The sequence below is a fragment of the Salvelinus alpinus genome, chromosome 9, assembly GCF_045679555.1.
Source record: "Salvelinus alpinus chromosome 9, SLU_Salpinus.1, whole genome shotgun sequence".
Lineage (NCBI taxonomy): Eukaryota > Metazoa > Chordata > Actinopteri > Salmoniformes > Salmonidae > Salvelinus > Salvelinus alpinus.
Window position 1 is genome coordinate 40,518,981 of NC_092094.1, and position 139,397 is coordinate 40,658,377.

General features: G+C 43.0%; 4 protein-coding genes and 1 long non-coding RNA gene across 10 annotated transcripts; 2 read left to right on the top strand and 3 right to left on the bottom strand.

Moving 5' to 3' along the window:
- Positions 1–15,610: 15,610 nt before the first annotated feature.
- On the bottom strand, positions 15,611–17,482 carry foxl1 (forkhead box L1). Its single transcript, XM_071326107.1, has one exon. It carries the CDS (start codon positions 17,369–17,371, stop codon positions 16,139–16,141), a length of 1,233 nt encoding a protein of 410 aa, XP_071182208.1. The 5' UTR covers positions 17,372–17,482; the 3' UTR covers positions 15,611–16,138.
- Positions 17,483–31,821: 14,339 nt separating this feature from the next.
- Positions 31,822–50,519, top strand: LOC139530060 (gigaxonin-like). 5 transcript variants are annotated; one of them, XM_071326113.1, is made up of 12 exons: positions 31,822–31,906; positions 37,353–37,550; positions 37,911–38,025; positions 38,276–38,626; positions 38,855–39,075; positions 39,489–39,610; positions 41,329–41,441; positions 42,694–42,843; positions 42,942–43,078; positions 46,417–46,551; positions 48,282–48,391; positions 48,520–50,519. In XM_071326113.1, exons 2-12 carry the CDS (start codon positions 37,360–37,362, stop codon positions 48,699–48,701), a joined length of 1,827 nt encoding a protein of 608 aa, XP_071182214.1. In that variant the 5' UTR covers positions 31,822–31,906; positions 37,353–37,359; the 3' UTR covers positions 48,702–50,519. The 5 variants fall into 5 exon arrangements, with proteins under 5 accessions (XP_071182214.1, XP_071182215.1, XP_071182211.1 ...); XM_071326114.1 differs by having other exon boundaries at positions 31,849–31,870; XM_071326110.1 differs by lacking the exon at positions 31,822–31,906 and adding an exon at positions 36,688–36,963.
- A 2,151-nt stretch (positions 50,520–52,670) lies between these two features.
- On the top strand, positions 52,671–99,548 carry LOC139530059 (C-Maf-inducing protein-like). The gene is made up of 21 exons (XM_071326108.1): positions 52,671–53,533; positions 86,668–86,793; positions 86,902–86,952; positions 87,154–87,315; positions 87,521–87,562; positions 89,092–89,154; positions 89,575–89,655; positions 89,817–89,920; positions 90,091–90,195; positions 90,654–91,031; positions 91,498–91,563; positions 92,188–92,214; positions 92,323–92,371; positions 92,475–92,582; positions 92,677–92,793; positions 92,895–93,035; positions 93,383–93,430; positions 93,652–93,798; positions 93,907–94,012; positions 94,181–94,251; positions 94,342–99,548. Exons 1-21 carry the CDS (start codon positions 53,213–53,215, stop codon positions 94,393–94,395), a joined length of 2,367 nt encoding a protein of 788 aa, XP_071182209.1. The 5' UTR covers positions 52,671–53,212; the 3' UTR covers positions 94,396–99,548.
- Positions 99,549–113,709: 14,161 nt separating this feature from the next.
- Positions 113,710–118,857, bottom strand: meak7 (MTOR associated protein, eak-7 homolog). 2 transcript variants are annotated; one of them, XM_071326115.1, is made up of 8 exons: positions 118,764–118,857; positions 118,341–118,503; positions 117,824–118,057; positions 117,579–117,723; positions 117,016–117,414; positions 116,712–116,830; positions 116,338–116,517; positions 113,710–115,325 (listed from the first exon to the last, which is right to left on the bottom strand). In XM_071326115.1, the coding sequence occupies exons 2-8, from the start codon at positions 118,497–118,499 to the stop codon at positions 115,203–115,205; spliced, it is 1,359 nt and encodes a 452-aa protein (XP_071182216.1). In that variant the 5' UTR covers positions 118,500–118,503; positions 118,764–118,857; the 3' UTR covers positions 113,710–115,202. The 2 variants fall into 2 exon arrangements, with proteins under 2 accessions (XP_071182216.1, XP_071182217.1); XM_071326116.1 differs by having other exon boundaries at positions 118,669–118,766.
- Positions 118,858–125,492: 6,635 nt separating this feature from the next.
- Positions 125,493–128,109, bottom strand: LOC139530063 (uncharacterized). The gene is made up of 3 exons (XR_011665947.1): positions 127,920–128,109; positions 126,661–126,760; positions 125,493–126,234 (listed from the first exon to the last, which is right to left on the bottom strand). It is a non-coding gene; the product is annotated as an uncharacterized lncRNA (long non-coding RNA).
- Between the last annotated feature and the right edge of the window lie 11,288 nt (positions 128,110–139,397).

Below are 139,397 nucleotides of genomic sequence, written 5' to 3' on the forward strand. Positions count from 1 at the left end.
TGTGTAGTTCCCACTGTGAAGCATGGAGGAGGTGGTGTGGGGGTGCTTTGCTGGTGATACTCTCTGTGATTTATTTAGAATTCAAGGAACACTTAACCAGCATGGCTACCACAGCATTCTGCAGCGATATGCCATCCCATCTGGTTTGCGCTTACTGGGACTATCATTTGTTTTTCAACAGAACAATGACCCAAAACACACCTCCAGGCTGTGTAAGGGCTATTTGACCAAGAAGGAGAGTGATGGAGTGCTGCATCAGATGGCCTGGCCTCCACCATCACCCAACCTCAACCCAATTGAGATGGTTTGGGATGAGTTGGACCGCAAAGTGAAGGAAAAGCAGCCAACAAGTGCTCAGCATATGTGGGAACTCCTTTAAGACTGTTGGAAAAGCATTCCAGGTGACTACCTCATGAAGCTGGTTGAGAGAATTTACAGCTGTCATCAAGGCAAATGGTGGCTACTTTGAAGAAACTAAAATCTAAAATATATTTTGATTTGTTTAATACTTTTTGGGTTACTACATGATTCTCTGTGTGTTATTTCATAGTTGTGATGTCTTCACTATTATTCTACAATGTAGAAAACAGTAAGTCGGTGTGTCCAAACTTTTGACTGGTACTGTACATCACAGAAGACTTAAAAATATACAAACCGTTTGACATAGAAACACCGGATTTTCGGCAGGTTTTTTGAAATAATGTTGATTAATTATGAAATTATAAAAGATATAACATTCCACCCATGAGGCCACTAGGTAATTTGACAGAAGTTAAGGGCTACTAGAACAACTCAATATGTTCTATTGAAATTATAGTGTTTTAAAAAATGTACTTTTTAAACACTATTATTTAAGTGAGTCCTCTGTTAAAGCTGTCACTAGAAAACAGCTTATGCAAATGCACCTACTTTGCTGTTATTCTGGCTTCACTTTTGGACGTGACTGTAAGTTAGCCATAGCTGGCTAGTTAGCAAGCAAGGGATAAGAACGTTGCCAGCCAGTATGGCAATGGAACATTTAAAACGAAGTCAGATGGAACAGAGTAAATAGGCATTTTAACTTCTCTGCGCTAGGGATCCCTTTTACGGGATTATTTTCCTGAACAACCGCTAAATTGCATGGCGCAAAATATTACTAAAAATATTTATAATCATGCAATCACAAGTGAAATATACCAAAACACAGCTTAGTTTATTGTTAATCCACCTATCCTGTCAGATTTTGAAAATATGCTTTACAGCGAAAGAAATCCAAGCTTTTGTGAGTGTATCAATCAATGCTAGAACAGCTAGCCCCAAATTAGCATGGTCACGAAAGTCAGAGAAGCAATAAAATTAATCGCTTACCTTTGATAATCTTCGGATGTTTGCACTCACGAGACTCCCAGTTACACAACAAATGTTCTTTTTGTTCGATAAATATTACTTTTATAACAAAAAAACGCCATTTGGGTTGCGCGTTATGTTTAGAAAACTACAGCCTCATTCCGTTCGACAAATTCCAAAAAGTATCCGTAATGGTCGTAGACACATGTCAAATGTTTTTTATAATCAATTCTCAGGTTGTTTTTAACAAACATAATCGATAATATTTCAACCGGACCGTAACCTATTCAATAAGAGAGAAAAAGAAAATGGAGAGCTACATCTCTCGCGCACAGGAACTAATCAAAGGACACCTGACGCGTTTTGAAAAATCTTGTTCATTTTTCAAAATAAAAGCTTGAAACTATGTCTAAAGCCTGGTCACAGCCTGAGGAAGCCATTAGAAAATGAATCTGGTTGATACCCCTTTAAATGGAGGAGGGGCAGACAACGGAACAGGGATATTTCCAAATAAAAGGCACTTCCGGGTTGGATTTCCTCAGGTTTTCGCCTGCAAAATCAGTTCTGTTATACTCACAGACAATATTTTGACAGTTTTGGAAACTTTAGAGTGTTTTCTATCCTAATCTGTCAATTATATGCATATTCTAGCATCTGGACCTGAGAAATAGTCCATTTACATTGGGAACGTTATTTTTCCAAACATAAAAATTCTGCCCCCTAGCTGAAAGAAGTTAAGGCTAGGGCTGATTTAAAGGTTTTACTGCTAACCTACAAAGCACTACATGGGCTTGCTCCTACCTATCTCTCCGATTTGGTCCTGTCGTACATACCTGCACGTACGCTACGGTTACAAGACGCAGGCCTCCATATTGTCCCTAGAATTTCTAAGCAAACAGCTGGAGGCAGGGCTTTCTCCTATAGAGCTCCATTTTTATGGAATGGTCTGCCTATCCATGTGAGAGACGCAGACTCGGTCTCGACCTTTAAGTCTTTATTGAAGACTCATCTCTTCAGTGGGTCCTATGATTGACTGTAGTCTGGCCCAGGAGTGTGAAGGTGAACGGAAGGGCACTGGAGCAACGAACCACCCTTGCTGTCTCTGCCTGGCCGGTTCCCCTCTCTCCACTGGGATTCTCTGCCTCAAACCCTATTACAGGGGCTGAGTCACTGGCTTACTGGTGCTCTTCCATGCCATCCGTAGGAGGGGTGTGTCACTTGAGTGGGTTGAGTCACTGACGTGGTCTTCCTGTCCGGGTTGGCGCCCCCCTTGGGTTGTGCCGTGGGGGAGATCTTTGTGGGCTTTACTTGGCCTTGTCTCAGGGTAGTAAGTTGGTGGTTGGAGATATCCCTCTAGTGGTGTGGGGGCTGTGCTTTGGCAAAGTGGGTGGGGTTATATAATGCCTGTTCGGTTGTATTGTCGGACGGGGCCACGGAGTCTCCCAACCTCTCCTGTCTCAGCCTCCAGTATTTATGCTGCAATAGTTTATGTGTCGGGGGGCTAGGGTCAGTGTGTTATATCTGGAGTATTTCTCCTGTCTTAACCGGTGTCCTGTGTGAATTGATGTATGCTCTCTCTAATTCTCTCTCTCTTTTTCTCTCTTTCTTTCTCTTCTTTCTTTCTCTCTCTCAGAGGACGTGAGCCCTAGGACCATGCCTCAGGACTACCTGGCCTGATGACTCCTTGCTGTCCCCAGTCTATCTGGTCATGCTGCTGCTCCAGTTTCAACTGTTCTGCCTGCGGCTATGGAACCCTGACCTGTTCACCAGATGTGCTACCTGTCCCAGACCTGCTGTTTTCAACTCTCTAGAGACAGCAGGAGCAGTAGAGATACTCTGAATGATTGGCTATGAAAAGCCAACTGACATTTACTCCTGAGGTGCTGACCTGTTGCACCCTCTACAACCACTGTGATTATTATTATTTGACCCTGCTGGTCATCTATGAACATTTGAACATTTTGGCCATGTTCTGTTATAATCTCCACCCGGCACAGCCAGAAGAGGACTGGCCACTCCTCATAGCCTGGTTCCTCTCTAGGTTCCTTCCTAGGTTCTGGCCTTTCTAGGGACTTTTTCCTAGCCACCATGCTTCTACACCTGCATTGCTTGCTGTTTGGGGTTTTAGGCTGGGTTTCTGTACAGCACTTTGTGACATCAGCTGATGTAAGAAGGGCTTTATAAATACATTGATTGATTGATTGACTTTATATCCAACAACTGATGGCCTTTCTTAAAATAGGTCAACCCTGGCCACCAGAGGGATATTTTAAACATGCAAATTCAAGGATTACTTTTGTTCAGTTGGTCTGTAACAAAATGTTGTGTGCCAATATTGCATTGATGCATCCTTGACCAGGCTACTTGCTAATCCCAAGTTTGTGCCTATCCGTTTCATACACATTAGTGTGCTTTCACAGTAAAGAAGATGTAGGAGGATTATACAACATTACACTGAGTGTACGAAACATTAAAAACACCTTTCTAATATCCAGTTGCACCCACCCCTTTTTACCCTCAGAACAACCTCAATTTGTTGGGGCATGGACTCTACAAGGTGTCAAGCGTTCCACCGGGATGCTGTCCCATGTTGACGCCAAAGTTTCCCACAGTTGTCAAGTTGGCTGGATGTCCTTCGGGTGGTGGACCATTCTTGATACACATGGAAAACTGTTGAGCGTGAAAAACCCAGCAGCGTTGCAGTTCTTTACACAAACCATTGCGCCTGGCACCTTCTACCATACCCCGTTCAAAGGAACTTAAATATTTTGTCCTGCCCATTCACCCTCTGAATGGCAAACATACACAGTCCATGTCTCAATTGTCTCAAGGCTTAAAAATCCATCTTAAACCTGTCTACCGCCCCTTCGTCTACATTGATTGAAGTGGCATCAGTAAGGGATCACAGCTTTCATCTGGTCAGTCTATGTCATGGAAAGAGCAGGAGTTCATAATGTTTTGTACATTCAGTTCATTCATGCTCGATCCTCCTCTGCTCCTCATCATTCTCTTTTGATAACCTCCTATTCAACCCTCATCAGTTTCACTTCTCTCCTTTCTCAATTAATATAAAGGTGTTCTCTTCCACCTCTATGCTACACTGGTCTTTCGGTCAGAACTGGAGCTGCAACCACCGCTGCCACTCTAGGTATAATTCCACCCTCACTCTACAGCAACTAGGTCGCTGGTCATGCGCTGTCTACACTTCACATTGTAGACCCAATCTATTGGCCATCATCTCTACCATAGGTAACATATATACTTCAGTTAGCGAGGTTCTAACTACACTCATGCATATAGCTGTGGCAGTCATTCATTATTACACCTGGCATTTGGTCAGACACTCTTTGGCATGTTTACCTATCGCTTTGTATTACCGCATGCCTGACTGGTTCGAAGCAAAGAAACATCTTGTCAGGACCCGGTTACCAACTCGGGTCTCCGGTGTGAGAAACAGTCACTTAGCAAAACTGAGCCTCTAATAGTCGGCAGAACCCAGAAGATGAGGCAGACACAGCAGTACTTGAGACGGTGTTTTAATAAAGTAAAAAGGAAAGTACTTCAGGCAAAAATATAAATCCACAACGTCAAAAGTAATTCCAAGAGAAAAAAGGTAATCCTCCAAGACAAAAGGTAAATCCACAAGGTGGTAGATACAGCAGGGAAAAAAACTCAAAATAAATCATCAAAAATAAATAAACAAGAACAAAAACAGAGTACCTCAAGAGAATCCAACTGGAGTAACAAATGTACACAGCATTGCTGGGTGCTAACATTCAAACACAGAGCAAAGCACTGACGAAAACTAAGGGTTTAAATACATTCAAGGGAAACGAGGCACAGGTGCAAATAATAACTGGAAACAAGGGAAAACAAAAGGGTCAAAAAGGCACAATGGGGGCATCTAGTGGCCAAAACCGGAACAATCCTGACCAAATCCTGACACATCTCATATCTTACAAATCACATTACAGCATGCATGGTTGTGTTCTACGCTCAATTAGCGTTTCATGTCAATCATACATATCGCATTATGGCATGCGTCGCTGGGTAGATGTACACGCAGACGTCTCATTCCACCGAAATACATTCAACTATTTTTAATTCTGCGCTCAGCGTGCCTTGAATTAATAAACATTCCATATCATAGCCTAATTTCCATTACAGCATAATTGCACTTTTGTTCTATTCTTTGCCTTAATCTCTTACATCTAATTATGATTATCATCGATCTTTAGATCCAACCATTGTGTCCCTGGTGAGTAACTTGTTTATTTTGGGGGGTTTGATGCCAACTGCCCAGCATAGAGCAATCTGTCATCAGCAACTGGATCCGAGGAGCATTCCTCAGAGACAAGGCAACCCCAAAAACGATTAAATAAAATTCCATGTTGCATTCTGTCTCTGTTGTCATTCAGTTAGGTCTGTACCCGATTGAAATGTAGTCTACGAAAGTTCAATCAGTAAGGCTCGTCTGAATGGCTTGTCACTTTCACATTTATTTAGTAAGCACAATATAATTCACATCGCTTCCTATCACACAGGCATAGCAGGTATTCATATGTAGCATTTATAATGTTACCTCATTAGCATAGCAGGTATTTATATGGTAGTGTTTATAATGTCACCTTGTCAGCATAGCAGGTATTTATATGGTAGTGTTTATAATGTCATCTTGTCAGCATAGCAGGTATTTATATGGTACTGTTATTAATGTGACCTCGTCAGCATAGCGTCTGTTGTCATTCATTTAAGCCTGTACTCGATTGAACTCACTGCAGTTTTTCTCTTGTTCTGACAGTCACTGACAGTCACTCAATTAGCCCAATGTCAGCTAACATTTTTTAGATTGGTAAGTTAGTGTAGCGGCCAGCTATCTTAACTTGTTGTAATCATGGTTGTATTACTGACCTGCGAGCCCCCATTGATTTTGCTTCGAAAATAAATACAAATATTTCTGTGAGCAGAGGCATCACATCAGATATGTCCTGTTTTAAAAAATCTAATAACATGTATTCATTTTGATTAAAATTTTTATTTATTTGTTGTTTTTCTGTAATACTACTAGCCACCTAGTAGTACCTAATGTTATGAAGTTGGCTTTAGCTAGCCCAGATTGAGAATCTATCTCCCAACTTCATAACTAGCTACCAAGAAGTATTTTCAGGCTATCAAACAAGTTAGGATACTAGTTTGTCTTAGCTGGCATGCCTGCTGGCAGGGTTGGTTGACTTTAGAAAAGCAAGCAAGAACTAAATGTACTGAATAATACTTACATTATTTTCAATCTTTTACCAAGATTTTAGTGGAGATGCAGAGAAGCATATTTCGTTTCTTTAAAAAAAAGAACCAGGATACAGACAGCTCAAGAGGTATGCTTAGATATGCAGAAAAATATACATATTTGTCACGCCCTGACCTTAGTTATCTATGTTTTCTTTATTATTTTGGTTAGGTCAGGGTGTGACTAGGGTGGGTATGCTAGTTTTTGTATTGTCTAGGGGTTTTGTAAGTCTAGGGTATGTAGGTCTAGGTGATGTGTAGGTTTATGGTGGCCTGATATGGTTCCCAATCAGAGGCAGCTGTTTATCGTTGTCTCTGATTGGGGATCATATTTAGGTAGCCATTTTTCCTTTTGTGTTCGTGGATTCTTGTCTATGTGTAGTTGCCTGTCAGCACTCATTTTTGTATAGCTTCACGGTTCGTTTTGTTATTTTGTTCGTTTTGTTCAGTGTTCATTCTTATAATAAAGAAGAATGTACGCATACCACGCTGCGCCTTGGTCTCCTCCTTTTGACGGCCGTGACAGAAGAACCCACCATAAAAGGACCAAGCAGCGTGTTAAGGAGGAATGGACCTGGGAGGAGATTTTGGACGGAGCAGGACCCTGGACGCAGGCTGGGGAGTATCGCCTTCAGAGGGAGGAAATAGAGGCAGCTAAAGCGGAACGGCGATATTATGAGGAGAAATGCCAACGAGGTAGGCCACAGAAACCCCAACAAATTTTTTTTGGGGGGGCACATAGAGCCAGTCAGGGAGTCGGATGAGGAGTTCGACGCACGATTCCGGAGAGAGGTGCTAGCATGGAGAGAGCTGCAGAGCGGGCGTGCTGGGGAGCGTGTGACTGGACAGACAACGTGTTACGCAGTGATGCGCACGGTGTCTCCAGTTCACATTCATAGCCCGGTGCGCTCTATTCCAGCTCTTCGCACTTGCCGGGCTCAAGTGAGCATCCAGCCAGGACGCATTGTGCCAGCTATACGCTCTAGATCTCCAGTGTGCCTCCACAGTCCAGTACGTCCTGTGCCTCCTCTCCGCACTCGCCCTGAGGTGCGTGTCCCCAGCCTGGTACCACCAGTGCCGGCACCACGCATCAGACCTCCAGTGCGCCTCCACAGTCCAGTACGTCCTGTGCCTCCTTTCCGCACTCGCCCTGAGGTGCGTGTCCTCAGCCCGGTACCACCAGTTCCTCCACCACGCATCAGGCCTCCAGTGCGCTTCCACAGTCCAGTACTCTTTCCTTGTGGGCTGTTTAGCAGAGGACCAGCTTCTTGTCACAAAGTGTCCCTTGTGTTCTGCTATGTCTCTGTTGTGTGTTTTCCTTGGATTGCAATGCTGCCCCCTGCTTCAAGGCTGGAGCTGACCTTCTGTTCAACAATCAGATATATTCCGCTGCATCTGCATGTGTATCCTCTATTGCCATACTGCTGAATGACTTAGACCTTTGTATTGAGGCTGTGTGTAGTTTTGGTTTAGCAACCAGCCCTGCTATGTGTTTGCATTGCTGTGTGGACTGTGACCTCTCAGTATTGTTTGTATTGAAATGCAGACCAACCCTCAGCCCTCTAATACTGTTAGCTGGGAATGCATCACCTGCTTTTCATGTTGCATGGCGAATGCATAGAAAGTCAGACGCTGGTCTTTTTAAGACATCTCTCATACAAAGTGTTGTGCTTACAATGTCCTTCCACTTCTGTTGTGCAGTGGTGGTTGAGTTTGCATGGACGTGTAATTATAATGAAAAAATATATATACTGTACTTATTACAATGTGAACAATTTTGGAGTCATGCGTGCATATGAGAGTGAATAAGACTGGGCGTTTGAATCAGACAGAGGTGTTTGGGAAGAAGAATGTCAGAAAGAGAACTCTCTGTGTCTGCACTTCACTGTGTGAGGCTATGAGTCTGTGAGCAGGGTGCTAAGTGGGGCCATTTAGTAGCACAATGTGGGAGTGTTTTAGACCCTGGCCCGACCTGCCAAATGGCTGCCATTCCTACCTCTGCATGTAAATAAACAGTGGTTATGCTGGCTGCTCACTGATTGGACATAATGTAATGAGCTGTGAAAGCCCAGTCAGTGGTGTCACACAATGAGGGCTCAGCTCTCTCTCTATCTTTAATGGATCCCAGACCTGCCAGTTAGTTGTCCCAGTCCCACACACTAACTCATGATGAATACACTCTTCATGTGTACACCATGCATTTCTTTTCCCATATTCTTACATGGCACTTCAATGTGTAGTCTATTATACTGAAGAAACATTGTTTATTGTGACAACTGTTTGTGCGGTAACAAGTGTTGTCTTTCTGTGAGAGAGTGGGAGAGTTTTATTCTATGTGAGTATGCTTGGCTGGTGACACTGTGAGGGAGAGGGGGAAGATGGCGCTGCAGTGGATAGCAGCTTTCTTATTTTCAGTTTTTTTATTGCTGATCTGTTTTTGTACATAATGTCTCTGCCATCATTTCCTGCTTCTGGACATCAGAACAGCGATCACCAACCTCAATTTGGATGAACATGTTTCTCAGAGTAGTGGCTGAGTGGCAACATGGAAAATATACACTGAGTGTACAACACATTAGAAACACCTGCTCTTTCCATGACATAGACTGACCAGGTGAATCCTGGTGAAAGCTACTGTATGATCCCTTATTGATGTCACCTGTTAAACCCACTTTAATCACTGTAGATGAAGGGGAGGAGACGGGTTAAAGAAGGATTTTTAAGCCTTGAGACAATTGAGACATGGATTGTGTATGTGTGCCATTCAGACAGGGAATGGGCAAGACAATAGGTTTAAGTGCCTTTGAACAGGGTATGGTAGTAGGTTCCAGGCGCACCGGTTTGAGTGTGTCAAGAACTGCAACGCTGCTGGGTTTTTCACGCTTAACAGTTTCCCGTGTATCAAGAATGGTCCACCACCCTAAGGACATTTAGCCAACTTGACACAACTGTGGAATCCACTGGAGTCAACATGGGCCAGCATCATGTGGAAAGCTTTCAACACCTTGTAGAGTCCATGCCCCCCAAAAATTGAGGCTGTTTTTAGGGCAAAGGGGGGTGCAACTCAATATTAGGAAGGTGTTCCTAATGTTTTCTACACTCAGTGTATATCTCGCTGGTTTTTCTATGCATCATCAAGACCGGATGGCAGACTCGGGTAAGACGAAGGAAGGAACGGGGTTTATACTTGTTAACAACAGCTGGTGCGCAATGTCTAATGTTTTTGCGAGTTAGAATACCTTATGATAATCTGCAGACCATATTATTTACCAAGAGAGTTTATCAATATTTTTCATAGCTATCTATTTACCGCAACAAACTGATGCTGGCACAAAGACCACACTCAACGAGCTGTATAGGGCCATATGCAAACCAAAAAATGCATATCCAGAGGTGTCGCTTCTCGTGGCCAGTGATTGTGATACAGGGAACCTGAAATTTGTTTTACCTCATTTTTACCTGCAAGTCACCTGTGCAGCTAGAGGCGACAAAACTGTACTCCACACACAGAAATGCATGCAAGGCCCTCCCTCGTCCTCCCTTTCGCAAATCAAACCATAACTCTATCCTCCTGCTTCCTGCTTACAGGCAAAAACTCAAACAAGAAGTACCAGTGACGCGCTCAATATGGAAGTGGTCCGATGAAGGGGATGCTAAGCTACAGGACTGTTTTGCTAGCACAGACTGGAATATGTTCCTGGGATTCATCCGATAACATTGAGGAGTTTACCACATCAGTCACCGGTATCATTAATAAGTGCATCCCCTACAAAAATCCCTGAAACTGGAAACACTTATCTCCCTCACTAGCTTTAAGCACCAGCTGTCAGAGCAGCTCACAGATTACTGCACCTGTACATAGCCCATCTATAATTTAGCCCAAACAACTACCTCTCCCCCTACTGTATCTATTTATTTATTTTGCTCCTTTGCACCCCATTATTTCTATCTTTACTTTACACATTCTTCCACTGCAAATCTACCATTCCAGTGTTTTACTTGCTATATTGTATTTACTTCGCCACCATAGCCTTTTTTTGCCTTTACCTCCCTTATCTCACCTCATTTGCTCACATTGTATATACTTATTTTTTTGTTTGTTTTACTCCATGTGTAACTCTGTGTTGTTGTATGTGTCAAACTGCTTTGCTTTATCTTGGCCAGGTCGTAATTGTAAATGAGAACTTGTTCTCAACTTGCCTACCTGGTTAAATAAAGGTGAAATAAATAAAAATAAAAATAAATTACTGGACGTACATACCTCAACCAGAAGCCATGGATTACAGGCAACATCCGCACTGAGCTAAATGCTTGAGCTGCCGCTTTCATCAGATCGAATATTACTACGCTGGCTCTGATGCTCGACGGATGTGGCAGGCTTGCAAACTATCACGGATTACAATGGAAAACTCAGCCGTGAGCTGCCCATCGACGTGAGCCTACCAGACGAGCTAAATGCCTTCTATATTCTCTTTGAGACAAGCAACACTGAACCACTGTGTGATCTGGCTCTCCGTAGCCGATGTGAATGAGACCTTAAAACAGGTTAACATTCGCAAGGCCACGGGGTCAGACGGAATATCAGAACGTGTACTTAGTGCACCTGCTGACCAGCTGGCAAGTGTCTTCACTGACATTTTCAACCTATCCCTGACCCAGTCTGTAATACCAACTTGTTTCAAGCAGACTACCATAGTCCCTGTGCCCAAGACTTCCAAGGTAACCTGGCTAAATAAAGCAACAGTAAACATGTCGTCCCCCACAAATGATGCAGTTAATTACTATAGCTCCTGCCTTGGGCCAAAAAGTGTAATTTTGTAAATACCGGATCTCTATGGCAAGACGCCTCATTCACCCAAGTTTCATAAAAATCAGGCCAGTGCTGTCTGAGATATTGCGTTTGACTAACAAACATACAGAGACAGATCCACAGTTCCCTCCCAGATTTCAGTGACAGTGACTATTGACCCGTAGCACTCACATTTATAGCCATGAAATGTTTTCAAAGGCTGGTCATGGATCACACCAACACCATCATCCCAGTCACCCTGGACCCACTCCAATTTGCATACTGCCCCAACAGATCCACAGATGATGCAATATATTTTGCACTCCACACTCCCCTCACCCACCTGGACAAGAGGAATACCTATGTAAGGGAGCATGGCGAACCAGCTGAGGCGTGGGAGCCTAACGATCCGGTTGATGTGTGAAAGCCTGATGGCCAGCTGAAGCATGACGTGGGGTGGGTGCCTACCGAGCCCATTGGGGCAAGAAAAACCTCTCGAGCCAGCTAGGGCGTGGAATCCTGACCAGCTAACTGAGGCACCCCCGGTTCCATCGGTGACGGCACCCAGACCCAACATCATCAACAAAAAACAAGGCCTCCCTGATGCTTCCAATTTTGGTGTCTGCATTCTGTGAGGATCGACACTGGAGACAGGAAGCAGGTACAGGGAGAACATTTAATGAATAACGGACATAAAACAGGACAGGAACAGCGTCTGGACAGGGGACAAAATAACGACATCAATGCAGACACAGGGAACAACTGGGGGAGCAGACAATTATTGTAAAGATGTGCGCTGAGAGTCGGGAAGCAAGTTCAGGGAGTGAGTGTTAATAAACAAACACAACATAATACAAAAATAAGAAACACGAACAACACACAGAACTGACACAGGAAAATAAACAATAACGCCTGGGGAAGAAACCAAAGGGAGTGACATAATATAGGGAAGGTAATCAGGGAGGTGATGGAGTCCAGGTGAGTCTGAAGACGCGCAATTGCCCGTAACGATGGTGACAGGTGTGCGCCATAACGGGCAGCCTGGTGACCTAGAGGCCGGAGAGAGAGCACACGTGACAATTATAGACGGGGCAATCAACAACGGGTAGGAGTCCAGGTTCGTCCAATGAGCGTTGCTGCACGTAATGACGGTAACAGGTGTGCGTAATGAAGGACAGCCTGGCGCCCTCGAGCACCAGAGAGGGAGAGCGGGAGAAGGCGTGACAGGTACCCAGTTTAAGTGCAGGGTTCATGAGAGAGGATGTTAAATCTTCACACTTAGTTTGCAGCTGTAAGTGGTTTACACAAAGCCTTTAGCTTCCTCACATGTACTGAAGGAAAATAGTCTTATCAAAGTCAGCTGATTCCTATAATCCCCTTCAAATTATGATTATGTGTGTATGATTCGTAAAGCTAAAAAACAATATTGAAAAGTTTGTTTTTGAAACGTGTTTGGTTGGTCCCTTCAAAATCATATTTTCATGGTTTGATCCACTCAGGTAATCATACCATTTACTATGTAGGTCCAACTGTGTGGGTTTTACTGTGGTAATATTTTGTATATACTTTTTTATAATGGATTTATGTCTATATGCTTTTGGATATTGCTGCCTTGTGTTTTGATGGAAAAACAACTGTCATCTGAGAGCATTTTTAAAACAGAGTTTGTGTGTGTGTGTGTGTGTGTGTGTGTGTGTGTGTGTGTGTGTGTGTGTGTGTGTGTGTGTGTGTGTGTGTGTGTGTGTGTGTGTGTGTGTGTGTGTGTGTGTGTGTGTGTGTGTACCGTAAACAATGTCAGCGGCGTGCATATGCCTGGTGGATATCTGAGGTGGATAATTATGTATAAAGTTTTGTGCCAGGAAACATAACTTGATTAGCAGCTAATGTTCCTTGCAGCGAGCCCATCAATCTTCATCACGGCCCTGCCCTCCCCTTGTGCTGAGTGTGTATTTGGACAAGTGTAGTTGGTTTATGTAGATAGTGAAAAAATATAATAAACATCTAGATTAAACCCCTTTTGAAGCTAGCAGTATTAAATGGCATGATTTAGTGCAGAATGAAGGACTGATTCCACATGAAATGAGAGTGATGACACTTTCCAAGACTGGCTCCATTTCTCTCACTCTATTTGACCCCACACTGATTCATCAAGCCTGGCCAACTCAGTCTCAAATGAATTATGGTGGGGAGATTCAACTTTGATTCAGAGAGCTGTGAGTGTGAACCACACAGTAAACCCTACACTATATAATATATATTCCTCACTACACCACCATTCACCCCTAGAAATCATCTCATCCACCTATATATCTTATATCCCTCCATTTTACTACTGCAGTCTTGTTCCGCTGAATGATATCATGGAGTATATTCCTCATAGGTGGTCTGACTAATGGTTAGTTAGAGGAAAGAGAAGCCAACCGGTGATTTTAGGGGTTACTAAATCCAAACAATTCAGTGAACTGACTTGAATACCTACACTTTAGGTCTAAAAAATTAAAAATAAATCGAAAGACATCAGTGTTTCAGTCTAAAATGGTGCACTTTGCAATCGATCTGGTTGTTATTAGTGTCGATGGGTAATATATTAAAGAAAAAAATGTACCTCATTCAGAGAGATTTCAGATTTGTTTCCCATTAAAATAAATAAGAATGAGAGGACTGCCTCTTGGGTCTGAAGCCCAAATTAGGATCATTTTTCAATTCAAACACTTAGAAGGGTCAACAGACTCTTATTCATAATTTATTTGAGTGTAATGCCTTAGAAATAGAGATCAGAGTGCAGAACAGTTGAACCACTGGGTGGCACTAGAACATTCAGCCATCCTGTTGTGGTTGTGTGTCGAGATCATTACTCTCTCCAATTATTAACTAACTTTACAGTTAGTTGTTGGTTGAAGAGTTTGCTCTAGAGACTAGAAATTACTTATAATATATGCTGACATCATAAGCCTCAGTAGTCATGATGTTAGGGAGTGGTATCTCAGACCAGTAGAAGTGTGTTTAAATGTGAACTGAACTTAGTTTTCAGTCATTTACTTAGGCTGCGTTTCATCTTTTTTTCTACTGATTGGTCTTCTGGACCAATCACATCAGATGTTTTCACATCAGACCTTTTTCAGAGCTGGTCTGATTGGTCAAGACAATTAGTAAGACAAATAATCAGAATTTGTCTCAATAATTCAATCAGAATAACATTGAGATGGATGTTCTTCACATTTTAATTAAATGCATGAAATTTAGGAAAAAACAACAATTTTGGTGCATCACCTTAATTTGAAGAAATTCTTATAAACAAAAGATATTGTTTCAGATGCTTAGTTCTTGTTTGTTGAGGATCCTCAGTTTAGCAGAGCCACAGTATCTTACAGAAAGTGCTACAGAATCTGTCAATAGAGTTGAAGACTAAATGTGCCGATGACTGTTTGAGCTGAGCAGGCTAGGGAATGTAACCTCTTTTTCTCCTCAAAAGGTTTTCAGCATGACGTTTTATTTACACATCTGACCAAAAGAATCCTATACACAGGAAATGCTTGTGATTGTGAGTTCCTCTCCTCAAATGTGGGGAAGTTTATTTATTTCCACAGGCATTCCTGATTTGCACTCTCAAGGTCTGCAGTGAGGGTTTCAGAGGAGTATAAATTTAAGCTATATTTAGAAGTGGGAGTTTGGGCTAAGAGTTTTCATGATTATGTTGTCAATAACGCTCTGATTTCATGCAGGTGTCATAACAAAACCCTACAAACCCACTGCTTATTTATGCGACTGTATACAGTATGCAACTTTACAGTTCAATACCATAACAACTTTCGTTCACTGTAAATCACATAGTGACCTCAAGGAAACAGATGGCAATGCTCTGGTTGATACAGTATTTGTGTTAACAGTACTTTTTGCTATGGGAAATTTTATCAACTGGTAAACAAATGTATGTTTACTGATGCCCATAGCTCTAATCCTGATGCAATAGGCCTACTTACTGTGGGTCATGAACAAGTTTAACTCTTCCCTTCATAATTATTGTAGGTGCTATTATTCCAAGGTGTAAGTCTGTATGAGGGAGAGCATTGAAGACTGGCTGCAGGGCTATACTGAAGAATGCATGACCAAATGTAATGATCTTTACGTTTTATAGGCTAAGATTGAATGTGTTACACTGCAATGTCCTCAATTTACTTTTGTCAATTTTCATAGAATTAAATCAAGCTGATGTGCAATGTATTCTTTTAGTTTATTACGGTTTGTTTTTACATTCAAGATGGAAAAAGAAAACTTTGTAAAATTATATTTATTTTCAGATACCATAAAGCTACCACTTTAACATTGAAATGTAATACCGGAGGATCAGCACAGAATATAACTCACATAACAGTGAAATGGCAGGCACTCCGATGACAAGCTCAGAGCTACTACATATAAAACGCTCATTTTAAGAAACATTTACATTTACTAAAACATCATCCGTATACTCATGAGGGCTTTTCGTCAAATGCAAAGGTATTTTACGCGCACCTGCTCATGGGAAGTGAAGGTAGCCTAATAATCATAATCATAATCATTATTTAATCATAATTGGTTCATCATTATAGTGCTGATAGGCTCTTGATCAGATGGTTGTAGAAGTCCAATTATTAATATAATATTCTCTCTTCCCACTGCACGAAAATGGTGACACTCGTGCGTAATATCTTTAGATGTTCCCATTATATCACATCACCTCTCGTTTGTATATCACTTTGCCTATTTGAAATGTAGAACTTTCTCAGGGCAGGTGAATGATAAGTAAGAGCAAAGAGGAAATTCCATCTGGTACAGCTGGTGCGTGCGTGCACCCAAGATAACAGACGGATTGAATGTGTGACTTTGGGGGTCCAAGCCCGTCTGTGCTGTCACACCAACGCTGCTTTTGTGCATTTGGTTTCCCTTTTTTGATAAGATACTGTCTATGCTAAAACATTTTGATTTGTCCGTTGCTCTGCTTGGGACAGTGGGTATAATGTCCTTTGTTCTGCACAGAATAGATGAGTTCAAGTTCACCGCGCAACCGGACAGGACAGGAGATCCGTTCTCCCTCCCATCAAATGCTAGTATGCTGCTGTCTGGTTCAACCTCGTGGAGGGAAGACGCTCCTGAAAGATGCGCTGCGTCCAACCAGACCCTGTGGTCCTGAACCGGTATGCACCTTGGACCGAGGCGCGCGTCAGTGGATTGACTGCCGTACATGTCCTGCGTGGATTCAATTTGGATTTCATTGTGCACATTTAAATTTGGGCCATGGCCAGACCCACTTTGCTGCATCCCAACATTGTTGAACTCACCAAGAACATATTTTAAATCTGAACATTTCTCATAACGTCTATGCTGTTGTTCCATTTCTGTGCCCACCACAGCCCTCTCTCCAGCTGACATTGGCCTACCCATCCTCCTCAGGTAAGCATCAGGTGGAAGTTTAGACCCTGACGGGTTCGAGGACACCGGACCCCTGTTCCTCTTGTGAGTAGTTTTGGACTCTGCAGTCTCTTGACCCTTTAGTTTTCTCTTCCTCCGTCTATAGTTCCCGTGGTCGAACATGTCCAGACACTTGGTGTCCAAAGTCCAGTAGCTGCCTTTACCGGGCCGGCCCTTCTCTCTCGGTACCTTGATGAAACAGTCATTTAGAGAGAGGTTGTGACGGATTGAGTTCTGCCATCCCTGCTTGTTGTCATGGTAAAAAGGGAAGTGGTCCATGATAAACTGGTAAATGCCGCTCAGCGTTGCGCGCTTCTCCGGAGCGCCCTTTATAGCCATTGCGATAAGTGCAATGTAGCTGTACGGAGGTTTTTGCGGAGGTTCCTGCCGATTCGGGACGAAACCCAAAGTGGGAAGAATGGTACCGCCGTCGCCTCCATATAAGTAAATCAAGGAGGAATTTGAGAGATTGAGCGCCGAGGGTGGCACTCCAAGCTGCGGCACTCTGCTGTGGTACAGGCTCATGACGCTGGAGCGCTATTTCCTTCCCAAGGAAACTTTAGCCCGCAGAGAGAGCTGCTTTTGGAATGACGGGCTCCCGCTGCGTCCCTGCCTCATGAGTCTAAAAATGTTAAATAATTGTTGTACGTTTGCTGTTTTATGTTGACTTTGCACTGGAAAATAAATGTTCGATCATAAACACTCGTTGTGTTTTCAGCCCACCCACATTAATTAAAATTTCATTGCCGAAAGCGGCTCTCTCCCCGCGTGTCCCCTGCGTACCAGCCAATGGTGTGCTTGGTTATTCCCTCATTTGTTTATAGAATTAGTCTGTTGATAAGTCTGCCCACCCAAGTTGAATCAAGCTGTGTTTATTTGGAAAAATTTCCGGGCACCCAATACATAAACGCACTGATCTGATGTTTGAAATATCACGTCCACCCTTGACGCTCAAAGTTGCTCACACAGAGAGAACAAGCAAACGGCCGAGTTCTTTCTGGACGTTGCTGTGGGTTACTTGAAATGAAAACAAAGAGTATAAAAGAAAAATAACTTAAACAATTGTCTTTTAACTCAAGTTGTGTCAGACCCCCCTACATTAGCAATAAAAAAAGAGAGAAGGTATAGCCTATAATTTACACATTTAATCCCCAAACCTGCATGGTGTAAATAGGCACAGCTTTTATTTCATTTATAGCAATACATAAAATATACTTTAGGTAATTGTTTTATAATAGAGCATATCCCTCTGCTATACTGCTTGGGGGAAAAATGAACACAGTGTTTTAACGGTTTTATCAAGAGATGAGCGAGAAAGCCACCCACTGCCATAAAAGGAGAATTTGGCAGGACGTGAAGGTAAACAGTATTATTTGTGGATGCGTGCATGATGCTTTATATTATGTATTTTCCTGTTTATAAGACGGAGGAGGATTATAACAACTTTACAAGTGCACACAGCTGGCCGGTGCTTACATTACGAGTTTGGAGGTTTCAGCATATATAAACTCTGGAGTTTTTTTGAGTTTGTCTTTTTCCCTCTCCTCACAAACTATGATTCATTAAGAAATAAGCCAACATGCCCAAAAGCAGCCTATATGTATCACTCAAGTACTTAGACCACACACTCATCTGATGTTGTAGGGTGCTGTTGCAGACCATTCCGTTCATTGACCTAAAATAAAATATATAGAAATATAGCCTGCTATAAGAGTGACGTATTTGACATTTACATTTTAAACATAATATATGTGGTGAATGCAAAAAGGAAAATAATGCGGTCAATGAGCTCAGGCTATAGTCTATTTTAATGTACGCTATTATTTGATAATTGTTTTGTGGACATCATAAACTTGGCCTACACTAATTTTTTGGTTCGGTTAGTGGCTAGATGGCCATTAGAAAATAATTGTCTAACCAGTAACACCTGGGGGTAATGAAAATTGAGTAATGAAAACGTTTAATTTGATAGAGAAATAGGATATATAGGTCCCCTTTGAATGATATCAATATTGCATTGACATACAGAGTTTTTAAATTGCATTGGAGAAAGTGTGAAATACTATCTAATTATTTTAGCACTGAAATGCCCCAAAGGAGTTCAGAGCAACCCTGACAAGCATATACGGATTATAGTTTTGGTTATTAAAGACAGTAGGCCTGCTTTCCGGGAACAAAAATAAATACATTTGGCGACATCTAAAGGCAAGAACGAGAATTGTGTGCATTTTTTGCTATCCTCTGAATATTTGAAAATAGTTCACACACTGACGTTGGGGTTTTTCCGCTGTCATATTATTTTTGCAGTCTTGCTGCAAGCTGCAGCACAACGATGGTTGAGAAGAACAACATCATTTATAGCCTATGGGTTATGATTATTTGTTGGTATTGCTCTGGTCCATGCACATAAAACAGATGCGCATGCAGCTCATATGCTGTGTTCTAACACGTGGGAAACTCGGAAAATACTACTTGTAAACGGGGAGCAAAGACTCGGTGTGGACATACTTGCGAACATTAAAAATTTAAACAGTTTCTCAGTTTCAAAAATTCTCAGCCATAAAATTCTTAAAATAACTAACACTGTTATTGCACAACTGCCATATGTAGGATTATAAGGAGAGTCCTTGGCTTTATTAAAGTATGGCGCCTTTGGCAAACAAGCTGCGTCAACCATAAACTAAAAATACAGATATCATGCTCATAAACAAATTAAAGTATTCAAAAACATATTAATGTTTTTTTTTTAAATAAATAATATTTTGTGGCATTTAACTGCAGAAAATGCTGTTATCTAGGTTATTTCCCTAGTATGTGATGTCAGAGTTCAGCATGTGGGAGAAGTCGGAGCTCAGAGATGATATTGTATTTTTACTCGTGGAAAATGCATCTAAAGTGTATGTCACATACACAGTTTACAGCAGATATAAGGTGCAGCGAAATGCTTGTGCTTGCTCCTTCTACAATGCAATAATAACAATGAAAAGAATCAAGTCAATTAATTACAAGTAGTAGAATGTAAGTTATTATAGCATCATAATGAATGATTATTTAATTTTTTTACAGTTGAGAGGATTATGTTAGTTAATGTAGAGACCAACGATTATGCATAATTTTTAGTCATGAAGTTAATTCATGGAAATCGCTATTTAGCAAGCTATCTGAATAGCTAACATTAGGAGACCCTTAAAGACGGACTTGGACCATACACCCACTCCTCTGAATAGCACGCTAGTGATTGCTTTGCAATGCTTGCATTTAGCCACTGATTCCTTCCAAACCACTCATTGTTGAATTTGCGATTTCCAATTTGTTGTGTAATGTTTATGTCCAATTTCTCATCATAATTTCACTTCATATGACAAAGATTGAAAAGGATTTGCCAGTAGATTGTCAAGTTGATTCATGATGATGCCTGCTATCTTGCTAGCTAATATCAAAGCTACGGTAGACATAACGTGATTTGACGTCATTTTATCTGTGACCAATGACCTTGAGCCTTCTTGGATTGTTACTTCTAATGTAACTCTATGGCAGCACCCTAACTCTATGGCAGCTTGAATTTTTGAGCTCTCCCCGTAGATTTTGCAGTTATGTAGTGTCCCAGTGAGTGACAGAACACTGAGCCAATCACTGCGCAACTAGAGAACATTACCAACCCCTACACTCCGTATTTTCCGCTGGCTGCCCCACCACCACAGAAAGCCCTGAGCTAGGCTCAAACACCTGCATTTTGGAGCTGCATTACTCAAGAAAGAAAAAAAGAGACCATGTTTGTATGCATCTTTATTAACGCAATGATTTTTTTTTTGACACGTATTAATGCCAAAATAACATGTAAAACAGGCAAAAAATATATATAATATACTTTTACATTATTATTATTATTTATTTTTAAAGAGCCCCACCTGCCCTGAATGACCGGTCGCCACTGCCCAGTTGGCCGGAAGGTTATCTTAAGAGTGGGTGAGGTGGCAATGACGGGACTGGAGGTTGACATCCTCTCTCACATCAAAACATAACTGCAGAATAGAGAGAGATGGATAGAGAGAGAAAGAGATGGCATGATTTAAGCCTGGTGTCTTTTGAATTCTAACATCAGGTGGTGAAATACAAAACCTTGACCTTGGATCATTAACTCTGGGACTTTTACATCTCTATCTGTATTTCAATGTAAAGCATCTCTTTAATAATACTTCCTGTTGACCCAACCAAGTGACCTCTCACCTCTACTCATACTGGACTTATAAAGAACCAAAAACTAAGACTGTTCAAATCAAAGTTGCAAAATAACTACAGCAAGTTCTGGGAAATGTTTTGATTGTGGTATGGTAAAAGTAACTCTGATTGTAAACTGAGCAAAAAAAGAAACGTCCTCACACTGTCACTGTTATTTTTAGCAAACTTAACGTGTAAATATTTGTATGAACATAACAAGATTCAACAACTGAGACATAAACTGAACAAGTTCCACAGTCATGTGACTAACAGAAATGGAATAATGTGTCCCTGAACAAAAGGGGGGGGGGGGAGTCAAAATCAAAAATAACAGTCAGTATCTGGTGTGGCCACCAGCTGCATTATGTACTGCAGTGCATCTCCTCCTCATGGACTGCACCAGATTTGCCAGTTCTTTAAAAAAAAAAATATTTTACCCCTTTTTTCTCCCCAATTTCGTGGCATCCAATTGGTAGTAGTTACAGTCTTGTCTCATCGCTGCAATGCCCGTACGGACTCGGGAGAGGCGAAGGTCGAGAGCCATGCGTCTTCCAAAACACAACACAACCTAGCCGCACTGCTACTTGACACAATGCACATCCAACCCGGAAGCCAGCCACACCAATGTGTCGGAGGAAACACCGTACACCTGGCGACCTGGTCAGCGTACACTGCGCCCGGCCCGCCACAGGAGTCGCTAGTGCGCGATGAGACAAGGATATCCCTGTCGGCCAAACCCTCCCTAACCCGGACGACGCTGGACCAATTGTGCGTCGCCCCATGGACCTCCCGGTCGCGGCCGGCTGCGACAGAGCCTAGCTCGAACCCAGAATCTCTGGTGGCACAGCTAGCACTGCGATGCAGTGCCTTAGACCACTGTGCCACCTGGGAGGCGATTTGCCAGTTCTCGCTGTGAGATGTTACCCCACTCTTCCACCAAGGCACCTGCAAGTTCCCGGACATTTCTGGGGGGAATGGCCCTAGCCCTCACCCTCCGATCCAACAGGTCCCATACGTGCTCAATGGGATTGATATCCGGGCTCTTTGCTGGCCATGGCAGAACACTGGCATTCCTGTCTTGCAGGAAATCACGCACAATCACACTCCACCTCCAAATCGATCCCGCTCCAGAGTACAGGCCTCGGTGTAACGCTCATTCCTTCGACGATAAATGAGAATCTGACCATCACCCCTGATGAGACAAAACCGCGGCCCGTCAGTGAAGAGCACTTTTTGCCAGTCCTGTCTGGTCCAGCAACGGTGGGTTTGTGCCCGAAGGCTGCGTTGTTGCCGGTAATGTCTGGTGATGACCTGCCTTACAACAGGCCTACAAGCACTCAGTCCAGCTTCTCTCAGCCTATTGCGGACAGTCTGAACACTGATGGAGGGATTGTGCGTTCCTGGTGTAACTCGGGCAGTTGTTATTGTCATCCTGTACCTGTCCCGCAGGTGTGATGTTCGGATGTACCGATCCTGTGCAGGTGTTGTTACACGTGGTCTGGCACTGTGAGGACGATCAGCTGCCCATCCTGTCTCCCTGTAGCGCTGTCTTAGGTGTCTCACTGTACGGACATTGCAATTTATTGCCCTGGCCACATCTGCAGTCCTCATGCCTCCTTGCAGCATGCCTAAGGCACGTTCACGCAGATGAGCAGGTACCCTGGGCATCTTTCTTTTGGTCTTTTTCAGAGTCAGTAGAAAAGTCTGTTTAGTGTCCTAAGTTTTCATAACTGTGACCTTAATTGCCTACCGTCTGTTCGGGAATAAGTATGGGAAACAGGGTTAAAAGCCTTTACAATGAAGATCTATGAAGTTATTTGGATTTTTACGAATTATCTTTGAAAGACAGGGTCCTGAAAAAGAAACGTTTCTTTTTTTGTTTACATATGAGATGAGTAATGTCAGATATGTAAACATTATTTTAAGTGACTAAGATACCGTAGAACTGTATAGAATACAGTATAAACATATGAGATGAATAATGCAAGATATGTAAACATTATTAAGTGACTAAGATACCGTATAATAGTATAGAATAGAATACAACAGATACATATGAGATGAGTAATGCCAGATATGTAAACATTAAAGTGACTAGTGTTCCATTCCTTAAAGTGGCCAGTGATTTCTAGTCTATGCCTATAGGCAGCAGCCTCTAATGTGCTAGTGGTTTAATAACAGTCTGATGGCCTTGAGAAAGAAGCCATTTTTCAGCCTCTCGGTCCCAGCTTTGATGCATCTTTACTGACCTCACCTTCTGGATGATAGTGGGGTGAACAGGGAGTGGCTCGGGTGGTTGATGTCCTTGATGATCTTTTTGGCCTTCTTGTGACATCGGGTGCTGTAGGTGTCTCTGGAGGGTGGGTAGTTTGTCCCCGGAAATGTGTTGGGCAGACCGCACCACCTTCTGGAGAGCCTTGCGGTTGCGGGCAGTGCAGTTGCCGTACCAGGCGGTGATACAGCCCGACAGTATCATTTCAATTGTGCATCTGTAAAAATTTGTGATGGTTTTAGATGACAAGCCAAATTTCTTTAGCCTCCTGAGGTTGAAGAGGTTCTGTTGCGCCTTCTTCACCACACTGTCTGTGTGGGTGGTCCATTTCAGTTTGTCAGTGATGTGTACGCCAAGGAACTTGAAGCTTTCCACCTCCACTGCAGCCCCGTTGATGTAGATAGGGGGGTGCACCCTCTGCTGTTTCCTGATATCCACGATCATCTCCTTTGATTTGTTGACGTTGATTGAGAGGTTGTTTTTCAGGCACCACACTTCCAGAGCCCTCACCATGTCAATGTAGGCTGTCTCGTCATCGTTGGTAAAGCCTACTACTGTTGTGTTGTCTGCAAACTTGATGATTGAGTTGGAGGCGTGCATGGCCACGCAGTCATGGGTGAACAGGGAGTACAGGAGGGGGCTGAGCACGCACCCTTGTGGGGCCCCAGAGTTGAGGATCAGCGGAGTGGAGGTGATGTTTCCTACCTTCACCACCTGGGGGCGACCCGTCAGAAAGTCCAGGACCCAGTTGCACAGGGCGGGGTTCAGACCCAGGGCCTCGAGCTTAATGATGAGCTTGGAGGGTACTATGGTGTTGAATGCTGAGCTATAGTCAATAAACAGAATTCTTACATAGGTATTCCTCTTGTCCAGATGGGATAGGGCAGTGTGTAGCGTGATGGCTATTGCATCGTCTGTGGATCTATTGGGACAGTAAGCAAATTGAAATGGGTCTAGGGTGGCAGGTAAGGTAGAGGTGATATGATCCTTGACTAGTCTCTCAAAGCACTTCATGATGACAGAGGTGAGGGCTACAGGGCGATAGTCATTAAGTTCAGTTACCTTTGCCTTCTTGGGTACAGGAACAATGGTGGCCATCTTGAAGCATGTGGGGACAGCAGACTGGGATAGGGAGAGATTGCCCATAAACACACCAGCCAGCTGGTCTGTGCATGCTCTGAGGACGCGGCTAGGTATGCTGTCTGGGCCGGCAGCCTTGCGAGGGTTAACAACTTTAAATGTTTTACTCACGCCGGCCATGGAGAAGGAGAGCCAACAGTCCTTGGTAGCGGTCCGCGTTGGTGGCACTGTGTTATCCTAAAAGCGTGCAAAGAATGTGTTTAGATGTCGGTCTCGGCGACGTGGCGGATTTTCCTTTTGTTGTGATTGTCTGTGGTCCCTACCACATACGTCTCGTGTCTGAGCCGTTGAATTGCGACTCCACTTTTTCTCTACACTGACGCTTAGCTTGTTTGATTGCCTGCCGGAGTGAATAACTACACTGTTTATATTCTGCCATATTCCCAGTCACCTTGCCATGGTTAAATGCGGTGGTTCAGTTTTGTGCGAATGCTACCATCTATCCACGGTTTATGGTTAGGCTAGGTTTCAATAGTCACAGTGGGTACTATATCTCCTATACACTTCCTTATAAACTCAGTCACCGTATCCGTGTATGCGTCTAGATTATTTTCACAAGCTACCCAGGACATATCCCAGTCCACGTGATCAAAACAATCCTGAAGCGTGGATTCCGATTGGTCAGACCAGCATTGAATAGTTCTTAGCACGGGTACTTCCTGTATGAGCAAAATTGGGTCGTGGTCAGATTTGCCTAAAGGAGGGTGGGGGAGGGCCTTCTAAGCATTTCGGAAGTTTGAATAGCAATGGTCTATTCTTAGCAGCGCGAGTAGTACAGTCAAGATGTTGATAGAACTTCGGCAGCCTTGTCCTCAAATTTACTTTGTTAAAATCCCAAGCTACAATAAATGCACCCTCAGGATATGTGGTTTCCAGTTTGCTTAAAGTCCAGAGAAGTTCTCAGAAAGCTGATGTGGTATCGGCTTGAGTGGGGATGTAAACGGCCGTGGTAATGACGGAGGAGAATTCTCTTTGGAGATAATATGATCGGCATTTGATTGTGAGGTATTCAAGGTCAGGTCAACAACAGGACTTGACCTGTATGTTCCTAGAATTACACCATGAGTTGTTAATCATGAAACATACCCCTCCGCCCTTCTGCATCCCGGAGAGAAATGTATTCCTGTTTGCGCGATGTACTGAGAATCCTGCTGGCTTTACAGACTCCGACAGAGTATCCCAAGAGACCCATGTTTCTGTGAAACAAAGTATGTTACAGGCCCCGATGTCTCTCTGGAAAGAAATCCTTGCTCTAAGCTCATCAACTTCGTATCCAAAGAATGAACATTAGCAAGTAATATACTCGGAAGTGGTGGGTGGTGTGCACGCCTCCTATGTCGAACCAGCAGGCCGCCTCAAATACCTCTCCTCCGCCGGTGATAATTTGGGTTCAGCCTCTGGAATAACTTCAATTGCTCTGTGGAGCGTGAACAAAGGATCTGCTCCAGGAAAGTCGTATTCCTGGTCGTAATGCTGGTAGTTCTGTTGAGTTACTGCCGCAAAATTAGGTCTCAACAATCCAGGCATCTAAGATAGCAGCTAGCTACCTACAGTCAAATAAGAAGAAACATGTTGTCATAATGGAATCATTCTCCTATGTGAAGCTAGCCACAATACGGATTAGCCAGAATAGTGGAATTTGCTGTTCGCCTTAGCAATTGTTAGTGAGATGAGATGCCATAATATATTAGCTTGGTATAAATTCACATGTATGCCATGTAATTTGTCATAGCTATTATCACAAAATGGCATGTATACTTTTAATCAGATCTATTGCATTTACAGACATGAATGTGAAGTAGGCAAACATTCATTAATTCAAAATACAGATACCAGGTTGAGTCTTTTGACCAGCAGGATCATTGAGCACTCTGTGTCAGTAAGTCATGAAATTGTTTTCCTTTACATTGCATGATACTAGGGAGGAGGCCATGGGCCAGTGGGAGGTCAGGGCTCTCTCTTTCTAGTATTCACTACCTGTCAGAGTCCTTAAGGAAAGGTGGGTTGGAGTCGGGCACAGAGAGCAGAGGGTTCGAATAAATGTCTATTTATTTTCCTGGGAAAACGGTCACGGCAAAACACACGGCGCATCAACTGACCGGCCCATACACAGGACCCAAAACGTCCGGGAAAACAACATACAAATAGAACATCCACACACTAACAGAAAATAATCCCGCACAAACCTAGGCGGGCCTAACAGGCTTAAATAGACAAAAATCAGGAAACACAATAAGAAACAGGTGCAAATGTAAATGATGTCACCAACTGTTAACAGGAGATGTACAGTACCAGTCAGAAGTTTGAACACACCTACTCATTCCAGGGTTTTTCTTTGTTTTTTGCTTACTAATAAGACAAAACAAACAGAAAAGGAAAAAGGGATTGGTGGCGGCTAGTAGACCGGCGACGACGACCGCCGAGCACCGCCCGAACAGGCAGGGGAGCCACCTTCGGTGGGAGTCGTGACACTACCTCTCTCTGTCTCTCCAGGTGCTACTAAAACAGACTGGTCCATGAACATCCGAAGCTTTCTGACCAACTACCTGCGATCTCTCCAGAGCACAGAGAAGTAAGCTACACTCATTATAGTATACTTGATGCACTATAATACTACTTCACTATGACAGTCTGCCTGTGTAACAACATAGCATATTATCCAGGGCCACTGGTTGGATTGGATTTACTGTATTCATGTCAAAACTCATGCTCTCTCCTCCCTGTAAAAGTCTCCCAGACATTTATCAAAACTAACATACATTCCCCTATCCCCAGGTGAGTCTGCTAGGCTATGGAACTCAGAGCAGCACCTGCCACCCTGTTGTCAGCTACAGTATCTGTAGACAGTTCCCTGTGGAAGGATGCAACTATTAAGGCTTTCAAAAGGCCACATTTTGGGGTGACCAAATGCAATAAAGTGTTGTTTAAACTAATTTTGTTAGATGACATAACTTTTTCATAGCATGTAGGACTTCACACTAACTTATGTTGTAACTTAAACACAGACAACACGTGGAGCTTATGATTCAAAAGGTCTAAAGTAAATGCAAGTATCATGTCCAGGGTTTTTATTTTTTATTCATGTATATCAGATACATTAAACAGGTGTCAACTAAAATATATATCCCAGACAAGATTGAAGAATGAGACAAGACAAAGTGAATATATGTCAGTGACTGCGTCTGTAGCAGTTTGTATGAATTTGAGTGGTTACTTACAATACATGTTGACAGAATGGCTGCGAGACAGAGAGTGAGAGAACTGTTGCTCTACACCCAGCACAGGAGGTTGGTGGCACCTTGAAGAGGAATTTTACCCTGGGGGATTCTGGGCTTGTTTTCATCATGTCTGAGGCATTTCTAGGACAGTGAGATAATTACCCAGGAGAAAGGCAGGTCAGGGCTTCGCGTGCGGAATGATAAACCCTATGACGGCTTCCGGTGTATTGATGGGGGGGTAATCAAAATGTATGTAGTCCTGCTTTGTGGCATTTCGAAGGATCTATGTTATACTGATCATACTATACATTTTTGTGGGTATAAATATGGTTGTCCTTAGAGCCATTGGACGTCTTTCAGCGATGTTCCTATCGGCGGAGTCATTGGAAAAAATGTCTGCTTGCATATTTCGCAGTCTCTGAAACACTACACTTTGTGTTGGGCGGTGCTTCATACTCTGGCCCCCGTCCCTCCCACAAAGCGGGCTTTTATGAAAAGGAGACTAACACTAACAACAATCCTTTGGGCAAAACTGAAAGAACTGTCCAGACGCAATGGCTTCAAGTGATTACTCTCATCAACACGAATTCAATGATGGAGCCTCGCTAAGAAAATGATTTTTCCTACAAGCCATCTGGTTAATTTAGTGAAACAAATATTGTGTATTGCTGGCTAACATAATACTGTGTTACAGTAGGGGGAAATCAAATAATTTTTGTTTGCTAACTTAGCTACCTAGGTGCTATAGCTAGCAAACAACTACCGGTAGCCTTATCTATGACTAAAAATAGAGGAGGTTTTACAAATCGGAGATCTTTTGTATCTCGATTTTAAAATATCTTCTCTTTTTAGTCGTAGATATGGCTAGCTACTAAACAGCAAGCTACAATGTTACAACCAGCCAACTAAAGCTAGGTTTACCAGCAAAAGTTAGCACGACTGAAGTTGGTTAGCTAGTTAGCCTGGCGCCTGCTAAATTGTTATGCGCCACGCCCCACATTTGTAACTTGTTTGCAAATGTGTAACATCAGCAACTGTAAATAATTTTACTAGCTAGCTATGTAAAATAATTTGAGGGTTGACATTGGTTATGATTATGACCGTGCATTTCAATCTCATAAAATGATAGGTGTGATGCAAGATAAGCATGCCTGATAGACATGGCTGTAGGTAGATACGGTCTGCCTTCCTACCTATGCTCATTTGTACAGTCTTGGTCACTGTGCAAAGGTTGATGGTTATGCCATATTTCTTTCTATTTGGCTAGATGTTGTTGAAATCTCTGTGCCTGTGCACATGTATGCATGTTCAACTCATGAATCCTAATGTTGATGCTATGCTGGCATGGTTCAACTGTTGTTCAAACTGTATAAATGTTTTAGTTAGTCTTACAGAAAATACTGTGTGGTGCCTGGGCTTCTTCCTGGAGTGGATTCTAGATACAGAAACGGTATTCCTTTGCCTGCGTGTGTCATTGTAGCAGAACTGTATCCCTTGAACCATATCCCTCTCGAGGGATGAGACATTATGCCTTATTTCAAGCAGATGACTCATGCGGAGCTGAATGGCAGGTTGATCATGACAACACTCCTTCCACAGCTTTACAAGTATTTCCTGAACATACTGTATGTTTCTTTGGAATAATGCAATTTCATGACCATCTCTCCCATCTGCTGATCACCAGTTCTCTTAGCTACAGATTGTTACACCGGATAATGTGATTTAACCAATTAACTGATTTATGGGGTACATTACTGGGAGTTACAGGATACAGTTGAAGTCAGAAGTTTACATACACTTAGGTTGAAGTCATTAAAAGTTGTTTTTCAACCACTCCACAAATGTCTTGTTAACAAACTATACTTTTGGCAAGTCGGTTAGGACATCTACTTTGTTCAGGACACAAGTAATGTTTCAAACAATTGTTTACAGACAGATTATTTCACTATCACAATTCCAGTGGGTCAGAAGTTTACATACACTATGTTGACTGTGCCTTTAAAACAGCTTGGAAAATTCCAGAACATGATGTCATGGCTTTAGAAGCTTCTGATAGGCTAATTGACATCATTTGAGTCAATTGGAGGTGTACCTGTGGATGCATTTCAAGGTCAACCTTCAAACTCAGTGCCTCTTTGCTTGACATCATGGGAAAATCAAAAGAAATCAGCCAAGACCTCAGAAAAAATATCTGTAGACCTCCACAAGTCTGGTTCATCCTTGGGAGTAATGTCAAAACTCCTGAAGGTACCATGTTCATCTGTACAAACAATAGTACGCAAATATAAACACCACGGGACCACGCAGCTGTCATACTGCTCAGGAAGGAGACACATTCTGTCTCCTAGAGATTAATGTACTTTGGTGCGAAAAGTGCAAATCAATCCCAGAACAACAGCAAAGGACCTTGTGAAGATGCTGGAGGAAACAGGTACAAAAGTATCTATAACCACATTAAAACTAGTCCTATATCGACCTAACCTGAAAGGCCACTCAGCAAGGAAGAAGCCACTGCTCCAAAAATCGCCATAAAAAAGCCAGACTACGGTTTGCAACTGCACATGGGGACACAGATCGTACTTTTTGGAGAAATGTAATCTGGTCTGATGAAACAAAAATAGAACTGTTTGGCCATAATGACCATCGTTAGGTTTGGAGGAAAAAGGGGGACGCTTGCAAGCCGAAGAACACCATCCCAACCGTGAAGCACGGGGGTGGTAGCATCATGTTGTGGGGGTGCTTTGCTGCAGGAGGGACTGGTGCAAATTATGTGGATATATTGAAGCAACATCTCAAAACATCAGTCAGGAAGTTAAAGCTTGGTCTCCAAATGGACAATGACCCCAAGCATACTTCCAAAGTTGTGGCAAAATGGCCTAAGGACAACAAAGTCAAGGTATTGGAGTGGCCACCACAAAGCCCTGACCTCAATCCGATAGAAAATTTGTGGGCAGAACTGAAAAGGCGTGTGCGAGCAAGGAGGCCTACAAACCTGACTCAGTTACACAAGCTCTGTCAGGAGGAATGGGCCAAAATTCCCCCAACTTATTGTGGGAAGCTTGTGGAAGGCTACCCAAAACATTTGACCCAAGTTAAACAATTTAAAGGCAATGCTACCAAATACTAATTGAGTGCATGTAAACTTCTGACCCACTGGAAATGTTAGGAAATAAATAAAATCTGAAATAATTCTCTACTATTATTCTGACATTTCACATTCTTAAAATAAGTGGTGATCCTAACTGACCTAAGACTGGGAATTTTTACTAGGATTAAATGTCAGGAATTGTGAAAAACTGAGTTTAAATGTATTTGTCTAAGGTGTATGTAAACTTCCGACTGTAGGTAATATAGCACAGAATATAGCACTGTGTTGTAGCACAGAATTTTCCACCCACCTTAGCAATGCCGTCTTCGTCCTTGATTTGGGGAAACATGAGTCTTATAAAATGTCTGTATCCAGTTGCAGGGGGTCAGTTTGAATTTACAAAATGATCCGTTATTTAAATAAATACTTTTTTTGCTCCATAAAGTAATCCAACAATATGTCTATTTCAAGTCTTCTCATTGATCGAGGTGGCTGTCTGTCATCATGACATGCAGAACTTTGGGGCGGACACCCACCTGTCTCGATCAATGAGAGAAGACTTAAAATAGACAAGATGTCAGAAAACATCTTTGGGTAAATAACATTATCTGGTGTAACAATCTGTAGCTACTATTCTCTACACCTGAGACACACTGAACAACACTGTTCATACTATTTTTTTTGTATGTTACTTTTACCATATAACATTCTTGTTGAATACCCAGTTCTCTTGAGTTAACATGTGTACACACAAATAAACATTCTTTGGAGATCTGAATGTCTAGCATCTGTTTGACGCTACTGAGCCCTATCTCCTGTGAATCCATAAGGACAGACAAATGTCTAAGATTGATAGAAAATATCCATATTTATGTTATGGTGGCTCGAAATCATGGCTTTCCAACCTTGTTCCTGGAGAGCTACCATTTGGTAGGTTTTCAGTCCAACCCTAATCTAGCACACCTGATTCTAATAATTAGCTGATTGATAAGCTGAACCGGGTTAGCTACAACTGAGGTTGGGGTGAAAACCTACAGAAGGGTAGTGCTCCAGGAACAGGGTTAGAGACCCTTGTTTTCCCACAGGAGGTTGGTGGCACCTTAATTGGGGAGGACGGGCTCATGGTAATGGCTGGAGAGGAATAGGTGGTATGGTATCAAACACGTGGTTTCCAATTGTATTTTGTAAAGTGGTTTCTTGCATCAAACAACACATTTTCAGTCACCTCCTTGTCTGAAGGACAAGTAAATGAACAGGTTAATGTTGAACCCTGCATGTTTTTTTCAAAAGTCTCATGGAATGTAGACCAACATTGAACCCCACACATTTTCTGCTACTGTAGGCTGAATGATAGAATAGCTATTTCCATGTTAAAATGTTATGGGATGCATTTTTCTCCATGATTTTAGATGGTAAGCCTTTCTGGTAGGCCAGATAATCAAATAGCCACAGTAGCCTGCCACAGTAGCCTGTACTTGGCCACTGTTAAAACTAACTTAAAGTGGGTACAGCATCAGTGTTCACAGTAAATGTGTGATGGAAGTGTCAAAATTCTGTGCAAATGTTCAAGTTTGCTCTCAGCAGACCTGAAATTTGCTCAGTGCCTAAAAGAAATTGAGGGAACATTGATTATGAGCCGCATTATTCAGCCTATTGTGTGAATTGAACATTCATATTGCAATGTGATTTCCCACAGTCAAAGTCCTGCAAAATGAGCTACAGTACAACGCTAATATTTGTAAACTCTTCACAGTTGTGTTCTCTGGATGTCACTGAGTAGGCTGATACCCAATTTCCAGTACCCAAGATCCATAGGTAAAGCTGTACATTGCAATATGAATCTTCAATACACAGTAGGTTGACCGGTGAGCTAATGTGGCTCATTTCACAGTGGTGTCAAAGTCCTGGAATAAGAGTTACGATGCTAATATTTGTGTAAACACTTCACAGTTGTGTTCTCTACTGATACCCCATTTCATGGACCCAAGATCCATAGGTAAAGCTGTACATTGCGATATGAATGTTCAATACGTACAATAGGCTGACTAGTGAGGCGATTTCCCACAGTTAAAGTCCTGCAATAAGAGCCCAGACGTTAATATTTGTGTAAACTCTTCACAGTTGTGAACATTTCATGGACCCAAGATCCATAGGCAAGGCTTTACCATGCCCCCAATGCAATTCTGAGGTCTTAATACATCCAGAGTGTGATTTTCAACTGATACATTTTTTTGTTGGTCAAATTAACTCATTGTATTTTGTTGAATTGCTATAACAACATTCCGAACTTGTTAAGCATCTAGTCCAATGATGTTATGATTCCACTATTTGTATCTGTTTGTGTCCATGTCAATCCATTTCAAGCAATTTATATATTTTTATATATTACCTTTATTTAACCAGGTAGGCTAGTTGAGAACAAGTTCTCGTTTACAACTGCGACCTGGCCAAGATAAAGCAAAGCAGTTTGACACATACAACAACACAGAGTTACACATGGAATAAACAAACATACAGTCAATAATACAGTAGAAAAAGTCTATATATAGTGTATGCAAATGAGGTAAGATAAGGGAGGTAAGGCAATAAATAGGCCATGGTGGCGAAGTAATTACAATATAGCAATTCAACAGTGGAATGGAAGATGTGCAAGTAGAGATACTGGGGTGCAAAGGAGCAAGATAAATAAATACAGTATGGGGATGAGGTAGTTGGATGGGCTATTTACAGATGGGCTATGTACAGGTGCAGTGATCTGTGAGCTGCTCTGACAGCTGGTGCTTAAAGCTAGTGAGGAAGATATGAGTCTCCAGCTTCAGTGATTCTTTTTTTTTGCAGTTCGTTCCAGTCATTGGCAGCAAAGAACTGGAAGGAAAGGCGGCCACAGGGGGAATTGGCTTTGGGGGTGACCAGTGAGATATACCTGCTGGAGCGCGTGCTATGGGTGGGTGCTGCTATGGTGACCAGTGAGCTGAGATAAGGTGGAGCTTTACCTAGCAAAGACATGTAGATGACCTGGAGCCAGTGGGTTTGGCGACGAGTATGAAGCGAGGGCCAGCCAACGAGAGCGTACAGGTCGCAGTGGTTGGTAGTATATGGGGCTTTGGTGACAAAACGGATGGCACTGTGATAGACTGCATCCAATTTGTTAAGTAGAGTGTTGGAGGCTATTTTGCAAATGACATCGCCGAAGTCGAGGATCGGTAGGATGGTCAGTTTTACAAGGGTATGTTTGGCAGCATGAGTGAAGGATGCTTTGTTGCGAATTAGGAAGCCGATTCTAGATTTCATTTTAGATTGGAGATGCTTAATGTGAGTCTGGAAGGAGAGTTTAAAGTCTAGCCAGACAGCTAGGTATTTGAAGTTGTCCACATATTCTAATTCAGAACCTTCTAGAGTAGTGATGTTGGACGGGCGGGCAGGTGCAGGCAGCGATCAGTTGAAGAGCATGCATTTAGTTTCACTTGCAGTTGGAGGCCACGGAAGGAGAGTTGTATGGCATTGAAGCTCGTCTGGAGGTTAGTTAACACAGTGTTCAAAGAAAGGCCAGAAGTATACAGAATGGTGTCGTCTGCGTAGAGATGGATCAGAGAATCAACAGCAGCAAGAGCCACATCATTGATGTATACAGAGAAGAGAGTCGGCCCGAGAATTGAACCCTGTGGTACCCCCATAGAGACTGCCAGACGTCCGGACAACAGGCCCTCCGATTTGACACACTGAACTCTATCAGAGAAGTAGTTGGTGAACCAAGCGAGGCAGTCATTTGAGAAACCAAGGCTGTTGAGTCTGCCGATAAGAATGTGGTGATTGACAGAGTCGAAAACCTTGGCCAGGTCGATGAATACGGCTGCACAGTAATGTGTCTTATCGATGGCGGTTATGAAATCGTTTTGGACCTTGAGTGTAACTGAGGTGCACCCATGACCAGCTCTGAAACCAGATTGCATAGCGGAGAAGGTACGGTGGGAATCGAAATGGTCGGTGATCTGTTTGTTAACTTGGCTTTCGAAGACCTTAGAAAGGCAGGGTAGGATAGATATACCCGGGTCTCCCGGGTGGCGCAGTGGTCTAGGGCACTGCATCGCAGTGCTAGCTGCGCCACCAGAGTCTCTGGGTTCACGCCCAGGCTCTGTCGCAGCCGGCCGCAACCGGGAGGTCCGTGGGGCGACGCACAATTGGCATAGCGTCGTCCGGGTTAGGGAGGGTTTGGCCGGTAGGGATATCCTTGTCTCAGTATGTAAAATGTAATAAAAATGTATGCACTCTACTGTAAGTCGCTCTGGATAAGAGCGTCTGCTAAATGACTAAAATGTAAAATATAGGTCTGTAGCAGTTTGGGTCTAGAGTGTCTCCCCCTTTGAAGAGGGGGATGATCGCGGCAGCTTTCCAATCTTTGGGAATCTCAGACGATACGAAAGAGAGACTGAACAGGCTAATATTAGGGGTTGCAACAATTTCGTCAGATAATTTTAGAAAGAGAGGGTCCAGATTGTCTAGCCCGGCTGATTTTTAGGGGTCCAGATTTTGCAATTCTTTCAGAACATCAGCTATCTGGATTTTGGTGAAGGAGAAATGGGGGAGGCTTGGGTGAGTTGCTGTGGGGGGTGCAGGGCAGTTGACTGGGGTAGGGGTAGCCAGGTGGAAAGCATGGCCAGCCGTAGAAAAATGCTTATTGAAATTCTCAATTATAGTGGATTTATCGGTGGTGAGTGTTTCCTAGCCTCAGTGCAGTGGGCAGCTGGGAGGAGGTGCTCTTATTCTCCATGGACTTTACATTGTCCCAGAACTTTTTTGAGTTTGTGCTACAGGATGCAAATTTCTGTTTGAAAAAGCTAGCCTTAACTTTCCTAACTGCCTGTGTATATTGGTTGCTAACTTCCCTGAAAAGTTGCATATCACTGGGGCTATTCGATGCTAATGCAGTATGGCACAGGATGTTTTTGTTCTGGTCAAGGGCAGTCAGGTCTGGAGTGAACCAAGGGCTATATCTGTTCCTGGTTCTAAACTTTTTTGAATGGGGCAGGCTTATTTAAGATGGTGATGAAGGCACTTTTAAAGAATAATCAGGCATCCTCTACTAACGGGATGAGGTCAATATTCTTCCAGGATACCCGGGCCAGGTCGATTAGAAAGGCCTGCTCACTGAAGTGTTTTAGGGAGCATTTGACAGTGATGAGGGGTGGTCGTTTGACCGCAGACCCATTACGGATGCAGGCAATGAGGTAGTGATCGCTGAGATCTTGGTTGAAAACAGCAGAGGTGTATTTGGAGAGCAAGTTGGTTAGGATGATATCTATGAGGGTGCCCATGTTTACGGATTTGGGGTTGTACCTGGTAGGTTCATTGATAATTTGTGTGAGAATGAGGGAATCAAGCTTAGATTGTAGGATGGCCGTGAACTGCAAATTTTACTATTGTGGCTAGTTTCACATAGGGGGGTGCAACAGCAATTGCGCAAGGCACTGTGCCATTGATCAACCAATGCTGTGTTATACCCTGATGAAGACCGCTTGTCTGTCAACGTTGGATATTAGGTCATTAAATTATTGCATCTGAGCTCCTAGAGTGTGCGGCTCTCCTTTTAGTTTTTCAAGTGTTAGATACCACCCACAGATGTTTTATTAACACCCCCTCATTATCATATTAGAGTAAGAAATACAGAAATGACTAAAAATGAATTAAAGTTTTAATAATTAGATAAATAATAAAATACATACAGATATGTAGAGAATGTTTTAATTTTTGTATTTTTGTATTTCCTTGCTCATTCATTTGTCGATTTTATTGATTTATATAATTATGACAGGTTTGGTCCTACATAATAAACCAGTAAAGAAAAAACTTTAGTCGCGGGAGAATGACGTATATCACGTAGAGATTGTGGGCGTTACATTGGTGTGTCCAAATTACAGCACAATGGGGGCTGTGTTCGATTACTTTGAAGATGTATCCACCCTTTCTTCCTCGTGCATACACTAAACTGTATGAAAGCGGAAAACAATGTTGCCACGTATCCATATTTCTCTCAGATCTGTGATTGTTCCAGGGGAAGGACTGTAAAAGTATTTTAACGGAGCCTGACTTTCAAAATGGAAAAAGTGTGCTAAACGCGTCTTTAAAAAAAAACCATTTACCTCCCTTTCTGCTTCTGACTTGTGTCTAGTGTGGCCCATGCAAGGTAGGTTACAGTGAAGTGGGACGAAGCCAATGACTATGTCATTCCATTTGGGACGCTCCCTGTTATTTGTTTATATCTAGTTAGATAGCGAGTTAGGTAAAGTAGCGTACTATTATGGTTATGAATGTCACATGAGCCTGTGTGGTTGTATTGAAATGTTTGACCCTGCCAAGTATAACGTTAGATAATTAACTACCTATGTCACATAATATTCAGCCCAAATTCCAGTTCAATAATTTCTTATAGGCAACTGGCTAATTTTGCATGCTGACGTTAGCCTAGCCTACGTAGGCTAATTCTGCCTGAAGGTAACTCTGGCATGATAAATTGCTTTATTCCTAGTTCGCAAGCCGGGATGGTGTGCTAATGACATGTTTTTTTCTCTGTAGGAACACAATGTCCAGTACGGAGTCCGAGGTTAGCGTTGCAGGTTCGGTGGTGTCAGACCCTCAACACTCTCAGAAACTTCTCAAGGCCCTTCGCTCCTTTTGGCAAGAACAATGCTTCCAAGACGCAGTGTTAGTACTGGACGGGGAAAAGATTCCAGTCCAGAAAAACATTTTGGCTGCGGCTAGTCCATACATCAGGTAATCAGATATGTCTTGCTTTACCTTTGTCGCAAGCAGAACTGTTGCAATGGATGAAATCCATTCCATGGTTATTATAACTTTGATAAGGCTGGGGATGTGACATTGTTTCCAGCTGTCAACAGGGTGTCTCCCGCTGTGTCCCACTCGATGCTGGTAGACTGTTAGTTATTTTTCCTGTCATGCTGATCAAATTTTATTGGTTGAGTACACATATTTTGCAGACATTACCGCGGGTGTAGAGAAATGCTTATGTTCCTAGCTCCAACAGTGCAGTAATACCTAACAATACACTCAAAACAAAAAGGAATTAAGAAATACTAGAATGCGACACATACCGTATTTTGACATATTCCATAGAACAAAACTGAACTACAACCCTCCAAAGGAAGATGGATCCATGTACACCATTGAGCTTCAGGGAATCTCTGTCACTATCATGAAGCAGATCCTGGACTACATCTTTAGTGGGGAGGTGAGTAGTGTGCAATACTGTAAATGGGCCTAGAATAATGTGTAAATGGGACTAGAATAATGTGAACATAAATGGGATTATTTTACTGGCTTTTAAATTGCCTATAACAATATTGTCCTGTACTTCCTAACTCTTGAGGGAATCCATATTCCTATTTGTAGCTTACAGTTTTTGAATCTTATGTTCCCTACTTGAACAACCCTGATCTTACACTCCTCCTTCCATCCTGCTCATTGTTATCTGTGTGTAGATCAGTCTGAGTGAGGACACCATTCAGGACATGGTCCAGGCTGCTGACCTGCTGCTTCTGACAGACTTGAAGTCCCTGTGCTGCCAGTTCCTAGAGAGCTGCATTGCTGCAGAGAACTGCATTGGGATCCGGCTCTTCTCTCTACATTACTGTCTGCACCATGTTCACCATGTTGCCACAGACTTCCTCCAGACACATTTCCGTGATGTGGCTGCCACGGACGAGTTCAGGGAGTTGCCACCAGACCGGCTGTGTGAGATACTGTCCATGGAGAAGCTCAACGTGGGCAATGAGAAGCATGTCCTGGAGGCTGTGGTGCGCTGGCTCGGTCATGACCTGGAGGAACGGAGGGTGAGGACCTTGTTTTACTACTAGGGATGTGGGGGTTCTGCCCTTGTTTCTGACTGTCAGAAAACAACCTCTGTAGTATTCGATGGCTACAAAAGTAGAATTACAACTACAATTATGTTCAGAGACTACTACATCATTTGAGGGACTGTTTTTCGCACACTATTTGCCTATCTATTACTATTGGCCTCTCAGCTCATCCCGGGTAACCTATTTCTGATCCTCCCTCAGGTGCACATGAAAGAGGCGATGTCATCAGTGTGGATCCAGGGCCTGGACCAAGGTTACCTGAGGGAGCAGGTGTTGGGAGAGCCCTTGATGAGGGAGGTGATCAGGGAGTACTGCAACGCTCCACTGGGTGGTGCTGCACTGCAGGGCGAGGCTCTACTAGCCGCCTTCAAACCTCGTGGCTACTCGGAGTGCATCGTCACTGTAGGGGGGGAGGAGAGAGGGTGAGTATTTGCTGACTCTTACTCTGGGAGGATATCCAGGCGTAAGATGTCTATATTCTGTTGAATGTGTATATGAATCATACAATGTGGCCGTAACGCATTAATTCTGATTTTGCAGATTGCTGTGGTTTTGTGTGCGTATTCTTGTTAGACAAACAGTTTGCAATGGAAGTTGGAAGTTCTTGCAAAACATTCAGAGAACTGAAAGTTATGACAAGCAAGATGAGAATTTATTAAGGACCGTAAGAATAGTGTGGTTGATATACCAAGAGATTTGAGGAGACGTAAAACAACTAAGTAAAATTTGTTTTATGGTGACACAGAGAGGATGAGGTTAGAGAGGGAGCCAGTGTGTCAGATAAAACCAACAGGATATAACTCACTTGACTTCCTGTTCTCTGGTTCCTGTTTAGAACGAGGAAGCCGTCAGCCATGGCACGCTGCATGTGTCCACTCTATGATCCAAACCGTCAGCTGTGGATCGAGCTGGAGCCAATGAGCATTGGCCGAATAGGGCATGGGGTGCTGGCTGCAGGTTGGTATTGAATCCAGACCTTGTTTTATTTTTACAGTACCAGTCAAAAGTTTGGACACACCTACTCATTCAAGGGTTTTTCTTTATTTTTACTATTTTCTACATTTTAGAATAATGAAGATTTCAAAACTATGAAATAACACATGCAATCATGTAGTAACCAAAAAAGTGTTAAACAAATCAAAATATATTTGAGTTTCTTCAAAGTAGCCACTCTTTGCCTTTGATAGCTTTGCACACTCTTGGCATTCTCTCAACCATCTTCAACTGAAATGCTTTTCCAAAAGTCTTGAAGGAGTTCCCACATGCTGAGCACTTGTTGGCTGCTTTTCCTTCACTCTGCATTCCAACTCATCCCAAGCCATCTCAATTGGTTTGAGGCCAGGTCATCTGATGCAGCACTCCATCACTCTCCTTGGTCAAATAGCCCTTACACAGCCTGGAGGTGTGTTGGGTCCTTGTCCTGTTGAAAAACAAATGATCGTCCCACAAAGCGCTAATCAGAGGGTGTATCACTGCAGAATGCTGTGGTAGCCATGCTGATTAAGTGTGCCTTGAATTCTAAATAAATCACCAACATTGTCACCAGCAAAGCACCATTACACCTCCTCCTCCATGCATCATGGTGGGAACCAAACATGCAGAGATGATCTGTTCACCTACTCTGCGTCTCACAGACACGGCGGTTGGAACCAAAAATCTCAAATTTGGACTCATCAGACCAAAGGACATATTTCCACCTGCTTAATGTCCATTGCTCGTGTTTCTTGGCTTAAGCAAGTCTCTTCTTATTATTGGTGTCCTTTAGTAGTGGTTTCTATGCAGCAATTCGACCATGAAGGCCTGACTCATGCAGTCTCCTCTGAACAGTTGTGAAGACATCAAAACTAATGGGTCTCAAGATCTCGTCAAGGTATCTTTGTGCATTCAAATTGCCATCGATAAAATGCAATTGTTCGTTATCCATAGATTATGCCTGCCCATACCATAACCCTACTGCCACCAAGGGACACTAATCACAACGTTGACATCACAAAACCTCTCGCACGCACAACTCCATACATGCGGTTGTGAGGCCGGTTGGACGTAGTGTCAAATTTTGTAAAATGATGTTGGAGGCGGCTTATGATAGAGAAATAAACATTAAATTCTCTGGCAACAGCTCTGGTGGACATTCCTGCAGTCGGCATGCCAATTGCACACTCCCTCAACATTTGAGACGTCTGTGGCATTGTGTTGTGACAACTGCACATTTTAGTGGCCTTTTATTGTCCCCAGCACAAGTTGCACCTGTGTAATGATCATGCTGTTTTAATCAGCTTCTTGATATGCCACACCTATCAAGGTGGATGGATTATCTTGGCAAAGGAGAAATGCTCACTAACAGGGATGTATAATACAGTTGTGCACAAAATGTGAGAAATTAGCCTTTTGTGCTTGTGGGAAATTCTGGGGATCTTTTATTTCAGCTCATGAACCATGGGACTAATACTTTACATGTTGCGTTTTATATTTTTGTGTGTTATTTCATAGTTTTGATGTCTTCACTATTCTACAATGTAGAAAATTGTAAAAATCCAGTCTTGACTGGTACTGTACGTATACACAGTGCAGTCTTCATGGCAGTTTAATTATGGATCCCACAATTATCATGTAAGTCAAACCCATCCCAGTGTAAGGGATCAACCATGAATTAACACCATTCTTTGTCCTCTCAGAGGGCTACCTCTTTGTGATGGGTGGTATGGATGAAACTAAGATGGTCCTGAGCAGTGGGGAGAAATATGACCCAGACACAAACACCTGGACCCCCATTCCTTCCATGAAACAGGTATTCTACTTAATTGATAATGCCCTCGAAGCCGGTGTTTGGAGGATATATTGGCACTGGTGGTGTTTTGTCGAGGGCCGGCAAACCATGCCAATATCCTCCAAACACTGGCTTTGAGGGCATTATCACTTTTTCATACAATGGGATTACCAACATATTCATATAATGATTGACGTATTTTCATATGTTGGTTTTATTCATGCTATTTCATCCTTCCACAAGATATAGTTCCGACACACATCTAGGGTTGCTACCTAAGCCGGCTGGTTGTTCGTTTGCCATAGACGTGACATAGTCTTTCAGTCTTTTTATTCTGTATCTATGAACGCAACCCAGTTGTTCCTTCTAAATGTTCCATTGCCATACTGGCTGGCACCGTTCTTATCCCTCGCTTGCTGGCTAACTTAGTCATGTCAAACAGTGTAGCCAGAATAACAATAGTAGCTTCATTTGCATTTCTGCAAGCTGTTTTCTAGTGACATTTATTTGGACACATCCATAAGAATGATGCCAGCTGATTCATGATTTCCACTGGCTGAGAAACGCTGCCTGTCTGGCTCATCCCGACTCCCGACACGTTCATTACTATAGGATAGCTGGAGATCAAATTTGAATATTGAAACAATGTTGCAAATGTCGGAGGCAGACGGTAAGGTTTATACAAATCTCCGCTGTTGAAAACGAAATGTTAGTATAAAAGAAATGTGAGAATGTCTAGATGCTTTTTATAGTGGAGATTAAGTTTATAAATTGCCTGGCTGGGCTGATGAAACCGTGGATTGCGCAGTCAGATGGAACAAAGTAAATAGGAATTTTAACGTCATAGATTTAGCCTGTGGTAACTTGTGGAATTGACACCTTCTGGAATGCGGTTTTAACCAATCGGCATTCCGGATTGGACCCAACCGTTGTATAATACTGCACACAACATAGAAACTGCAACTTATTTTTCTTTGCAATCCTTCCAACCTGTCAGTAGCAACATTCAACCCACTTGTTTCATAGACATTTCAAGTGATGTCATTTTGAAGTTATTACTTCAATTGGTTATATAGACCAAATGTCTTTCACTGAACCAAGTAATTTAATCTATCAAACGTTCCATGTATCCTTTTTACTTGTATAGGCTACTCACTGGTAGCCATGTTTTATGTTCTTATCTATCCTTCTAAAGCGTTATCGTTCTGAGTAATGCCACCAGGGGTCAATATTGCCCAGTATTATTAAAGGCTTCTGCTCTTTGTTTGGTCAGGCGAGGCAGAACTTTGGTGTTGCAGAGCTGGATGGGATGATCTATGTTTTGGGAGGAGAGGATGAGGACATAGAGCTCCTGACTGTGGAGGTTTTTGACCCTCACTTTAACACCTGGACAACCCAAACCAGCATGACAATGGTCCGCAAGGTGAGACATGAGCACTTCCAGCTTACTATAAACACATTCACAAATTGCAACCTCTCCAAATCGCTCACCACTTGCCCAACGATCTCTCCTCTCCTCAGATTGGCTGCTATGCCACCATGAAAAAGAAGATCTATGCCATGGGTGGTGGGTCATATGGAAAGCTGTACGACTCAGTAGAATGCTATGATCCAAAGACCAAGCAGTGGACTGCAATCTGCCCTTTGAAAGAGAGAAGGTACAGAATCAACTCAGTAGTTAAAATAAAAAAGTTCCTGTCAAAAGTTTGGACACACATTATTCTACATCAAACTATGGAATCATGTAGTAACATTTAAAAAAATGTTTTTATCTAAATATCTTTGAGAGAATTCAAAGTAGCCACCCTTTGCCTTGATGACAGCTTTGCATACTCTTGGCATTATCTCAACCAGCTTCACCTGGAATGCCTTTCCAACAGTCTGAAGGAGTTCCCACATATGCTGAGCACTTGTTGGCTGCTTTTCCTTCACTCTGCTATCCAACACATTTCAATTGGGTTGAGGTCGGGTGATTGTGGAGGCCAGGTCTTCTGATGCAGCATGCCATCACTCTTCTGTTGTCAAATAGCCCTTACACAGCCTGGAGGGTTGTGTTGGATCATTGTCCTGTTGAAAAACAAATAATAGTCCCACTAAGCGCAAACCAGATGAGATGGTGTATAGCTGCAGAATGCTGTGGTAGCCATGCTGGTTAAGTGTGCCTTGAATTCTAAATAAATCACTGACAGTGTCACCAGCAAAGCATCCCCACACCATTACACCATCCCCTCCATGCTTCATGGTGGGAACCACACATGCGGCGATCATCTGTTCACCTACTCTGCGTCTCACAAAGACAACGGTTGGAACCAAAAATCTCAACTTTGGACTCATTAGACCAAAGGACAGAATTCCACCGGTCTCATGTCCATTGCTCATATTTCTTGGCCCAAGCAAGTCTCTCTTCTTATTGGTGTCCTTTAGTAGTGGTTTCTTTGCAGCAATTCGACCATGAAGGCCTGATTTCACGCAGTCTCCTCTTAACAGTTGATGTTGAGATGTCTGTTACATGAACTCTGAAGCATTTATTTGGGCTACAATTTCTGAGGCTGGTAACTCCAATGAACTTAACCTCTACAGCAGAGGTAACCGGATCTTCGGTTCCTGTGGCGGTCCTCATGAGCACCAGTTTCATCATAGCGATTGATGGGTTTTTGCGACTGCACTTGAAGAAACGCTCAAAGTTCATTAAATGTTCTGTGTTGACTGACCTTCATGTCTTAAAGTATTGATGGGCTGTCATTTCTCGTTGCTTATTTGAGCTGTTCTTGCCATAATATGGACTTGATACTTTACCAAATAGGACTATCTTCTGTATACCACACCTACCTTGTTACAACACAACTGATTGCCTCAAACGCATTAAGAAGGAAAGCAGTTCCACAAATTAACAAGGCACACCTGTTACTGCATTCCAGGTGACTACCTCATGAAGCTGGTTGAGAGAATGCTAAGTGTGTGCAAAGCTGTCTTCAAGGCAAAGGGTGGCTACTTTGAAGAATCTAAAATATACTTTGATTTAACACTTCTTTGGTTACTACATGTGTTATTTCATAGTTTTGATGTCTTCACTATTATTCTACAATGTATAAATTGGACTAAATAAAGAAACCCTGGAATGAGTACACACACTCTCACTAACATTTAAACGTTTGGGGTCACTTAGAAATGCCTCTAGTCCTCAACTGGCAGCTTCATTAAATAGTACCCGCAAAACACCAGTCTCAACGTCAACAGTGAAGAGGCGACTCTGGGATGCTGGCCTTCTAAGCAGAGTTGCAAAGAAAAAGCCATATCTCAGACTGGCCAATAAAAAGAAAAGATTAAGATGGGCAAAAGACCACAGACACTGGACAGAGGAACTCTGCCTAGAAGGCCAGCATCCTGGAGTTGCCTCTTCATTGTTGACGTTGAGACTGGTGTTTTGCGGGTACTATTTAATGAAGCTGCAAGTTGCGGACTTGTGAGGCGTTTGTTTCTCAAACTAGACACTCTAATGTACTTGTCCTCTTGCTCAGTTGTGCACCGGGGCCTCCCACTCCTCTTTCTATTCTGGTTAGAGCCAGTTTGCGCTGTTCTGTGAAGGGAGTAGTACACAGCATTGTACGAGATCTTCAGTTTCTTGGCAATTTCTCGAGTGGAATAGCCTTCATATCTCAGAACAAGAATACACTGACGAATTTCAGAAGAAAGTCTTTGTTTATGGCCATTTTGAGCCTGTAATCGAACCCAGAAATGCTAATGCTAGTCAACTAGTCTAAAGAAGGCCAGTTTTATTGCTTCCTTAATCAGCACAACCGTTTTCAGCTGTGCTAACATAATTGCAAAAGGGTTTTCTAAAGATCAATTAGCATTTAAAAATTATTTGGATTAGTTAACGCAACGTGTCATTGGAACACAGGAGTGATAGTTGCTGATAATGGGCCTCTGTACGCCTATGTAGATATTGCATTAAAAATCTGCCGTTTCCAGCTAATAATAGTCATTTACAACATTAACAATGTCTACACTGTATTTCTGATCAATTTGATATTTTTATGGACAAAAAAGTACTTGTTTGAAAAACTTATTTTTTTGTGACCCCAAACTTTTCAACGTGTGCATTCAGATAGCACTTAACATTATGGATAAAGTGAAGTGTTTTATGGTACAGCCTTATTCTAAAATTGATGCTCAATGGGTGACATGTATTAGTATGCAGGCCATGGAAGAATTGGGACATTTTCAGCTTCCAGGAATTGTGTACAGATCCTTGCGACAAGGGGCCGTGCATTATCATGCTGAAACATGAGGTGATGGCGGCGAATGAATGGGATGACAATGGGCCTCAGAATATCATCACGGTATCTCTGTGCAATTGTGTTCGTTATCCGTAGCTTATGCATGCCCATACCATAACCCCACCGCCACCATGGTACAAACCTCTCGCACTCACGACGCCATTCACGTGGTCTGCGGTTGTGAGGCCAGTTGGACGTACTGCCAAATTCTGTGAAATGATGGTGGTGACTTATGGTAGAAAAATAAACAAATTCTCTGGCAACAGCTCTGATGGACATTCCTGCAGTCGGCATACCAATTGTAACATTGTGTGGTGTGACAAAACTGCACATTTTAGTGGCCTTTTATTGTCCCCAGCACAAGTTGCACCTTCTTGATATACCACACCTGTCAGGTGGATGGATTATCTTGGCAAAAGAGAAATGCTCAAAAACAGGGACGTAAACAAATTTGTGCACAATTTGAGAGAAATAAGCCTTTTGTGTGTATGCAGAAATGTTGCATCTTCTTTTTTTTTCAGCTCATGAAACATGGGATTAATACTTTACGTGTGTCAGGTTTGACTTTAGAATAGAATACACCGTTATTGTCCACATTTAGATGGAACATTTATGAAGAAATGTCCTGTGATGGATATGTTTACTGTTGGTGTTGCTATTGATATGTTCTCATTAAGTGACCCCTGATGTTATGGTGTGAATGTCTCTGCCTTCAGGTTTGGCTCAGTGGCATGTGGTGTGGGTCAGGAACTCTATGTGTTTGGAGGCGTGAGGAGCCGTGACTCAGACAACCCAGAATCCAGCACCATGACCACCTGCAAGTCTGAGTTTTTCCATGATGAGATGAAAAGGTCAATAATAGGGCTTGTTACTTTGAACAAGTACTTATTTGAATTTATGCTTTAGCCAGAATGTGTTGGACTGGGTGTATCCTTGTTACCTAAAGATGTATGTACAGTTGAAGTTGGAAGTGTACATACACTTAGGTTGGAGTCATTAAAACTCATTTTCAACCACTCCACAATTTTCTTGTTAACAAACTATAGTTTTGGCAAGTCGGTTAGGACATTTACTTTGTGCATGACACAAGTAATCTTTTCAACAATTGTTTAGACACATTATTTCACTTATAATTCACTGTATCACAATTCCAGTGGGTCAGAAGTTTACATACACTAAGTTGACTGTGCCATTAAACAGCTTGGAAAAGTCCAGAAAATGATGTCTCCTAGAGCTTAACGTACTTTGGTGCGAGAAGTGCAAATCAATCCCAGAACAACAGCAAAGGACCTTGTGACGATACTGGAGGAAACGGGTACAAAAGTATCTATATCCACAGTAAAACGAGTCCTATAAAATCGACATAACCTGAAAGGCCGCTCAGCAAGGAAGAAGCCACTGCTCTAGAACCGCCATAAAAAAGCCAGACTACGGTTTGCAACTGCACATGGGGACAAAGATCGTACTTTTTGGAGAAATATCCTCTGGTCTGATGAAACAAGAATGGGACTGTTTGGTCATAATGACCATCGTTATGTTTGGAGGAAAAAGGGGGAGTCTTGCAAGCCGAAGAACACCATCCCAACCGTGAAGCACAGGGATGGCAGCATCATGTTGTGGGGTGCTTTGCTGCAGGTGTAACAGTATAACTTTAGTCCGTCCCCTCGCCCCGGGCGCGAACCAGGGACCCTCTGCACACATCAACAACAGTCACCCACGAAGCATCGTTACCCATCGCTCCACAAAAGCCGCGGCCCTTGCAGAGCAAGGGGAACCACTACTTCAAGGTCTCAGCAAGTGACGTCACCGATTGAAAGGCTATTAGCGTGCACCACCGCTAACTAGATAGCCATTTCACATCGGTTACACAGGAGGGACTGGTGCACTTCACAAAATAGATGGCATCATGAGGAGGAAAATTATGTGGATATATTGAAGCAACATCTCAAGACATCCGTCAGGAAGTTAAAGCTGGTCGCAAATGGGTCTTCCAAATGGACAATGACCCCAAGCATAATTCCAAAGTTGTAGCAAAATGGCTCAAGTACAACAAAGTCAAGGTATTGGAGTGGCCATCACAAAGCCCTGACCTCAATCCTATAGAACATTTGTGGGCAGAACTGAAAAAGCGTGTGCGAGCAAGGAGGCCTACAAACCTGACTCAGTTACAGCAGCTCTGTCAGGAGGAATGGGCCAAAATTCACCCAACTTATTGTGAGAAGCTTGTGGAAGGCTACCCAAAACGTTTGACCAAAGTTAAACAATTTAAAGGCAATGCTATCAAATACTAATTGAGTGTATGTAAACTTCTGACCCACTGGAAATACAAGCTGAAATAAATAAGTCTCTCTACTATTATTCTGACATTTCACATTCTTAAAATAAGTGGTGATCCTAACTGACCTAAGACAGGGAATTTGTACTATGATTAAATGTCAGGAATTGTGAAACTGAGTTTAAATGTATTTGGCTAAGGTGTATGTAAACTTCCGACTTCAACTGTATGTATGTGGTCTCTGTTTACTGTATTTGTAGTTGATCAAAAATCTTGTGTTTATTTTCCCAACCACGCTCTGTCCAGATGGATGTACCTTGATGACCAGACTCTCTGTGTTCAGACCAGTTCCTCTTTTGTGTATGGAGCTGTTCCCATTGGTGCCAGCATCTATGTGGTGGGAGACTTAGACACTGGTGAGTTAAAGGCAGACTCTTGAAGTAAATTACCACTACTTGGCAAGCATTGGCAAATACATCTTACTGTATGCGTGCACTGTGTAATGTATACATCGATCTCTAAAGGTCTGTGTGTCTCTGCGCAGGTACAACCTATGACTATGTGAGAGAATTCCGTCGCAGCTCGGGGACGTGGCACCGCACCAAGCCCATGCTGACATCTGATCTGTGCAAGACTGGTTGTGCAGCCCTGCGCATTGCTAACTGCAAACTGTTCCGTCTGCAGCTGAAGCAGGGCCTGTTTAGACTCAGGGTCCCGTCCTCCTAGATAGAGCACCTAAAGGAGCTCCGTCTCCACACTCACACATTGGCTATGGGCACAGCAATGGAACATGAGAATGGAGGTTGAAGGGATGTCCAAAGGGGACGTTTGGAGTATTTATCTGCATATTTTGGTGGCTTTCTTAGGTTCCATCAGGGTATTATTCTATGTGTGGGTACTTGCTTGAAGAGGGATGGCTTTTTAAACATGTTATTTCATATGCAATTTAACAATGGGTATGATTTGTAAATACGTTTTACTGACCATTTACCCATTGCGTTTTGTTTACTATGTTCTTGCTGCTGCTTGGTGGGTTTGAAAGAATTTAAAACAAATTTTAAGGGGAGAAAAGCAAGAATGCAGGAGTACTGTCATTTATTGTAGCACAGGTGGTCATTTTTAAGGAAAATCTATACCCATGTCCAACACTGCATTTTTTTTTGTTGTTAAAGATGAGTCGCTGAATGACAACGAGAGACATGCCATTTTCGTTGTTACTTTATAGTAGCTAAGGGATTCGTGGCCTTTGAATAGACCTGGGCGATATGGACAAATCCATAAATATATTGTGACTGAATTGTCACGATAACGATTTGATAAATGTATAACATTAATGTGCATCAGTTACTTTTTACATTATCCTTAGGTACAACACTCAAAGTAGTAGTTATCACTTGTCCTGTTAGCATTCGCCCATATTAGCAGCCTTATTTTGTTTCAAACGTCACATTTCTTTAGTATAGACTACTTATCGATATCAGTAAAATGTCCTCGGTGGTGGGTTTGGTTGGTGGCAATTTTTCTGGTTTATCATGACAACTAGAGCTATACGAGGAAACTTCTAAAAGAACAGATGTGGTTTTACTTGTTCCCTTAGCTAAGGGACTTGTAGCCTATAAAATAAGCAAAATGTCGTCTTTACCCACAAACTTAACTTAAAATAGACTGTTTTTAAATAGACAGCTTTGAATGACTAATGCTAGAAGCTGGAGCTTACTCTGTATTGAAATGGTAACAGGTTTTATATAACGTTACTGTATCTTAAGTGAAATCTCTTTGGGACGTGCGTGTTTAGTGAATGTAAAGCTGAGTTAAGCCCCTTCCTGCCATTGGTTTCCCCTTAACCAAGCACTCTAGGCACGGTGTGGGCCAGAAATGGATTTAGAGTTACTGGTGTCACTCTTAAGTTGCTGGATGTATTTTGCTGATGACTTTTGAACTGGCTTTCCAGTCAGTGTGGATGTTTTTTTTTTTTGTCATCTGTTGACCCCATTTGTTCTGTGTGAGTTACAGCTGTTGCTGTCCATCCCATTTGAAGGGAAACTCGTCTCACACGCTACAGAACTCACAGAAAAATGCATTCACACGCCTTTATGAAGCCAACAGAGCTCAGGACACCTCTGAAAAGCACCAAGAACAAATGTAAGAACAGGTATCACAATTTACACAACACTGTATACTTGCAGCATGTTAGTGTATTGCTGAGATACTTAACATTCCATAATGTCACTCTCACAGTTTACACTAAAGACTATCTGCATTCTAGTGGTCCAAACAGTGCTTTCACAAAACATTCACCCATTGTGTAACTATCAGAACACTGTGATATGCGCTTTATGCATTGTTCTTCTAGGAATTCTGCAATAGTACCATCAAGTGGTTAACTAAAGTTGGGATGTGAGAGGAGCATGAATTCAAATCTGTTTGTATTTTTGTATTCAATTCTGTGGTGTAGCAAGGAAGGTGTCATGGAAAGAGCTCAATCATGAGTGTCTTCAGTTTAACGAGATGGATTAAACAACACTGGCTAATTCAGTAGTTATTCCTCTGCTTATTTGTATTTATTTCACCTTTATTTAACCAGGTAGGCAAGTTGAGAACAAGTTCTCATTTACAATTGCGACCTGGCCAAGATAAAGCTAAGCAGTTCGACACATACAACAACACAGAGTTACACATGGAATAAACAAAACATTGTCAATAATACAGTAGAAAAATAAGTCTATATACAATGTGAGATAAGGAAGGTAAAGGCAAAAAAAAAGGCCATGGTGGCAAAGTAAATACAATATAGCAAGTAAAACACTGGAATGGTAGATTTGCAGTGGAAGAATGTGCAAAGTAGAGATAGAAATAATGGGGTGCAAAGGAGCAAAATAAATAAATACAGTAGGGGAAGAGGTAGTTGTTTGGGCTAAAGTCTGTGACTTCATCCCTGGTTCAAGTGGTTTAAATCAAGTAGCATTCAGGGTGTTGGGAGTTTTGTTTTTATGTTTCAGAGGATTCGGGAGAAACTGAAGAGGTATTCCTCAGATAATCCATTATATTTGGGTTATTGTTTTAATCTCTCGGAAACAGTTTACCAAGAGAATCCGTTACACATTCAGTGACACTGTTGACTTATAACTGTGTCTTAGATGAGGGGCAAGCATTGGATTAACACAACAGGTTTACTGAAGATAATCAGGATGGAGTTAACCAAGCCGCTCTCATGACTTTCTCAATTTAACTATAGTCTTGTGACTCAACACCGAATGGCTAATGTTAAACTGAGCCCTGAGAGACTACTGCTTCTGTCGCAGTTTGGACACACAGGATTTAGGCTGGGATTCTGCTGGGAGCACTGCCCACTGAACTGCCACTAGAAAAGACTTGTGGCATGTGAAGGGAAGCCTATCAGAAAGCCACCAGCACTCTACACTGCATTGACAAAACCTGTTTGAGATTTACATTGAGCATAATTTAAAATAATAATGCAGATTGTAAAGTAATTCATTCCACAGAAATTAAGAAACCTCATCTGTTATTCCCTAAGGTGTTGAGCGTGTTTGTAGGCCCTCTGTTATATTTTAGTGTGGTGGGTCCTTTTAAAAGACACTACATATGGGGTTAAAGTTCCTCATATCTGACATTTCAAAACTGCATCATGACAGTCACTGTTTTTCTTTCACTTTCAGCTTCATTTAACATTCAGGCATATCTGCAATGTCGTGGTCAAGTTGAGAAATGGGAGTGGTTGGAATGGAAAAAGCTTTTTGAGAAATGTGTTCAGCTCCCAGTTGGAGCATCGAAAACTCAGTGGTCAGACGATCTTAAAGAGCTTGTTGTTGACAGTGTGACCCATGAGATGAGTGCCCAAGATACAGTACGTCTCAAGCTCTCTGAGTCCCCACAAATAGAACACAGTTTCAAAATGTTGTAGAAAGACTGACTTTTAATGAAGAGAACAGGCACAATTGCCCATGACAGTAGTGTATGGTTACTCTTCTATCTCTGCAATACTTATTCTACTCAATATGCGCTTCAGCATGCCCCTAGTCTTGTCAACATAGACTGTCATATTCAGTGGGTTTGTAACAACTGTTTCTTAGATGAAATCTGGACACATGGATACTGTCACTGTGGGCCAAGTATGTGACTGGTAGTCTCTGACCCACTGCTGAAACAGTTTTAATGGGGTGTGTTGTCCACTCTCCAACCAATGTGGATGCTTATCAATCATTTCTGCAAAGTACCAATGTTGAGGTCACAGTTAAAGGGAAACTGTTTGTGGTTTATGCTTATTGTAGCCTAGTGTGCATCAAAATGCAAAATAATTAGCAATAAAGTGGAAAATAAGCTTTTTTGTTTGCAATTGAAACTGTACCGACAATTAATTAAATAGGTCAACTTCCTCACATTAAATATTCGCATATGTTGCCCTCAGTATCATATCAGGTCTTCTCATGATTATTAAGGCCCATGATCCCAGCGACATTTATGGAATAGACTGATAGATTTGTGTCAAACGCGGTCTTTAACAAAAATGGAGACGGCACTGCTAGACGAGAGAAAATTAACATTTATGTCGTACGTCCTCCATTTTTGTATTGAGGAAACTGCCCTCCTATCGCACAGGCAGCAGACAGTGGAGCTAAAAGACTTACAGCGCATCCGCTTGCCTCCCCATTGACGTCACTTTAGTATCACATGAACGAGAAAGGACCAATCCAAGTGGCTCTATCGAAGTGCTTTTGCGAAGAGAGAGGAAGACAGAAAAAGGAACCTTGCCAATGAACATTTAAAGACAAAAAAAACCTTCGCCTTTGGATTTGGGTATTTTGTATCAGAGCTACGTGATTAGTATGAGTTAAATCTGTGGATTATGTTAGCTGAACTGGGGCTGGCAATGGCCCAAACATATTGAATAGATCGTTGGGGGAGCGAAACGCGGACAGGCTAGACGTTGTAGTGGGCATTGTACGGATAAAGGATTACTTGCCTACCCAATAACTGCTCCGTCGTGAAATACCCCCACCAAAGATTCGTTCATGGCTTTTCTGTCGGTGTCTCCGCCGTGTCTGTTTTCCGCCCGCAACACTATTTTAACAATTGCGGTCGCATCGCTTTAGTTTTGCTCCCAAGCCGTACAATCTACACACCGCCGGCTTTCCTTTATATATATATATATATATATTGTTTAACTACTAAAAGTAATACATTGTTACCTCTAGGATAATTTTTGCGACCTAATAAATATGGATTTTAACAGCAGCGGTGGGGGAAACGAGCTACATAATAACCAATTCTATCAATCTGAGGAGAGCAAGCCTTTGCTTGGAGAGATGTCTGCGCCGTTGGAGGGGAATAATAATAAGTTATGCGCCGGGCCGTGCAAGAGAACCCTGCAACATTGCAGCAGCGGGATGCGATATAAACTACTACAAGAGGGTGATATCCAGGTGTGTGTGGTGAAACACCCTCGAACCTTCTTCAGCAAAATTCTAACCTCAAAATTCTTACGGAGATGGGAACCGCACCACCTCACATTGACAGACAGCAGCCTGGCGTCTGCGACGGTGAGTTGCTACTATAGTTAACTGTTTCCAAAGGCCCTAATGTATTTTTTGAGGGGGTGGGTGACGTTGTTTTCATTTGGGATCATCGATTAAGCACGACGACTGACTTGTATTGCATTAACAGCAGAAAATGTAGCCTATATTTGTTGAACATGTAGCGTTTCCTTTGTTACCTTCCATGTTCCATTTGCTCAGCTGATAATGTGATCACAACATTGTTGTTTTATTTCCCTCCTCCGTGACAGTTTAGTCGCTACACCTACACACATCCTCTGACGACTACTATTTGCTGTGCTTTTATTCTAGCTGGCTACGTTTTTCACATACAATTTGATCATCTCTAGGACTATTTGTTTAATCAAACATGGCTGTCCTACTGTTGTGCTACATAGGCAAGCACTGGCGTGTAATTTCATAAGAGTGCAGATTGTGTTGTGTGTATATATTAAACATTGTTTTGTGAGCAGCGAGATGGCTGGCACGCTCGCAAGTTTGAGGACGTTTTCTATAGGCTATGGAAGCTGAATTGGGTCTACTGTTATTGATCTCTGGATTTGTCACCTAGAATAGTGTAGCATGTCAGGGGTCAATTTAGTTTAATTTAGTACATTCAAGAAGTTAATTGAAATCCAATGAATGTGTAAAATACTCAAACAATAGGCACTTATCAATTAAAGCATTACATTTCAATGCACATCCTGAATTTACTGAATTGACACCAACTGTGATTTAGGGGGTGTAGGCCTAGCTCTCAAACTCTAGATGGCATTCTGCCTTCACCCTACAGTTCTCTGCCATTAGCTTCTCCCACGACTGCCTCGTGTGAACTACAACCCTGACGCTGTTTTTTAAACGTTTAGAAACCTCAATAATCATTGCTTGCGATAAGGGCCATATCCTTCAAAAGCCTTATCTTTCATAAGTGAGAAGGAATCCTTCAAATAAAAAAAGATGCTAACTGTAGCAGTTTTGCACAGATCCATACAGCTGGGTTATGGGTGTCTCCAACCGATTAAACTACATTTCCGCTACACTTCCCGAGTATGCTGACACCAGTATTCGGAGTGTGCTAGGTAGCTGATTAGCGCAGGTGGTCGCCTCATTTTCCGTCAACAAGCGTAGCTCATAGATTCAAGTTATTTCCAACAGGAAGGCCATAAGAATATGGGTTTTAAATATACACTGAACAAAAACATTAACGTTAAGTGTTGATTAGAGGTCGACTGATTAATTGGCATGGCAGCTTACCGATTGTTATGAAAATTTGACAATCAGCCTTTTTGGACGCCGATTATGGCCAATTACATTGCAACCCACGAGTAGACTGCGTGGCAGGCTGACCTGTAACGTGAGTGCAGCATCAAAAGGACCTTGTGGCTGCAAGGAGCCAAGGTAAATTGCTAGCTAGCATTAAACTTAACTCTTATCTTTTAAATACTGTAACGACCCTGGGTTTATAAGCGCGGAAATCGACTCTGCCGCATGAGCATGCTTTTGCGGCACAGTCGATAGCGCGCCGGACCTCGGGCTAGAAGGTCGAGGGTTCGAGACCTGCTCCCTGCCTGTTTCATTACAATACAATCCATCTTCACATAATCACTAGTTAACTACACATGGTTGATGATATTACTAGATTAACTAGCTTCTTCTGCGTTGCATATAATCAATGCGGTGCCTGTTAATTCATCACTGAATCACAGCCTACTTCAACTTCGCCAAACGGGTGATGATTTAACAAAAGTGCATTTGTGAAAAAAGCACAATCGTTGCAATAATGTACCTAACCATGAACATCAATGCCTTAATTAAAATCAATACACAAGTATATATATTTTTAAACCTGCATATGAGGTTAAAAGATTCATGTTAGCAGGCAATATTAACTAGGGAAATTGTGTCACTTCTCTTGCGTTCAGTGCAAGCAGTCAGGGTATATGCAGCAGTTTGGGCCACCTGGCTCGTTGCAAACTGTTGAAAGGCCATTTATTCCTAACAAAGACTGTAATTAATTAGCCAGAATTTTACATAATTGTGACATAACATTTTAGGTTCAATGTAACAGTAATATTTAAACTTAGGGTTGACACCCGTGCGATAATACGTAACGGTTCCGTAATGTTTTGTTTTTTCGAAATTATAGTTTCCAGATTTGACCATATTAATGACCAAAGGCTCGTATTTCTGTATTTATTATAATTAAGTCTATGATTGAGCGGTGGTAGGCAGCAGCAGGCTCGTAAGCGTTCATTCAAACAGCAGCTCTTAGCAATGCTTGATGCACAGCACTGTTTATGACTTTCAGCGCTGTTTGACTTCAAGCCTATCAACTCCCGAGATTAGGCTGGCAATACTGAAGTGCCTATAAGAACATCCAATAGTCAAAGGTATATCAAACACAAATGTTATAGAGAGAAATAGTCCTATAATTCCTGTAATAACTACAACCTAAAACTTCTTACCTGGGAATATTGAAGACTCATGTTAAAAGGAACCACCAGCTTTCATATGTTCTCATGTTCCGAGCAAGGATCTTAATTAAATGTTAGCTTTTTTACATGGCACTTGCACTTTTACTTTCTTCTCCAACACTGTTTTTGCATTAGTTAAACCAAATTGAACATGTTTTATTTATTTGACTAAATATATTTTATTTATTATATTAAGTTAAAATAATAGTGGTCATTTTTCATTCAGTATTGTTGTAATTGTTATTTATTACATATATAAAAATCGGCCGATTTAATTGTTATTGGCTTTTTTTGGTTCTCCAATAATCGGTATCGGCGTTGAAAAATCATAATCGGTCAACCTCTAGTGTTGATCCCATGTTTCATGAGCTGAAATAAAATATCCCAGAAATGTTCCATATGCACAAAAAAACATTTCTCTAAAATGTTGTGCATAAACTTGTTTACATTCCTGTAAGTGAGCATTAATCCTTTGCCAAGATAATCCATCCACCTGAAAGGTGTGGCATATTTTATTTTTAACCTTTATTTAACTAGACAGGTCAGTTAAGAACAAATTCTTATTTACAATGATGGCCTACACCGGCCAAACCCAGACGACGCTGGCCGATTGTGCACCGCCCTATGGGACTCCCAATCACGGCCGGTTGTGATACAGCCTGAATTCGAATCTTAAGCGCTGAAATGCAGTGCCTTGGACTGCTGCGCCACTTGGGAGCCCTCTCAAGAAGCTGATTAAACAGCATGTTCATTACACAGGTGCACCTTGTGTTGGGGACAATAAAATGTCTAAAATCAGCAGTTTTGTCACACAACACCATGACACAGATGTTTTAATGGAGTGTGCATTGTTGGCATTCTGACTGCAGAAATGTCTACCAGAGCTGTTGCCAGATAGTTAATATTCTCTCATTTTAGAGAATTTGGCATTACGTCCAACCGGCCTCAGAACCGCAAACTACGTGTATGGCGTAATGTGGGCGAGCAATTTGCTGACGTCAATGTTGTGAACAGAGTGCCCCGTGGTGGTGGGGTTATGGTATGGGCATGCATAACCTACAGACCATGAACACAATTCCATTTAATCGATGGCAATTTGAATGCACAGAAATACCGTGATGAGATCCTGGGCCCATTTCTTTTTTAAGGTATCTGTGACCAACAGATGCATATGTATTACCAGTCATGTGAAATCAATAGATTAGGGCCGGAGGGTAGGGCTACCGTCTTATCCGCTCTTGACCAACCATGCTATTTTGTTTTTTCGCATTGTTCGTAACATGTACTCCCTGTTCACTCATGACTGCACGGCCAGGCACAACCCCAAAACAATCATTACGTTTGCTGACATAACAATGGTAGGCCTGATCACTGACTGATGAGACAGCCTATCAGGAGGAGGTCAGAGACCTGACCGTGTGGCGCAAGGACAACAACCTCAACGTAACCAAGACAAAGGAGATGATTGTGGACTACAGGAAAAGGAGGACCGAGCATGCCCCCATTCTCATCGACGGGGCTGTAGTGGGGAGCAGGTTGAGAGCTTCCTTGGCGTCCACATCACCAACAAACTAAGATGGTCCAAGCACACCAAGACAGTCGTGAAGAGGGCATTACAAAACCTTTTCCCCTTCAGGAGACGGAAAAGATTTGGCATGAGTCCTCAGATCCTCAAAAGGTTTTACAGCTGCACCATCGAGAGCATCCTGACGGGTTGCATCACTGCCTGATATGGCAACTGCTCGGCCTCCGACTGCAAGTCACTACAGAGACCCCAGTACATCACTGGGGCCAAGTTTCCTGCCATCCAGGACCTCTATACCAGGCATCGTCAGAGGAAAGCCCTAAAAATTGTCAGACTCCAGCCACCCTAGTCATAGACTTTCTCTCTGCTACTGCACGGAAAGCGTCACCGGAGCGCCACGGCTAGGTCCAAGAGGCTTCTAAACAGATTTTATCCCCAAGCCATGAGACTCCTGAACAGCTGATCAAACGGCTACCCAGACTATTTGCATTTTCTTCTATATATATATATATATATACACTGCTCAAAAAAATAAAGGGAACACTTAAACAACACAATGTAACTCCAAGTCAATCACACTTCTGTGAAATCAAACTGTCCACTTAGGAAGCAACACTGATTGACAATAAATGTCACATGCTGTTGTGCAAATGGAATAGACAAAAGGTGGAAATTATAGGCAATTAGCAAGACACCCCCAATAAAGGAGTGGTTCTGCAGGTGGTGACCACAGACCACTGCTCAGTACCTATGCTTCCTGGCTGATGTTTTGGTCACTTTTGAATGCTGGCGGTGCTTTCACTCTAGTGGTAGCATGAGACGGAGTCTACAACCCACACAAGTGGCTCAGGTAGTGCAGCTCATCCAGGATGGCACATCAATGCTAGCTGTGGCAAGAAGGTTTGCTGTGTCTGTCAGCGTAGTGTCCAGAGCATGGAAGCGCTACCAGGAGACAGGCCAGTACATCAGGAGACGTGGAGGAGGCCGTAGGAGGGCAACAACCCAGCAGCAGGACCGCTACCTCCGCCTTTGTGCAAGGAGGAGCACTGCCAGAGCCCTGCAAAATGACCTCCAGCAGGCCACAATAAAAACATCCTAAAGATTGATTCTATACATCGTTTGACATGTTTCTACGGACTGTAACGGAACTTTTTGACTTTTCGTCTTCTCCTAGCGTCATGAATTTTGATTTGTGAACTGAACGCGCTAACAAAAGGAGATATTTGGACATAAATGATGGACATTATCGAACAAAACAAACATTTATTGTGGAACTGGGATTCCTGGGAGTGATTTCTGATGATCATCAAAGGTAAGTGAATATTTATAATGCTATTTCTGACTTCTGTTGACTCCAACATGTCGGATAGCTGTTTGGCTTGATTTGTTGTCTGAGCGCCGTACTCAGATTATTGCATGGTTTGCGTTTTCCGTAAAGTTTTTTTGAAATATGACACAGCGGTTGCATTAAGGAGAAGTATATCTTCTATGAAAAACTATTGTATCTTATCAATGTTTATGATGAGTATTTCTGTAAATTGATGTGGCACTGCAAAATCACCGAATGTTTTGGAACTACTGAACGTAACGCGCCAATGTAAACAGAGATTTTTTTATATAAATATGAACTTTATCGAACAAAACATACATGAAGTCCTATGAGTGTCATCTGATGATGAGGTTAGTGATTAATTTTATCTCTATTTCTGCTTTTTGTGACTCCTCTCTTTGGCTGGAAAAATGGCTGTGTTTTTCTGTGACTTGGCTCTGACCTAACATGATCGTTTGGTTTTCTTTCGCTGTAAAGCCTTTTTGAAATCGGACACTGTTGGGATTAACAAGAAGTGTATCTTTAAAATGGTGTAAAATACTTCTATGTTTGAGGAATTTTAATTATGGGATTTCTGTTTTGTATTTGGCGCCCTGCACTTTCACTGGCTGTTGTCATATCGATCCCGTTAGCGGGATCTCAGCCCAAAGAGGTGAACTAATTACGTGACTTCTGAAGGTAATTGGTTGCACCAGATCTTATTTAGGGTCTTCATAGCAAAGGGTACGAGTACATATGCACGCACCACTTTAAAGTTTTTTATATTTTTTATATATATATATTTCGAAACAAGCCATTTTTTTTTCCATTTCACTTTGTGTATGTCCATTACATGAAATCCAAATCTATTTAAATGACAGCTTGTAATGCAACAAAATAGGAAAAAGGTCAAAATGAATACTTTTGCAAGGCACTGTAACTCTGGAATGTTGTATTGGAGAGAGTCTGTCTTAAATCATTTCCCACACACAGTCTGTGCCTGTAATTAGTTTCCATGATAGTGAGGGCCGAGAATCTACTCACGTAGGTACGTGGTTGCAAAGGGCATCATTGTCTTAACAGCACGATTTGCCAATGCAGGATACTCTGAGCGCAGCCCAATCCAGAAATCTGGCAGTTGCTTCTGATTTTTAAATTCAATTTTCACAGAACTGCTTGTTGCAATTTCGCTGAGGCTCTCTTGATCAGATATCGGGAAGTGGACTGGAGGCAGGGCATGAAAAGGATAAAGAATCCAGTTTGTCATCCTTTTCGGGAAAGTACTTGCGTAATTGCACACCCAACTCACTCAGGTGCTTTGCTATATCACATTGTCCGTAAGCTTGAGTTAATTTGCACACAGAACTCACCAAGTGTATAGCCCCGTTTGGGAAATATAAATTAACTTTTTTTTATTTAAAAAAAAATGTGAATCACACTTTTTTTGCTTACCCCCGGCGGCGTTGCACTTACCCCAGTTTGGGAATACCTGCTGTAATGTCCATATTTCACCCCGCTCTTATGAATAAAGTTCTCAACAAATTATCATTTGGTTATCAAATGAAAAAAAAGGCATCCAGTGATTTTTGTTTTGGGTTTTTTTACACACAAGAATGACCTCCAGTCTATATGGATTTCATAATATACAATTGTGTCTCCCCTTTTCATGGTCATGGCTAGAAGGGTTCTAGCTTTAGTCAAATTAACATAATATTTAACTTTTTTTTAGCTGAGTAGGAAAATTTAGGTAGCAGGTTATATGAATTAGGTTAGGGTTAGGTAAAATGAAGAAGAAAAAAATACTTTTGACAAAAGCCCCTTTAGCCAGGACCCCTTTTTCATAGGACTAGATTACATGGTTGCATCCAAGACAGTGTTTTTTTATTTTTTATTGAACTGTGTCAGTAGAGTAGGCATAAAGGCTACCATCGTATTAAAAAAAGTTTCTGCTAATTTATCCAGTCATATTAAGTGTAGTAGAATTGCATGAAATGTTTATCGAAGGCCACTTTTTCACCCCGTGCATAAGAAACGTCTCTGATATACGCTATAAACCTATGCCACTACGAGGCTGTAATCGCTGCCAGAGGTGCTTCAACAAAGTACTGAGTAAAGGGTATGAATACTTATGTAAATGTAATATATGTTTTTTATTATTAGCAAAAATTGATAAACTGTTTTTGCTTTGTCAGTGTAGATTGATGAGGGGAAACAAACAATTTTAATACATTTCAGAATAAGACTGTAACGTAACAAAATGCGGAAAAAGTCAAGGGGTCTGAATGCACTGTATGGTAGTAGGTGCCAGGTGTACCGGGTTGTGTCAAGAACTGCAACAGTGCTGTGTTTTTCACACTCAACAGTTTTCCATGCGTGTCAAGAACGTAACACCATCCAACTTCACACAACTGTAGGAAGCATTGGAGTCAACATGGGCCAGCGTCCTTGTGGAAAACTTTTGACACCTTGTAGAATCAATGCCCCGACGAATTGAGGCTGTTATGAGAGCATAAGAGGGTGAAACTCAATATTAGGAAGTTGTTTCTAATGTATTGTACACTCAATGTATTACACAATAATTAAGTCTAGGCAAAGTGATTGTATTGTGGGGGAGGGGTTGTGGTGGGGGTGCATGCCTTTTTTTCTCTCACCCGTATATACTTCCCAATAATGTCAATGAAAACATGTTAATATACGTTTTTGCTAATTTATTGAAAGTTAAATACAGATCTCATTTACATAAGTATTCACACCCGAGTCAATACATGTTAGAATCACCTTTGGCAGCGACTACAACTGAGTTATTCTGGGTAATTCTCTAAGAGCTTTGCACACCTGGATTGTACAATATTTGCATATTATTCTTTAAAAAATTGTTCAAGCTTTGTCAAGTTTGTTGTTGATCTTCGCTAGACAGCCATTTTCAGGCTTTGCCATAGATATTCAAGTCAAAACTGTAACTAGGCCACTCGAACATTCAATGTCATCTTGGTAAGCATCTCCTGGGTGTTTTTGGCCTTGTTTTAGGTTATATTGTCCTGCTGAAAGGTACATTTGTCTCCCAGTGTTTGTTGGAAAGCAGACTGAACCAGGTTTTCCTCTAGGATTATGCCTGTGCTTAGCTCTTGTTTCTTTCTATCCTAAATACCTCCTTGGTTCTTGCCAATGACGAGCATACCCATATAACAGGATACAGTCACCACCATTAGAGGTCGACCGATTATGATTTTTCAATACCGATTTATTGGAGGACCAAAAAAAGCAGATACCGATTAATCGGCCAATTTTTTTTCTTTTATTTGTAATAATGACAATTACAACAATACTGAATGAACAGTTATTTTAACTTAATATAATACATCAATATAATCAATTTAGCCTCAAATAAATAATGAAACATGTTGAATTTGGTTTAAATAATGCAAAAACAAAGTGTTGGAGAAGAAAGTAAAAGTGCAATATGTGCCATGTAAAAAAGCTAACATTTAATTAAGATCCTTGCTCAGAACATGAGAACATATGAAAGCTGGTGGTTCCTTTTAACATGAGTCTTCAATATTCCCAGGTAAGCAGTTTTAGGTTGTAGTTATTATAGGAATCATAGGACTATTTCTCTCTATACATTTGTATTTCATTAACCTTTGACTGTTGGATGTTCTTATAGGCACTTTTGTATTGCCAGTGTAACAGTATAGCTTCCATCCCTCTCCTCGCTCCTACCTGGGCTCGAACCAGGAACACAACGACAACAGCCACACTCGAAGCAGCGTTACCCATGCAGAGCAAGGGGAATAACTACTCCAAGTCTCAGCGCGAGTGACATTTGAAATGCTATTAGCGTGCACCCCGCTAACTAGCTAGCCATTTCACATCGGTTACACCAGCCTAATTTCGGGAGTTGATAGGCTTGAAGCACAGCGACGAGCTTCTGGCAAAACGCAGGAAAGTGCTGTTTGAATGAATGCTTACGAGGATGCTGCTGCCTACCACCGCTCAGTCAGACTGCTCTATCAAATCATAGACTTAGTTATAACATAATAACACACAGAAATACGAGCCTTAGGTCATTAATATGGTCGAATCCGGATACTATCATCTCAAACAAGACGTTTATTCTTTCAGTGAAATACGGAACCGTTCCGTATTTTATCTAACGGGTGGCATCCATAAGTCTAAATATTCCTGTTACATTGCACAACCTTCAATGTTATGTCATAATTACCAAACTGTTGCATATACACTGACTGTGTGCAATGAAAGCAAGAGAAATGACACAATTTCACCTGGTTAATATTGCCTGCTAACCTGGATTTCTTTTAGCTAAATATGCAGGTGTAAAAATATATACTTCTGTGTATTGATTTTAAGAAAGGCATTGATGTTTATGGTTAGGTACACATTGGCGCAACGATATGCACCGCATCGATTATATGCAATGCAGGACACGCTAGATAAACTAGTAATATCATCAACCATGTGTAGTTTACTAGTGATTATGATTGATTGTTTTTTATAAGATAAGTTTAATGCTAGCTAGCAACTTACCTTGGCTTCTACTGCATTCGCGTAACAGGCAGGCTCCTCGTGGAGTGCAATGTAATCAAGTGGTTAGAGCGTTGGACTAGTTAACTGTAAGATTCCAAGATTGAATCCCCCGAGCTGACAAGGTAAAAATCTGTCGTTCTGCCCCTGAACGAGGCAGTTAACCTCTCTAGGATGAGAGTGGCGCTAGCGGCACTCCCCCCCCACCCCCACTGAAAAACCAGTGCCGCGAAATTCAAAAAAAATATTTTTTTTTAAATATTTAACTTTCACACATTAAAGTCCAATACAGCTAATGAAAGACACAGATCTTGTGAATCCAGTCAACATGTCCGATTTTTTAAATGTTTTACAGGGAAGACACAATATGTAAAGATGTACATCTATTACCTAAAAACACATTAGCATAATCCACCATCTTTTATTTGTCCACCAACACCAGTAGCTATCACCAATTCGGCTAAACTAAGATATTTATAGCCCCTAACCAATAAAAAAACTCATCAGATGACAGTCTGATAACATATTTATGGTATGGGATAGGTTTTGTTAGAAAAAAGTGCATATTTCAGGTAGATGGCATAGGTTACAATTGCACCCACCGTCACAAATGGAATAGAAAAACTACTTAGAGCAACGTGTTTACCTACTTACTAATCATCAAACATTTCGTAAAAATACACAGCATACACGAATCGAAAGACACAGATCCTGTGAATACAGACAATATTTCAGATTTTCTAAGTGTCTTACAGCGAAAACACAATAAATCGTTATATTAGCATAGCACATAGCACATAGCAGCCCAGCATTGATTCTAGCCAAAGTGAGCGATAAAAGTAAACATCGCCAAAATATATTAATTTTTTCACTAACCTTCTCAGAATTCTTCAGATGACACTCCTGTAACATCATATTACACAATCCATATAGAGTTTGATCGAAAATGTTTATATTTAGCCACCAAAATCATGGTTAGACAATGTGGAATGTAGCTCAGCTGGTCAGAAAAAGTCTGTGCGCCACTTAGACAGTGATCTACTCTTATACATAAATACTCATAAACGTGACTAAAAAATATAGGGTGGACAGGGATTGATAGACAATTTAATTCTTAATACAATCGCGGAATTACATTTTTTAAATTATCCTTACTTTTCAATACAGCTTGCGCCAAGCGAAGCTACGTCAAAAAACATGGCGTCCGAAGCCACTAAAACTTTTCGACAAACACGATTTATCATAATAAAAATGTCCTACTTTGAGCTGTTCTTCCATCGGTATCTTGGGCAAAGGATCCTTTCTTGGGTCCAATCGTCTTTTGGTGGAAAGCTGTCCTCTTGCCATGTGGAAATGCCAACTGCGTTCGGGATGAACTGGAAGCGTGCCCAGCAATTCACAGCCTTTCAGAAATAAATGTCCCAAAATCGCACTAAACGGATATAAATTGCTATAAAACGCTTTAAATTAACTACCTTATGATGTTTTTAACTCCCATAACGAGTAGAAACATGACCCGAGTAATATTACTCCCTCCACTAATGCTTGGAACAGGTGCGGGTCGGTGCCCTCTATGCGCATGACGCAGCTCCAAAAGACTGACTAGCCTCAGGGTTTTTTAATTTATAGTGCCTGTGAACGTGCAATCGACCCGATTCAAATCGTCATCACGTAAAGACATCCAGGGGAAGACGTAAGCAGTGTCCGTATAGTCATAGCAATAACAGTGGCCTTTTAACTGACTCCAGAACAGTGGCCAAAATTTCTGGAATCTGACTCCATGTCAGGGAAATTGCTGTAGAATGGGCTCTGTTCCACTTAGAGACAAAATTTCAACTCCTATAGAAACTATAGACTGTTTTCTATCCAATAATAATAATAATATGCATATTGTACGATCAAGAACTTTGTGGGAAGCCGTTTCAAAAAATTACACGATTAGCATAAATAGCCACAACAGCGCCCTCATCCCCAACTTTAACCCACCGTTCCTAGGCCGTCATTGAAAATAAGAATGTGTTCTTAATGTTCTTAACTTACTTGCCTAGTTAAATAAAGATTAAATAAAGGTGTAAAAAAATATTATAATAAAAAAAAATGGCCAAATCGGTGTCCAAAAATACCGATATCCGATTGTTATGAAAACTTGAATTCGACCCTAATTAATCGGCCATTCCGATTAATCGGTCGACCTCTAACCACCATGCTTGAAAATATGAAAAGTGGTACTCAGTGATGTTGTGTTGGAATTGCTCCAAATGTAACACTTTGTTTTCAGGACATAAAGTTTGTTTCTTTGCCACATTTTGTACAGTTTTGCTTTAGTGCCTTATTGCCAACAGGATGCATGTTTTATTCTGTACTGCCTTCCTGCTTTTCACTGTCATTTAGGTTAGTATTGCTGAGTAACTACAATGTTGTTGATCCATCCTCAGTTTTCTCATATTACAACCATTATACTCTGTTTTAAAGTCACCATTGGCCTCATGGTGAAATCTCTGAGCGGTTTCTTTCCTCTCCGGCTGCTGAGTTAGGAAGGACGCCTGTATCTTTTGTAGTGACGGGTTGTATTGATACACCATCCAAAGTGTAATTAATAACTTCACCAAGCTCAAAGGAATGTCTGCTTAAATTATTTATAATTTTTATACCAATAGGTGCCCTCTGCGAGCCATTGGAAAACCTCCCTGGTCTTTGTGGCTGAACATTTTTTAAATTCACTTCTCGACTATCTATATGTGTGGGGAACAGAGATGAGGTAGTCATTCAAAAATCATGTTAAACAGTATTATTGCACACAGAGTTCATTCAGCTTATGTTAAGAATTTTTACTCCTGAACTTTGTCAAGTCTAAAATAAGGGGTTGAATACTTATTGACTTAAGACATTTCAAATTTTCATTTTTAATTAATTAGTAAACATTTCAAAAAAATATAATTCCACTTTGACATTATGGGTTCTTGTGTGTAGGCCAGTGAAAATCTCCATTTTAAATTCAGGCTGTAACACAACAAAATGTGGAAAAAATGTAAGTGTCTGAATACTTTCTGAAGGCACTGTAATTCAAGCATGGATTGGTAACTTTTTTTCATAATTTGGCACACAGGAACTAGAGGCCATGAGTAATGTTTAAAAGAATTGCACCGATTGGCCTATTGCTAATGACAGCACCAGCTGTCTCACTTAAATCCTCATATCTGTTGCCCAGTTTGACACAGAGACTTGGAACTTTGTATGTAGGCGTCTTCCTTCATGCTGAACAAATTTGTCTCAAGAACCAGTGAGGTCCGTCATGATAGAACTTCCTCCATCTTAGACATTTTGAACCATAAGTCCAAATAACACCAATTTTGGTATGTAGGCCCATGTTACATCTCTTAACTTAACCAATTCCTTAGCCGACTTAGCTAAGAAATGGCTGTTATTGATGCATCTGGAAAATCAGATTTTACGTGTCCATTTTTAAATCCTTAAAATTCTAGGGTCATCAAGATGAACCATGTTAAGTGTGACATTGATATCTTAAAAAAGAAAAACTATTAATAATTCACATTTTTGACTATGTCAGCGTACACCGTATCTTTCCAAATATTGACACGTCCTATGTGTTTTAATCAAATCAACTATATTCACTGAGCTTGTCTTATGCTTTAAGCACACTTTGATTTAAATAATTAAGGCGCACAATTGACTAGAGGGAGTCCAACCAGAGATGAATTTGATTGTGCCGGGCTCAGACTTGCTGTGTAAAAAAAAAAAATGTTTTTTTTAAAAGACAGCGAATGACTGTGACTAGCACCCGTTGTGTGTCTTCTCTCTGCTGCAGCGACCACCACAGAACATCAAAGAGTTTATTTTTAAATTTTTCCCCCTTTTCTCCCCAATTTTTGTGGTATCCAATCGCTAGTAATTACTATCTTGTCTCATCGCTACAACTCCCGTACGGGCTCGGGAGAGACGAAGGTCGAAAGCCATGCGTCCTTCGAAGCACAACCTAACCAAGCCGCACTGCTTCTTAACACAGCGCGCCTCCAACCCGGAAGCCAGCCACACCAATGTGTCGGAGGAAACACCGTGCACCTGGCCCCCTTGGTTAGCGCGCACTGCGCCCGGCCCGCCACAGGAGTCGCTGGTGCGCGATGAGACAAGGATGTCCCTACCAGCCAAACCCTCCCTAACCCGGACGACGCTAGGCCAATTGTGCATTGCCCCACGGACCTCCCGGCTGCGACAGAGCCTGGGCGCGAACCCAGAGTCTCTGGTGGCACAGCTAGCGCTGCGATGCAGTGCTCTAGACCACTGCGCCACCCGGGAGGCCTGAACATCAAAGAGTTTATCGCGCTGTCCGTGTTGCTTAAGATAATAATTACAGCCATTTCTGACTGAAAAGTTTTCTTACCGAAATCCCTCATTGATGTAGGAAAAAAATTCCCTATTCCCTCAACCCTTGCTCTCTTTACGTGACACGTATGCATCACAGGCACGTGACTTGAGACCTATTCGCAAGGGACTTGTATTACTAGAGAATGTTAGTTATGTAATTATTACTCCAGAATGTCCGTTATTCCAGAAGACGATTACGACTGGATTATTTTTTTCCAAATCTCCCCTGTAATTATTTTCTTTTTTTCCAATAAATTGACAGTTATGAGGAAGCCTGGAGATTGTTATGCTAGGTGTGAAGATACAGTATTTCAACATGTCCAGGTGATGGGGCCACACTGATAACTGGAGCTTGGTTTCTAAACCATACCAAAACATATTTCCTATAGTGTCACCATAATATTTGGATTGAGGAAGTATGATCATAATCATTGGGATATTTTAGCGAGCCGCAGTACATGCTAAATCCCCAGCCTTGCACTGGAGATGCATTTTAAGGCTAAACGTTTAGGTCAGTTGTATGCTGCTGCTTTGAGATCTCTTAAGAGCTAGGGTTGCATTAAATAGGCTCAATATTTTTTACTGATGCGTTTGGCAATACTCAAGTCATACGCACAAAACATAAAGCATTCACTGTGAAAGTTGATAGGCTACATGTAGGCCATTCATATATAGCTTATGTGCAGCACTTAGTTCAATTTATGAAATCAGTTATTGTTTTCTTGTGCAAACAGCGAAGCGAGCAACACCTGTCAAAGACATTTCTCTCAAAACACAGGGATGACGATTCCCACGGGACTAGTATTATCAGAGGACATAGGATTTCGCCAAAAAACAGTAGGTTATTCTGTCTGGAATTGTTACACTCCTGCCATGTAAAAAATTACTGACATAGCAGATTTGGACGGGTCTAAAATTAGAGATGTGTTTTGTGCTTGTAGTATGATCTAAAATAAGGACGCGTGACAACGAGGTTCTAGCTCCAGCCTGTTTATTAACCTAACCCTCCCATGTCCTACATAGGTACGGATACCCCCAAGGGACATCCTACTACATCTTCCCCTCTCCCATGAACAAGAACTCAACATGCATAACTGAAATGCAATTTGGAAACCAGTATTATTCTCTAACATGCTACTTCCCATCCTGAAACAGTATGAAAGCATTAAATCACACAGTATGAACATTAACTTAGGTACAGTCTCTTTTTGCTGGGTATGGTCCCCAACAGTATGTTTTCTCTTCACGTAACATAGTCTTTCAGCCACTCTGGTGGCTTCACATCCCTTTTTGGGCGCGCTTGTGGCTCTGTGAGCATTCTCTCTCCTTCACCCTCTTTTTGTGCATTTTCTGTGGCCTCAGTCTGTGTGGCTGGTAGATCTGGAAGAGCTCTGAGGTGTGTTTTGTTCCTTCGTATCTCTTCTGAGCCTGTGTCCACCACATAGGAGCGTGGGGCATCCGCTTTCCTCAGCACTATTGCTGGTGTCTTTGAGTTTGTAATCCACACACGTTGACCTTCGGTCAGCTCTGGCCTCTCCTTAGCACGGTGTCTCCGATTAAAGTCTCCAGTTTGAGTTTGTTTCAGCCGTTTGTCCCTCTCAGCGAAGGCCTTCCTGTTAGGCCATCGGGGTTTAAGCTGAGCCGGCGAGACAGGCAATGGGGAACGCAGCCTCCTGCCCATCAGGAGCTCGGCAGGCGACGGCCCATGATGCAACTCTGTAAGCTAACAGAGCCCTGTATGGATCCTTGTTCTTTTTCAGCAGTCCCTTGACTGTTTTCACAGCTCTCTCTGCCTCACCATTACTCTGTGCATGGTAGGGGCTACTGGTCACATGTATGAAGTCATATTCTGCGGCAAAAGCAGAAAAGGAGCACGCAGAGAACTGGGGAGCGTTATCTGTAACCAGGACCTCCGCGACCCCTTGCCTGGAAAAAATTGACTTTAATCCATTGATGACACCAGCTGATGTGGTTATAGGTGTCTTTGCTATTTCAATGTATCTTGAGTAGTAATCTACCACTAGCAGATAAGTGTGATTTTTCCAATAGAACATATCCGCCCCTACCTTTTGCCATGGCCGTTTTGGCAGCTCCGTTGCCATCATTGGCTCCGGATGACAAGGTTGACTTTTTGTACAGACCTCACACTGGGCCACTAGCTTGGCAATCTGAGTACTCAGACCAAGCCACCACACTGACTGTTGAGCCCTCAGTCTGCATTTGGTTATCCCCATGTGTCCATCATGCACTCTGTCTAGCATTTCTGGTTGTAGAGTCTCTGGGATAACTATCCGTTGTCCTTTCATGAGAAGGTCTCCATTACAGTGGAAGTCACTTTGGTGCACCCAATAGGGCTTCAGCAGTTGAGGCAGTTCCTCCTGCCTGGGACACCTGTACCTCACCCTCTAGACATTGCTCCTCTGCTGATAATGGACGTTTAATTGGGGCCCTGGAGAGTGCATCTGCTGTGATCAGTGCCTTCCCTGGCACATACACCATCTTGTAGGTGAACCTCAGTAATCTGAGGCGGAAGCGCAGAACTCTGGGAGGCAAGTCGTCCAGTGCTTTTGTCCCTAACAGAGCCAACAGTGGTTTGTGGTCAGTCTCTGCCGTAAACTGCAGGCCAATAAGGTATTGGCTGAGCCTTTCACATGCCCATGTGATAGCCAACGCCTCCTTCTCCACTTGAGCATATCTTTGCTCTGTGTCGGATAAGCTTCGGGAGATGTATGCTATTGGACGCCACTCCATGTTGTCCTGCATCTGTGTGAGTGTAACAGTATAACTTTAAACCGTCCCCTCGCCCCGACACGGGCGCGAACCAGGGACCCTCTGCACACATCAACAACTGACACCCACGAAGCGTCGTTACCCATCGCTCCACAAAGGCCACGGCCCTTGCAGAGCAAGGAGCAACCCTACTTAAGTCTCAGAGCAAGTGACGTAACTGATTGAAATGCTAGTAGCGCGTACCCGCTAACTAGCTAGCCATTTCACATCCGTTACACTCACCCCCCTTTCAACATCCTCCTTTTCCGCAGCAACCAGTGATCCGGGTCACGGCACCAATGTAACAGTATAACTTTACGTCGTCCCCTCGCCCCGACACGGGCGCGAACCAGGGACCCTCTGCACACATCAACAACGGTCGCCCACGAAGCATCGTTACCCATCGCTCCACAAAGGCCACGGCCCTTGCAGAGCAAGGGGCAACCCTACTTAAGTCTCAGAGCAAGTGACGTAACTGATTGAAATGCTAGTAGCGCGTACCCGCTAACTAGCTAGCCATTTCACATCCGTTGATGGATGATGCATCTGCTGATACTTTTGTCTTAGCATGGGGACGGTACTGGGCCAGCACTCTCTGTGAGGCCAGATCTCCTTTGATTTTGTCAAACGCTACCTGTTGCATGTGACCCCATGACCAGTCATTCTCTTTGGCTAGTAAGTCTCTCAGAGGTTTGGTTGTATCTGAGAACTGTGGGAGGAACTTACCCACATGTGGCCATGCCTAAGAAGGTCCTGACTTCAGCCACATTCTGGGATTTGGGCATATCTGTGATGGCGCTGATCTTCTCTGGGTCCGGCTCTATTCCAGCTGCACTGATTTTGTGTCCCAAGAACAAGACCTCTGATTGTGCAAAAGTGCATTTTTCATTGAGTGTCAGGCCAGTCTCCTGGAGTCGGGTCAGAACTGCTGTGAGCCTTACATCATATTCTGCTCTGTCCCTTCCGCACACGAGCACATCGTCCGCGTGGACTATGACACCACTCAGCCCATCCAACAGCTGGGACATGCGTCTTTGGAAATGCTCAGGACCGGAAGCGATTCCAAATGGCAAAACATTAAAATAGTAACGGCCAAAAGGTGTTATAAACGTTGTGAGTGCTCTACTCTCTGATGACAGCGGTATCTGCCAGAAACCTGAGCGGGCATCCAGCTTTGTGAAGATTTGTGAGCCATCCAACTGAGCCAGTGACTGCTCCACTGATGGTAAGATGTGTCTCTCTCTGCAGAGTGCCTCATTCAATTTAGTCATGTCCACACAGATCCTTATTTCCCCATTGGCTTTTGGGACCACCACCATCCCTGCACACCAGTCTGTGGGACTCTCTATTTTAGACACCGCCCCAATTTCTTCCATCCTCCCAACTCTTCCTTTACTCTGGCCAATAAAGGGATAGGCCCCCGGCGGGGGGTGGTAAGGGCATAGGGGACAGCATCCTCTTTCAGGCAGATTTTGTAGTCACCTTCTATCCTTCCTAGACCAGAAAACACTTTTGGGAATTTCTTTTTGATAACCTCACCTGGGTCCTCCAGTTCGCTCACTCTCTCAATGAGTTGCAATGCTTCAATTGCTAGCAGCCCCAGCAACGGTCTGGCTAGAGAGTCAATGACGAAGACAGGCTGGATGGCACTTTTGTCTTTACTCTCCAGTTTAATCACCAAGTGCCCTACCACTGGTAAAATCTTATTACTGGGCCCGTACAGTTTTTTGTTTGTAGAGAGCAAAGGGCCATCTCTGCTATAGCTATACAGCCTAGTTGGGATAGCTGTCACTGCTGCCCCAGTGTCTAGTTTAAATGACACAACCTCCCCATTGAGTTTAATGTCTGAATGCCAGCCAGCATTGTTTTCCTTTACTTCTCCCAGAAAGATGCTGTCCTGATGTACCTCCTCTGAGACCTCATGCATTTGCTTTAATCGACAGACAGCTGAAAAGTGTCCTCCTGTGACATTTCCTGCATTCCGCATCCTTTGCTGGGTAATCTTTCCATCTGTGGAAAGGGGATTTCCCACATTTGCGAGAAACACTTGAACTAGCTACTGGTGCTGTCTGTGATTGTTTTCTCCACGTCCGTCTCTGTTCTCTGTTCCCCTCCGTTTATTTAGCTCTGTATGAAAATGCATGTATTTCCTCACTCTCTTCGTTCTGCAAGGAGCTGCTGTCGCGCAGTATTGTCTGCTGTCTTTTTACTGTCTCCCTCTGCCTAACCTGGTTTACCGCTTTGGACAAGGTAAGCTGGGAATCCAACTAACTTTTCAGAAAGTGATATATTTCTTATTCCGACTACAATCCGATCTCGGATCAGCTCTTCCCTGAGCGCGCCAAACTGACAATGTTCTGCTAGTTTGTGAACAGCTGTGATAAAACTGTCAGTGGTTTCACCCTGCTCCTGTTTGCGCATATTAAACCTAGCTCTCTCAAAAATAATGTTGTGTCTCCCTACAAAATGCGTTTCAAAACAGTCTTTAACGGCACTGTAGTTAAGTTTCTCTTCCTCGGTCAACGTTGAAGCATTTAATATATCCTCGGCTTCATCACCCATAGAGTAGATCAGTGTATTAACTTGAAATGCCTCATTTTTCACGTTTAAGCCTGATGCTACCCTGTACCTTTCAAAGCGCCTGATCCATTTCGGCCAGTTTTGAATGTCCATACAAACAAAATTCTCCGGGGGACTAATGCGAAATCCGTCAGCACTAGCCACTGGCCTGTCCGTGTTTGCGCCAGAGCCCGTTGAACTTGGGAGTCGCAAACCCTGAAATCCCGCCAGCTTCTTCCTCTTGCAACATGTTGCTTAGCAGTAACTTACTCCTTGCTCGTTAGCTAGCAAAATAATGATATGCGCTGTTTTATCTCCAACACTGTGCCCTCCCTGCTTTTGAAACAGCCTGAATGTATGATTTACTTGGTACGTCCTTCACGTTTATGTGAATTTTAAAACCACTTCTGACACCATGTAGTGTGATCTAAAATAAGGACGCACGACAACGAGGTTCTATCTCCAGCCTGTTTATTAACCTAACCCTCGCATGTCCTACATAGGTACGGATACCCCCAAGGGACATCTTACTACAGTGCTCGTCCACATAATTACATTACCCAACCTCCCCCAGTAAAACTAATCCTGTCCGAATAGGGCACAATAGGACCGGGCCTATAGCCAGGACCGATCTTTGCCATTCTGTCACCGCAGGAGAGACCAAAAAATGTTGCCCCCGTAAACTAGAATAGTCCCAGTAAGCAAAGTGATGTTGAAAGTCCTCTAAAATACGTATTTTCCTGAAATTTAAGTTGATCTATTTAGGTTCTGAATGAAAGGTGAAAAGGTATTTTTCCCGACGTTTAAAATTTATATTTTCCATGATGCTGAAAAGGCATCTTTTCCGGACGTTGAAAAATGCGAATTTTCCAGATGTTAAAATCCGGTTAATTTTCGATTCTGAAGGAAATTTGAAAATAAGTAATTTATAGGTAGGTGTCTGTTTGGACCAAATCAAGGCCGTTCCAGACCGGAAAAAATCGTAACCAAACATAAACATCTATGATTGGTCTGGACAGGACCAAAAACGAATGTCCGTGGATGTGGAAATCAAGGCCGGGCTGGAATTGCACCCAAAAAAAGACGTCCAGAAGGCTTTTGCGTTGGTCCGTGCTTACTGATGTTGCCTGAAAATGAATTTTATGAATGCCTTATCTATGCTGTAAGCCTACCATTTGTAAAGACCAAAAAACTACTTACGACAGGATGAAAAAAAGATGTCGGCTCGTGTTTACTAGGGTGTAGCCATGTCTGCCTGCAATGGAATTTTATGAATTCCCATCGATGTGGTAGGCCCACCGTTTGTAAAACCGGCCATTGCATTGGATTTTTTTTGTCCGGTTTTCTGTGACAAATCAATTTCCCTATTTAAGCTCTGAGGAGTTCAGGCGTTATCGTGAGCCTATTTGCAATGTGTTTAACTTTACGGCGTCCCCTCGCCCCGACCCGGGCGCAAACCAGGGACCCTCTGCACACATCAACAACAGTCACCCACGAAGCGTCGTTACCCATCGCTCCACAAAGGCTGCGGCCCTTGCAGAGCAAGGGGAATCACTACTTCAAGGTCTCAGAGCAAGTGACGTAACCGATTGAAAGGCTATTAGCGCGCACCACCGCTAACTAGCTAGCCATTTCACATCCGTTACATTTACACAGCTGGAAATGCATAATTATTTATATTCGATACATTGTTTGACTGAACGTTGGTGGAGCGCTGCAGAGATGCGTCTCTCCAACAGCACTCTGGAGTGGCGCGCTGGCAATGGACAAGCAAAATATTTTGCGCCTCTGCCTTTGACAGTGGGTGGCATCAGCGCTCACCGAAAAAGCCCATATGCCACTGGTTGATAGAAATTGTCATTGTTTTTGTGCATAATTTAGGTTTTATCTGTTGTTGGTGTGTCTTGGTCAGTTTAGCTCAGAAATGCCGCCCTCGTAAATCTGCTGCCTAATCCTGTCTAATGAGCCTATAGCGTATCATAATCACCTTAATAAATTGGTTATAACAAACTCTGAACACCGTAACACATGTCACAGCAAAATATGAATGCAGAGGACGTGACAAATGGGAATATTTATAGGTTGCTCAGGAGGTAACTGGAAAGTCGGGTGTAGAATAAATGTGACTAATTGTGGAACAATGTAAAGAACTCTAAAGTAGAGGCATACCAGAGAGTATGTAATGTATTTTTGTTGTGCCTTTTTATTAGAGCAAAGACTAACAGTAGCATTCATTTATGAATGCTATTTCAGAAATGGAACGGTTTATTTATTGCTTAAGGTAATTATTCATGGCTCGCTTTATTTTATTTTCAAACTAAATGAATGATTAACTTGTATGCTTTGATGACATGAAAGAATCAATGATTGATTGATACAGTAGCCTATAGAAGTATTGAAATACAGGTGATATTAAGACTAAACAGGATGTGCTCTAAGGTCTACAGCTTGATGGTGGTTATACAAGGCTGCTATACTAAGCCTACTAATGACTTTACTTAAAATTATAATAGTAATAATGAGATAAAGGAAAAATAATCATTATTTTAAATTATTTTTGGAACAGAGGCTGTTCTAACGGAGGCTGTTCTTTACTGTAAAAGGCTGTAAAGCCTTTTACAGTAAAACGACGATTTAAAAACAGCCAAATTTGTTTACTTGACATGTCGTTGCATGAGGTTTGGTGCTTACGGAGTCAGTAGGCTATTAAACACTCAAACAGGCAACAGAAGCAGGATCTGTCTTATTTCTGTAGATATATTGACGATTTATAAAGCCAGGCACATTTAAGTTAGGATATTTATTATAAACCTAATTATGTTTGGGTTTCATTTCTCCTCACTTTTCTTAGACAATAAGGCAAGGGCTGTTTTCTCATCTCCTCATTCTGCTGCTGCCTCCGCGGTATTGTTCTCAACACCAATATGCTGGTTAACTTTGCTATTATGCACATAGCAACATGGTCTAGGAAAAGGTGCCAATTCAACAGCGCACTGATGGTTTTCAGAACCGTGGACAGCGACCGCTATCCAAAGAGGGAGAGTGCAATTGGTATAAAATAATATTTTTATTGGTGTTGCACAATGGTTCTTATGTAATATAATCATATACAATTTCAGTAGCACGTCTTAGACTGATGGACTGTGCCACACCCACGGCCTCCATAATGGATCAGTCCACTCAGACAGGAGCAATTCAGACAGGTTTCTTGTACACCATGATATTTTTTTGGCTACTGCTCGACTAAGGCTGTTGGACGACCAAGATTTCTTATCGACCAAACAATCGACCAGTCTACTAAATTGGGTCAGCCCTAATATAGAGTGTTCATAACAAGGTCACATACTGTTAATTAATTGCACATTGAAGCCCCCAAGGAAATAATTTCCTTCCATACCTTGTAATTTCACAGCTTGACTATATATCAGACAAGTCCGGTCAATAACTAGTTCGATCACAGATAGTGCAGTACAGTTGTTTTGTACTAATAACGACTTATTTGAGTTCTATTCGAATGTTGTATTGAGTAACCAAACTCCACGTTCAACATTTTCAGTGGCATTTTCTCACATTCCAAGTGCTAACACATCAGACTTCCTCCTTTCCTGTCATTATTTACATTAGGGGGAAAAAGCCAGCCCTGTGGATGCTTCAGTTTCAATAATTGAGGTAGGCTACTTTATAAAGAGGTCTTATGGACCTGTATGAGAAGTGACTCACTACTTAAGCATAGGGCAGTCACTATTGAGAACCTGCATCATATTTGCATAATACTAACCTATTACAAGAACTTCCTGTCATGCCTCCTTTTCAAAGGCCTCCAATAAAAATGATCTTGCAGTTCTGATATTTCAAGGGTCCTGTTATGTCTTGAAGCAAACACAAACTAAGAACGGGAGGTTGACTGTCTAATGGAGTAGGGTTAGGCCACATTGCTCCCTAATGGGCTTAGATTGGACAGAAATGCCTCACAATCAGCAAGAAACTAAACACACTATCTAAACACAAAAAAAGTGAGACCTAAAAAGCCCAAATTGTTTTCCACGTCATACTCCACTAGGGCTAATATTGTAGCGTAAAATGAAGTGAAGAGATGTATAATACACATTTGTGACACACTGAAGCCTCGTAGAACCTCATGGCAGACATCAATACTGTGTTCACATTCAAATACATGACCTTTTTGGGGGGATAATCACCCATTATGAGAAGATTTGAATTATTGTCTGTAATGAAGCTGCCGTGCCCTGCCATATATGGTATCTTATCATTGATCTGAATTGGACTTTTCCCTTTGCCAGAACATACAGTAGTGGAGGAGAGACAAATGTGTGCAACAAAATAATGACATTTGTTTTAGACATATAGGCATAGGCCTGTTTGTCACCTGTCCTGTATTTATTATGGATCTTCCTCTGGTCCAACAAAATTTCGGGTCCAACAAAATGAAGGCAGTAAAAACATTACAATACAGTCACAGCAGATTTCACAACATGTTAAGTTTGTGCCCTCAGTCCTCTACTTTACTACCACATATCTATAACACAAAATCCATGTATGTTATCGTGTGTTTGTATCTATGTTTGTGTTTCATCACAGTCCCCGCTGTTCCATAAGGTATATCTTTTTTTATCTAATTTTGCTGCTGGCATGAGTTACTTGATGTGGAATAGTGTTGCATGTAGTCAAGGCTCTGTGTTGTATTGTGCACCTTCCATAGTCTGTTCTGGACTTGGGGTCTGTGAAGAGACCTCTGGTGGCATGTCTTGTGTGGTATGCATGGGTCTCCGAGTTGTGTGCCAGTAGTTCAAACAGACAGCTCGGCTGCTTTTAGTTTTTGAAATATTTAGGACTAACTTATTCCTTGCTACCCATTCTGAAACTGCAGCTCTTTAACCTCTCTAGGGTACGTGAGACGTTAGCGTCCCACCTCTTCGACAGCCAGTGAAAGTGCAGGGCGCCAAATTCAAAACAACAGAAATCCCATAATTAAAATTCCTCAAACATACATGTATTTTACACCATTTTAAAGATACACTTGTTGTAAATCCAGCCACAGTGTCCGATTTCAAAAAAGCTTTTCGACGAAAGCAAACCAAACGATTATGTTAGGTGAGTGCCTATTCACAGAATAACACAGCCATTTTTCCAGCCAAAGAGAGGATTCACAAAAAGCAGAAATATAGATAAAATTAATCACTAACCTTTGATGATCTTCATCAGATGACACTCATAGAACTTCATGTTACACAATACATGTATGTTTTGTTCGGTAAAGTTCATATTTATATCCAAAAATCTGAGTTTACATTGGCGCCTTACGTTCAGAAGTCACAAAACATCCTTTGATTTTGCAGAGGGCCACATAAATTTACAGGAATACTCATAATAAACATTGCTAAAAGATACAACTGTAATGCATGGAATTTTAGATGCACTTCTCCTTAATGCAACCGCTGTGTCAGATTTCAAAAAAGCTTTACGAAAAAAGCAAAATATGCAATAATCCCAATCAAGACACAAATATATCCGCCATATTATGCAGTCAACAGAAGTCAGAAGTAACAATATAAACATTCACTTACCTTTGATGATCTTCATCAGAATGCACTCCCAGGAATCCCAGTTCCACAATAAATGTTCGTTAATGTCCATCATTTATGTCCAAATTCCTCCTTGTTATTCTAGCGTTCAGTACACTTTCCAAACTCAAGACGCGCGGACAGGTCCAGCGAAAAGTTAGTTATATTACAGTCCGTAAAAACATGACAAACGAAGTATTGAATCAATCTTTAGGATGTTTTTAACATAATTCTTCAATAATGTTCCAACCGGCGTATTCCTGTTTCTTCAGAATTGTGATGGAACAGAGCTCGCTCTCACGTGAACGCGCATGGTCACTTCATGGCAGACCTGACTCAACCCTCTCTCCTTCGGCCCCACTAAACAGTAGAGGCATCAGACAAGGTTCTAACGACTGTTGACATCTAGTGGAAGCCTTAGGAAGTTTAACGTTACCAATATCCCACTGTATCTTCAATAGGAGCTGAGTTGAAAATCGACCAACCTCAGATTTCTCACTTCCTGGTTGGATTTTTTCTCAGGTTTTTGCATGCCTGATGAGTTCTGTTATACTCACAGACGTCATCCAAACAGTTTTAGGAACGTCAGAGTGTTTTCTATCCGAATCTACTAATACTATGCATATTCTAGCTTTTATGGCTTTGTAGCAGGCCGTTTACTCTGGGCATGCTTTTCATCCGGATGTGAAAATACTGCCCCCTACCCCAAAGAAGTTAAGCGTTGCGGACATTTCAGTCACTGTGGTAACTGATGTGTAGAGTCATCCGCATACATAGACACACTCAAAGCCACTGGCATGCTGTTAGTAAATATTTGAAAAATATCTATTTATGTGTTTAAGGTCTTATTAGAAGTGTACAGTGGCTTACCACCTTAAGCGTCTAACCTTTGCACTTAGGCCTGCTGTATGCCATAACAATGATGAGCGGAGATTTTAGCTTTGTGCTAATTGGACCAAGAGGTGTTAATCAGAAATCCCTTTACAGGAAATGTTATAGATATTTGAACTGAAGTCAAATTTAAACTTAAGTTTATTGCTCGTGTACACATATTTGCAGATGTTATCGCAGGTGCAGCCAAATGCTTATGTTTCTAGCTTCAACAGTGCATTAATATCTAGCAATACAATATCCCAAAAAATATGAAATGTCAGAACAAGCAATGAGCAAAAATGTTTCAGTCCCAGTACTTTTGGAGCTCACTATGTCTCTATATACACTACATGACCCAAAGTATGTGGACATCTGCTCGTCGAACATCTCATTTCAAAATCATCATGGGCATTAATATGAAGTTGGTCCCCCCTTTTCTGCTATAACGGCCTCCACTCTTCTGGGAAGGCTATCCACTAGATGTTGGAACATTGCTGCAGGGACTTCAATTCAGCCGCAAGAGCATTAGTGAGGTTGGGCGATTAGGCCTGGCTCGCAATCAGCGTATCAATTCATCCCAAAGGTGTTCGATGAGGTTGAGGTCAGGGCTCTGTGCAGGCCAGTCAAGTTCTTCCACACCGATCTCGACAAATCATTTCTGTATGGATCTCACTTTGTACATGGGGGCTTTGTCATGCTGAAACAGGAGAAGGCCTTCCCCAAATTGTTGATTAAAGTTGGAAGCACAGAATAGTCTAGAATGACATTGTATGCTGTAGCGTTAAGATTTCCCTTCACTGGAACTAAGGGGCCTAGCCCAAACCTTGAAAAACGGCCCCAGACAATTATTCCTTCTCCACCAAACTTTACAGTTGGCACTGCATTGGGGCTGATAGTGTTTTCCTGACATCCGCCTAACCCAGATTTGTCCATCAGACTGCCAGATGGTGAAGCGTGATTCATCACTCCAGCGAAGGCTGCTCCGGAGTCCAATAGCGTCGCCCTTTACACCACTGCAGCCGACACTTGGCATTGTGCATGGAGATCTTTTTATTTTCTTAGGGGATAGATCAGCGTAAAGCTTCCATCAATGTAATTGTCTGTATCATTTCCAATCCCCCATATCTTTTTTTGTGTGTTCCTTCAGAAAGTATTCAGACCCCTTGACCTTTTCCACATTTTATGTTACAGCCTTATTCTAAAATTGATTAAATAGTTTTTTACCCTCATCAATCTACACACACAATAACCAATGCTGACAAAGCAAAAACAGGATTTTTGAATTTTTTGCTAATTTATCAAAATAAAAATATCACATGAGTATTCAGACCCTTTACTCAGTACTTTGTTGAAGAACCTTTTGGCAGCGTTTACAGTCTTGAGTCTTCTTGGGTATGTTCAGATGTTCAGGAGTCTTATGGCTTGGGCTTGGGGGGTAGAAGCTGTTTTGAATCCTCTTGGACCTAGACTTGGCGCTCCGGTACCGCTTGCCGTGCGGTAGCAGAGAACAGTCTATGACTAGGGTGGCTGGAGTCTGACAGTTTTTAGGGCCTTCCTCTGACACCCCGTCTGGTATAGAGGTCCTGGATGGCAGGAAGCTTTGCCCCAGCGATATACTGGGCCGTACGCACCTCCCTCTAGTGCCTTGCAATCGGAGCCGAGCAGTTGCCATACCAGGCAGTGATGCAACACGTCAGGATGCTCTCGATGGTACAGCTGTAGAACCTTTTGAGGATCTGAGGACCCATGCCAAATCTTTTCAGTCTCCTGAGGGGGAATAGGTTTTGTCATGCCCTCTTCATGACTGTCTTGGTGCGCTTGGACCATCTTAGTTTATTGGTGATGTGGATGCCAAGGAACTTGAAGCTCTCAACCTGCTCCACTACAGCCCTGTCGATGAGAATGGGGGCGTGCTCGGTCCTCTTTTTCCTGTAGTCCACAATTATCTCCTTAGTCTTGATCACGTTGAGGGAGAGGTTGTTATTCTGGCACCACACAGCCAGGTCTCTGACCTCCTCCCTATAGGTTCTCTCGTCGTTGTCACTGATCAGGCCTACCACTGTTGTCATCGGCAAACTTAATGATTGTGTTGGAGCCGTGCCTGGCCGTGCAGTCATGAGTGAACAGGGAGTATAGGAGGGGAATGAGCACGCACCCCTGAGGGGCCCCGGTGTTGAGGATCAGCGTGGAGGATGTGTTACCTACCCTTTCCACCTGGGGGGTGGCCCGACAGGAAGTCCAGGATCCAGTTGCAGAGGGAGGTGTTTAGTCCCAGTGTCCTTAGCTTATTGATGAGCTTTGAGGGCACTATGGTGTTGAACGCTGAGCTGTAGTCAATGAATAGCATTCTCACATAGGTGTTCCTTTTGTCCAGGCTGGAAAGGGCAGTGAGGAGTGCATCATCTCTGGATCTGTTAGGGCGATATGCAAATTGGAGAAGGTCTAGGGTTTCTAGGATAATGGTGTTGTGAGCCATGCCCAGCCTTTCAAAACGTTGTTCATTTGCACAATATCTCTCGTTCACATTTGCTTGTGAATGTCCAAACTCACCCGATCTTACATTCGGTAGTGCCTACCTAATATATGTATGAGCTGGATTGTTTATTTTTTTATTATTTTTTATTTTATTTTACCCCCTTTTCTCCCCAATTTTCGTGGTATCCAATCGCTAGTAATTACTATCTTGTCTCATCGCTACAACTCCCGTACGGGCTCGGGAGAGACGAAGGTCGAAAGCCATGCGTCCTCCGAAGCACAACCCAACCAAGCCGCACTGCTTCTTAACACAGCGCGCCTCCAACCCGGAAGCCAGCCGCACCAATGTGTCGGAGGAAACACTGTGTACCTGGCCCCCTTGGTTAGCGCGCACTGCGCCCGGCCCGCCACGAGTCGCTGGAGCGCGATGAGACAAGGATATCCCTACCGGCCTAACCCGGACGACGCTATGCCAATTGTGCGTCGCCCCACGGACTTCCCGGTCGCGGCCGGCTGCGACAGAGCGTGGGCGCGAACCCAGAGACTCTGGTGGCGCAGCTAGCACTGCGATGCAGTGCCCTAGACCACTGCGCCACCCGGGAGGCCCCGGATTGTTTATTTTTGTTTGTGCTCGTTAGCATATCTAGCTAGCAGCCTCAATGGAAATGCGCAAATACTTGTGCTAAAGTTGTTAGCATTCTGGTAATAGACGCCCAATGGGCTTTGAGTTTTTGGTTCCCCCTTGTGTATTAAACCGGTAATACTGTATATCCAGGGGTGAGAGATGGACGGTATGACAATATTAAATCAAGCTTTATTTATACATTTCAGACATGGAATGCAACGCAATGCGCTTTACAGGAAAAAACGTATTAAAAAAACAATGTAAATAAAAGCTGAAATATTTACTACACAACAAACATAATATAAAAATGTCTGACATGTATTGAGGTGCACAATCTTGGATTGATTTAAAAACCAATTTAATTCTAAAACTCACAAGCAGCCGGTGCAAGATAATGTGTGCTCTTCGTCTGGTCTTGGTCAGTATCCATGCTGCAGGATTCTGTGTTTTGCAGTTGACCACTGGCTTTCTTGGGTAGACCAGACAGGAGAGCATTACAGTAGTCAAGTCTGCTTGTAATAAAAACATTGAGTCTCTATCAGCCTGAGAGAGAAACGGCCGCACCTTGGCAATGTTCCTCAGGTGGTACAAAGCTATTTCGGTCACATTCCTAATGTGTGATTTTTAAGAAATTTAGTTCAGAATATAAAATAACACCTAGGTTTTTTTACCTGGTGTGTAATGTATGGTACCAGTCAAAAGTTTGGACATATACTAATTCAAAAAAAAATTGAGGGGAAAAAACCTTAGCAATTTTAGAATAAGGCTGTAACGAAACAAAATGTGGGTACTTTACAAATGCACTGAGCATATAAAGTGGGTAATACAGTATGTAAACATGATTAAAGTGACCAATGTTCAATGAATCTATGTACATGGACAGCAGTCTCTAAGGTTCAGGACAGGGTCCTGGGCGGAGGCTGGCTATTGTGGCTATTTAAGTCTGATGCTCTGGAGATTGAAGCTGTTTTTCAGTCGCTCAGTCCCAGCTTTGATAAACCTGTACAGTTTCCTCATCCTAGATGGTAGTGGCCATGGCCTTGATGATCATCTTTTCTTTCCTGTGAAGGGTGCTGTAAATGTGCTGGAGGGCCCCCGGTGATGCTTTGGGCTGACCGCACCACCCTCTGGAGAGCCTTGCGGTTGTCGGTGGTGCAGTTGCAATACCAGGCGGTGATGCATGTTGTCAATGTGTGGAGTGACAATTTCAGGTCCTCAGTTTTGTTCACGCCAAAGAGCTTGATGCTTTTGACCCTCTCCATTGCAGCTCCGTCTATGTCGATGGGGCGTGCTCACTGTGTCTCCTGTAGTTCACAATCAGCTCCTTCGCTTTGTTGACATTGAGGGAGAGGTTCCTGGCACTACTCCACCTGGTATCTCACCTCCTCCCTGTAGGCTGTCTCGTTGTTGTTGGTAATCAGGCCTACCACTGTTGTGTCATCAGCGAGCTTGATGATTGAGTTGGAGACATGCGTAGCCAAACCGTCATGGGTGAACAGGGAGTACAGGAGGGGTAGAAGCACACACCCCTCGGGGGCCCCTGTGTTGAGGATCAGTGTGGCGGAGGTGTTGTTGCCTACCTTCAACACTTAGGGTCGGCCCTTCAAGAAGTCTAGGACCCAGTTGCACAGAGAGGGGTTCAGTGATGAGCTTGGACGGCTCTATGGTGTTGAAGTCTAAGCTGTAGTTGAACAGCATTGCTTGAATGTCTTATTCACGTTGGCCACGGAGATCGTGATCACACAGTCCTCGCGAGCGGTAAGGGCTCACGTCGGCGGCTCTTTTTTTCCCTCGAGGCGGGCAAAGAATGTGGTTAGTGTTTGAGTGAGGTGTCGGTGTCTACGACATGGTTGGGTTTCTTGGCAATTTCTCTCATGGAATAGCCGTTATTTCTCAGAACTAGATTAGACTGAGTTTCAGAAGAAAGATCTTTGTTTCTGGCCATTTTAGAGCCTGTAATCTAATCAAACCCACAAATGCTGATGCTCCAGTTACTCAACTAGTCTAAAGAAGGCCAGTTTTGTTTCTTTAATCAGCACAACCGTTTTCAGCTCTGCTAACATAATTGAAAAGGGTTTTCTAATGATCAATTAGCCTTTTAAAATGATAAACTTGGATTAGCTAACACAACGTGCCATTGGAACACAGGAGTGATGGTTGCTGATAATGGGCCTCTGTACCCATATGTAGGTATTCCATTAAAAATATGTAGTTTCCAGCTACATTAGTCATTTACAACATTAACAATGTCTACACTGTATTTCTGAAATGTTCCATACACACAAAAAGCTTATTCCTCTCAAATGTTGTGCACAAAGTTGTTACATCCCTGTTAGTTAGCATTTCTCCTTTGCCAAGATAATCAATCCATCCACCGGACAGGTGTGGTATATCAAGAAGCTGAATAAACAAGCCTAGTGTTGAAATAGGAATTGTGTTTGTTACTAGAGCTACAGATTTGATCATGAACACTGAGACCTGCTGTGAGAATATTCATTGAGCAGGATCAACAGATTCTCTTGATCGTTCATATGATCAGTTTGCCAGTGCAGCTTAATACAGAGATTCTTTCTGCACATCTTTGTCCACCTGGTTCTCCCTGGAAACATAAAAAAATACACGTCTCGATTTCACCTACTAGTTTCTATGGCAACATAGCTGTTTTGGGGAGGAGAGCTGTACTCCACTTCTCTTTAAGAAAAGCAGAATTAAAAAGGACAGAATGAGATGAAGAAAGACCGAGAGCAAAATAGTTGGCGGAAAACATGAGTGAATGCTAGAGAAAGATATATTGGCGCGGGTTACCACAGCAAGCTGTTGTGCAGGATATGACTTCTGATGGTTATTTTAATCTGTTTGCTCCTGTTCTATATTTACTTTTTCGTTTGAGTTTCTCAGATGCAAGGTTCCCCTTATCTATTGTGAATTTCGTATTTTTGCGTATTTTGTGTTATATTTGTGTGCATGCATGCGTATGTGATGCATTTGTGTGTGCACCTGTGTCCAAGTACATGCACTTTACGTTCAATTAAAAATGGTACTGTAAAATAGTGACTTTTGTTTACAAGATCAATATGTGATATAGAAATAGTGTGTAATGAAAACCCTCCTGATTTCACAATATGGCTACTACATTTCAAGCATCTCCATCTCAGGAGGGAGATGCGAGGAAGAACAGCTTGCTCTATCACTTAGAGAGCGAGATGTAAATAAAGGGAATACTGTAGTCTGTTTGTTCTTTTACAGGGGGAGGGAGACACATGGAGGAACTGCTTATCTGTTCTATTACACAGGAGAGATGCAAATAAAGGAACAGCCTGTTAGCTTCAATGAGGGCGACATAAACTAAGGAACTCCGTTAATTTGAATTTACAAGGAAAACGTCACAAAGAAATGGCTCCGGTGTGCTAGTGCAGAGGGAGGGCATCAGAAGTAAAAGGAACAGCTTGTTGATTTGACTGGAGGGAGGGTGTCACTAATAACGGAACAGAGGGATGGGGACGCAGAACAGCCTTGTTGACATTTCAGGCCATGTGACCAGAAATGCAAGTGTCAGTCGTGCAGCTGAAAAATGTATTCGTTTTTTTTCTCTCCTCTCACTTTACCCCTCTCGTTCTTTCGTTTGTTCTTATTTTATTCCCTTTACTTTCCTTTACTAGTATCAGTTCCCAAATATTTAAGGATTTATGTCACAAAGTCTGCTTGACTACCTATTGGGGTCAGTGATGGAAAAACTAGCAGCCGGTTCAAATGTGATATTAGAGCAACCATAGGATGGCTCAATGCATGACCCAAATGCAGTAGGCCTTTTCACATAGTCCTGTATTTTCACATAAGGACATCTCTGTTGGGTGTTTGAATACTGCCTTGTACAAGTTGTCAGTACAGTGATCATTGTGACTTACCAATGAGCAATTGTTTGTAAACACTGCTTGCCTGTGTTGGTCTTGTATTCTCTTCACAAGTGTGTAGCCTATATGAATGAGTGGTTGACATTATTTCTCTCCTCTCTACTGGTCTCTAGCCCACGGGGTACATGGAGGCTGCCCTGTCCTACAGCACCATAGAGGACCTGCAGCTGCTCTCCTGGGATAACGCCCCCAAATACTGTGTGCAGCTCAGCTTCCCCGGGGGCACCGTCCTCCTGCAGGTATGTTCTGTCTCCCTCCCTCTTCATGTCACGTGTGTGTGTGTGTGTGTGTGTGTGTGTGTGTGTGCTAATCATGTATATTTTACTTGACTGACTGTGCCCTAACAGGCAGCCAACAGCTATCTGCGGGACCAGTGGTTTAATTCTCTACAGTGGAAGGTAGGATTACTAAGTTGAATTATTCATTGGTTTGTGTTCACGGGGGTTCAACAAGATTCACAGCACTTTGGGCAGAGATTTTATCTGTAGGCTACACAGAACGCTGCATACATTTCCTTCATGCATTTTTGCATTGGTTTGATAAGCACATAAAACTGGATCTGTATGTGAGTATGTGTGTGCCTCTTTATTTCCAACCAGAAAAAGATCTATAAGTACCGTAAGGTTCTGAACAACCCGAGTCGCTGGGAGGTGGTTCTGAAGGAGATCAGATTGCTGGTGGACATGGCCCTGACCTCTCCCCTGCAGGATGAGTCCATCCACCAGGCCCCGCTGCAAATCATCTCCACCCTGCTGGCCGATGTAGGCACACACACACACACACACACACACACACACCCCCCAAACTACACACACCTGCTACTGGGAGGTCAGCTCAAAACCCACAGATGTCTGCTGTTTGGCAGAATCAAAGTTGTTTGGGAGTGTCTCTATTACATTTGTTTGTCTGAGCTCTCTGTTGCTGATCATACCAGTCTTATTTCTGTTGTCCCCTCTTCCTCCTCAGAACACCAACCTCAGCACTCAGGACCATGAGAACATCATAGTGGTGAGTTTAAAGTTGCTGTTGTAGTGTGATGGTGGATTCATCTGGATGTGTTTGTGTGCATACCCCATGGGTCCTGGTCACTAGATATGGGATGTTGCAGCTCTCGAGGTACAGTTTAATGGACACTTTTTACATGGGAGCAGTTGCTCACCTCATTTACCTGCCCTGGGGCGAATTACGAGCTAAGATGATGAGAGAATTATAGGTACACCTGTGTATTTTTAGGGTGACTTCTGCAGTAACTCTTGGGAATTACAGGCTAGGCTTAAGCTCTCGTGGACATATTATGTAAACATAAATGGTTGAGCATCTGACCAAATTATGCATGATTTTAGTTCTGGCTTAACCGAGATTAGGCTAGCACTCTTTATTCACCCATGGCTGGTTGCTGGCGAGTTTTTCAAGTTTTATCAGCAGCTTGCAGCTTCCTTCTCGATAATGCAACAATAACAATAAGAAAAGATAATAATACGAACATGAAGTAAATGTCTCAGTAGAATAAAATATTTTTTTTAGCATAAGTACAATACAGATAGGCACAATTTATAGTCCAATATTTACACATGTTTTGGGGAAGGGGGATTGGGGGCAAATGTTTAAATTGTGTGGTATTTGGCAATAATAATGAGTCTGGTAGCAGCAGTTGTAGTGTGTGTAGCGTGGATGTGTGCATGTCTGTGAGGGTGCGTGCGTGAGAGAATGCATGTGCGATTAGGTACGGAGAATCAAAGCAGGTGGTCGGTTCAGTTATCGTGTTCACCAGTCAGATAGCTTGTAGTACTTTAGTTTATTTTTTGTACTTTTGTCCCTTTTTATCCCCAATTTCGTCATATCCAATTGGTAGTCTTGTCCCATCGCTGCATCTCCCGGACTCAGGAGAGCCGAAGGTAGATAAGGATGCACGAGGATGCATGACTAAGTGAGCAATCTGCACCAAATGTGTTGGCGCAAACACTGTACAGTTGGCGACCGAAGTCAGCGTGCATGCGCCCAGACCAGCCACAAGGAGTCGCTAGAGCGCGATGGGACGAGGACATCCCGGCCAGCCAAACCCTCCCCTAACCCAGACGACGCAGGGCCAATTGTGCGCTGCTTCATAGGTCTCCCGGTCGTGGCCGGCTGCGACACATCCTGCGATTGAACCCGGGTCTGTAGTGCCTTAGACCACTGCGTCACTCAGGAGGCCCGGCTTGTACTGTTTCACCCAGTTTATGTATACTGTATTCTAGTCATGGCTTATACTATATAACTTATTACAAAAACAATTCTGAATAGTTTTTTTCATTCATTTTTATTGCTAGGTATTACTGTGCTGTTGGAGCTAGAAACACAAGTATTTCGCTGCACCTGCTATAACGTCTACAAATCTGTGTACGCGACCAATAAACTTTGATTTGATTTGGTAGAAACTGTCTGAGCCTGTTTATCAGACCTCATGCACATTTTCATCGTAAATAGAAGATCACATGGCTGGGGAAATTGTGAAGTTATATTCATCAGTCCTGTCTCTGGTATCTCTGTGTCCCTAGGCCATCGCTCCTCTCCTGGAAAATAACCACCCTCCACCGGACCTGTGTGAGTTCTTCTGCAAGGTAAAGATGGGCTCCACTTCAACCTGTTATCAAAATCAAAATCCCATAACTGCCTTGGCCCTTAGTGCTTGTGTAACGGAGTTGGATTGGTAACCTCACTACTCAGCTTGAAATGCCTCCACCTGCGCCATCGAATAGTTAGCTTTTCTGTGGCGTAGCTGGTTAAGGCATTGTCTAGAGGGTGGTCACGTGTGTTTGCGCGGACAAAGGACAGATCAAGGTCCGGTAAGAGAAGGAAGCTGTACTGTTAAGCAAGCACAGTGACGTCCCTCACACTAGGGCCATTGTTAGATCGGAAGATGGAACCACTTTACCACCATGGCTATCATTAACAGCCCATGTACAGTTTATCCAGGCCTAGTTAATAGATTCAGATTATTGTTAAGATGATGGAGTGAATGGTGTGGTTGTTTTGTGCAGCACTGTCGGGAGCGTCCACGGTCGATGGTTGTGATTGAAGTGTTCACCCCTGTGGTCCAGAGAATCCTCAAACACAACATGGTGAGCTGAGCGTTCCGTCTTGTTGCCTGTCTAGGTTCACGCTCAGTTTGTTTCTTTTTTTCTGTGGTTATATATTGGAGTGTCAAAGCCCACTGTGCTGCCTCTTGTCCTCTCTCTGTCCCCATGTTTATTTCTCTGCCTCCTTTCTCTGTCTGTGCCAGGACTTTGGGAAGTGCCCCAGACTGCGTCTCTTTACTCAGGAGTACATCTTGGCTCTAAATGAGCTCAACGCTGGGATGGAGGTCGTCAAGAAATTCATTCACAGGTGAGTCAGTGACAACATGTTTTTAGGACGGTGATTTTTCTTCTCCACCAACCAGGAAAATCTCAGGCCCTAGTTATTTTCAATAGTACTCCATGATTTACTCTGCTTTCTCCCTGTTCCATGGAGTCTATTGGGTGCTAATTGTGTGTGTGTGTGTGGCTGTGTTTCAGCATGCATGGCCCCACCGGGCAGTGCCCTCACCCCCGTGTCTTGCCCAACCTGGTGGCAGTGTGCTTGGCTGCCATCTACTCCTGCTACGAGGACTTCATCAACAGGTGAGTGATCTACTGTACTGTAGATCCAACACACAGACTCGACTCTCTGGCCCAATGAACGTCCCTGGTTAGCTTAGGTTACTCACCTTCCCTTTAAAAATGTTACCGAGGTGTTGACTTGAGTAATGAGTTATCTAATTGGTTATCATTACATCATCACCCCTGGGTCCTCAGCCCCTGTAGGAGAACATTTGCTGGATTTCCGTTGCATTGTCACCCCAGAGAATCATTGCTCGGATACATGACCCTCAACACGCTCCCGCTAAGTATACAGAGGCTAATGCCGTTGTAACAGAGGCCTGGCTACAATCCCAGCAGAATGACATGTATTCTTACTATGGACTTCTGAGTGTTAGTCTTGAGACGATTATGTAATGTGTGATACAATGACTCTCCATTCTTTTATTACACAATATTGGTCTCTCCATCTCCCCAACAATATCTCTCTCTCTGTCCAGCCGGGACAACTCCCCCAGTCTGAAGGAGATCAGGAACGGCTGCCAGCAACAGAATGAGCGTAAACCCCCCCTGCCCCTCCGCCTGCTCCGCCCAGAGCCCCTGACACCCGCACCCACAGGTCTGCTGTCCCTCCCCCCTCCCCCCACACTGCCCTTCTCTCCTCCGCCTTCCATCGTCAACTCCAGTGAGATCCTGGTGGAGTTGGAACGCAACAACAACACTGCCAACGCCAGGCGGAAGGGCCCAGGGGGAGGCGACAGTGAGCCCAACCTGATCGACTGTCTGCTGGTCAGCCCCGCCCTCAACCCCCTGTCAATCCAGCTGCCTGCCCAGGCCGACCGCGTGCTTGGCTGCTTCGCACTCATCCTCAAAATGCTGTGAGTTACCACTACTGTTACTGTATCCCCTCTGCCTTACTGTCTGCCTTACTGTGTGTGTTTAAATGTTAACAAGGGTTCATGTTTGGCGCTATCTGTGTGGGCTGTGCTGAGTAGCTCAACACAGCTGCTGCCTCTGATGTCCTACTGGAGAATCATTCACAGGGAAGCAGTGTCGGTTAGTGTGTCTGAATGGATGGATGACATGGGTGTGACGATGTTTTGCAAGAGGGAAGTGGCACAAGTGGTTCTATTATGTGTGTGGGAACGGGGAATGACTGTAACTGTGACACTTAACAGACAGGAATCTGATCCTCTCCTCGTCCCATTGAATTGATGGATTTGTTTGGCGTCATAGGGCGACACTCAGGTTACCTCTCGTGATTCCCTGTGTGCCCAGCCCCCTGCTCTCATTGTGTCCACCTTTCTGTTCTTACTCTATCTCTTTCTCTCTGCAACCATTCAGGTCTGACTACGATGACTGGAGACCCGCCCTGGCTAGCCTGCTGCAGCCCATCCCATTCCCCAAAGAGTAAGTATACTGCCCTGGCTCTACACCTATCCACTTCCACCTCTTGTGCTCCCTCACCTTTTCCTGGTCACTCCCCAGCCCTCCACCCCTCCTCCAGGCTTTGGGGTCGGGGCTGGGACTTTGGTTGAGGGCCTGTCTCCGCGGTGTAGTGGCCTGGGAGTGGTGTTGACGTGGGTGTGCTGCTGAGGTGCCCTGCTGGGGATGAGGCGCCCCCCCTGAGTGGCTGTTGTAATTGGCTCCTCAGTCCGAGCCCTCATTACCAGTCACCTACAGAGGGATGTTGTTGTCACAGCCGGCAGACTCACCTGCTGCTCACCTGCGCACCAGAGCCTAATCCAAGCGTTCAGGCGTCATTAGAAAGGGCAACAACACTCCGACACAACTCCTAGAGGGATTGAGTCAGACAGAAAACACACACCCCCAACCTCCGATAGATTGACATGTATTTGTGTGTTGTTGCTCAGATATGTTCAAACCAACAAAAAAACGGGATGTGTTTCCTATGCAATCCAGCTGCAACCTGTTCAACATCTTACTGCATGTTTAAATATGTTTTATTCTCCATTTAATCATAATTATTGTTTTTAATCTTGTTTTTAATGTGTATTCTTACCACCTCTTTAGGGCCCTTGCACATGCCAAATTTACAAAGTAAGTATCTACAGCTGTGACTTTTAGTTAACAAATGTTAGATTTCAGTTACCATCCTATAAGGAAAGCATGAGGATTGTGCCTAACTTGTCTGTCTGTTTTGAACAGAGAGCTGAAATATGTTATTCAGAGGTTTGCAGAGGACCCCAGACAGGAGGTTAGTGTGTATGTGCAGCTCTGACCATACATCACTGTTTCACCTTAGTTCAGTGTTGGATTTGTGTGTGTGTGTGGTAGTCATTGTTGTGTGGTTGTTGCAGGTCCACTCCTGTCTGCTCAGTGTGCGCTCGGGAAAGGACGGTTGGTTCCAGCTCTACAGTCCAGGGGGTGTGGCTTGTGATGATGATGGGGAGCTCTTTGCCAGCATGGTGAGTGATTGTTGGTGTTGCCTTAATAATCCTGACCCTCATACCTACCTTCTGTTCTGATTGGCTGGACTTGACCTTCGACTCTCTCCTCCAGGTTCACATTCTTATGGGTTCCTGCTACAAAACTAAGAAGTTTCTCCTGTCCCTGGCTGAAAACAAGCTGGGGCCCTGCATGCTCCTGGCTCTGCGTGGGAACCAGACCATGGTTGAGGTGTGTGTGTGCCCTATGTACAGCGCTGACTTGTTTTTATTACTGTGTGTTTTTAGAGGTGTGAGTGCACAGGAAGCAGAGGTGACCTGTGTGTGTTTCAGATCCTGTGCCTGATGCTGGAGTACAACATCATCGAGAACAAGGACACCCAGCTGCAGATCATCTCCACCCTGGAGAGCACTCCGGTGGGCTTGCAAATGTACGAGCAGCTGTGTGACAGGCAGAGGGAGCTCAAAGAGCTGGTGAGTTACTACTGCACTGTGCACAAACAAAGGCTCGAACACGACACGCTCAACCTCACACTGCATTCCCAATTCTACTGTCATGTCTTCTCAAAATACACACGGTCTGGGCTGTCAGCGGGCAACTGTAGTATCTGCTCAGTTAAAACTGTTACTACTCTACACTGTCCACTCTGCTAGAGTTATCTATTCATTATCCCGTGTTACCTAGTGTTTCTGTATTGTTACTTCATGCGAATATGAACCCTTTATCACATCATTGGCACATTGCGCATAGACACCACCTGCTGTCTGAATAGGGAACTGCTGTAATCAGTCGCCATTATTTTATTTTATTTCTCCCTCAGCAAAGAAAAGGAGGCCCCACCCGACTCACTCTGCCCTCCAAGTCTACGGTGAAATTGGCTTTTATTACACTACTGCCATTTCCTCAAACGTTATTTGTTTTTCTTTCACCCGAACATGTGATAATATATATTTTTATACAAAATGTTAAAATTGAACTGTTACATTTTGTGAGAAAGATGACCTGACTCCATGTCTCAATTCAATTTGAACAACATGATGTCTCTCCCTGCCTCTGTATCTGACCATGTCTCTGTGTATCTCTGAGTAGGATGCAGACCTTGCCAGGCTGCTGAGCTCTGGCTCCTTTGGGAACCTGGAGAACCTGAGTCTTGCCTTCACCAACGTCACCAGTGCATGTGCTGAACAGCTCATCAAATTGCCCTCTCTCAAACAGCTCAACCTTTGGTCCACCCAGGTCAGAACACACACACGTCACATTTTTAGTTTTTATTTGAATTTGATGAGTAATACTCTGTATGACTTTGAATGACAAATCCTCTTTCCTTGTTTGTCTTTCCTTCAGTTTGGAGATGCAGGACTGCGGTTACTGTCCGAACACTTGGCGTGTCTGCAGGTGTTGAATCTTTGTGAGACACCCGTGACCGACGCCGGCCTGCTTTCCCTCAGTTGTAAGAACTCATCTAAATAATTTGACTATAAGCTACTCACATATGGTATACTTCACACCTGCCCCACAACCTCATACATTCAGTATAGAACAGGCTTTCCACACAGTCTCCTAGATCTATATATGTTCATGTAGGTTAAGGTGACATGTTTATGCGTGTCTCTTCCAGCCATGAAGAGCCTGTGCAGTTTGAACATGAACAGCACAAAGCTCACAGCAGACACATACGAGGACTTAAAGGTAAGATGAACTGTGACCCCCTCTCTGTTGACAAGAACACCGAATTATAGTTTGTGGTATCTTATCTTTTCTCCTCTCTCTTCCTGTCAGGCCAAACTCCCCAATCTGACGGAGGTGGACGTCCGCTACACCGAGGCCTGGTGAACACATCCTGTGTGACATCACTAGAACATCAACTCCCACACCATCCAAACATGAGGATTACCTGATATCAACAGAACACATAGTCTCTCTTACATCAACAACAAGAGGATCCTCTCCCATCTGTAGACGAGGACCCTTTTATCTGGAGACGACATCAGAATGCCTGGACCTCTCTAGTAACATCATGTCAAACGAGAATTACTATCTTTCTGGAGTGACATCATCAAAATACAAGGACCTCCTTTTTAGCGACATCATCAAAAAGCAAGGACCCACTTGCTTGTGACACAAGGGACCTTATCTTTCTCTCTCATGTGTGGTTTCTCACTCAATTCCTGTCCACATCCTATTTGCCCTCAATAGACTCCTCAAAGATTTCTTCAGTGTTGTGTCAAATGTACACAGAACACCAAGTAAACAAATGGATCTTTCTCCCCTCCCTCTCTCCCACTCTCTGAGGACCTTTATGTTTAAATGCACTCTCTTCCCTCCATTTACTGGGAGCTCTTCTATCCTTGTCGGATCAAGGTTAGATAACCAGGTAACATTCCAGTACACTTTTGATATTGCCTCGAGTTCAATCCAAATGTAGCTCTAAAAATGTGTCCAATTGTCATTTTGGTCTTGTTTTTTTTGTTTGGGTTCTTTCAGGTTCAGATTCTGGCCTTTCCAGTCCTTTATTGGGAATGAGGTGCTACCTCAAACAAAATAAAAATTGCAAGACTGTGCCTAATTCCTCGTATGACACTCAATCAATTTTTATCAACTTGAATGAACATATTTTTCCAGACATCTCTGCTTTCATATATTGTGTGTGACATTTAAGCAGACATTTCAGGAGCTCTGCTCTGTGGTTGCAACACCATTAAAAGGAAGAAATTTTTCCTTTTAATTTGTGTTTTCAATGTACATAACTCCCATATTTAATAGAATAATTGTGTAGTAGGTGGTCTGGGACTGCCTTGTATTTATGATTTCTCAACTTCATATCCCTCTTTCTGCCTCCCATTATTTTCTCATATGTTAAGACACTTTCTAGGCATACTGCAGTTGACTTTCGTCACACAATCAACCAAGATGTTGCCTAACATTCTTATCCATAATCCATGCTGAGGCCTAAACTGAAGCCCTATGTGCACCTTGCATCAACCTCTCAATGTAGACTTTTTGGCATGATGGTACACGTTTTTCTCAAGATAAATATGGGATACATTTTGATATTGGCTGTAGATATACAGGCCATGGTCATCCTTAGGAGTATTTTGTCATATGTCAGGAGTGAACAGACTCTGTAGAGGCAACAGCATGGTGTATAGATGACCCTGTTAAAAAGCAGCACATTACCTGCCCAGAGTCTAGAATAAGACCTTTTCTGAATTGTGGTTGGTCGGTCAGTACCAGAGTGGAAAGCCAAACAAGTTCATTTCTGTTTAATTCGATTTTTTTGTTGCCATACTGTACTTCAAAACACAAATATATTGTATCATACATCAGTACTGTCTGATACAGTGGCATAGAATAACGTGGACTCCAACGTGCTAATCATTTGTTCACAGAACCACGTTTCTCTACTCTGACTAGGCATCCCTCTGTCCCTTTCCCCATCAAGCATGGAGAGATGGCACTGTTTTGGAGTATGCTCACCCATTAAGTAGTACATGTAGCTGGGTTAAAATGTTACATTTCTCGATATTCATTTGGAATCATGAGAACACTTTCTGTTTGCATGGGCATACCACCAGTTTTGAATAGATTTCCTATATTATTACCAAGGAATGTGATATTACAGCATTCAGGTATGTGGTAACTTGGCCCACACAAACTGCAGAAGAGTTGTCCCTCTGTCTCTTCTGCTTTAGGTGGTTTTGATCAATCTGTTCCTTCTCTGTGCCCTTTCAGGGCATCTCGTACACAATCAGAGCGTTATTCTGTATGCCCGACTCTGGTTCCCTCCGCTTTTGTTTTCTCCAGAATGCTCAAGAATTCTTTCCGTTCAGTTTTGGCAGAACTTACAGAACACAGTTGGACACCGTCCAATAAGATTTCAATGCTATGTTTATTTTGAGTGACATGACGGTTCGGTGCACTAAATGTCGTTGTATATGGCCACCAGGCTTAGGACCTCATGCTGTCACATCCTGTATAATGTAAATACAAGTGTATATAATTTTCTGTCCCCCTCTATGTTCCCCTCCGCTCTGTGTTTCTCTTAGTCTCCCTGTTAGGGAGGCTGTTGCCTTCATCTTCAGGATGTGTGTGTGTGTGGTCATTACTTTTATTTTCACACAAAGTGCACTGTAATCTAACTTCCATTAGGTTTTCATGGTAATTGTTATGGCTGATTTGTATTTGTTTCAACTGTTTGTTTGATTTGATCACTTTAATCAAGTGTTTGTCGCCTGTTTTGTATGTACAGTACCAGTCAAAAATTTGGACACCTACTTTATTTTTACTATTTTCTACATTTTAGAATAATAGGGAAGACATCAAAACTATGAAATAACACATGGAATCATGTAGTAACCCAAAAAGTGTTAAACAAATCAACATATTTTTTAGATTCTTCAAAGTAGCCACCCTTTGCCTTGATGACAGCATTGGACACTCTTGGCATTCTCTCTACCAGCTTCATGAGGAATGCTTTTCCAACAGTTTTGAAGGAGTCCCCACATTCTGAGCACTTGTTGGCTGCTTATCCTTCACGCTGCGGTCCAACTCATCCCAAACCATCTCAATTGAGTTGAGGTCGGGTGATTGTGGAGGTCATCTGATGCAGCACTCATCACACCTTTGTCAAATATCCCTTACACAGCCTGGAGGTGTGTTTTGGGCCATTGTCCTGTTGAAATACAAATGATAGTCCCACTAAGGGCAAACCAGATGGGATGGCATATCGTTGCAGAATGCTGTGGTAGCCATGCTGGTTAAATGTGCCTTGAATTCTAAATAAATCACTGACGGTGTCACCAGCAAAGCACCATCACACCACCACCTCCATGCTTCACGGTGGCAACCACACATGCGGAGATCATCCGTTCACCTACTCTGCAGCTCACAAAGACACAGCGGTTGGAACCAAAATTCTCATCTGGACTCGTCAGACCAAAGGACAGATTTCCACCGGTCTAATGTCCATTGTCGTGTTTCATGGCCCAAGCAAGTCTCTTATTATTATTATTAGTGTCCTTCAGTAGTGGTTTCTTTGCAGCAATTCAAACATGAAGGCCTGGTTTGCGCAATCTCCTCTGAACAGATGTGTCTGTTACTTGAACTCTGTGAAGCATTTATTTGGGCTGCAATTTCTGAGGCTGGTAACTAATGAACTTATCCTCTACAGTAGAGGTAATTCTGGGTCTTCCTTTCCTGTGGCGGTCCTCATGAGAGCCAGTTTCATCATAGTGCTTGATGGTTTTTGCGACTGCACTTGAAGAAAGTTTAGAAGTTTTTGAAATTTTCCGGATTGACTGACTGTTTGTCTTTGCTTATTTGAGCCGTTGTTGCCATGATATGGACTTGGTCTTTTACCAATAGGGCTATCTTCTGTATACCACCTCTACCTTGTCACAACACAACTGATTGGCTCAAATGCATTAAGGAAAGAAATTCCACAAATTAACTTTTAATAAGGCACACCTGTTAATTGAAATGCATTCCAGGTGACTACCTCATGGGGCAGCAGGTAGCATAGTAGTTAGAACATTGGGCCAGTAACCGAAAGGTTGCTAGATCGAGTCCCCGAGCTGACAAGGTAAAAATGTGTCGTTCTGCCACTGAACAAGGCAGTTAAATTATTCCTAGGCCGGCATTGTAAATAAGAATTTGTTCTTAACTGACTTGCCTGGTTAAATAAAGGTAAAATAAAATGAAGCTGGTTGAGCGAATGCAAAGTGTGTGCGAAGCTGTCATCAAGGGTGGCTACTTTGAAGAATCTAAAATATATTTTGATTAGTTTAACACTTTTTTTTTTTTTTTTTACTACATGATTCCAAATCTGTTATTTCATAGTTTGGATATGTACAATGTAGAAAATTGTATAGAAAAACCCTTTAATGAGTAGGTGTCCTGACTTTTGACTGGTACATCAGCTGATGTTTTTTTATTTTAACTTTATTTTTACAATTTTGAATATGAAAAGGGTCAGATCACTAGCTCTGCAGTCGCCCTACCCCCTTTGTCCATGGGTTACCACGATGTTCTGATCGAAGCGCAATGATGAGCAGTACATGTCATAGACCAGCGATTGAATCACCTTTGTGTGATTACAGACCTTTTGTATTGCTGGAATACATTAGCTTGTGCACAAAATACTGTGTATAATGATATGAACATAGTATGTATGTATGCCAGTGAGGTTACTGTACTGTTTGTACACTGGTGAGATACTGTGTGATAAGTGGAGAGATTCAATATGTGGATTTTTTTTGTTTGTTTTGTAACCGTTGACAGAATCTGCTCTTGGACCATTTCTATTGATGTGGTAATAGTGGGTGGGGTGGAGGGGGGGGGCAGTGGGAACAGTTTTTTTTGTAGCCCTGATGCTCCTCTAGTTTTTAACATTTCAAATGTATAGTTAAAGATGGAGACCTAGAGGTGGGAAGGTGGAGGGTTTTATTACTGTAGAGGAAATTATGTGATTGTTATAAAATAAAATATGAATTTGTTATATTGCTATCCTATGGAGCTCACTGTGCTTTGCTTGGGTTTATGTCTCCTCTCCTCCCTAATTCCCTCTCTTCTCATTCCTCTCTATCCAGAGGTGATATTACAACCTGTTCAAATTTTTCGGAATTTGTAAAGATTTTTCATTTGAATTGTGACTGCGGCTTGAGTCTTAATGTGGTTGACAGCGGGGTGCCTGCTGCTGTGGCCCCCCCTGCTGGCGCAGTCATGGACATAAACTAGATTTCCCATGATTCCTGTAATTTTTGCAGATCAAAAATTGCCCTCATTTTCTCTTGTCTGTGTTATCTGCTTCTACAGCTGGGCTACTGCTGCTCTGTGGCTGTTGTAATATAAATACAAGACCTTCTACAGCTGGGTTACTGCTGCTGCTGCTCTGTGGCTGTTGTAATATAAATACAAGACCTTCTACAGGAAATTAAGAACTATGATGTGAAATCATTTCAATCAAAATAAACTGAATATGTTTCAAATGTGAGTGCTGCATAGTTATTTATAGGATCACTAAATTTCACTGGGATGTCAAACATCCCATAGTTAAACCTCATAAAATGAAGCAAAGATAGTCAGCAGAGGTCATGTTTTGACAAAATGACGCAGAGGAACCCTAAACAAAAATATAAACAAAGAATTATCAAAGAAACATAATTAAAATGTTGGAAAATAAAGGTGCTCCACGCAACAATTCAACCTGCAAATAGCCCTTTTGTCTGATATATTAGTAGTAAAGAAATGCGGAAACAAACAATTTACCAGTAACACTATTTCCTGCCCCTGCAGGTACTTTTCAGCTGTATTCTTCAAAAACATCAGAGAAATTGTACTTATTTCAACGCTGCATAGTGCACCTTTCACTGTTCATCTGATTTACCTATTCATTTAAAAAAAAAAGAAAACGTATGCAAATGTAAAATAAATAAATATGCAATCACCTCTCATACAGAGGAATGTCACACATTATCTCTCTCTTGGCATTGGCTTTGTAGGACTGAAGCTTGGGAAGCAACCCCACAGGCTCAGGATGAGCTGACCTCAGGAATAGAATTTACTGTTGATTTCTTTTCCTTTATCCTAGGACAGAGCAGAGGACCAGACGAGAGAATTAATGTATGCCCGTTATGACATTTTATTGTAACATGAAAGGAGCATAACTCGGCCTACTTCTGTTTGCAGGTGTCTTGGATCTTCTCTGTTTTTCATTGGTGCTGAACTCTCATGAGGTCATTGCGGAGCTGTGGGGGGTCGGAGCTCTGCTGGCTGGCGTGGGTGTCGTACAGGAAAAGCTTGTTGCTTAGCTCCGCCTGCCTCCTCCGCAGTTGGCTAGATGATGAGTATAGCTCCTCTGCTTTCTGAATGGCACAGGCTCACCATCCAGACACACAAACACCACCAGTAACTCACATCAAAGGCTGTTTCCAGTCAACATGCAGTGTGTGTGTCTCACCTCCACCTGCTGCACGTCGATGTAGACTAGTAAAGAAGCTAGCTCTATGCTGTCATTGAAGCCATTTTTCAGAGGAACTGAACGGTACCCTAAGAGACAGAGAACAGTGTGTTAATGTGTAAACGAGGAGCCTACGGGTTCATGCACCGCATATTAGTGAGTGGATGCCCTTCACAGGGAAGGTAGCCTGAGCCAGGAAGTTTGGGTCTGAGAACATGTCCTCCTCATTCACCACGAAGCGCAGGAAGGTGAGCTCTGGCTCATGCACTAGGAAAGTCACTGGCTCTGGAGGGGCCTTCCACACTGGGTTCAGCCCATTGTCACCTGAACAAGTACAAGTCCAGTTACCAACATAAATAAATACACAATCCTCTTTGAAACAACACACAGAAGCCGAGTTTCTTTAATTAGCTGGAAAGTAATTCCATCCACTCCGACCCCCGCTCCCACTCCTTACGAGAGAAAACGGTCTTAAACTTGTTGTCCTCCGTGTGTCCACACAGCTCCGTCTCTACAAAAGGGCTGGGGATGCTACGGTCTGGCAGCTAGCACCTACAGAGGGCAGCATAACAGATTCAGTGCTCAACAGTAACCAGTTTGTTAACTATATGAAAGATTATCAGGGATATGTCATAGTAAATAAATAATTCTGGACAATGAGGAGAGCCTTACTCTGACAGTGAGGAGAGCCTTACTCTGACAGTAAGGGTGAACTTGACTTTCCTCTTCTCCACCTGTGGATCATAGCTGTCAGAGCACATCATTTCTGGCTGTTGCCTGTATGTGGACTGAAGAGGGCACTGTTGAGTGTATTTATCTGGGGACACAAACAAATGATTATCACTGGTACACCGAGAAGCACTTTTTTCATCTCTGAACACAATTCAGGAGGCACTCACTCTCTAGTTTAGGTCTACATTACACAGAATACTAGTTATCTCATTCCTCCTCCATCTTTAACACATGCTTGTCAAACCCACCTGCAGTCTGAAAGCATGTGGCAGCAGCATGTGGCAGCCGCAGGCCCACAGAGGTTAAGGGTCGTAGTTGGATGAGTCCACACGTTGGCCCTTGGGGTAGATGCGGCTGAAGGCCTTGCGGTTATACCTAAGGAAGTCTGAAGTTCTGTTCTTGGCCGGGGTCTTGTTCTCCATGAAGGAGCGGATCTCTTTGTAGCAATATGGGAATGGGCAGACTAAGTTTGATCAGACCAATACGAATATTTGTTTATTTATTTGGATCCCCTTTCGCAGCTGCTACTCTTCCTGGGGTCCACCACATTTGATTGTTGTGGAGAGTGACTTATTCTGGTAGTAATAATAAGAGTGTGAGTTAACAGTAGATTGTATTTCATTTGAAAACACAAATGTGAAATCTTTCAATGTGTATTGCAGTGCATGTCATACAGTGGCGGCTCCTTAAAGGAGGTAGGGGAGGACCATCCTACTCAGTGAATTTCAGATAAATAAAAAGTGAAACATAAAACATTTGATCCTTTTTAGAAAAAAACTTGGGTCAAACGTTTCGGGTAGCCTTCCACAAGCTTCGCACAATAAGTTGGGTGAATTTTGGCCCATTCCTCCTGACAGAGCTGGTGTAACTGAGTCAGGTTTGTAGGCCTCCTTGCTCGCACACGCTTTTTCAGTCTTGCCCACAAATTTTCTATTCGATTGAGGTCAGGGCTTTGTGATGGCCACTCCAATACCTTGACTTTGTTGTCCTTAAGCCATTTTGCCACAACTTTGGAAGTATAATTGGGGTCATTGTCCATTTGGAAGACCCATTTGCCACCAAGCTTTAACTTCCTGACTGATGTCTTGAGATGCTGCTTCCATATATCCACATCATTTTCCTTCTCATGATGCCATATATTTTGTGAAGTGCACCAGTCCCTCCTGCAGCAAAGCACCCCCACAACATGATGCTGCCACCTCGTGCTTCATGGTTGGGATGGTGTTCTTCGGCTTGCAAGCGTCCCCCTTTTTCCACATTTGTGGAGTGGTTTAAAAATGAGTTTGCATGACTCCAACCTAAGTGTATGTAAACTTCCGACTTCAACTGTAGATAGTTGTCACGTTCTGACCTTAGTTCTTTTGTATTTTCTTTGTTTAAGTATGGTCAGGGCGTGAGTTGGGTGGGTTATCTATGTTTTGTGTTTCTATGTTGGGTTTTTCGTTTGGCATGATATGGTTCTCAATCAGAGGCAGGTGTTAGTCATTGTCTCTGATTGGGAACCATATTTAGGTATCCTGTTTTCTGTTGTGTTTTTGTGGGTGGTTGTCTTCCGTGTCTGTTTGTTCACGTTACGGGACTGTTTCGGTTTTCTATTCTATTCACTTTGTTATTTTTGTATTGTTATCGTGTTCAGGATTATTAAATATAATGGACACTTACCACGCTGCGCTTTGGTCCTCCTCGCTTTCTCCCAAAGAAGATCGTTACAATAGTAATAAAAAACTGGACCCTAAAGGCACAGAATAAGTTAATGGAAAAACAAAAAGAACTGGAGGAACTTATTCAAGAAAGATAAAAAATAAAGCAAACTGGATGGAATATGGAGAAAAATGCACCAAATCATTTTTTTATTTTCAACATAGAAATGATACCAAAAAGAACTTACTGAAACTTGTTACAAATGGCGTCATCAAACAATATTTTGAAAGAGGAAGGAAAGTACTTAAAGCATATGTTTTCATTATAGTTTCGTCCATGTCTACTAACTGAAGTTAATTGTAAGAATGTTTTGTTTATTAATAGTGTAAAATTAACAACTGTACCGAAAGATTCATGTAAAGGACAAATTACAGAGGAGGAACTTCTTGATGCAGTTAAAGCCTTTAAGTCGGGGAAAACTCCAGGCCTGGATGGCATACCAGTTGAGATATATCAAACCTTTTCTTATGTACTTAGAGGTCTGTTATTAGCATGCTTTAACCACTCCTATAAAAATGGTAGACAATCAGATACTCAGCATGAAGGTCTGATTTCACTATACTGAAACAGGGCCCAGGTGGTAAACATAAAGATCCAGTCCACCTAAAAAACTGAAGACCCCTTACAGTTCAGTGTGTTGTGATGCCAAAATTCTAGCAAAATGCATATTATTCATTATAATCAAACAGGTTTTTTACATGGACGATACATTGGAGATAATATAAGACATGTACTGGAAACAACAGAACACTATGAAAAATCTGGGAAACCAAGCCTGGTATTCATAGCTGATTTTGAAAAGGTCTTTGATAAAGTACAACAAAAATGTGTATATAAATACCTGGACTACTTTAATTTGGGAGAATCTCATACAATGGGTTAAAGTTATGTATAGTAACCCCAGGTGTAACATAGTAAATAACGGCTACTTCTCAGAAAGTATTACACTGGCAAGAGGAGTAAAACAGGGTTGTCTACTAGTGACATATATACAGTGGGGCAAAAAAGTATTTAGTCAGCCACCAATTGTGCAAGTTCTCCCACTTAAAAAGATGAGAGAGGCCTGTAATTTTCATCATAGGTACACTTCAACTATGACAGACAAAATGAGGAAAAAAAATCCTGAAAATCACATTGTAGGATTTTTTATGAATTTATTTGCAAATTATGGTGGAAAATAAGTATTTGGTCACCTACAAACAAGCAAGATTTCTGGCTCTCACAGACCTGTAACTTCTTCTTTAAGAGGCTCCTCTGTCCTCCACTCGTTACCTGTATTAATGGCACCTGTTCGAACTTGTTATCAGTATAAAAGACACCTGTCCACAACCTCAAACAGTCACACTCCAAACTCCACTATGGCCAAGACCAAAGAGCTGTCAAAGGACACCAGAAACAAAATTGTAGACCTGCACCAGGCTGGGAAGAATGAATCTGCAATAGGTAAGCAGCTTGGTTTGAAGAAATCAACTGTGGGAGCAATTATTAGGAAATGGAAGACATACAAGACCACTGATAATCTCCCTCGATCTGGGGCTCCACACAAGATCTCACCCCGTGGGGTCAAAATTATCACAAGAACGGTGAGCAAAAATCCCAGAACCACACGGGGGGACCTAGTGAATGACCTGCAGAGAGCTGGGACCAAAGTAACAAAGCCCACCATCAGTAACACACTACGCCGCCAGGGACTCAAATCCTGCAGGTCTCAGAAAAAGTCTGAGTACTTTCTGAATGCACTGTATTTGATACCATTCCACTTATTCCAAACTCATTCCATATGGCCTAGTGTCTGCAGGTTTTTGTTTTTTCCTTTCAATTAGGCCCTAGACAACCAGGTGTGGGGAGTACCTTACTAATTAGCGGCCTTAATTCATCAATCATGTACAAGGAAGGAGCGAAAACCTGCAGACACTTGGCCCTCCATGGAATGAGTTTGACACCTGTGCGGTAGATGTATTTGATGCGTAGTCTAAAGAGGAAAATGTATTTGTTTGTTTTTTGTTACGTGTGAAAACTTCTTTCAGTTTTGACATGCAACATTTTAATTCGAATGAGAGTTGTGTAGCCTGTTCAGTTCAGTCAGTCAGCATTAGTGATTCGTATTTTCCTAAAATGTTTGGGAAACGGCACATGAATGCAACAGTCCGTTTGTGTGTGTGTGCGATGCACGCGTATTTCTACACTTCATGTAGCCGTTAGCGATGATGCTAATGATAACTTTTCATTCCAAAAATCCTTCTCAATTAAATGTTAACTACAAAGTCGCCTATAGGCCTACATGGCAGAATGATGTCATGATTATTTGCATCAATCCAGTTGCCATTTGTTTTGCAAACTCTGCAATCACATTAGCACCATGCAAAATAATGATCACTCCTCCTACCAGATCCTTTGTCTCAGATTTGATATTGTTGAACACTTCCTCAAAAAAGAAATATCTGCAGTTTTCCTCCATAGTCCCCTTTCCACCTGTAGGGAGCACCAGACAGAGGTTGGTATGTTCCTAATCTGACGTGTGTCTGTGTGTGTGTGTTCTAGGGCCTCTCCATCCATCACTGTCTTTGGACACATTGTGAATCAGAGCCCCCTTGCCAAAGCTTACTCAGTTCATCAGGTCTCATGGGTCTGTAGTCGTACGCTTTAACTGTGCTTTTAGGCTTGTGGGGTTTCAGATACAGTATATCAACAAGTAGATACATACATTAATACACATACAAACACACTACATTTGAAATTGCCTGAGAAAATCTATAACAATTTAGGGAAACATGTTAAAGGGATACTTCAGGATGTTGGCAATGAGGCATGCTAGCAGATACCCATAGACTTCCACTAATTGTGATAATGCTAGTTAGCAATTGCACTTGCGCTAGTTAGCAACTTCCTTGAAAATGCAAGAAAATACATAAAATGGTATCCATGAGTTAATTTGACTCTGGGAAGTAGATACATTGGTGAAATCCCAAAGGAATCATTTAACATAATATGTGAACCTACCAGTGATGGCTTGATTTAATTACATTTACAGTGAGGCGCAGTCACTCTCCTACACAGACAAACCATTGCAAACACATCAGTAAACATACTCTATTTAACTTTCCCACCCCCAGTAGTCCAGTGTCTAGCCCCCTTTCTCCCTCCCCCCTCCCTCTGCACTCCTCCCGTCCCTATTATACACTGAACCAAATTATAGACGCAATATGCAAAATGTTCAACTATTTTGCTGGGTTACAGTTCATATAAAGAAGTCAGTCAATTTAAATTAATTCATAAGGCCCTAATCTATGGATTTAACATGACTAGGAATACTGTTGATTACAGATACCTTAAAAAGAAAGGCAGGGGCATGGGTCAGAAAACCAGTTTTGGACCACCACTTGCCTCATGCAGCGCGACACATCTCCTTTGCACAGAGTTGAACAGGCTGTTGATTGTGGCCTGTGGAATGCTGTCCCACTCCTCTTCAATGGCTGTGCGAAGTTGCTGGATATTGGCGGGAACTGGAATACACTGTTGTACACGTCAATCCAGAGCATCCCACACATGCTCAACGGGTGGCATGTCTGGTGAGTATGCAGGCAATGGAAGAACTGGGACATTTTCAGCTTCCAGGAATTTTGTAAAGATCCTTCCGACATGGGGCCGTGCATAATCATGCTGAAACATGGGGTGATGGCGGCGGATGAATGGCACGACAATGGACCTCAGGATCTCGTCACAGTATCTCTGTGCATTCAAATTGCCATCGATAAAATGCAATTGTGTTCATTGTTCGTAGCTTATGCCTTCCCATACTATAACCCCACCTCCACCATAGGGCACTCTGTTCACAACGTTGACATCAGCAAACCGCTCGCCAACACGACGCCATACACGCTGGCTGCCATCTGCCCGGTACAGTTAAAACCGTGATTAATCCGTGAAGACCACACTTCTCCAGCGTGCCAGTGGCCATTCAGATGAAGCATTATCCAACTGAAGTCGGTTACGACGCCGAACTGCAGTCAGGTTAAGACCCTGGAGAAGACGTCAAGCAGGCAGATGAGCTTCCCTGAGACAGTTTCTGATAGTTTGTGCAGAAATTCTTCGATATTGCAAACCCACAGTTTCATCAGCTATCCTGGTGGCTGGTCTCAGACGATCCCACAGGTGAAGAAGCCGGATGTGGAGGTCCTGGGCTGGCATGGTTATACGTGGTCTGTGGTCGGGCGGCCGGTTGGACGTACTGCCAATATCTCTAAAACGACATCGGAGGTGGCTTATGGTAGAGAAATGAACAGTCAAGTACCTGAAGGAAAAACATCACAACAAGAAATACAAAATGCAGGCAAATCATAAACATAATTTGTGTGTTTATTATAATATCAGTCACAGCCTATTCATTACATCGTTTTACAGTATTGCTGAAATTCTTTACTGTGCTGACAACTGTACTAACACTTGGTGTGAAACATTGATAAAAAAAAAGTGAAGTAGTCTGTTTCATAGTGTTGTCTTGTGTGTTATATGGCGGTACTGACGTGTTATGTGAGGAGTTGATCCAATAGTGGGACAGTGGGTTGTTCATGTCCAAGTTGCACATCTGAGTATTTCTCATCCCAAATCGAGTTCTCCTCAGAGAAGAGGAAACTGAGGAGCTAAAGTGAGAGAAGAGAGAGAGAGACAGCGCTGTGACAAACATAACACACTATTCTCCACTCTCCATACACAGACAAATCACACACTGTGTCCCACCTTGCTGACAGTGAACTCCGGATCGTTGGTCTTCCTCATGGTTTTGTCTATAAAGATGGTCATCAGCTCTCTGACCTGGTTCACGACTCCAGAGAGAGAGAAGCAGAGAGAGTGAGGAAAAAAGTGAGGAAAAAATAACTATTTTTCCTGAATGCCAAGCGTCACGTCTGGAGGAAACCTGGCACCATCCCTAAGGTGAAGCATTGAGGTGGCAGCATCATGCTGTGGGGATGTTTTTCAGTGGCAGACTGGGAGACTAGTCAGGATCGAGGGAACGATTAACGTAGCTAAGTACAGAGAGATCCGTGTAAAAATCCTGCTCCAGAGCGCGCAGGACCTCAGACTGGGGCGAAGGTTCACCTTCCAAGAGGGCAACGACCCTAAGCACACACCCAAAGCAACGCAGGAGTGGCTCCGGGACGAGTCTCTGAATATCCTTGAGTAGCCCAGCCAGAGCCCGGACTTGAACCTGATCGAACATCTCTGGAGAGACCTGAAAATAGCTGTGCAGCGACGCTCCACATCTAACCTGACAGAGCTTGAGAAGATCTGTAGAGAATGGGAGAAACTCCCCAAATACAGGTGTGCCAAGCTTGTAGCGTCATACCTCTTGATCAGACTCTTCTTGTACTATGTCAACTCTCCCTGCTGGCTTCGCCCAGACACCGCCATCTCTGCCCCTGTGGAATGGGCCCATACTCTACTTATAGTAGGGTGTGCAATGGTTTACTCTGTCCACTGTTCTGTTCAGTGAATCATTATACCCCTACTTTATAGCCTCTCCATAAATCTGTTTCAGGAGTCATGGTTTCATCATGTCAAACAGAGGACGAGGAAGCAACTACAGGCCCGAACAGTCATAAAGCAGGCTTTTTAAAAAAAATATAAAAAATATTTCAGGAGGTGTACAGTGACACTATATGATGTTCATTTGCATTATGTTAATAGGCATCATGTCTATGTTTATAACATGGAAACAAATGGCCACCATTGTAATTTGCTTAATGTAACTTGGAACCGCTTTATAGTGCATTGCAGATTAGCTTATTTATAGATATTTTTTCCCGTCAATACACCTACAATTCAACCAAGTGCATTGCACAGCTCTACTAACCATGTGGTCTAGGCTACTTTCTAAACCACAACGTTAACAACCAACCTTTTTCCTTTTTTTCTGATCAACGTCTCAGTGTGAGGGAGGGAAAGGTATTTGCAGCTCTAAGTTATTAGGCTTCAGGTAAATAAGGTATGGTGGTTGTGTACAGATGGAAGCAAATTCAGTGCTGGAATAGGGAGGGAGGTGATATTATATGAGCAGTGTGTCAGACCTGATTCTACATAGCACTCATTATTTACATCGCAAATGAGCAGCAGGCGCAGGGGATGGTGGGATTGACCCAGAGAGAGGTGAAGTATTAACCCAGAACTATTTCAATATCTTCCCTGAGGAAAGTTTGCTCTCCGCTGGTGCCGTCCCCATATTGGGCTATGGATCAAATATACACAAATTAGTTTCCTGATACACCACTCTACAAAAACATAGCCAACAACACACATATAAACCATAAGCTTGACTGATGGTTCACTACTTCATTCTAAAAAATAAGTTTGTATCTAATGTAGTGTAGTGTAGTCCAAATGTGAAACCAATGAACACCGTGGCATTCCCCAGGTCTTGTCATGATGTACCTACCATATGAGAGACAATGCAATACACATGCAAATGGTAACCCTGCCTCATAGGCTATATTAGGCACATAATACATCAAAATACCCACTTTTTTTGGTTATTGGTGCTTGTTATCCACAATGACATCATGATGAAAACAGACGCAGCTTGTTAGACAATTACTCCCAAGTGTTAAAATGAAAAATAGGACTACAACATAACGGTTCTTTGGAAATGCATATTCTAAAGGAATTTTTGGAAATGCATATACTAACAGATTAGAAATTAGATCGACATTCGGATGTGCAACCAGTGTTTTGTCTTGCCTGCCAATTCTATTAGGAATATTAACACAAAAGACATCACCATTGCGCTCCAGTTGAACCTAAAAGCAGATTTCCCCCTTGTCACTCTGTCACTTTGCTGTCCACTTGCACACCTACAAAAGAATTGAACGTTTTAAGACTTACCCAATAAATGAAACAATCAGTGTTATAGCTGTAAAGTAGCCTCGTTTGAATTAGGCTACTGATTAAATAAGTTATGATGAACTTCACAGGGTGGTGAAAGTACAAGGTGATGAGCTTGATGCTCCTTTCCAATAAATATCGAGGATCTTATTTTGGTGACAGGATCATCAATGCTTGGCTGTCATTTGACAAAATATCAAAATCTCTTTTGTCCATATTAATCTCATCATGCTGGCCATACATGGGCACGTGCCAATACCGAAGTGGGCACACTCGCTATATAACGCAACATCTTTTGTGGGAAAACCATCAGTAGTGTTGGAAATGTGATGGAAAGCCATTTACCATGTATGTTTTATTTGGTACACAAATTATTTTTTATGTGTGCTACATCATCACGCACAGCCTTTTATCTGCAACAAGTCAATTTGATAGAAACATCTCTGGTGGGAAAATGTGCATATTGTTTTTATTTAGATTTTAGAATATTCACATGAAAATCTGTCAAAAATTGGAAGAAAGCCTAGCTAGTGTTAGCAGTGGTCTCCTTGTCAAAACTAAGACTGTTGCTGAAACAAAGACTGTTCCACCGACCTATTGGAGGAAGGCTCCACACCACTGTCTCACTTGAGTATTTTACCTATTTATTGTCAGATTATCTCATTTTGCTCTTTTGTAGTATTGGCAACTATGTGTGTTTTCTATCCCAGTTCGCTCCTCTTCCTGTAGATTTTACAGAAACTCCCCACCCCTTGGCTGCAACGCTTCTAATTTAGTGTACCCTGCGCGCACAACCCATGTGGATTTCCTGGTCTCTGGCAGTGTTTGGAACTGCCGATCTGCGGTCAAGATAGCGAGTTCATCTCAGCCTATGCTGCCCTTCAGTCCCTAGACTTTTTGGCCCTGACGGAGACATGGATCACCCCAGAGAACACTGCTACTCCAGCTGCTCTCTATTTATCTCGTCTCTTATATTCCCGAGAGCCTCTGGTTGCCGCAGTGGTGGCACAGGGCTGCTAATTTTTCCTAAGTGGAGATTTTCTCTTTTCTACCTCACTCACCTGATCATCTCCTCATTTGAATTTCAAGCTGTCACTGTCACTTGTCACTCAAGCTTAACATTGTTGTCATCTATCACCCACCAGGTGACCTTAAAGAGTTCTTCAATGAGTTTGACATCTTAATAAGCTAATTTCTTGACGATGGCTCACCGCCCTTCGTACTGGGAGACTTCAACTTCCTGACGTCTGCCTTCAATTAATTTATTTTCAACTCTTTCTTTCCCCTCCTTGCCACTTCTGACCTCACCCTTTCCCAGTCCCCTCCCACTCACAAGGCAGGCAATACGCTTGACCTCATCTTTACAAGAGGCTGTTCGCCTACTAATCTCATGGCAACCCCCCTCTAAGTCTCTGATCAATACTTTGTTTCCTTTTCTGTCTCCCTCTCCTCCAAGCCTAGCCACTCAGTCCCTAACCAGATGGTCATACACAGTCGCAATCTTCGCTCTCTCTCTCTCCTACTACTTTCTCCTCTTCTATCCTATCATCTCTCCCTTCTACTAAATCCTTCTTCCTCCCGTCTCCTGATTCTGCCTCTTTGACCCTACTATATTCCCTTTCTGCATCATATGACTTGCACTGTCCCCTTTCCTCGCGGCTGCCTTGGCCCTCCCCTCTTGCTCCATAGCCGAGTGACTTATTCTGAGCTTAAATAACAGGGCTGCGGTCAGCTGAGTGAAAATGGACGAAAACTAAACTTCCGGAGGACTTATCATCTTTTCACTCCCTCCTCTCTACCTTCTCTTCGTCTGTATCTGTTGCTAAACCTACTTTATCACGCTAAATTTCAAGCTTCTACCTCTAACCCTAGGAAACTCTTTTCCACATTCTCCTCCCTCCTTAATCCTCCACCCTCTCGCTCACTGCGGACGACATTGTCAACTACTTTGAAAAGAAGGTTGATGACATCCGCTCCTCATTTACTCAGCCTATTGAGTCCACTGGTCCCACTCACACATAACTACCCTACACCTTGACCTATTTCTCCCTTCTCTCTCCAGATGAAATCCTGCAACTAGAAACCCTCCTCAAGAAACCAAAACTCGACCCCTCTGACGTAAATAAATACCTATTTTCTTTCCAAAACACTAGAGAGTGCCGTCTCTGACCAACTCTCTTGCTATCTCTCTCAGAACGATGTTCTTGGCCCTAACCAGTCAGGCTTCAAGATGGGTCACTCTCTGCACTGCCAAAGCTGACTCTATCTCCTCTGTTCTCATCCTCCTTGATCTATCCACTGCCTTCAACACCATGAACCATCAAATCCTCCTCTCCACCCTCTCAGGCTCTGCACAGTCTAGGATTGCATCCTACCCGGCAGGCTACTTCTACCAGCCGACATGGAGAAGATCTTTGTCTGCACCACGTACTCTCACTACTGGTGTCCTCCAGGGCTCGGTTCTAGGCCCTCTCCTCTTCTCTCTATACACAAAGTCACTCGGTTTCATCATACCCTCACATGGTCTCTCCTATCATTGCTATGCGGATGACACTCAACTACTTTTCTCCTTCCCAATTGACACGCATCTCTGTGTGCCTGGCAGATATCTCAGCTTGGATGTTGGCCCACCACCTCAAGCTCAACCTCGACATGACAGAGCTGCTCTTCCTCCTGGGGAAGGCCTGCCCGCTCCAAGACCTCTCCATCAGGGTTGACAACTCCACGGTGTCCCCCTTGGCAAAGAACCTTGGCGTGACCCTGGACAACACCCTGTCGTTCTTTACAACATCAAAGCAGTGACTCGCTCCTGCAGGTTCATGCTTTACAACATCCATAGAGTACCACCATACATCACACAGGAAGCGGCGCAGGTCCTAATCCAGGCACTTGTCATAGCCCGTCTGGTCTACTGTAACTGTTGGCTGGGCTTCCTGCTTGTGCCATCAAACCCCTGCAATGTATCCAGAACGCTGGTGTTCAACCTTCCCAAATTCTCCCATGTCAACCCGCTCCTCCGCACACTCCACTGGCTTCCAGTAGAAGCTCGCATCCACTACAAGACCTTGATACTTGTCTACGGAGCAGCAAGAGGAACTGCCCCTCCCTACCTGCCAAGCTCTGCTCAAACCCTATACCTCAACCCAAGTACTCCGTTTTGCCACCTCTGGCCAGCTGGCACCGCATTGGTGGAAGTTGGAACCAGCTTCCCCATGAAGCTAGGACAACAGTCCCGGCCCATCTTCCGAAAACATCTGAAACCCTACCTCTTCAAAGTATTGAGAGTATCTTAAATAATCCTTGCGAGATCAGGATGGTTTGTACAAGGCTAGCACTGCATCGCTATCAGAGATAACAATTTGAGAAACATCAACTGATAGTTTATTTAATCGTTTCATAATTTCAATGTATTTACCAATGAACCATTACTATTATTAATACCATTACATACAAACCATTACATACTGAAGTCAATATCTAATATGAAACAAATGCTCAGTGACTACAATAAGCCTACGAAATATATATATTTTTTAAATTTAAGTTGTGGAAATGTCTGATCTATGATCTCTTATTTATTTTACTTTATGAAGCCGCCCTCGTGTTCTATTCCATTCACTGCGTCTACATGGAAATGAAACTGCTGATTTGCCTATGTAGCGTCACTTTCCCTCGTCATTTGCATAAAAATATGAAGAGGCGAGATCAGGCAACCAGAGGACTAAACCTAGCGAGGCAGTACAGTGAATGAGAGAACCGCCAGAGTAGGTTATGTAGGCTTCATTACTGTAAGTTGCCTCCTGGAAGTTTACATTTATTGGTGCTGTAAAGAAGTAGATTAGCCAACATGTCTATCTAGCGTCATACTTTTAAAAAAAGAAAAAGGTTTTACATACCATTCATGTTATAGGTGAAACACAATGTTTACACATCCTTACTAAACACTTTGGAATAAAAAGCCATCAAAGCAAAACAATGACTTATGACAATACAAATTATTAATCAATTACAATATTTCTTTAAATACTTGTTTACATGAGCTCAGACAGACTCGTCCTAATATTTATATATTTCTTAATTCCATTATTTTACTTTTAGATGTGTGTATGTTGTTGTGAATTGTTAGATACTAGTGCACTGTTGGAGCTAGCAACACAAGCATTTCGCTACACCCGCAATAACATGTGCTAAAAATGTTTATGTGACCAATAAAATCTGATTTGAGAAGATAAAGGTTGATGTGAGTGGGCAACACCTGGTGTCCTGTTCAGTTAATGTAGCCAATAGTACCTGTAGTTCACACAGATAAAAAATCTCAGACTTATCATCTACACAAACACACACACAAAAAAAAAATAGGCGCTAGGGGCCCAATTCCAATTTAGGAAATTACTCCTTCCTTACACACTTCTCAGTAGTTGGTATTGACTGTAACGAACGCGCTTTGCCGGTGTGGTTAACTGCTGACAACCCTCCCACTTGCTGGCCAACAGATTTTCGTGTGGAGTTTTCATTCAATAGGGTTCAGTACGTTTATCTTAAGCCATCCCTTTAAATACGGTGTACCTCTTAGTTAGAATTTTGTCCACAGACTCACTAAAATGTATCAAGAGAACGGGTTCAGAATATTAGGGATCATGAAAGAAAGGGATCTAAATATATACATATTTGTCTCCGTTTCAACACCAATTGGTAGATTTAAAAAATACTCTGATCTTGTTGGTTATTTAGGCTTAGGAAAGTATTTATGAATCATAAAAGAACAGGTTAGGAGAGCCTTTACGCACGAAAGAAAGAAAAGTGGTTCGATTCATTCTGAAAATTGCCACATTCAAGTCTTCAACCCATTGTAATGTTGGATTGTAATTTTGGAAGATTAGTGTACTGTACATAGATTTATAATAGGGAGAATAGTGTACAATAGTGTTCTATACCCTAATCTATTGCCTGCACTAACCATGGAACTGTGTGATGACACAGCCAAGTATTGGGCCATGTGTCGGGTTCATACTCTTATGGATAGAGTAGATGCTTTTTCCACTTGGAAGCGGTAGGTTCGCTAGACCTTATTCATGGTTCCTTGGGCATAAAGGTGGTGAAATGATTTGGGAATTAAGTCAAGGTCAGAATAGACACACTTATTCGATCTCCAACCCAAAAGAATAGCGGGTGAATAGCATGCTATTCTCATGCTTAAGTTCAAGGTCAGAATAAGTGTAGAGAAAAAGGGAATTTACGTTCCATTCATGCTCGCTTAACTCGGGTCAGAATCGGCCCCTAGGAGATTAGTGCACTCTTTTCTACAAAATTTCTTCTTGAAATGTCTTGTCTGAGAAGAAACTGTGACAAATCTATATCATGTCTACATGTCTCATTATTCATTGTTCTCCTCTGGCTCTCGGAGGCCCTGGCTGTGTAGGGTTTTCCCTGCCATCTCCATCATGGCCTGAACCTCAGGGTCTGCATCCAGGATACTCCTCTTGCCTCCTGTCGCTCCCTGCAACAAAACACCCCAACATCACTGATGTCCTCATGACAAGTCATGAATACAATAAATCAATGAATATTCACTGAGTGTACAAATCATTAAGAACACCTACTTCACTACATTCCTAAAGAACATTATGTACTTTTTACTCCATACATTTTCCCTTAAACCCAAAAGTACTTGTTACATTTTGACAGGAAAATTGTAAAATTCACACACTTATCAAGAGAACATCCCTGGTCATCCCTACTGCCTCTGATCTGGCGGACTCACTAAACACAAATGCTTCGTTTGTAAATGGTGTCTGAGTGTTGGAGTGTGCCCCTGGCTATACGTGAATTTAAAAAACGAAAACCGTGCAGTCTGATATGCTTAATATGAGGAATTTTAAATGGCTTATACTTGTACTTTTACTTTTGATACTTAAGTACATTTAAAACCAAATACTTTTAGACTTTTACCCAAGTAGTATTTTACTGCGTGACTTTCACTTTTACTTGAGTCATTTTCTATTAAGGTATCTACTTTTACTCAAGTATGACAATTTAGTACTTTTTCCATCACTGGTAGTAGGTGCCAGGCACACCGGTTTGTGTCAAGAACTGCAATGCTGTTGGGTTTTTCACACGCAACAGTTTCGTGTGTGTATGAAGAATCGTCCACCACCCAAAGGACATCCAGCCAACTTGACACAACTGTGGGAAGCATTGGAGTCAACATGGGCCAGCATCCCTGTGGAACGCTTTCGACACCTTGTAGAGTCCATGCCCCGACTAATTGAAAAAGGGTGGGGGTGCAACTCAATATTAGGAAGGTGTTCCTAATGTTTGGTATATTCAGTGTACTTCGTAGGTTACTTCCTATAATGACTTGAATGTGCCTCTATCTCCACCTGCAGGTAAAAATAAGGAACACACTGATACAGGCACAGCATTAAAAGAGACAGAATTCATAAAATATTAGATGAAATAAATGGGATCAAAGGAGTAAGAAGGCAGTGGTTGTCCAGGTTGATACTGACCTCTTCCTCCTCAGGGGGCTTCCCAACCCCCCACACCTCCAGAGAGTCCAGGGTGAAGTCCTCCTCAGCAGAGAGCTGAGGGCTGCCGTAGGTAGTGCAGCGAGGCCGTGCCCGGCTATGCCCACGGCCAAAATCACTGTCCAGCCACATGCCAAAGTACCCATGCTGACCACCCATGCCCTGATCATAAGCAGATTATAGAAATTACATTGCTTGGGTTAAGAAAAAATACTATTGAAGCATAGGCATGTGGTAGTTAATATGATGTAGTTACTTGTGTGGTATTTCACATATAATTATAGTAACATATTGTAAAATAAAATGTTCAGGTGAGATTGTGCAGTTGAGATTTATGTAGTAGTGGGGTGTCTCACCAAGCCGTTGGGCATGGTCTGCTGGCCCTGGTTGAGGTACATGTAGTGCTGGTTGTATCCTGTGCAGGTGTACACCCGTAGACAGGGGAATACTGAGAACAGGAAGCACCTGGAGTCTCCTACAATCAAGACAATCCAGTCACAAACACACACATCCAGAGATGAGCACTGATTATAGAGATGGACAACATACTGTATATGTCAGCATACATTACAAAAAAGGGCTTAAATATCTCTGCAGCAATCTCAGTAGGCCGTGAGCCTGTTTCTCCCGATTGCTACTTCCATCCACCACCACTCTCACCTTGGAACTGAGGCTTTACTTCCCAGCCATGGGAGGCGAAGCCACCAAAGATGTGTCCCTTAGTGTCTTTGATCAGGAGCACGGTGGGCCCTCGGCCTTTACAGCTGCCTACTATTTTGGTGAAGCTCTCCCCATGCAGCTGAGTGGAGAAAAGCAGCTTCCAGGGGATGTTGTACCCATCAGGTAACTGTGGTGTGAGGAACATCAGCACGGGCAGGTCCAGCAGGCAGCGCAGCTTCTCCCAAGGGGTTTCCCAGCATGGGGGCAGTAGGGTGGGAGGGGGACGGGAGGTTAAGCCCACGTTTAGGCCTTCACCTATCAGAAGGTCCATGTACATGGCCACATTGGAAACTCTGAACAGCCAGTCCTCCAAACATGGGACGTCACAGGTACGCTGGTCTGAGAGGGGGGAAGGACAGAATGTCAGGTTTTGTTGTTGATACAGTAATATGTATGAATCTGAATTATTGAAAATATGAAATCTGGGTGAGCAAGATTTATCTCCTTTCCTATTCACTCTATTCTGAAAACCTCATCAGTAAATTATCCCTCCATCCCTTTACCTGAGGGTTTTAGTTCAGAGCTCATCTGTTCAGCCAATAGTTTAACACCAATGGAACCGTCAGCCATACGCTCTGGCTTCCAGCCCTGCAAACGACCCTTCTGGATGATGATCTGTACCACAGCAGAAACCAGGTCCTGCAAGAACTGAAATCAGTGCCAAATTAATTTGAGTTCAGAGCTAAAAATGCATGTTCCGCTAAGAACACAGGAGCACTTGCAGAAGACCTTCTGAGGGTCTACTAACCTCCATTATTTGGTCACATGTGGCAACACCTGTCCCTGCCCCCTGAGCCATTGCCATGAAAAGGGGCGCCCGCTCCTCTGCAGTGCCTCGCAGGACATCGGCCAAGAAGACCACCAGCTGCTCTCGACTCACCCCAGCCCCAGGGGGAGGAGGGGCCACTCCGGGGTCCATGCTACACATCCCAGCATAGACCCTCTTTATCATAGAGTCTGAGGCAATGTTTCCCATACAGGGCTACAGGACAGAAGATATGTTATATCTCCCATACTGGTACTGTTAAATATCTGCAAAGTAATAACCACATTTATTACATATATGTGTTATTACGCCTCCTACACATTGTTATTAGTTATTACATATCTTAACCTTCTTGCAACGTGAGAACTTACATATTTCTGTATTATTTGATTTCTTATTACAAGATATTAAACAAGATTTTGATTCTGGAGGTTAACTGATTAGATATCCTCGATTTGATAAATAAAATGTAATATTATCATAGTAACTCCACCCTCACTTTCAACATGCCCAGCGTTAAAACCTTCCCTGCTTTTCCAGCGCCACCTGCTGGACTCGCGCCGTGGAGCCGATCGAACACTCCCTCCACAACCGGCCGCTCCTCTGGGCGAAAACGGGCCAGCCGTTTCTGCACCACAACGCTGTCGGTGTTCCCCATGGCCCTGTGTGCACATTGGACAACACTATCAGTGACAGGTCGGTAGCCATCGACAATAAAACGAGCACATGACTTGAAACTGTCTGAAGGCTTGAAGCATCCAAGGCTTCTGATCTGATGTAAAGTTAGCTATCGTGACTGCTAGCTAGGTGTAGGTGACATAATTTACCTAACGTTAGCTAGCTCGAGATGATGATTATAGCTATTTACTTATCTACTAACAAACAACGTGGCAATTCAATTAATATGAAACATCTAGCTAACCTTGTTGAAAGAGGATAATGATCTCATTCCAGGGGCACTATGTAAACACAATACACTTCCTGGTATAAATAAGGGGCGAAGATGAACACCAATCGAAATACCCGATAATCAACAGACTCCAATTATATTGGCTGGTAGTTCAAAATAATTATATGATTGGTCCAACGTCATATGGGTTTCCTCCAATCTGGAATTAGGGGAATGGGTGTTGGGCCGAAACCGAAAAACGTGAAGTTGATCGATCCCTGTCGAGGGAGGAGCTGTTTTTTGTATATGATAGTAAAACATTCTTATGATGACTATACAATGTGTTGGCACCTTCCATTCTTGCACATATTCTCATAAAACGTATATTTCAACACTGTCTGCTCAGGCAAATTTGCCGAACTGATAAACTTGGAACCAATTAGAACTCCCGTACAAACCCCTTGTGATGAAGCCAGCCAATGGCCTGCTTCTATCTAGGATGTAAACACAGCCTCAAAATGAAAACTCGACCAGCTTTCTGTATGTATGTGATGAGCTTCCAAAAACTGAAATAAGATAAATATATGTTATGTAGCACAATATTTGATTATTCCAATATGGTATCCTTCTGCGCGGCAGTGTATATAAGCGCAGAAGTATACCCGCAGCTATTCAATAGCTTGGATCAGCTACTATACTCGTTTTGGTGTACCAATATTGTTACAGACGACCCACACGTATAAAGCAAAAAATAAGCTATAAACGTGTGTGAGGTAGAATGCCCCTTCACGATCAGGCAATTTACACTGTTGGATTAATTATTTTTCCACAAGGAAAACTACAGTCATTCATGTCTCCTCTCCTTTATTCAGATAGTGTATGAGACCAAGCCTGATACTGTAGGTCCATAGTAATCGGTACCTTTATGCAGTATATACTATAAACATAGTATATTACACTGATGGCTTAATTATTTCCAAAATGAAAAGGTACAGCCATTCACGTCTCCTCTCCTTCAGGTAGTGTATGAGACGAAGGATGATGCTGTAGGTTTTATTCTATACAGTATTGCCCAGTGTATAGTAGACACAGTAATATTACAGTTGGCTTCATTTTCCAGTATTGGGCTGAGTTTATGTTAGCCCAACCATAGTTAGATTACATTGGTGTTTTTTTTCACACAGTTACTGGGTTGCGATAGTTTTTGTTACACTATTTTACAGTACAGACAGTCATCGTTTCCCATGGAAACTCTATTGCACTGAGGGTTTCGGTGTGTAGCTGTGTTTACTATAATTCTGTTGCACTACTTTACAGTACAGACAGTAACTATCCCTTAATTGGACACTGACAGCTCTATTACAATACTGTTTTTTTCACACAGTGTCTAGCTGGGTTTACCTTAGTTTTCATGTTGCATTACTTACAGTAGGCTACATACAGTAACTATGCTAATTTCCAGTGACTATCCTAGTTTCCCTTGGAAAGAACAGCAGTGTATTCTAGCTAGTCTGTTGTACTTACAGTTAAGATAGTAACTATCCTGGTTTCCCCTGGAAACTCAAATTACAGCTCAATTACACTGCTGTTTTTCACACAATGCGTAGCGGGGTTGGTGCTCAATAGTTTCTGTTACGCTACTTTACAGTACATACAGTAACTATCCTAGCTTGTTTCCCTTGGAAGCTCACAACTCAGCTCTATTACACTGAGGGTTTCAGTATATAGCTGGGATAACTATAGTTATGTTACATTACTTTACAGTACAGACAGTAACTATCCTAATTTCCCTTAGAAACTCACATAACAGCTAGAATACACTGCCTGTCTTACGCAGTGTGTAGCTGCGATGCTGGCCACCGCTATAGTTCTCTGAATACAGTGATGGAAGGCTACGAACTCCAATTCCGATGCTAAATGTCCCAGGGTCTTCTAGTGTTGATGCCCTGGTTGACTGAATGTTTCCCAATGAGTTCAGATGAAGGGGTGTCAACCTACATCTTAGCCCCTTATTCTGGCCAAGGATTCTGTCTGACAGACACGTTAACCTGCCTTTACAGTTGTCCATATACACCCCTCTTGCTGTTGTGGGTGATCTAAGGGCTTCCCCCAGTGTGTTGTGCCCGGCTAGGGCAATGGACACTTCACAAACGCAGGCAATACAAAATCTTTATCAGTTTCTGTTTACTATGGTGAGAGAGTTCTAGGCTAGGGTCTATTCGACCGGACTCTCACATTGCATGGTGGACACTGTTACTGCAGCATTTCGGCTGGCCCACCGGCCTTTGCCTTCTGCTGTGGTGGCATATTCTACTGGAGGAGTAACTGCCTTATATGGACGATTGGATAGTCTGCCCCATTCAGGGACCAGGCCACAACGGACACAAGGACGCCTTGAATCACATTAGAGTTCTGGGCCTCACCCTAAACAAGGAGAAAAGTCACCTGACCCCTCACGGAAGGTGATCTACCTCGGGATATCCATAGACTCGACTCTCATGAGGGCACGTCTCCCTCAGGTGAGAGTAACAAAATCCTATCCTACCTCAGCCGTTTACGGCTCGGACGAGCAATGTTGGTGTTAGAGTACCAACAGTTAACGTTACTCGGCCTGCTGAGGTGGCGTTACTGTTGGTTCCGCTGGGCATTCTCCATCAGGCCACTCCAGCGATGGTTCAACTCCCACGGCAAGCACCCAAAACAACACAGACACCCTCAACTGTTGGTGATGAGTGCATGTTTGAGGACCCTATCGAAGTGGCTATCCCACTCCTTCTTGTTAAAGGGGGTGAGCCTGATCAGAGTCCACCGCAGAGAGCTGGTGTTCACTAAAGCCTCTCTGACGGGTTGAGGGCCGTGTTCAGAGGCATGGCGGCTAGCGGCCGCTGGAGCACCCCATGGAGTGGTCAGCACATCAATGTGCTGGAGCCCGGGGTGGTTAGTCTAGCTCTTCAACAGTTCCAGCCCTACCTGGTAGGACAGCATTTCCTGATTCAATGGCTCGGGAGCTTTTGCCGTGGGCCCAGACCCGCTTGGCATCGCTGCGAGCAGCACATATCCCTGGGGTCCGGAACAATGCAGCGGTCATACTCTCGAAAGAGGACCCGCCGTTAGGGCAAATCAAATCTGACTTTTTAAAGTGAAAATTAAACTTTAGAAGCCTTTTTAATCACTACACTACAAGCTTGCATTTCCTGCTGTGCAGAAAAATTCTCAGCAGCAAAAGATTTATAAAATTATGATCCTATCTGTATAGCATACCTTGCAATACAATCTTCTCTAAAAACAGCTGGGCAAAATGTATACAGTGTGCTCTGCAATAAGACGACCAGAGCTTAATTTCTTAACCAGATGAGTTCTCAAATGTCAGCAGCTGCCCAATACCATTGTGGGCATAATGTTGGATGCATTGGGATATAAATCAAATCAAATCAAACTTTATTTGCCACATGCGCCGAATACAACAAGTGTAGACTTTACCGTGAAATGCTTACTTACAAGCCCTTAACAAACAGTGCAGTTCAAGAAGAAGAAAATATTTTCCAAGTAGGTTATAATAAAAAGTAACACAATAAGAATAACAATAACGAGGCTATATACAGGGGGCACCGATACCGAGTCAGTGTGCGGGGGTATAAGCTAGTTGAGGTAATCTGTACATGTAGGTGGGGGCGAAGTGACTATGCGTAGGTAACAAACAAACAGCGAGTAGCAGCAGTGTACAAAAGGGAAGGGGATGGGGGGTCAACTTAAATTGTCCGGTGGCGATTTTTATGAATTGTTCAGCTGTCTAATGGCTTGGGGGTAGAAGCTGTTGAGGAGCCTTTTGGTCTTAGACTTGGCGCTCCGGTACCGCTTGCCGTGTGGTAGCAGAGAAAACAGTCGATAACTTTGGTGACTGGAGTCTCTGACAATTTTATGGGCTTTCCTCTGACACCACCTATTATATAGGTCCTGGATGACAGGAAGCTTGGCCCCAGTGATGTACTGGGCCGTTCGCACTACCCTCTGTAGCGGCTTATGGTCAGATGCCGAGCTGTTGCCATACCAGGCGGTGATGCAACCAGTCAGGATGCTCTCGATGGTGCAGCTGTAGAACTTTTTTGAGCATCTGGGGATCCATGACAAATCTTTTCAGTCTCCTGAGGAGGAAAAGGTTTTGTCGTGCCCTCTTTACGACTGTCTTGGTATGTTTGGACCATGATAGTTCGTTGGTGATGTGGACAACAAGGAACTTGAAATTCTTGACCCGCACCACTACAGCCCCATCGATGTTAATTGGGGCCTGTTCGGCCTGCCTTTTCCTGTAGTCCACGATCAGCTCCTTAGTCTTGCTCACATTGAGGGAGAGGTTGTTGTCCTGAAACCACACTGCCAGTTCTCTGACCTCCTCCCTATAGGCCGTCTCATCGTTGTTGGTGATCAGGCCTACCACTTTTGTGTCGTCAGCAAACTTAATGATGGTGTTCGAGTCATGTTTGGCCACGCAGTCGTGGGTGAACAGGGAATTCAGGAGGGGACTAAGTACACACCCCTGAGGGGCCCCAGTGTTAAGGATCAGCGTGGCAGACATGTTGCGCTTTACCACGTTCTTACCACCTGAGGGCGGCCCGTCAGGAAGTCTAGGATCCAGTTGCATAGGGAGGTGTTTAGTCCCAGGGTCCTTAGCTTAGTGATGAGCATTGTGGGCACTATGATGTTGACCGCTGAGCTGTAGTCAATGAACAGCATTCTCACATAGGTGTTTCTTTTGTCCAGGTGAGAAAGGGCAGTGTGGCGTGCGATTGAGATTGCGTCATCTGTGGATCTGTTGGGGCGGTATGCGAATTGGAGTGGGTCTAGGGTGTCCGGGAGGATGCTGTTGATGTGAGCCATGACCAGCCTTTCAAAGCATTTCATAGCTACCGACGTGAGTACCACGGGGTGGTAATCATTTAGGCAGGTTACCTTCGCTCCCTTAGGCACTGGGACTATGGTGGTGTGCTTGAAACATGTAGGTATTACAGACTCGGTCAAGGAGAGGTTGAAAATGTCAGTGAAGACACTTGACAGTTGGTTGACACTTGACAGTTGGTCCATGCATGCTTTGAGTACACGTATTGGTAATCCATCTGGGCAGCAGCTTTGTGAATGTTGACCTGTTTAAAGGTTTTGTTCACATCGGCTACCGAGAGCGTTATCACACAGTCACACAGTCATGTGACGCAGCTAGCGTCTGGGTTTCCCTTTGTAGTCCATAACAGTTTTCAAGCCCTGCCACATCCGATAAGCGTCAGAGCTGGTGTAGTAGGATTCAATCTTAATCCTGTATTGATGCTTTGCTTGTTTGATGGTTCGTCTGAGGGCATAGCGGGATTTCTTATCAGCATCCGGATTAGTCTATGCTAGCAAAACAGTCCTGTAGTGTAGCATCCGCGTCATCTGACCATTTCCGTATTGAGCGAGTCACTGGTACTTCCTGCCTTAGTTTTTGCTTGTAAGCAGGAATCAGGAGGATAGAATTATGGTCAGATTTGCGGGGGAGAGCTTTGTATGCATCTCTGTGTGTGGAGTAAAGGTGGTCTATGATTTTTTTCTCCCTGGTTGCACATGTGACATGCTGGTAAAAATTTGGTAAAACTGATTTAAGTTTGCCTGCATTAAAGTCCCTGGCCACTTGGAGCGCCGCATCTAGGTAACCCTCATCTTCTGGCCTCCCGGGTGGCACAGTGGTCTAAGGCACTGCATCGCAGTGCTAGCTGTGCCACCAGAGATTCTGGGTTCGAGCCCAGGCTCTGTCGCAGCCGGCCGCGACCGGGAGGTCCATGGGGCGACGCACAATTGGCCCAGCGTCGTCCAGGTTAGGGAGGGTTTGGCCGGCAGGGATATCCTTGTCTCATCGCGCACTAGCGACTCCTGTGGCGGGCCGGGCGCAGTGCACGCTGACCAGGTCGCCAGGTGTATGGTGTTTCCTCCGACACATTGGTGCGGCTGGCTTCCGGGTTGGATGTGCGTTGTGTCAAGAAGCAGTGCAGCTAGGTTGGGTTGTGTTTCGGAGGACGCATGGTTGTGTTTCGGAGGACGACCTTCGCCTCTCCCGAGTCCATACGGGAGTTTCAGCGATGAGACAAGACTGTAACTACTACCAATTCGAGATCACGAAATTGGGGAGAAAAAAGGGGTAAAAAAAAAAAAAATCTATCATCTTCTTTGCTTATGGCCTTATAGAGATGGTTGAGAGCGGTCTTAATTCCAGCTTTGTTTTGTGGTGGTAAATAGATGGCTACGAATAATACAGATGAGAACTCTCTTGGTAGATAATGTGGTCTGCAGCTTATCATAAGGTACTCCACCTCAGGCGAGCAATACCTCGAGACTTCTTTAATATTAAATATTAATACCTCGAGACTTCTTTAATATTAAATATTACATATTAATACATTGAGACTTCTTTAATATTAATATTACATAGTAATACCTCGAGACTTCTTTAATATTAAATATTAAAATAAATATTTAATATTAGACATCACGCACCAGCAAACGGGTCTGTAGGATTATAGAAAAAGCAGTTGGGAAATTAATGTTTAAAATACTAAATGTTCAGTAAATGTGAATATATTTAGTTGGTATAAATGATTAGCCTAACTTTCCTACTAACCTTCTAAAAGTTGACGATGCCAAATTCTTGCCAATCCATTATTTCTCTACTAACTATGATTGAATGTAAGGCATGTTTTCCATAACGTACGTTGCATGAATATACATTAGAACAAAATCACATTTAGTGTTTCACCATTTATTGTGTACAGAGACAAATACTGTAGCTAAGGTGACTCAAGCAGTATTTGAAGTATCTAAATATATTGCCGGTGGGGGGGGGCACAATCTTACAATGTTGCAGTCCAGAAATGAGCGCTTTACCATCTATGCCAAAAGCCTTAGCCTGTAATGGAGACAGTAGAACTGTCATCAACGCATGCTTCAGTATTCCCCCCTCTCTCTAGGAGCATTCGTGTGCCCAGGCCCCATAAGCGTATCAAACGTTTCCCAGCCTGGTCACCAATGTAGCCAACCAATGTAGAGAGAGAAGTGCCTTAGCGGAATGCAATCTTAAGATCGTGTGGTCCAGAGACGAGAACTCTACCATCTACGGCAAAAGCCTGGGCACTTGACTGGGAAATATAATTCTCATCACTGTTACAATAGTAAAACGTAATGTTAGTCACCTCATCAAACTGATTCTAAATTGAATTTTGTCTTCCAGATGCTCTAACAAGCATGTGTATATGTAGTTGGTGATCTTCAATTATAAAATGCAGTAGACTGTAGGCTGTGTAAGACAAACCCCACAAAGAAAAGACATCAGGCACATGGATATGTGTTCTCAATGTCTAATAGTGATGGCAGGGCTACTTTAAACAGCAGTAGGAGGGTTCTCCTCACAGGTGAGTGACTCAGCTGAGCCAATGCTTGGTTAATAGCACATGGTTGATCATCGGGAGCAGGCCACAGGAGAGGAGAGCTAAAAAGATAATGGGAGAAAAAAGTGAGAAGAATGAATCAAAGAAATGACATTAAACGATTGTAGTTTATAACTAGAAATGAACATCCTGACAGATCTTCTTCTTTTTTTTTACAACAGCTAGGCTACTAGAAGGATAGAGGCAGGGTGCTCTGCATCCTACTCCAACTTAGCTACAGATTGTACACCAGATAATGTGATATAACCAAATACTTTTGATATCCATTACTGGATGTTACAGGTTTGCCTATACCAAAACGCAGTCATACATTCCTCAACTAACCTGGTATTAGCAACTAACCTGGTATTAGCAATACTGTCTTCGTTCTCAATTCTGTAAAACAGTTATCTTATAAATGTATGTTTCCAGTTGCAGGTAGTTCTGCAAACAGATAAAACTCATGAAGATTGTAAATCCTTTCGTACCGCACAAGGAGGTTCCTCGCCATCTTAGCTGCCGCACATCTAGAATTTCCCAGCATCTTTGCCAGAACTAGTCGTTTCTATGTGATGCAGCCGCGGCCACCTGTAAAAGTAGATGACAGCACGTTCACACCGCGCTACTAAAACAAAAAGATCTACACACATGCAAGAGGCATATTTCAGTCGATACAAAACATGGATTTACTATAGAAGTTATCTCTGGTCTTTATAGAACCACCTGCAACTTGACACAGACGTGTACACTGGGTGTACAAAACATTAGGAACACCTTCCTAATATTGAGTTGCACCCCCTTTTGCTCTCAGAACAGCCTCAATTCGTTGGGGGGTCATGGACTCTAACGTGTCGAAAGCATTCCACAGGGATTCTGGCCCATGTCGACTCCAATACTTCCCACGGTTGTGTCAAGTTGGCTGGATGTCCTTTGGGTGGTGGACGATTCTTGATACACACGGGAAAATGTTGAGCGTGAAAAACCCAGCAGCGTTGCAGTTCGTGACACACAAACCAGTGTGCCTGGCACCTACTGCCGTACCTGTTCAAAGGCACATAACTCTTTTGTCTTGCCTATTCACCCTCTGAATCGCACACATACACAATCCATGTCTCAACTCTCAAGGCTTAAAAATCATTTTTTATCCTGTCTCCTTCCCAACTAGACTGATTGAAGTGGATTTAATAAAGGATCATAGCTTTCAACTTGTCAGTCTGTAATGGAAAGAGCAGGTGTTCCTAATGTTTTGTACACTCAGTGTATAATATAACTGTTTTCCAGAACCGAGAACGAAAACAGTATCGCCAACAGCAGGCTAGTTGAAGAATCTATGGCGCCGTCCAGTAATGGATACCAACAATCTTCGGTTATATCACATCTAGTGTAGCCTACAATCTGTAGTTAACTATTGACAGGGATAATGTGGCATTTCTTATTTGTTATATGAATGAAATTAGTGAGTCCTGCCTTGATGACAGTATTAGCTTTACAATACTTGTCCTATAGATGTTTGTAGTTTTAAATTATTACTTGGAATAATGATATCTAAAGCTCCCTGTCCTGGAATGACATGATGATAAAGATATCTGCTACTGCTAGCTATCAACAGGTCTACTTGTTGTAGCTAGCGAGCTACATTGCTAAGGTTGCTACATTATAAGTAAAGTTGGGAGTTATTTTACAGCTTGCATTATGGTATCATGTTTCTATAAGTAAATAGATTACGAATATAAAAAAATACATTAACCATAGCAGTTTGTCGGACGGAGATCTCTCGAGGTGTCGCCGGCTGTGTTTAGTTCCTTAGATATGGAGAACTTGATTGGCAGATGTGATCAGCAGAGAAGGAAGCGATAGTTCACGGAGTTGTATCTCTAGTTCTATGAGTGGAGCAGAGCCCAATAGGGGAGCTCTGCTCCTAGTGGTTTACCCCGCTGCTTAGGCAGCGAACAGCCTGAGAGAAAATTATGCACACACTTGCAGCCAATAGGAGTACAGGTGTCCCTATATAAGGGGACGCTTCCCCTCAATCAGCCTCCCGAAAAATGATCTTCAGCGAGACTGGGGGTCGGCTGGGCCTTAAGTCCTATGGGGCTCCGCTCCACTCATAGAACTGGAGTTACACTCCGGTAACTATCGTTCTATATCGTGGAGCTCCGCCCCAAACACCTTAATGGTGGCCGGGGATCGCTGCTTGTCAAACATGAACTGTAGGAATGAGAGCACGCTCTCGACCTGACAGCACACGGGGTCCAAATTCTCTGTGGCACACCATTGTGAAACACGTTCCATCTGCTGGCATACATCCTGGATGTGGAACTGGCACGCGAGCCCTGTATGGTTCTGATTACTGAATCAGATAACCCACGGCGCTCTAGCCTGTCCCTCTCAGGGGCCAAACCCTCAGTGGCTGGCTGATTAGAGGCAATTGCTCTATCATGCTCTCCGCCTGAGACATCGCGTCCTCTCGATGTGGAATTGGCCATGATGGCACAATCAACATTTGAGTCATCTCTGCGTACCACGGAGCACCTGGGCGATCGGGGGCTATTAATAGGATTGACAGCCCTCCTGTTCTCATGTGGGCTAGCAGTGGGAGAATGCAGGACAGCGGTGGAAATGCGTACAGGAGAACATCTGGCCACGGTGGGTGCCCAAAAGCGTCTATCACTAGTGGCGGTTCATCCTGGGCTCGTAGGGAAAACCATAGGGGACACTGCGCGTTCACATGTGACGCGAACAGGTCCACCTCGGCTCTCCTGAACTGTTCCCATATTTGGAGAATAATGTCCGAGTGCAGCCGCCACTCGTTGTCTCGGGGACGTTCTGATAGCCTGGAATATGTGCTGCTGTCAATGAGCGAAGGTGCTCATGAGCCCACAGCCACAATTCCTCCGCCAGCCGGTGGAGTGCAGGAGACCTGACTCCTCCTTGGCGATTCATGTAGGCTACTGTGGTTCAGTTGTCCGACCAGACCAGCACGTTGTGACCCCGTAGGGTAGACACGAAGTGAGTCGGAACCAGTAGAACTGTCTCCAACTCCAGAAGGTTGATGTGACGTCCAGAAGGAGGCCACACACCTCCGACCGCCCGAGCCTGACATGTCCCTCCCCATCCAGTCAGACAAGCATCTGTAAACACTGAAATGTAGGAGGACACTCTGCCCATTGGGACCACTTGCATCAGGACGCACGGGTCTCTCCAATAGTTCAGGTCCGCTCTGAGCGAGAAGGGAACTACCAACAACCAACGATGGTGCCTCACTGGGTCCAGTCGTAGTTGGACAAACCATCGCTGTGTTCTGCGCATGTGCAGAAGTCCCAGCGGAACCACGGAGTGGGCAGACAACATGTGACCCAAGAGTGTCATGACGGAATGCGCCGTCACCGTGTGATTCGGATAAAACGTTTGTAGGGCTAGCAACAAGGCAGTCTGCAGAGGATCCGAAATTCAAGCCTTCATAGTCACAGTGTCTAGCTGTAATCCCAGGTAGACAATCCGATGACTGGGCCAAAGCGTGGTCTTTTCCCAATTCACAGCGAACCTCAGACGTGTGAGATGAATCACTGTCTGTGTCGTGTGTGCGATCGCCAGCTCTGCTGAAGGGGCGAGAACCAGTAGGTTGTCTAGGTAGGCTATTAGCCTTATCCCCTGACGATGCAACGGTTCCAATGCCGCCTCCGCGCATTTGGAAAAGGTGCCAGGGCGTACCCGAATGTCATCCTCGCATACTCATACGCTACCCCTTGGAAGGCGAAATCCAGAAACTTCAGGTGACGCGGACATACCGGCACATGAAAGTATGCGCCCTTTAGGTGTATGATTATACAAAAGTCTTTGTTGTGAATACATTCCAGCAGACGCTTTGTCCCTCGACACTGAAGTGATGGGACACCCCAGGGTGGGCCCCCCTCGAAAGGGGGAGGAAATATTGCCGTGTTCTGTGAGAAACGCGCCGAGATTTTGGTTATACGTGTAACCTTGTGGTTCCAGCCCTCCGTGAATGCAGCACGGGTCTGAGCTGCACTGACTGAGGCACCTGCCTGAGTCGGTGCGCAGTCCCCCAACAGAGATTGCGTCATCGGCCCAACATGTGGCTGTGTACGCAAGCTGTTCCTCAAACCCTTATCAACATTACTCCTAAGAGTGTGGATGTAGGGTCGGAATTATTCGTGCGTTCTGTGAGAAACGGGGGCGCCGACACTTTGGTTATACATGTAACCTTGTGGTTCCAGCCCTCTGTGAACGCAGAACGGGTCTGAGCTACACTAACTGAGGCGCCCGCCTGTGTTAGTGTGCTGTCTCCCAACAGCATGGCGGCTCATCAAGAGCGTCCACTTTGCTGCCCTCCATGTCATTTCCACTCACAACGTCCTCATGTGTGTGCTCAGCTACGCACCCATGGTGGGCTGTGCTACACACAGAGTGGTGTGAGGAAGAGAGAGAGAGAGAATGAACCTGAACAGTCTTAAGTGTGTTATGGAAAGAGGTTATCTTGTGACGAAGTCAGATGGAACACATTCTTTATTAACAATTGACACATTGGCTCCTCCATCCCTTTGCAGGGGTGGAGGAAGAACAGTGGGCGCTGTCACACGAAGTGCTGCGCTCTCTTCCGTCCTCTCCCTCGTCCCGTCATGGTCGTAGTCTCTTCTGGCAGCCCCTAGGCCGCCAGGGTGGCGAAATGAAGACCTCTCTTGCCAGTGGAGCAGCTGTCTTCTCTGGTCCTGCCGGAGGGGCGGGGCCTGCTCTTGGTGCACCGGGTGCTGCCGCTTGACAGGCTCTCCGTCTGGCCGTAGACCCATGTCTACTAGAGACGGTGGGACGAGGAGGCTCTTTTGAAGCCACTCTAGGCCCTCCTGCCAGTGGCAGGTGTCTAGCTAGCTGCTTTTTCTCCTCCTCTAGCTTCCCAAAACGCGCAATCACATCTTTGGCGGCGGCTCCAAAGAGGCCGCTGTCAGAGATGGGGGCGTTCAATAGGGCGGCTTTGTCGGTTTCCTTCATAGCGTCATAGACAGCCAGAGGTGTCGCTCCGCGACCACCGAAGTGGCCATGGACCTCCCCGTGCATACAGCCGATGCCTGTGTGAGGTGGAGGATGGAGCTGGAAATCCTCGACGCTTCCTCTATCTCCTCTCCCGGCAGCTCAGTCTTACCCGTGGTGAGACGGGACAGAGAGGCCGCCAGGAGGGCAATATTATTAGCTGCTGCTACAGCTTGTACACCTAGAGCGAAGAACTTCCCTACCAGCTGGGCTGTGAGTCTGTCCTTAGTTGTAGGTAATGTGGGTTTCCCGGACGACGGCCAGGAGCTCAAACCTGGGACAAGGTACACGGCTAGTGCGTCCTCGAGCCTAGGGATCTCCTGAACCCGTTGTCCGTCCACTCTGGTGAATCATCAAATCAAATGTATTTATAAAGCCCTTCTTGCATCAGCTGATATCTCAAAGTGCAGTACAGAAACCCAGCCTAAAACCCCAAACAGCAAGCAATGCAGGTGTAGAAGCACGGTGGCTAGGAAAAACTCCCTAGAAAGGCCAGAACCTAGGAAGAAACCTAGAGAGGAACCAGGCTATGAGGGGTGGCCAGTCCTCTTCTGGCTGTGCCGGGTGGAGATTATAACAGAACATGGCCAAGATGTTCAAATGTTCATAGATGACCAGCAGGGTCAAATAATAATAATCACGGTGGTTGCCGAGGGTGCAACAGGTCAGCACCTCAGAAGTAAATGTCAGTTGGCTTTTCATAGCCAATGGGAAATGCGACTGTTAAAGGCGGCTCCCATGCACCCTCCACATATTTTGCGAGTGAGGGCATGGCAGGTGCCAAAGGCACAGCCGCCCGTCGCGGTCTAGAGTCATATCCACCTCCAGGCTGTGGGGAATGGGGGGCAGTGCAATCTCTAGACAGCTCGTGGCCTGCTCAATGAGCTCTGTGAAGTCAGAGCGCAGAGAGGTCATTGCATAGGAGGGGGCTGCTGAGAACTCAGAGCCTGTCTCTTCCTCACCCAAGGATGTGAAATTCCCCTCGCTCTCCCTAGGGAGGTGTGTCATTTCAGCTTCGGTCAGTAGACTGGGTTTTTCCGGGGAAAAACCCAGACACTTCCCAACATCCTCGTCATCTCCGGAGGCGCCGTCATCATATGATGCCTCAGCACCTGAGGCTAACACAGACATGGCGTCCTCCAGAGGCAGATCTACCCTGAAAAACACCCACCGCTGTTTCCTCTCCTTTAAAGAAAAGAGGGTGCAGCTAGGGCATTCCGGGGGATCTGTGAAGCCGCCCCTAGCGTGCTGCAAACCCAAACACACGAAACATAAGTAATGTGGGTCCGTAGCCGCCATAGTGAAGCAGCGACACTGAGCTCTTAAAGGAGCTTTTGGGAGTAGAAAAGGCGTGCTCATGACGACATCAAGACGACGACGACGACGACGTTGAGACCTGAGTCTTCTCTCTTCTCTTCTAGGCTTCTTCAGTCCAGTCTTTTCGCTGAAGATAATGGGAGGCTGATTGAGGGGAAGCGTCCCCTTATATAGGGACACCTGTACTCCTATTGGCTGCAGGTGTGTGCATTATTTTCTCTCAGACTGTTCTCTGCCTAGGCAGCGGGGTAAACTACTAGGAGCAGAGCTCCCCTATGGAGCGGAGCTCCACGATATAGAAATGGAACCTGGATAGTACACAAGTTTTGATTGGTTTGCTGTTTAGTACTTGGCAGCGTTTGCCTGCAAGAATTGACAATGCCAACAAACGGAAATGTGTTCTGAATAATAAATGTTCACAATATGTAAAAACCAGCTCCTCCCTCGCCAGGGACCAATCATCTCGAAAACTAGTACAATCAAGAACTGTTTGCACAATTTGGTAAAGTTCTACGATGTTAAATTGATGGTGTATCAACTAGGTACTGAATAATTATTAGTGAAACTGATCATATAAAATGTAAAATATAAATAATATAAAATAATGTTTAGAATTCTATTATGTTTATCATTGGCTATTTTCTTATGGTGTAATAAAGTGCAGGGTGTATGGTGGTCATTACTGTACAAGGGGCTTCAGAGAAATTAAGCAGCTTTATTGTAGGCTAAACTGCCACCCCAAGATCCTCTGGCTGTAACTTTCCAGGCTTTGAATTGGAAACGTAGAAATGCGTTTTGAACATCCCATCCTTGAGATAGGCCTAGGGCAGGTACTAAATAATATCTGTATTTCATAAACACATATAGTACAATTTTTTTGTCAAATATCCCACTGAGCACAAACTGGTTGAATCGACGTTGTTTCCACTTCATTTCAATGAAATGACGTTGAAACAATGCTGAATAGACGTTGAATTGACGTATGTGCCCTGTGGGATGTTTGCTTAATATTATTATAGTCTATGATGCATGATCGAAGTGGGGAATATTTTAGCATTTTGTTTAATTATAGTAATTACACAGTTTAGATACATTAATTTACTATCAACATGTATCACTATTCATTCATCAACAAACATGTTAGATACATTTATTCTATATAATTGGACAAACTAACAGAACATTCTCTGAAGAGCAGATTTGTTTCCGTTGAACGTCCACTACTATTCCCTTGTTCGCCAGAAGAGTGCGCAAAGGAGGAAGTAAAAACCGAACCACTGTGCTTTGCAGCAGCTCATATTGAAACAGTCGGCAATGAAAAACGCCTTTTAAGGGCATAAGATTTACCGTGTTGAGGGAGTTGGGTGTGTTAAACGTTTCCAGCAGACGACTGCTCTGGTCTCGCTCCATTTGTATAGGTTACGTCGCCAGGTGTCTCTTGCACCAATCTGTGATGACATTACAGCGTTGTATTTTATAATCATCTATATTAGGGACAAGTTATATCAGGTTCAGGGACCATTTATATCTGTTTGTTAAAGATGATGATATAACTTTATTTCTCAATTACCGGTATATAAATGCTCTCTGTTCATTTTGCTCATTTTAATGTGTGTACATTTGATGGGTGTGTTGAAAAGGTCATGGTTGGTACCTAAGCTGTAGGCCTACCCTAGAGGATGCAAAATTATATCTCACAAAGCCTCATAACCTTGCACTATTATTATAGAATGAGAAACACAAAGCTTCCTTTTTGGTGAGCCATCACATACAGTAGGACTGAGACACTAAAGGACATAGAAGTAGTAGTGATTCTTTTGGTGTGTGTAGGCTGTTCTCCTACTCCTAGATATGCTGTGTTATTGCAGCAAGTCTGACTATTGCTACTATATTGGAATACAATGGAAACAGCAACTGACATAGAGTATGACAGATGTGCCATGCCCATTGAAATTGAAGGTACACAGAGGCATGTGAAGAAGTAAGCTAGGATGAAAGTGAAAGTAGAGATACAGTTCAGTCATCACCTAATACTGTAAGTCTGAAGGGAACTTCCTGTTCTCTGATATCAATATTTTATTTTTATACACCGGGTCTCTTTTGGGGCATCTGAAACCGAGCATTACTCCAGAATAAGATTGATGATTATCTTTCAGTTGTGCAGTGTAGGTCATACCAAGCGCATGATTAGGCAATGAATGTGTCATTCCATCCATGTTAAAGCAAGCTCTTGATGTGCTTGGATGCCAAAACGTTCAGATTGTCATGATAAACAAGGCCAAGGTTTCACAATGAAATTACCATCCTCTCTCCATCTGGCTCCTGGAAAATTCATGCAGGTAGAGACAAAGGCAGAATGAAAAACAAGTTTTCTCGGAAACTGAGTGCACATGTAGATGTTCCAGGAAAGTTTATTGACATGATAGGTATCTCTGGCAGTCACTAATTTGTTCCTCACTGCTGCTTCGTCTATCTGCAAGTTGAGACTTGAGGTTTTTCTCTCCCCTCTCGACAGTTCTTCTTTCCTCTTCCCCTGTCTGCCCCCTTCTACTCACAGCCCTATATGGTCAAATATTTACTGTTGACTGACAGCACAGGAAATGTATCACTTGAACATCTGCAAACACAAGAACATACAGGTAACTGCCAAAGTAATGGAAACACTTGAATAAATGAGGGATACAAAGTATATTGAAAGCAGGTGCTTCCACACAGGTGTGATTCCTGAGTTAATTAAGCAATTAACATCCCATCATGCTTAGGGTCATGTATAAAATATTGGGCAGGCCATTATTTTGGCCATTATTCTGGCTACCGTGGCTATGCCCCCATCTACAGAGCATATGAGTGGTCACTGAATGATTTGATGAGCATGAAAACGATGTAAACCATATGCCATGGCCGTTTCAGTCACTAGATCTCAACCCAATTGAACACTTATGGGAGATTCTGGAGCGGTGCCTGAGACAGCATTTTCCACCACCATCAACAAAACAATGATGGAATTTCTCTTAGAAAAATGGTGTCAAATCCCTCCAATAGAGTTCCAGACAGTTGTAGAATCTATGCCAAGGTGCATTTAAGCTGTTCTGCCTCGTGGTAGCCCAACGCTCTATTAAGAAACTTTATGTTGGTATTTCCTTTATTTTGGCAGTTACCTGTACATTATAATAATAGTATCACTCACTATTTTTGTTGGGGTAAAACATTTCTGAAAACTCTGTGCTCTTGTTTGGAGTTCATAGCATGGGTTACAGACTAATCACCCTAGGGCACTGTTAATTATTGAACATACTGTATAATATCACTATCAAACACACAATCAAGTTGAAGAACATATGTGCACACAACCACCTTGAATCGCCAAAGCCTGGGGACATTGGTGTACATATGCAGTTCATAAGACTTTGAATCACAGGTAACTTATTTTAAAGCATTGGATATTTATCGTATCAAGTTAGACCTGACTTGACCTGCTTAGACTCTCAGATTGTTCTTCAGGTTGTTGTCAGTACTAACCCAGTACTGACCCAAAAATGATTTTGGTTTGTATACCTTTGTAATACATACAAGTCATCTGTAGGCTAAAGTGCACAGTTTGTCACTCTATTGCTGAAAAAAATGAAGTTCTTAACTAGCGTTAGCATAATTGCTAACTAACATTAGTGCAATGACTGGAAGTCTATGGTAACTGCTAGCATGCTAGTAGATGCCATAGACTTCCAGGCATTATGCTAACGCTAATTAGAAACAAAACTACCTCTAACTTCCTTCATACTGGATGCAGAGACATAACAACGGTCTCCATGGATTCATCTGACTCTAGGGAAGTATATAAAGGGCTTCGTTGGCAAAATCCCAAAGTATCCCTTTAAGCTGCTGTGCTGGCACAGACCACTTCCTCATTCTGATTTATGTTTGTGTAGTTTATTTGGCTCGTGTGTTTTGAAATGTCCTGGGTTGACCTTGAATGTTACTGACAAATTAATCCAACTTGTAAATGCCAAACTCCCCAATGCAGGAAAAAAGTATTAAAAGAAAACTCATAGAACATTTTAAATGTAATATCTAATGCAACATCAGTCTATGCAATTAGCTGTATATCAAACTATAGACAGGTATAATTATATTTTTCCAATGGTCAATAATATTGAAGTGTTGCCTCTGAAAAAGCCAGAAGATAGATAGATGTCTGTTCTAAATAGTTACCATGTTGACCCATTGGTGATTGACAGTGTTATCACATAGGCTGGTACTGGGGTTATTACACATCAAATCAAATTGTATGTCACATGCGCCGAATGGGTTATTTAAAGGCCAATTAAAATGCACTCACAGACCCCAGTCATGCTATAGAGGGAGATGACCTTTCTTTATAACCTCTGTCTACCGACCATGTTTCATATCTTATTAGTCTGTCTGCAACTTGAACAGGATCAATAAATGAATAACTATTTTACCGGTGTTATTCATCCATGCAGAGGAGTTGAATATTAGTTTAAATAGTGACTCCAGCAAGAAAGATAAGCTGGACATGTTGGCGAGTGAGTATGAGAGGGAGACAAAAGAGAGAACATTTATTGCCTCAGGTGTATGAGCTATATCTAGACAACGTAACATTCTGAGGGTTTTCAATGAAGAAGAGTCTGTTCTGAATCAGATTGTCAAACTCTATTCCATCTTCATCACTTCCTGTTCTGTTTCTGTCTTCGTATAAGCTCCTTGTGATGACCTTTGAAACAGGATCCAAGAGATTTCTTCTTTCTGAAGCACAGAGGCAGATTAGGGCCTTTCCTTAACCCCAAATACACTGTACACCAATGAAAATCATGTTACACTCACCCATTGGTATTGTTAGTTGGTATGTTAGGTCAGTGTAAATCTAAACACAACCACCATTTGATCACCCCTCAGGACATACAATTCTGTAACCAGGCATGTCAATGGTGGGTGTAGCTGGTGCATGGAAGTCAGGCACAGGAGAGCAGAGATGAATGGACAAAGCACTTTACTTAGGCAATCGTAATACAGAACGCAACCGCGCTACAAAACAAATGCCCAAAGAACAAGTGAGGCAGCACAAAGTACAAAACCCAAGTACAAAGTACCGGCTGCCACAAAGCACGGGTATAAAACAAAACCCGACGCGAACCAGCCGGAAGCATACCAACCTTGACAATAAACAATACCCCACAAAGACATGGAGGGAACAGAGGGCTAAATACACATGTAAATTAGTAGGAGATGTAAACCAGGTGTGCAGGATGACAAGACAAAACAAATGGAAAATGAAAGGTGGATCGGCGATGGCTAGAAGACCGGTGACGTCGACCACCGAACGCCGCCCGAACAAGGAGAGGAACCGACTTCAGCGGAAGTCATGACAAGGCAATAGATGAGAAACTATACCACATTTTTCTAAGAAAATTAAACTACTCGATCATATTCCTCATTTCTTTGGCCATGATGACACATTTTTTTTTTTACTTACAATCATTTTCTTGTGGAAAATAACTGCTTTCATAATTTCCCAAATTGAGTCATTTGAGGGTTCATATGTCAGGGATGACAGAGATAGGGGAGGGTTTGATCTGGTGGACAGTGACCTGAGTGGACCGACAGCCAGTGTATTCACTGCACTGAGGAGACAGATAGATGCATCAATTTGGATGGAGTGCAGCTCAGCTCAGCTCGTTAAGCCCTGACAATGGCTGCTCTGTGACAATGCTGGAGTGGCACACAGGAGCATTGAGATGTGACCCATTCACACTCGCAGAAAGGGCCCCCCTCGCTCGCCCCAATTTCTCCCCTCCCCAACCAAAATAACCCCATGAATTGGTCCCCATGAACTTTATTCCCGATTCTGAGCCCACCACTCCCCCTCAATCCTCTTCCCCCTCTCGCGCTTCAGGGGACATGATAGAAGAAAGTGATGAGCTCATCTGCACAGCGAGGGGTTGGTTAAATATCCCTTAAGTACACAATCCAGCCGTGCTAGTCACTTTGTTAGCCCATGTTGTGATATTTGGGGAAGTGACTGGGGGCTGTCATTTTTCTTTGAATCCAGGGAGGGATCTTGATAATGTCAACTGCTGCAGTGAATAATACAGTTAAATGATATTTCAGTGATATTGGCAAGATGTTACAACAGACTCCATACTCTTTATATCTCTTGGTCCTCCGGTCAAATGTGATATCTGGTTTGAATTATACATGTTGCCAAACAAAAGAACAACAGAAAAAGCCTCCCTGTCAGAGTGGAAGAACATTGCTGGGATAAGATGGATCGCACAGGCATTCAAACACTCACTGACATAGACACACACGACTCTGCAGCGATGTGTGGGATGTGAAATATGCTGAATATGGGAGGCCTCTGGAATCCAGGAAGGAGCTGAGTATTTCTGGCAGGAACTCGCTTGTGAATCCCAGAGTTAACAACACTCCTAGAACTCACTTAAGCAACTCTCCCTTACTGTAATACACATGTACTTACACCCTCCCTCTCTTTCTCCCTCAAGCTTATACTCAAGTACTGTATAGTTACACTCCCACAGCACAAGGTAGAAAACCTGGCTTCACTTTTGGCCTTGCTGTCAGAACATGCACACCTTAATGATACTGTAAACAGGCTAGCGGATAAGTATGTGAGTGTCTATTTTCCTGTGAGTATGATCATCTCAGGTTAAATTATGTTAGAGTCAGAAAGCATTCTGTCCACCGGTGTGACAAGGATGCAAATTAACTCCCTAAAGTCGTTAATCTAACTAATATGGTCCCCATAGACACCACACAACACCTGTCTCACCCATCCTCCACTCAGCTCCAACTGGGCTAAGTCACATACTCACAGAGGTACATCCCA

Excerpts from the sequence above, each read along its gene's own strand:
- foxl1 (XM_071326107.1), bottom strand. The coding sequence starts at position 17,371 with ATGAGCCTGTACCACAGCAGAGTGCCGCAGCTTGGAGTGCCACCCTCG.
- LOC139530060 (XM_071326113.1), top strand. The coding sequence starts at position 37,360 with ATGTCCAGTACGGAGTCCGAGGTTAGCGTTGCAGGTTCGGTGGTGTCA. Across the intron at positions 38,026-38,275 it reads ACTACATCTTTAGTGGGGAG|ATCAGTCTGAGTGAGGACAC; the intron begins GTGAGTAGTGTG and ends ATCTGTGTGTAG. Across the intron at positions 39,611-41,328 it reads GCATGGGGTGCTGGCTGCAG|AGGGCTACCTCTTTGTGATG; the intron begins GTTGGTATTGAA and ends TTGTCCTCTCAG.
- LOC139530059 (XM_071326108.1), top strand. The coding sequence starts at position 53,213 with ATGGATTTTAACAGCAGCGGTGGGGGAAACGAGCTACATAATAACCAA. Across the intron at positions 89,656-89,816 it reads GAATCCTCAAACACAACATG|GACTTTGGGAAGTGCCCCAG; the intron begins GTGAGCTGAGCG and ends TGTCTGTGCCAG. Across the intron at positions 93,799-93,906 it reads TCAACCTTTGGTCCACCCAG|TTTGGAGATGCAGGACTGCG; the intron begins GTCAGAACACAC and ends TCTTTCCTTCAG.
- meak7 (XM_071326115.1), bottom strand. The coding sequence starts at position 118,499 with ATGGGGAACACCGACAGCGTTGTGGTGCAGAAACGGCTGGCCCGTTTT. Across the intron at positions 118,058-118,340 it reads TAACGCTGGGCATGTTGAAA|CCCTGTATGGGAAACATTGC; the intron begins GTGAGGGTGGAG and ends TCTGTCCTGTAG. Across the intron at positions 116,518-116,711 it reads AGACCATGCCCAACGGCTTG|GGCATGGGTGGTCAGCATGG; the intron begins GTGAGACACCCC and ends GCTTATGATCAG.